The sequence below is a fragment of the Zea mays genome, chromosome 5 (genome assembly GCF_902167145.1).
Source record: "Zea mays cultivar B73 chromosome 5, Zm-B73-REFERENCE-NAM-5.0, whole genome shotgun sequence".
Lineage (NCBI taxonomy): Eukaryota > Viridiplantae > Streptophyta > Magnoliopsida > Poales > Poaceae > Zea > Zea mays.
In genome coordinates, this window is record NC_050100.1 from 2860051 (window position 1) to 3003067 (window position 143017).

The 143017-nt window shown below is 46.9% G+C and overlaps 5 protein-coding genes and 3 pseudogenes across 10 annotated transcripts in view; 3 read left to right on the top strand and 5 right to left on the bottom strand.

The window, feature by feature from the left end:
• LOC100285640 (glycine-rich protein A3) overlaps positions 1-380 on the bottom strand; it is a 1060-nt gene extending 680 nt beyond the window's left edge. Inside the window, exon 1 of the mRNA NM_001158531.2 lies at positions 1-380. This exon is cut by the window's left edge and continues 32 nt beyond it. Coding sequence (NP_001152003.2) covers positions 1-293 — 293 coding nt within the window. The 5' untranslated portion in view covers positions 294-380.
• Positions 381-31553: 31173 nt separating this feature from the next.
• LOC103627950 (uncharacterized) lies at positions 31554-36169 on the bottom strand (annotated as a pseudogene).
• A 359-nt stretch (positions 36170-36528) lies between these two features.
• LOC103625771 (40S ribosomal protein S23-like) lies at positions 36529-39524 on the top strand. The gene is made up of 4 exons (NM_001324161.1): positions 36529-36644; positions 37747-37902; positions 37992-38118; positions 39156-39524. The coding sequence occupies exons 1-4, from the start codon at positions 36640-36642 to the stop codon at positions 39294-39296; spliced, it is 429 nt and encodes a 142-aa protein (NP_001311090.1). The 5' UTR covers positions 36529-36639; the 3' UTR covers positions 39297-39524.
• A 1236-nt stretch (positions 39525-40760) lies between these two features.
• Positions 40761-43597, top strand: LOC100283422 (uncharacterized). Its single transcript, NM_001156323.2, has 5 exons — positions 40761-41020; positions 41108-41140; positions 41254-41476; positions 42889-43009; positions 43120-43597. The coding sequence occupies exons 1-5, from the start codon at positions 40915-40917 to the stop codon at positions 43390-43392; spliced, it is 756 nt and encodes a 251-aa protein (NP_001149795.2). The 5' UTR covers positions 40761-40914; the 3' UTR covers positions 43393-43597.
• A 429-nt stretch (positions 43598-44026) lies between these two features.
• On the top strand, positions 44027-51710 carry LOC100192040 (pentatricopeptide repeat-containing protein pseudogene; annotated as a pseudogene). The gene is made up of 9 exons (NR_159695.1): positions 44027-45574; positions 46414-46460; positions 46614-46905; positions 46994-47087; positions 48634-48670; positions 48772-49891; positions 50243-50317; positions 50447-50597; positions 51351-51710. The product of NR_159695.1 is annotated as a pentatricopeptide repeat-containing protein pseudogene (transcript).
• A 1798-nt stretch (positions 51711-53508) lies between these two features.
• LOC111589298 (uncharacterized) lies at positions 53509-54185 on the bottom strand. The gene has a single exon (XM_023300099.2). The coding sequence runs from the start codon at positions 54104-54106 to the stop codon at positions 53825-53827; it is 282 nt and encodes a 93-aa protein (XP_023155867.1). The 5' UTR covers positions 54107-54185; the 3' UTR covers positions 53509-53824.
• Positions 54186-54685: 500 nt separating this feature from the next.
• Positions 54686-65480, bottom strand: LOC100191263 (uncharacterized). Of its 4 annotated transcripts, XM_020552993.1 has the most exons (7): positions 65419-65480; positions 65101-65238; positions 63839-64096; positions 63370-63737; positions 61678-61840; positions 55106-55292; positions 54707-55006 (listed from the first exon to the last, which is right to left on the bottom strand). In XM_020552993.1, the coding sequence occupies exons 3-7, from the start codon at positions 63963-63965 to the stop codon at positions 54856-54858; spliced, it is 996 nt and encodes a 331-aa protein (XP_020408582.1). In that variant the 5' UTR covers positions 63966-64096; positions 65101-65238; positions 65419-65480; the 3' UTR covers positions 54707-54855. The 4 variants fall into 4 exon arrangements, with proteins under 4 accessions (NP_001130169.1, XP_020408582.1, XP_008680951.1 ...); NM_001136697.1 differs by lacking the exons at positions 65101-65238; positions 65419-65480 and having other exon boundaries at positions 54686-55006; positions 63839-64052; XM_008682729.4 differs by lacking the exons at positions 65101-65238; positions 65419-65480 and having other exon boundaries at positions 54707-55021; positions 63839-64426.
• LOC103625772 (cinnamoyl-CoA reductase 1-like) lies at positions 64883-66685 on the bottom strand (annotated as a pseudogene). Its single transcript, XR_002748297.2, has 6 exons — positions 66492-66685; positions 66234-66403; positions 66010-66109; positions 65687-65849; positions 65419-65605; positions 64883-65238 (listed from the first exon to the last, which is right to left on the bottom strand). The product of XR_002748297.2 is annotated as a cinnamoyl-CoA reductase 1-like (transcript).
• Between the last annotated feature and the right edge of the window lie 76332 nt (positions 66686-143017).

Here is a 143017-nt window from a genome sequence, read left to right on the forward strand (position 1 = left end):
ACCGGTTGATGGGGGTACCCGCTGGGAGGATACGCGCCTGCACCCGGCGCCGGGTACGCCCCGTGCGACGGCGGGTATCCGCCAGGCTGAGGGTAGCCACCCGGAGGCGGGTACCCACCAGGTGGTACCGGGTACCCAGGCCCGGGAGGGTACGCACCGCCGCCCGGTGGAGCAGGGTAGCCGCCGCCGGGGTACTGGCCGCCGTAGTATCCACCGGCGGCCGGGTACCCTCCTCCGTGGAATCCCTTGTCCGCCTTGGAGGGATCGTGGCCGTCGTCCTTCCCGCCACCCATGTCGCCTGCCTCCCAAGTCTCAACGGCTACAACTGAACTACGAGAGAATTACCTGACCAGGAAGAGATTCCTTGGACGGAATTAATTAGCTAGCTCCAGGCCTCTGCGCAAGGCAAAACTTTGCTATTTTTTTTTTTACAGATTTCATGGTGCGGTTGCGCGTGAAGTTAGGAATGCGTGTCTTTCTCTGTGGCCAAAGCTAGCTAGCAGATGCATGTCATGTCGTCGCCCAGACGACGAGTCCGCAGACCGCACATCACGCAAGTCAGAGCCTGAGCCTGCGGGTGACAACGTTTCGACGAACAGACACTTCCAAACTCTCTCTGCTGGTGCACTGTCATTAGCCAATGCAAGATCAATAGACATGACACCGGCTGCATGCAATGCAATTCAATGGCGACGAGTGAGCAGCAGTGGCCAGGCCACGGAGAAGAACAGATGCCCACATGAACTGCCATCCATAGACATGACAACGGCTACATGCATCACTCTCTTCCAGTCCCACCTACTACAACAATGGATCATGTACTGCCAGTTTGTACAAAGCCGGTCAAGATCCGGAAGATGACTCTCAGATTTGATCGAGCAGTCATTCCACACACGCCACGCCGTCTAAGTCGGGAAGAAGAACGGGTCTGTAGTCGGGAACGGCGCCGGCGGTAGAGAATCCTGATGATGCTGCAGAGTGGCGCGACGGCACGTGCGGGGAGCCCTGCGCGTCTGCCATGCCCATGTGGGGAACGGCTGGGCGCCCAGCTCGGGCCTCCCCTCCGTTGGTCTTTCCTGCACCTACACCTATAGATGGCCATTTAGCACTAACACGATGGGCCAGGCCAGGTACGGCACGAAAAAACACGGTCCAGGCACGACCCGGTCCGGTTAGTATAGTGCCGTGCCTGGGCCACTATCTCGACCCGTAGTGCTGGCACGGGCACGACACGATTACATTTTTTATTTTAAAAATAATAGTTTACATATATTAAGTATAAGAATTCAATATATAACAAAAAAAACTACAGCTACACTTGTTAGATGGATGCGTTTAAGCCTCTTATGTACTAGGTTGTGAGTTCAAACCCCCATAACTACATATTTTTTGCTAAATTATATCATATACTCAGATAGGCCATAGTGCCACTGGACCGGCCTGACACGACTAGCATGCTGACGGGCCATGCCTGGCCGCGGCAGCGGCACGCCGGCCCATCTGGCACGGCACGTTTCGCTAGCCGGGCCTGGCGGGCCGTGCCGACCACGGGCCGTACCGGGCGGTTTGGCCATCTATACCTGCACCATGTGGGGAACGGCTGGTTGTAATACCCTCAGTTTCGGTGTCAGGCAGGTTACTATCTCCTGCATTGTAGTTGTAGGAGCTATAGGCTCAAAGTTAGTTACAGCTTCCCTCCCTGTCATAAGCCCTACCAAATTGCAACGAGCATTTAGAAGTCAGCAAAGCTGATGAAACCACCATGTGTTTAGAAAATGAGCTACTCCAGTGGTACCTTGTCGCTTCAACTTCGGTGTCAAAGAGACCAAGATAGATGTACCTGTGCCTACAGCTGACAGCTGAGTTCGGAACAGCTGTGGCAGCTATCCTATCAGCGCGTGCACAAGATCTCAGCTCGCGCCGCGTTTCCTGAAATTTTTGCAAGTCTCCAACTCCGACATGGTTGCCGCTATCTAAATTCTAATCTTTTAAAATTCTATCTAACCTCCACGTCACCCCGGGATTTATAAAACATGGTTGGGGACGCCCTTGCATTCTTTTCTCTTGTAATCCTAGTTCCTAGAGCCTACAACAAGGAGTGGTTCAGTAAAATGATACTTCTTATTCTTATATACTAGAAAAATTAGCTAGCTAACTGTTAACTAATTTACTAAAACAGCTAATAGCTAAACTATTAGCAAGGGTGTTTGTATGTATCTAGCTAATTTTAACCGCTAACTATTAAATCTAATGCATGCAAATGCTGTTCATTTTAAGTATTTTCCCTTTATTTTCTTAAAAAAAAACGGAAAAGCCAGCCGAGCTGGGCCGCTCCAGGCCCACGGCCGAGCCGCCCAGCAAGGCCAGCCAGCCGAGCGCAGGCCGAGCGGAACGCGCGTGGGCGAGCGCGCCCACGATCGAGCGGCTGGGGGCTTGCGCGTTTGGATCGGCCGGACGCGTACGAGATGGAGTAGAGGGGCTAGCGGACGGTTCCAGCGGATTCGGAGAAGGCCAAGTGTCTGGGTGGCGGCGGCGTTCAACGGATGACGATCCGCGCGGCTCGCTCGTCCGGAATCTCGGTGAAATCCGTTTGCCTTCTCCCATCTCAGCTCCTTAAAATGGAACTCGATCCCCTGGTTCTAGTGCTTCATCCCTCAGAGACGCAAGACTCTTTCTCCTCTCTCTGTTCGCTACTGTGGTTCGGCTCGGTTCACTGGTTTGGTTCCCAGCCATCCGGTGGTGTTCCTAGCTGATAGAAATTGAAGGAGGAAGGAGGTGGTGCTGTGCTCGTGACTTCTTGTGCTCTGTTGCTATTCCAGTGCGCCTGTTTGGGTGCTCTGTCTGCTCTGATTATTGTCCACCGTGGCCTGGTGCTTGGGCTCCCTGCTGCGCGGTGTTCATCTTCTCGGGCTGGTGCCGTGGACGTCTCCCCCGGCTCCGGCAGCGGCTCTAGTATCTCCGTCAACCTCCCGCCGTGTAGGCCCGGACGTGGGCGGCGGAATTGGTTTTCTGGGACAGAACTTCGTGTTCGCTGAGCTGGTCTTCCCACGTAGACAATCTACGTGCTGTGAGTTACCCGTTGCCTCGCTTTATTTATTGAGTAATTTTGTGCAATCTGCTAGTATTATTTACTTGGGTGTGATTGCACAATTTGTGGGCGGATTTGATCGCTCGATGATGATAGCGGTGTAGTGAGGCAACGTGACAGTCTGGGTTTTAGTGTATTATCATTTTCAGCATTGATATTATTTGTGCCTAATTAAATCTCTTTGTTGAGGCTGTTTACCTGTGTTAAATTCTGTTAATTTATTTAGTACACAGCTCCTTTCTATCAGTATTTATATTTGATTATTAGGCTTATTACATCTGATCTAAAACCCTTATTTGGTAAGATAAGACTGTCACGTTAGTCGAGGATCTCTGATCACCTATTAGCGTTGGAGGGCTGTTTATTACAGCAACCCGCTATTTTGAGAGCAATACTTTAAGATAAACAATCATGTTTATTTGTTTAATCTGCCTTCTTCATCTGCAAGCCATGTTTAATTATAAAATGGACCTGAGATGCTATTTTACATGTTTACATATTCTAAAATTGCTACTGTTCATTGCTGCAATAATTATATATGACATTTATCTGAGTTATATGCTTGTTTTATTCGAAATTAGAATATTTAATCTATTTAAATATGTAGAAAGCATGTCACTTATTTCTCTAAATTTACAACAATCCAGAAAACCAATCCGTATAATGGCCTCCAGTTCTGATGTCATTAAGCCTGAAGCGTTCGACGGCGCAAGCTTTAAGCGCTGGCAGATTAAGACTCGCATGTGGCTCACTGACCTAAAATTATTTTGGGTAGTGACGTCGGCTGTTCCCCAGGCTGCATCAGATGATTCTGATGATGCAGCGAAGGCCGCCGCACTAGCGGAGAAGGCCAAGTGGGACGAAGCCAATGAGGCATGCTTGTCTCGTCTGCTGAACGTCTTGTCGAACCGCTTATTTGACGTGTACTCTGGTTTTACCTCCGCCAAGGGTCTATGGACTGAACTTGAGAACGAGTTCTCTGAAGTTGACAATGGCAATGAGTCATTCACAACGGAAAACTACCTCAACTATAAAATGGTTGAGGGAAGGTCTGTTATGGAGCAGCTACAGGAGATTCAACTCCTTGTTAGGGACTTGGTCCAATATGGCTGCGTCCTACCAGACAGTTTTCAGGTGAATGCAATACTGGCAAAGCTCCCGCCTTCTTGGCGAGACTTTGTGACTTCACGCCGCCACATGAAGAAGCAAATGACTCTCACTGAGTTGTCAGCTGCGATTAATGTGGAAGAGCGTGCAAGGTCCAGTAACAAGCCATCCCAGCAACTCTGGGCTCACGTTGTTGAGAAGGGTGGAGATAAAAAATTCCAGAAGAAGAAGAACTCTCCACAGAAGAATATGAACCAACCTAAGTCCAAAAAGATGAAGAAGAAAAATGAGGACTTTATCTGCTACGTTTGTGGTGTCTCCGGGCATACAGCTCGGAGATGCAAACTTAGGAAGGGAAAAGGTCCTCCACCTCAGCGCAAAGAAGGGAACGTGGTGGTTAACTCCACCCCAGGGTATGCACTTCAGGCCTTTATGGCAAGTCCATCAGATGACTGGTGGATGGATTCCGGTGCTACTGTTCATATTTGTGCTGATCGATCCATGTTCTCTTCATTCCAGGGATACAACAGCGCACCAGTCTTGATGGGAAATGGTGTTCCGGCAGCAGTTCGAGGTACTGGACAGGTCTACCTGAAGTTAACTTCAGGAAAGACGCTCGTTCTGAAGGACGTACTCTATGTGCCATCGATGAGCCGGAACCTCATATCAGTGTCGCTGCTATGTCGACAGGGTCTCAAATTAGTGTTTGAGTCTAATAAAGTGGTCCTGTCTAAGTTTGGTACTTTTGTTGGAAAGTCATATGAGTCAGGCGGTTTGTTCCGTCTTTCTGTTTTGAACAATCATTCTTCTTACCATGTTAATGTGGTCTGTAATAACGATTCCATTAATAATATATGGCATTCCCGTTTGTGTCATGTGAATTTTGAGGCCATTAAGAGATTAAGTGACATGTCTTTAATTCCTGAATATAAACATGTTAAAGGTGTAAAATGTGGTATTTGTGTGCAAGCTAAGCAGCCTAGAAAACCGTTTCATACGGTTGAAGGCAGAAGTACCACTCCTTTAGAACTAATTCACTCAGATATCTGTGAGATGAATGGTATAATCACAAAAGGCGGTAAAAGATACTTTCTTACCTTGATAGATGATGCTACTAGGTTCTGTTATATTTACTTACTCAGAACTAAAGATGAGTGATAGTCGCCTAGAGGGGGGGTGAATAGGGCGAAACTGAAATTTACAAATACAAACACAACTACAAGCCGGGTTAGCGTTAGAAATATAAACGAGTCCGAGAGAGAGGGCGCAAAACAAATCCCAAGCGAATAAGCAAGTGAGACACGGAGATTTGTTTTACCGAGGTTCGGTTCTTGCAAACCTACTCCCCGTTGAGGAGGCCACAAAGGCCGGGTCTCTTTCAACCCTTCCCTCTCTCAAACGGTCCCTCGGACCGAGTGAGCTTCTCTTCTCTAATCAAAGCCGGGAACAAAACTTCCCCGCAAGGGCCACCACACAATTGGTGCCTCTTGCCTTGATTACAATGGAGTTGTGATCTCAAGAACAAGTGAGAAAGAAAAGAAGCAATCCAAGCGCAAGAGCTTAAATGAACACGGCAAATCACTCTCACTAGTCACTAGGGCTTTGTGTGGAATTGGAGAGGATTTGATCTCTTTAGTGTGTCTAGAATTGAATGCTAGAGCTCTTGTAGTAGTTGAGAAGTGGAAAACTTGGATGCAATGAATGGTGGGGTGGTTGGGGTATTTATAGCCCCAACCACCAAACTTGACCGTTGGCTGGAGGCGTCTGCTCGATGGCGCACCGGACAGTCCGGTGCACACCGGACAGTCCGGTGCCCCTGCCACGTCATCACTGCCGTTGGATTCTGACCGTTGGAGCTTCTGACTTGTGGGCCCGCCTGGGTGTCCGGTGCACACCGGACATGTACTGTTTGATGTCCGGTGCACCGGTATGGGCATGTCTGACGTCTGCGCGCGCTGTGCGCGCATTAAATGCACCGCAGGGAGCCGTTGGCGCCGAAAAGAGCCGTTGCTCCGCTGGTACACCGGACAGTCCGGTGCACACCGGACAGTCCGGTGCACACCGGACAGTCCGGTGAATTTTAGCGGAGCGGCTGCCACGCGAACCCGAGGCTGGCGAGTTCTGGAGACCGCGCTTCCTTGGAGCACCGGACATGTCCGGTGCACACCGGACAGTCCGGTGAATTATAGCGCGCCGGCTTCCGAGAATTCCCGAGGGCGAAGAGTTTGAGTCTGAGTCCCCTGGTGCACCGGACAGGTACTGTTCACTGTCCGGTGGCACACCGGACAGTCCGGTGCGCCAGACCAGGGGTGCCTTCGGTTGCCCCCTTTGCTCCTTTATTGAATCCAAAACTTGGTCTTTTTATTGGCTGAGGGTGAACCTTTTACACCTGTATAATCTATACACTTGGGCAAACTAGTTAGTCCAAGGATTTGTGTTGGGCAATTCAATCACCAAAATTATTTAGGACTTAGGTGTAAGCCTAATTCCCTTTCAATCTCCCCCTTTTTGGTGATTGATGCCAACACAAACCAAAGCAAATATAGAAGTGCATAATTGAACTAGTTTGCATAATGTAAGTGTAAAGGTTGCTTGGAATTTAGCCAATATAACTACTTACAAGATATGCAAGGAATGTTTCTTTCTTTATTTAGCATTTTGGACCACGTTTGCACCACGAGTTTTGTTTTTGCAAATTCTTTTGTAAATCCTATTCAAAGTTCTTTTGCAAATAGTCAAAGGTAAATGAATAAGAGTTTGTAAAGCATTTTCAAGATTTGAAATTTTCTCCCCCTGTTTCAAATGCTTTCCTTTAACTAAACAAAACTCCCCCTAAAAGAGATCCACCTCTTAGTGTTCAAGAGGGTTTTGATATACCATTTTGAAATACTACTTTCTCCCCCTTTTGAACACAATAGGATACCAAAAGATAAATACTTTTGGAAAGCACTAAGTTTTTGAATTTGGTGGTGGTGGTGCGGTCCTTTTGCTTTGGGCTCATTTCTCCCCCTTTTTGGCATGAATCGCCAAAAACGGAATCATTAGAGCCCTCTAAGTGCTTTTCTTCCCCTTTGGTCATAAATAAATGAGTTAAGATTATACCAAAGACGAAATCCGGTCCTTTTGCTTTGGGCTTTTACTTTCTCCCCCAAAGACAAGGTCCTTTACGTGGAGTGATGGCGAAGGATGAGTTACGGAGTGGAAGCCTTTGTCTTCGCCGAAGACTCCAATTCCCTTTCAAGATGCCTGTGACTTGGTTTGAAATAGACTTGAAAACACATTAGTCATAGCATGTAGAAGAGATATGATCAAAGGTATTCAAATGAGCTATGTGTGCAAGCTAGCAAAAGAAATTTCTAGAAACAAGAATATTGAGCTCATGCCTAAGTCTGGTAAAAGATTGTTCATCAAGTGGCTTGGTAAAGATATCGGCTAATTGATCTTTAGTGTTAATGTAAGAAATCTCGATATCTCCCTTTTGTTGGTGATCCCTAAGAAAATGATACCGAATGGCTATGTGCTTAGTGCGGCTATGCTCGACGGGATTGTCGGCCATTTTGATTGCACTCTCATTATCACATAGCAAAGGGACTTTGGTTAATTTGTAACCATAGTCCCGCAGGGTTTGCCTCATCCAAAGCAATTGCGCGCAACAATGTCCTGCGGCAATGTACTCGGCTTCGGCGGTGGAAAGAGCGACCGAATTTTGCTTCTTTGAAGCCCAAGACACCAAGGATCTTCCCAAGAACTGGCAAGTCCCCGATGTGCTCTTCCTATTAATTTTGCACCCCGCCCAATCGGCATCCGAATAACCAATCAAATCAAATGTGGATCCCCGAGGGTACCAAAGCCCAAACTTAGGTGTGTAAGCCAAATATCTCAAGATTCGTTTTACGGCCGTAAGGTGGGATTCCTTAGGGTCGGATTGGAATCTTGCACACATGCAAACGGAAAGCATAATGTCCGGTCGAGATGCACATAAATAAAGCAATGAACCAATCATTGACCGGTATACCTTTTGATCCACGGACTTACCTCCCGTGTCGAGGTCGAGATGCCCATTGGTTCCCATGGGAGTCTTGATGGGCTTGGCATCCTTCATTCCAAACTTGGTTAGAATGTCTTGAGTGTACTTCGTTTGGCAAATGAAGGTGCCCTCTTGGAGTTGCTTGACTTGGAATCCTAGAAAATACTTCAACTCCCCCATCATCGACATCTCGAATTTCTGTGTCATGATCCTACTAAACTCTTCACATGTAGACTCGTTAGTAGACCCAAATATAATATCATCAACATAAATTTGGCATACAAACAAGTCATTTTCAAGAGTTTTAGTAAAGAGTGTAGGATCGGCCTTGCCGACTTTGAAGCCATTAGAAATAAGGAAATCTCTTAGGCATTCATACCATGCTCTTGGGGCTTGCTTGAGCCCATAAAGCGCCTTAGAGAGCCTATAGACATGGTTAGGGTACTCACTGTCTTCAAAGCCGGGAGGTTGCTCAACATAGACCTCTTCCTTGATTGGTCCGTTGAGGAAGGCACTTTTTACGTCCATTTGATAGAGCTTAAAGCCATGGTAAGTAGCATAGGCCAATAGTATGCGAATTGACTCAAGCCTAGCTACGGGTGCATAGGTTTCACCGAAATCCAAACCTTCGACTTGTGAATACCCTTTGGCCACGAGTCGAGCTTTGTTCCTTGTCACCACACCATGCTCATCTTGCTTGTTGCGGAAGACCCATTTGGTTCCTACAACATTTTGGTTAGGACGTGGAACTAAATGCCATACCTCGTTTCTTGTGAAATTGTTGAGCTCCTCTTGCATTGCCACCACCCAATCCGAATCTTGAAGTGCTTCCTCTATCCTGTGTGGCTCAATAGAGGAAACAAAAGAGTAATGTTCACAAAAGTGTGCAACACGAGATCGAGTGGTTACCCCCTTATGAATGTCGCCGAGGATGGTGTCGACGGGGTGATCTCGTTGGATTGCTTGGTGGACTCTTGGGTGTGGCGGCCTTGGTTCTTCCTCATCCTCCTTTTCTTGATCAATTGCATCTCCCCCTGGATCATTGTCATCATCTTGAGGTGGCTCATCTTCTTGATTTTGCCCTTCATCAACTTGAGCTTCATCCTCATTTTGAGTTGGTGGAGATGCTTGCATGGAGGAGGACGGTTGATCTTGTGCATTTGGAGGCTCTTCGGATTCCCTAGGACACACATCCCCAATGGACATGTTCCTTAGCGCTATGCATGGAGCCTGTTCTTCACCTATCTCATCAAGATCAACTTGCTCTACTTGAGAGCCGTTAGTTTCATCAAACACAACGTCACATGAGACTTCAACTAGTCCAGTGGACTTGTTAAAGACCCTATATGCCCTTGTGTTTGAGTCATAACCAAGTAAAAAGCCTTCTACAGTTTTAGGAGCAAATTTAGATTTTCTACCTCTTTTAACAAGAATAAAGCATTTGCTACCAAAAACTCCAAAGTATGAAATGTTGGGCTTTTTACCGGTTAGGAGTTCATATGATGTCTTCTTGAGGATTCGGTGAAGATATAACCGGTTGATGGCGTAGCAGGCGGTGTTGACCGCTTCGGCCCAAAACCGGTCCGGTGTCTTGTACTCATTAAGCATGGTTCTTGCCATGTCCAATAGAGTTCGATTCTTCCTCTCCACTACACCATTTTGTTGTGGCGTGTAGGGAGAGGAGAACTCATGCTTGATGCCCTCCTCCTCAAGGAAGCCTTCAATTTGAGAGTTCTTGAACTCCGTCCCGTTGTCGCTTCTTATTTTCTTGATCCTTAAGGCGAACTCATTTTGAGCCCGTCTCAAGAATCCCTTTAAGGTCTCTTGGGTTTGAGATTTTTCCTGTAAAAAGAATACCCAAGTGAAGCGAGAATAATCATCCACTATTACAAGACAATACTTACTCCCGCCGATGCTTATGTAAGCAATCGGGCCGAATAGATCCATGTGGAGTAGCTCAAGCGGCCTGTCGGTCGTCATGATGTTCTTGTGTGGATGATGGACTCCAACTTGCTTCCCCGCCTGGCATGCGCTACAAATCCTGTCTTTCTCAAAATGAACATTTGTTAATCCTAAAATGTGCTCTCCCTTTAGAAGCTTGTGAAGATTCTTCATCCCAACATGGGCTAGTCGGCGGTGCCAGAGCCAACCCATGTTAGTCTTAGCAATTAAGCAAGTGTCGAGTTCAGCTCTATCAAAATCTACCAAGTATAGCTGACCCTCTAACACTCCCTTAAAAGCTATTGAATCATCACTTCTTCTAAAGACAGTGACACCTATATCAGTAAAAAGACAGTTGTAGCCCATTTGACATAATTGGGAAACAGAAAGCAAGTTGTAATCTAAAGAATCAACGAGAAAAACATTGGAAATAGAATGGTCAGGAGATATAGCAATTTTACCAAGTCCTTTGACCAAACCTTGATTTCCATCCCCGAATGTGATAGCTCGTTGGGGATCTTGGTTTTTCTCATATGAGGAGAACATCCTTTTCTCCCCTGTCATGTGGTTTGTGCACCCGCTGTCGAGTATCCAACTTGAGCCCCCGGATGCATAAACCTACAAAACAATTTTAGTTCTTGACTTTAGGTACCCAAATGGTTTTGGGTCCTTTGGCATTAGACACAAGAACTTTGGGTACCCAAACACAAGTCCTTGACCCCTTGTGCTTGCCCCCAACATATTTGGCAACTACTTTGCCGGATTTGTTAGTCAACACATAAGAAGCATCAAAAGTTTTAAATGAAATAGCATGATCATTTGATGCATTAGGAGTTTTCTTTCTAGGCAACTTGGCACGGGTTGGTTGCCTAGAGCTAGATGTCTCACCCCTATACATAAAAGCATGGTTAGGTCCAGAGTGAGACTTCCTAGAGTGAATTCTCCTAATTTTGCTCTCAGGATAGCCGGCAGGGTACAAAATGTAGCCTTCGTTATCCTGAGGCATGGGAGCCTTGCCCTTAACAAAGTTAGACAAGTTCTTAGGAGGGGCATTAATTTTGACATTGTCTCCCCTTTGGAAGCCAATGCCATCCTTAATGCCAGGGCGTCTCCCATTATAAAGCATGCTACGAGCAAATTTAAATTTCTCATTTTCTAAGTTGTGCTCGGCAATTTTAGCATCTAGTTTTGCTATATGATCATTTTGTTGTTTAATTAAAGCCATGTGATCAAGAATAGCATTAACATCAATATCTCTACATCTATCACAAATAGACACATGCTCAATAGTAGATGTAGACGGTTTGCAGGAATTAAGTTCAACAATCTTAGCATGAAGAATATCATTTTTATCTCTAAGATCGGCAATTGTAACTTTGCAAACATCAAAATCTTTAGCCTTAGCAATTAACTTTTCATTCTCTAATCTAAGGCTAGCAAGAGATACATTCAATTCATCAATCTTAGCAAGCAAGTCAATATTATCATCTCTAAGATTGGGATTTGAACCATTACAAACATGTGAGTCAACCTTAGCATTTAAAATAGCATTTTCATTCCTAAGGTTGTCAATCATCTCACGGCAAGTGCTTAGCTCACTAGACAATTTTTCACATTTTTCTACTTCTAGAGCATAAGCCTTTTTAACCTTAACATGTTTTTTGTTTTCTTTAATTAAACAATCCTCTTGGGAATCCAAAAGGTCATCCTTTTCATGAATAGCACTAACCAATTCATTTAATTTTTCCTTTTGAGCTATGTTAAGGTTGGCAAAAAGGGAACGCAAATTATCCTCCTCATCACTAGCATTATCATCACTAGAAGATTCATATTTAGTGGAGGAGTTAGATTTAACCTTTTTCCTTTTGCCATCCTTTGCCATGAGGCACTTGTGGCCGACGTTGGGGAAGAGGAGTCCCTTGGTGACGGCGATGTTGGCGGCGTCCTCGTCGTCGGAGGAGTCGCTTGAGCTCTCGTCAGAATCCCATTCCCGACAAACATGGGCATCGCCGCCCTTCTTCTTGTAGTATCTTTTCTTCTCCTTTCTTCTCCCCTTCTTGTCGTCGCCTCGGTCACTGTCACTAGATATAGGACATTTAGCAATAAAATGACCGGGCTTACCACATTTGTAGCAAACCTTCTTGGAGCGGGACTTGTAGTCTTTCCCCCTCCTTTGTTTGAGGATTTGGCGGAAGCTCTTGATGACGAGCGCCATCTCCTCATTGTCAAGCTTGGAGGCGTCGATTGGTTGTCGACTTGGTGTAGACTCCTCCTTCTTCTCCTCTGTTGCCTTGAATGCAACGGGTTGAGCTTCGGATGTGGTGGCATCATCAAGCTCGTTGATCTTCCTTGAGCCTTCGATCATGCACTCAAAACTAACAAAATTTCCGATAACTTCCTCGGGGGTCATTTTGGTATATCTAGGATTACCACGGATTAATTGAACTTGTGTAGGGTTAAGGAAAATAAGTGATCTTAGAATAACCTTAACCACCTCGTGGTCATCCCACTTTACGCTCCCGAGGTTGCGCGCTTGGTTCACCAAGGTCTTGAGCCGATTGTACATGTGTTGTGGCTCCTCCCCTTTGCGAAGCCGGAACCGACCGAGCTCCCCCTCAATCGTTCCCGCTTGGTGATCTTGGTGAGCTCATCACCTTCATGCGCAGTCTTGAGTAAATCCCAAATCTCCTTTGCGTTCTTCAACCCTTGAACTTTGTTATACTCCTCTCTACTTAAAGAGGCTAGTGAAAGGGAAATGTGCCTTTGGGCCATTTCTAAGTATTTTGGTGATTGAATGCAAACACAAGTGCTTAAATGTGAAAATATGCCCAAGGATGAACAAAGTGCAAATCACAAGTTAAGGTATGTTTCTAAGCCTTAGTACATTGGTTTGTGTACTAATATTCTTGTCTAAGTGTTAGAAACAGGAAGAAGAAGAGGAGTGGAGGGCTGCTTCGGGCTGGGGCACCGGACTGTCCGGTGTGCACCGGACAGTGTCCGGTGCGCCAGACCAGCGCGGAGCAAAACAGCCGCTCTCGGGTTTTTCTCCGGCGACTTCGGCTAAAATTCACCGGACTGTCCGGTGTGCACCGGACTGTCCGGTGAGCCAACGGTCGGCCGGGCCAACGGTCGGCCGCACGATCGCCGCACGACACGTGGCCGAGCCAACGGTCGGAAGAAAGCACCGGACTGTCCGGTGTGCACCGGACTGTCCGGTGCGCCAGATCTGCAGTGGTCGGCAACGGTCGGCTGCGCCTGTTAAGGAAAGAAATCGGGCACCGGACAGTGTCCGGTGTGCACCGGACTGTCCGGTGCGCCCGACGACAGAAGGCAAGGATGGCCTTCCAGAATTGTTCTCAACGGCTCCTAGCTGCCTTGGGGCTATAAAAGGGACCCCTAGGCGCATGGAGGATATATACCAAGCATTCCTTGAGCACTCTTGATCACTCACACATCAATCTCGCGCACTTGTTCGACATTCTAGTGATTTGAGCTCCGTTCTAGTGTGCTAGTCTTTTGAGCTCAAGTCTGGGTCTTGTGTGTGCGTATTCGCTGTGATCTTTGTGTCGTGTGTGAGTTGCTAATCCCTCCCTTGCTCTGTGATTCTCTGTGAACATCTTTTGTAAGGGCGAGAGGCTCCAAGTTGTGGAGATTCCTCGCAAACGGGATTGAGAAAAGAAAAGCAAGAACACCGTGGTATTCAAGTTGATCATTGGATCACTTGAGAGGAGTTGAGTGCAACTCTCGTCCGTTGGGACGCCACAACGTGGAGTAGGCAAGTTTTGTACTTGGCCGAACCACGGGATAACCACTGTGTCATCTCTGTGATTGGATTCTTGTGGTTATTGTGTTTTGACTCCTCTCTAGCCACTTGGCATAAACTGTGCTAACGCCTAATCAAGTTTTGTGGCTATAAGTTTAAGTTTTTACAGGATCACCTATTCACCCCCCCCCCCTCTAGGTGCTCTCAATTGGTATCAGAGGCGTTCTCTTCAAGAAAGGGACTAACCGCCCGAAGAGATGGATCCTAAGGGGAAGGGAATTGTGATCAACGACAAGGAGAAGGAGTCCTTCGTCAATGAGCCAAGGGATGACAAGTCCAATGACTCGGGCTCGGGCCACAAGCGAAAAGATGGGAAGAAGAAGAAGACAAGACGCATCAAGGAGATCGTCTACTACGACAGCGATGAGTCCTCTTCTTCCCAAAAGGACGACGACCACGACAAACAAAAGACGGTTAACTCAAACTTTTCTTTTGATTATTCGCGCATTCCATATAGCTCAAATGCTCATTTGCTCCCCATTCCACTTGGCAAGCCTCCTCACTTTGATGGAGAGGACTACGGATTTTGGAGTCACAAAATGCGTACTCACATATTTTCTCTCCATCCAAGCATTTGGGAGATTGTGGAAAGTGGAATGAAATTTGATAGCTCGGATAGCCCTTCATTCATTAATGAGCAAATCCATAAGAATGCACAAGCTACCACTGTTCTTCTAGCTTCATTGTGCAGGGATGAATATAACAAAGTGAGCGGCTTGGATAACGCCAAGCAGATCTGGGACACCCTCAAGATCTCTCATGAAGGGAATGACGTTACCTTGCTCACCAAAACGGAGTTGGTGGAAGGCGAGCTTGGACGGTTCGCGATGATAAGGGGCGAGGAGCCAACTCAGACATACAACCGGCTCAAGACCCTTATCAACAAAATAAGGAGCTACGGAAGCACGCGATGGACGGACCACGACGTCGTCCGACTAATGCTCAGGTCCTTTACCGTTCTTGATCCTCATTTGGTGAATAATATTCGTGAGAATCCCAGGTACACCAAAATGTCGCCCGAAGAAGTCCTAGGAAAATTCGTCAGCGGGCGAATGATGATCAAGGAGGCAAGGTATGTGGACGACGCCTTGAATGGACCGATCAACGAGCCGCAACCTTTTGCTCTCAAAGCCACAAGGAACAAGAAGGCGCTACCCAGCAAGGTGGCGCAAATTGAGGCGGCCGGTCTTAATGATGAAGAAATGGCCCTCATTATCAAGAGATTCAAGACGGTGCTAAAGGGTCGCAATGGACAGCCGAGCAAGACTAAGACCAAGGGGAAGCGATCATGCTTCAAATGCGGTAAGCTTGGTCATTTTATTGCTAACTGTCCTGATAATGAAAGTGACCAGGAAAAGGGGAACAAAAGGGAGAAGAAGAAGCACTACAAAAAGGCCAAGGGCGAGGCGCATATAGGCAAGGAGTGGGATTCGGATTGCTCCTCCTCCGACTCCGACAATGAGGGACTCGCCGCCACCGCCTTCAACAAATCGGCCCTCTTCCCCAACGAGCGTCACACGTGTCTCATGGCTAAGGAGAAGAAAGTAAGTACTCGAAACTCTACTTATGCTTCTTCTAGTGGTGATGATTCTAGTGACGATGATGAAATAGACTATTCTAGTTTATTTAAAGGTCTAGATAGAATTACGATTGGCAAAATTAATGAATTAATTGATGCATTGAATGAGAAGGATAAACTCTTAGAGAAACAAGAGGATTTATTGTATGAAGAGCATGATAAATTTTTAGAAGCTCAAAAATCTCATGCTCTAGAAGTTAAAAGAAATGAAATGCTTACTTGTGAATTATCTTCATGCCATGAGACAATCTCAAAATTAAAGAGCATTAACGATGAGTTGAATGCTAAGATAGAAATAGCTAGTAAATCAACAACTTGTGTAGAAAATGTTGTTATTTGCAATAGATGTAAAGACTTTGATATTGATGCTTGTAGTGAACACATAGCTTCTATTGCAAAGTTAAATAATGAAGTGGCTAGTCTTAATGCCCAATTTAAGACTAGCAAAAGTGAATTTGATAAGTTAAAATTTGCAAGGGATGCTTACACAATAGGAAGACATTCCTCAATTAAGGATGGGCTTGGCTTCAAGAGGGAAGCCAAGAACTTAACAACCCATAAGACTCCCATCTCCACCAAGGAGAAAGGGAAGGCTCCTATGGCTAATAGTGTTAAGAAGAATCATGCTTTCATGTACTATGATAGGAGATATTCTAGAAATGCTTTTAGAGGTCATGATGTTTTTGATTCACATGCTTATGACTCTTATGCTATGACTGCTTCTAGTTCTCATGTTATGCATGGTAGAAATGGGCTTAGAAGAAATGTTGTTCATCAAATGCCTAGGAGAAATGTTGTTAGGAAAGTAGTGAATGAACCTTCTACAATTTATTGTGCTTTAAATGCTTCCTTTGCTATTTGTAGAAAGGATAGGAAAATAGTTGCTAGGAAGTTAGGGGCAAAATGCAAGGGAGACAAAACTTGCATTTGGGTCCCTAAAGATATTTGTGCTAACCTTGTAGGACCCAACATGAGTTGGGTACCTAAAACCCAAGCCTAAATTTGCCTTGCAGGTTTATGCATCCGGGGGTTCAAGCTGGATTATCGACAGCGGATGCACAAACCATATGACGGGGGAGAAGAAGATGTTCACCTCCTACGTCAAAAATAAGGATTCCCAAGATTCAATTGTATTCGGTGATGGGAATCAAGGCAAGGTAAAAGGTTTAGGTAAAATTGCAATTTCTAATGAGCATTCTATCTCTAATGTATTTTTAGTAGAGAGTCTTGGATATAATTTGCTATCTGTTAGTCAATTATGTCATATGGGGTATAACTGTCTATTTACAAATGTAGATGTGTCTGTCTTTAGAAGAAGCGATGGTTCATTAGCTTTTAAGGGTGTATTAGACGACAAACTTTATTTGGTTGATTTTGCAAAAGAAGAGGCCGGTCTAGATGCATGCTTAATAGCTAAGACTAGCATGGGCTGGCTGTGGCATCGCCGCTTAGCACATGTGGGGATGAAGAACCTTCACAAGCTTCTGAAGGGAGAACACGTGATAGGTTTGACTAACGTGCATTTCGAAAAAGATAGACCTTGTGCAGCTTGTCAAGCAGGTAAACAAGTGGGAGGAGCGCATCACAGCAAGAATGTGATGACCACTTCAAGACCTCTGGAGCTACTGCATATGGACCTCTTCGGACCCGTCGCCTATCTAAGCATAGGAGGGAGTAAGTATGGTCTAGTTATTGTTGATGACTTTTCCCGCTTCACTTGGGTGTTCTTTTTGCAGGATAAGTCTGAAGCCCAAGGGACCCTCAAGCGCTTCCTCAGGAGAGCTCAAAATGAGTTTGAGCTCAAAGTGAAGAAGATAAGGAGCGACAACGGATCCGAGTTCAAGAACCTTCAAGTGGAGGAGTTCCTTGAAGAGGAAGGGATCAAGCACGAGTTCTCCGCTCCCTACACACCACAGCAAAATGGTGTGGTAGAGAGGAAGAACAGGACGCTCATCGATATGGCGAGGACGATGCTAGGAGAGTTCAAGACCCCCGAGCATTTTTGGTCGGAAGCCGTGAACACGGCTTGCCACGCCATCAACAGGGTCTACCTTCATCGCCTCCTCAAGAAGACGTCATATGAGCTACTAACCGGTAACAAACCCAATGTATCGTACTTTCGTGTATTTGGGAGTAAATGCTACATTCTAGTGAAGAAGGGTAGAAATTCTAAGTTTGCTCCCAAAGCTGTAGAAGGGTTTCTATTAGGTTATGACTCAAATACAAAGGCGTATAGAGTCTTCAACAAATCATCGGGTTTGGTTGAAGTCTCTAGCGACGTTGTATTTGATGAGACTAATGGCTCTCCAAGAGAGCAAGTTGTTGATTGTGATGATGTAGATGAAGAAGATGTTCCGACGGCCGCTATACGCACCATGGCGATTGGAGAAGTGCGGCCACAGGAACGAGATGAACGAGATCAACCTTCTTCCTCAACTATGGTGCAACTCCCAACCGAAGATGACGAACAGGTACCTCAAGTGGAGGCGCTTGATCAAGGGGGAGCACAAGGTGATCAAGTGATGGAGGAAGAAGCGCTACCGGCACCTCCAACCCAAGTTCGAGCGATGATTCAAAGGGATCATCCCGTCGATCAAATTCTGGGTGACATTAGCAAGGGAGTAACTACTCGATCTCGACTAGTTAATTTTTGTGAGCATTACTCCTTTGTCTCTTCTATTGAGCCTTTCAGGGTAGAGGAGGCCTTGCTAGATCCGGATTGGGTTTTGGCCATGCAAGAGGAGCTCAACAACTTCAAGCGCAATGAAGTTTGGACGCTGGTGCCTCGTCCGAAGCAAAATGTTGTGGGAACCAAGTGGGTGTTCCGCAACAAACAGGACGAGCACGGGGTGGTGACGAGAAACAAGGCTCGACTTGTGGCAAAAGGTTATGCCCAAGTCGCAGGTTTGGATTTCGAGGAGACTTTTGCTCCTGTGGCTAGGCTAGAATCAATTCGTATCTTGCTAGCATATGCCGCTCACCATTCTTTCAGGTTGTTTCAAATGGATGTGAAGAGCGCTTTCCTCAACGGGCCAATCAAGGAGGAGGTGTACGTGGAGCAACCTCCTGGCTTCGAGGATGAACGGTACCCCGACCACGTGTGTAAGCTCTCTAAGGCGCTCTATGGACTTAAGCAAGCCCCAAGAGCATGGTATGAATGCCTTAGAGATTTCTTAATTGCTAATGCTTTCAAGGTTGGGAAAGCCGATCCAACTCTTTTTACTAAGACTTGTAATGGTGATTTGTTTGTGTGCCAAATTTATGTCGATGACATAATATTTGGTTCTACTAACCAAAAGTCTTGTGAAGAGTTTAGCAGGGTGATGACGCAGAAATTCGAAATGTCGATGATGGGCGAGTTGAACTACTTCCTTGGGTTCCAAGTGAAGCAACTCAAGGACGGCACCTTCATCTCCCAAACGAAGTACACGCAAGATCTACTAAAGCGGTTTGGGATGAAGGACGCCAAGCCCGCAAAGACGCCAATGGGAACCGATGGACACACCGACCTCAACAAAGGAGGTAAGTCCGTTGATCAAAAAGCATACCGGTCAATGATAGGGTCTTTACTTTATTTATGTGCTAGTAGACCGGATATTATGCTTAGCGTATGCATGTGTGCTAGATTTCAATCCGATCCTAAGGAATGTCACTTAGTGGCGGTGAAGCGAATTCTTAGATATTTAGTTGCTACGCCTTGCTTCGGGCTCTGGTATCCAAAGGGGTCTACTTTTGACTTGGTTGGATACTCAGACTCCGACTATGCTGGATGTAAGGTCGATAGGAAGAGCACATCGGGGACGTGCCAATTCTTAGGAAGGTCCCTGGTGTCATGGAACTCTAAGAAACAAACCTCCGTTGCCCTATCCACCGCTGAGGCCGAGTATGTTGCCGCAGGACAGTGTTGCGCGCAACTACTTTGGATGAGGCAAACCCTCAGGGACTTTGGCTACAATCTGAGCAAAGTCCCACTCCTATGTGATAATGAGAGTGCTATCCGCATGGCGGAAAATCCTGTTGAACACAGCCGCACAAAGCACATAGACATCCGGCATCACTTTTTGAGAGACCACCAGCAAAAGGGAGATATCGAAGTGTTTCATGTTAGCACCGAGAACCAGCTAGCCGATATCTTTACCAAGCCTCTAGATGAGAAGACCTTTTGCAGGCTGCGTAGTGAGCTAAATGTCTTAGATTCGCGGAACTTGGATTGAATTGTAGCATACATGTGTTTATGCCCTTGATCATGTTCATTCTGCATTTTGTTGCTTATTATGGTGCTCAAGTTGTACAAACACTCCCTGGACCTCACAAGTCCGTTGCAAAGTAATGCACATGTTTAGGGGGAGATGTGTTACAACTTGACCCTTTGAGACTAACCATGTGCTTGAGTTTGGTAATTTAGTCTCGAAGGAGGATTGAAAGGGAAAAGGTGGACTTGGACCATGAAAGACTTCCACTGCACTCCGATGAGAGGGTAACTTATTCCAAGTTCATCTCATGACATCTTATTGCCATTTGCTTTTAATTGAAGACTTTGGTGAGGCAATGGGGTTAAAAGGCCAAGATTGATCCCGTTTTGGTGCTTGATGCCAAAGGGGGAGAAAATAAAGGCCAAAGTGATAAATGGATCAGCTACCACTTGAGAGATTTTGAAAATAGTAGAATAGAGTTTTTGTTGTGTCAAAAGCTTTTATTGTCTTTATTGTCAAAAGTTGGCTTCTTGTGGGGAGAAGTTTTTGACTATGGGAAATAGGGGGAGTTTTTGAAATCTTTGATCAATCTCTTTTGGAATGACTCTCTTTATGCTTCAACATGTGTGTTTGACTTAGAGATAGAGATTTGAGTTTGATTTGCAAAAACAAACCAAGTGGTGGCAAAGGATGATCCATATATGCCAAAATTGAATAAAACTCAAAGTTAGTTTTTATTTGAAGTAGTTTTGCACTTGTTCCACTTGCTTTATGTTGTGTTGGCATAAATCACCAAAAAGGGGGAGATTGAAAGGGAAATGTGCCTTTGGGCCATTTCTAAGTATTTTGGTGATTGAATGCAAACACAAGTGCTTAAATGTGAAAATATGCCCAAGGATGAACAAAGTGCAAATCACAAGTTAAGGTATGTTTCTAAGCCTTAGTACATTGGTTTGTGTACTAATATTCTTGTCTAAGTGTTAGAAACAGGAAGAAGAAGAGGAGTGGAGGGCTGCTTCGGGCTGGGGCACCGGACTGTCCGGTGTGCACCGGACTGTCCGGTGTGCACCGGACAGTGTCCGGTGCGCCAGACCAGCGCGGAGCAAAACAGCCGCTCTCGGGTTTTTCTCCGGCGACTTCGGCTAAAATTCACCGGACTGTCCGGTGTGCACCGGACTGTCCGGTGAGCCAACGGTCGGCCGGGCCAACGGTCGGCCGCACGATCGCCGCACGACACGTGGCCGAGCCAACGGTCGGAAGAAAGCACCGGACTGTCCGGTGTGCACCGGACTGTCCGGTGCGCCAGATCTGCAGTGGTCGGCAACGGTCGGCTGCGCCTGTTAAGGAAAGAAATCGGGCACCGGACAGTGTCCGGTGTGCACCGGACTGTCCGGTGCGCCCGACGACAGAAGGCAAGGATGGCCTTCCAGAATTGTTCTCAACGGCTCCTAGCTGCCTTGGGGCTATAAAAGGGACCCCTAGGCGCATGGAGGATATATACCAAGCATTCCTTGAGCACTCTTGATCACTCACACATCAATCTCGCGCACTTGTTCGACATTCTAGTGATTTGAGCTCCGTTCTAGTGTGCTAGTCTTTTGAGCTCAAGTCTGGGTCTTGTGTGTGCGTATTCGCTGTGATCTTTGTGTCGTGTGTGAGTTGCTAATCCCTCCCTTGCTCTGTGATTCTCTGTGAACATCTTTTGTAAGGGCGAGAGGCTCCAAGTTGTGGAGATTCCTCGCAAACGGGATTGAGAAAAGAAAAGCAAGAACACCGTGGTATTCAAGTTGATCATTGGATCACTTGAGAGGAGTTGAGTGCAACTCTCGTCCGTTGGGACGCCACAACGTGGAGTAGGCAAGTTTTGTACTTGGCCGAACCACGGGATAACCACTGTGTCATCTCTGTGATTGGATTCTTGTGGTTATTGTGTTTTGACTCCTCTCTAGCCACTTGGCATAAACTGTGCTAACGCCTAATCAAGTTTTGTGGCTATAAGTTTAAGTTTTTACAGGATCACCTATTCACCCCCCCCTCTAGGTGCTCTCAGCTAGGAGTATTGTTGTTGCTTGAGAGTTGAAGTGCTCGATTTGGGCCACCTCATCCTCATCATAGTTTTCATCCCCTACGGATGGTACCTGCGCACCAAACTCAACAACATCCCATATGCTTTTGTGGAGCGAGGTTAGATGAAATCGCATTAAATCGCTCCACCTAGCGTAATCTTCACCATCAAAAGTTGGTGGTTTGCCTAATGGGACGGAAAGTAAAGGTGTATGTTTGGAAATGCGAGGGTAGCGTAGGGGGATCTTACTATACTTCTTGCGCTCTTGGCGCTTAGAAGTGACGGAGGGCGCATCGGAATCGGAGGTCGATGTTGATGAAGTGTCGGTCTCGTAGTAGACCACCTTCCTCATCCTCTTGTGCTTGTCGCCTTTCCGATGCGGCTTGTGGGAAGAAGATTTTTCCTTCTTCTCTTTGTGGTGAGAAGAAGATTTCTTCTCCTTCCCTTTGTTGGAGGAGCTCTTTTTCTTCTCCCTCCTTTTGGTGCGGGACTCTTCCGATGAAGTGCTCCCGTGGCTTGTAGTGGGCTTTTCGCCGGTCTCCATCTCCTTCTTGGCGTGATCTCCCGACATCACTTCGAGCGGTTAGGCTCTAATGAAGCACCGGGCTCTGATACCAATTGATAGTCGCCTAGAGGGGGGGTGAATAGGGCGAAACTGAAATTTACAAATACAAACACAACTACAAGCCGGGTTAGCGTTAGAAATATAAACGAGTCCGAGAGAGAGGGCGCAAAACAAATCCCAAGCGAATAAGCAAGTGAGACACGGAGATTTGTTTTACCGAGGTTCGGTTCTTGCAAACCTACTCCCCGTTGAGGAGGCCACAAAGGCCGGGTCTCTTTCAACCCTTCCCTCTCTCAAACGGTCCCTCGGACCGAGTGAGCTTCTCTTCTCTAATCAAAGCCGGGAACAAAACTTCCCCGCAAGGGCCACCACACAATTGGTGCCTCTTGCCTTGATTACAATGGAGTTGTGATCTCAAGAACAAGTGAGAAAGAAAAGAAGCAATCCAAGCGCAAGAGCTCAAATGAACACGGCAAATCACTCTCACTAGTCACTAGGGCTTTGTGTGGAATTGGAGAGGATTTGATCTCTTTAGTGTGTCTAGAATTGAATGCTAGAGCTCTTGTAGTAGTTGAGAAGTGGAAAACTTGGATGCAATGAATGGTGGGGTGGTTGGGGTATTTATAGCCCCAACCACCAAACTTGACCGTTGGCTGGAGGCGTCTGCTCGATGGCGCACCGGACAGTGCGGTGCACACCGGACAGTCCGGTGCCCCTGCCACGTCATCACTGCCGTTGGATTCTGACCGTTGGAGCTTCTGACTTGTGGGCCCGCCTGGGTGTCCGGTGCACACCGGACATGTACTGTTTGATGTCCGGTGCACCGGTATGGGCATGTCTGACGTCTGCGCGCGCTGTGCGCGCATTAAATGCACCGCAGGGAGCCGTTGGCGCCGAAAAGAGCCGTTGCTCCGCTGGTACACCGGACAGTCCGGTGCACACCGGACAGTCCGGTGCACACCGGACAGTCCGGTGAATTTTAGCGGAGCGGCTGCCACGCGAACCCGAGGCTGGCGAGTTCTGGAGACCGCGCTTCCTTGGAGCACCGGACATGTCCGGTGCACACCGGACAGTCCGGTGAATTATAGCGCGCCGGCTTCCGAGAATTCCCGAGGGCGAAGAGTTTGAGTCTGAGTCCCCTGGTGCACCGGACAGGTACTGTTCACTGTCCGGTGGCACACCGGACAGTCCGGTGCGCCAGACCAGGGGTGCCTTCGGTTGCCCCCTTTGCTCCTTTATTGAATCCAAAACTTGGTCTTTTTATTGGCTGAGGGTGAACCTTTTACACCTATATAATCTATACACTTGGGCAAACTAGTTAGTCCAAGGATTTGTGTTGGGCAATTCAATCACCAAAATTATTTAGGACTTAGGTGTAAGCCTAATTCCCTTTCAATGAGGCACTAGAACACTTTAAGATCTATAAGACTGAAGTTGAAAACCAGTTAGACAAGAAAATTAAAAGGCTACGGTCTGATAGAGGAGGTGAATACCTTTCCAACCTTTTTGATGAGTACTGCAAAGAGTGTGGAATCATTCATGAAACCACCGCTCCATATTCACCTCAGTCAAATGGGGTAGCTGAAAGGAAGAACCGAACGGTGTGTGACTTAGCTAACGCTTTGTTGCAAAGTTCGGGGATGCCTGACATCTGGTGGGGCGAGGCAGTACTCACGGTGTGCTATGTCCTGAACAAGGTGCCGCCTCGCAACCGTGAGGCCACGCCCTATGAAGGATTTAAAGGAAGGAAGCCAGATCTTTCACATCTTCGGACTTGGGGCTGCCTTGCAAAGGTGAATGTCCCGTTGCCGAAGAAGAGAAAGTTAGGCCCTAAGACCGTAGACTGTGTCTTCCTGGGTTATGCACATAACAGTGCAGCTTATAGATTTCTAGTGGTCCATTCCGAGACAAGCGAAATCGATGTAAATGTAATAATGGAGTCTCGGGATGTGACATTCTTTGAGAGCATCTTCCCTATGCGGGATAAGGAAGTAGTAGCCCCAGATGGTCCATCTCGGACATATTCTCTACCCTCGAGTGTCCATGACCAGACTCCAGATTTGGAGTTAAGGAGGAGTAAGAGACAAAGGACTGAAAAGTCTCTGGGTGATGATTATATTATTTATCTAGTGGATGAAGAACCACGCTCCCTCACAGAGGCATATACATCTCCGGATGCAGAGTACTGGAGGGAGGCTGTCCGTAGCGAGATGGATTCAATCATCTCGAACGGAACTTGGGAGATAACTGATCTCCCAGCTGGTTGCAAGCCTGTGGGCTGCAAATGGATCTTTAGGAGGAAGAGGAGACCCGATGGTACTATTGAAAAGTACAAGGCCCGTCTTGTGGCTAAGGGTTTTACTCAAAAGAAAGAGGAGGATTATTTTGATACTTATTCTCCGGTGGCTCGATTGGCCACTATCCGTGTGCTTTTGGCGCTGGCGGCTGCTTATAAACTTCTTGTTCATCAAATGGACGTAAAGACAACATTCCTAGATGGAGAGCTGGAAGAGGAAATTTATATGCAGCAACCAGAAGGATTTGTGGTTAAAGGACAAGAGAGCAAAGTGTGTCGCTTGATTAAATCCTTATACGGTCTTAAACAAGCTCCCAGACAATGGCATGAGAAGTTTAATAATACTCTGACCACTGCCGGGTTTTGTGTAAACGAAGCCGACAAGTGTGTGTATTATCGCTTCTCTGGGGGCAAAGGTGTCATCATGTGTTTATACGTTGATGACATATTGATATTTGGGACCGATTTGGAAGCTATCATGGAGACAAAATTATTCCTCTCCAAGAACTTTGATATGAAGGACTTGGGTGAAGCTGATGTTATACTGAACATCAAGCTGATAAAGGGTGAGGATGGGATTACTTTGTCACAATCCCATTATGTGGAAAAGGTCCTGACTCGCTTTGGACATATGGACTGTAAACCAGTCACCACGCCCTATGATCCATCCTACACGCTCAGTAAATATGAAGGCGAGCCTGTGAACCAGCTACTATATTCGCAGATCATCGGATCTCTCATGTACCTGAGCAGTGCAACTAGACCAGATATCTCATATGCAGTATGCAGACTGGCTCGTTATTCGGCCAGTCCAGGAGATAGACACTGGGTAGCGTTGTACAGAGTGCTTCGGTATTTGAAGGGAGCGATGAATCTTGGTATTAAATATACCGGATTTCCGTCAGTACTTGAAGGATTCAGTGATGCAAACTGGATCTCTGACTCGGATCAAATGAAGTCTACAAGTGGCTATGTGTTCACTTTAGCTGGTGGGGCCGTGTCATGGAGATCGTCTAAACAATCAGTGTCGACACGTTCCACCAAGGAGGCTGAATTAGTTGCACTTGATTCAGCAGCATTGGAGGCTGAATGGTTGAGAGACCTGTTGTCAGACCTTCCAATGTTAGCAAAGCCGATACCGGCTGTCCTAGTATACTGTGACAACACTTCTGTGTTGCTGAAAGTGAACAGTAGAAAGGACAACCAAAAATCCTCGAGGCATATCAGAAGACGACTTGATTCATGTCGGCATGCTAGAGAGACGGGTGTAATAACCGTAGATTACATCAAGTCTAAAAGGAACCTTGCTGATCCTTTCACCAAAGGGCTGGCTCAAAAGCCAATCCAAGCAGCGTGCATGGGAATGGGACTCGTACCCTATTAGCGGTTTCAACTGCGGATAACTGTCCTGTGTGACCGGAGATCCCGAGATCCAGGCTCCAGGAAACGAAGCACTGTGAAACCAAGAGCACAAAAGATAAAGAGTCTCATGAGCTGCTGTGCTCTGACTGTATGGCAGGTTGAGCGATATGCTCTTAATGAAGTCAATGCTATAAGCAGGGAAATTGTCCTACATAATTTCCTTAACGATTTCACCTATATGAGCTGACTGTGGGGTCGCAGTCCAGGAGAGAATGGGGTTTTCTCTCTAGTGAGCTCATGAACAGATATTAAAGGGCATGACCGTAACGCCCTGCCCCGTAAAAGAAGCAGATAATCTGCCTAGTACTATGTGCCCTTTGTGCGAAGATTCTCACACTAGGGTTTGTGGATCAAGGCGTAGTCCTCCGCTTACTCGTGTTGGGTTGGAACACTCTGGGATAGGCTTTGGTTCAAACCTAACAAGTACCTCTGCCGAAAAGTAGTATATAAACAGTACGGGAGCTCAATGACATTGATCAGAAAATAAGAGTGAAAATGGTGGGGATTGCTGTTCATTTTAAGTATTTTCCCTTTATTTTCTTAAAAAAAAACGGAAAAGCCAGCCGAGCTGGGCCGCTCCAGGCCCACGGCCGAGCAGCCCAGCAAGGCCAGCCAGCCGAGCGCAGGCCGAGCGGAACGCGCGTGGGCGAGCGCGCCCACGATCGAGCGGCTGGGGGCTTGCGCGTTTGGATCGGACGGACGCGTACGAGATGGAGTAGAGGGGCTAGCGGACGGTTCCAGCGGATTCGGAGAAGGCCAAGCGTCTGGGTGGCGGCGGCGTTCAACGGATGACGATCCGCGCGGCTCGCTCGTCCGGAATCTCGGTGAAATCCGTTTGCCTTCTCCCATCTCAGCTCCTTAAGAGCTTGTTCGGTTATTCCCAATACACATGGATTGGATGGGATTGGAAAAAATTGTGAAGAAGTTTGACTCTGTTTGGGATTCAAACCCATCCAATCCCGCTCAATCCACATGGATTGAGAGCTAACCGAACAAGCCCTAAAATGGAACTCGATCCCCTGGTTCTAGTGCTTCATCCCTCAGAGACGCAAGACTCTTTCTCCTCTCTCTGTTCGCTACTGTGGTTCGGCTCGGTTCACTGGTTTGGTTCCCAGCCATCCGGTGGTGTTCCTAGCTGATAGAAATTGAAGGAGGAAGGAGGTGGTGCTGTGCTCGTGACTTCTTGTGCTCTGTTGCTATTCCAGTGCGCCTGTTTGGGTGCTCTGTCTGCTCTGATTATTGTCCACCGTGGCCTGGTGCTTGGGCTCCCTGCTGCGCGGTGTTCATCTTCTCGGGCTGGTGCCGTGGACGTCTCCCTCGGCTCCGGCAGCGGCTCTAGTATCTCCGTCAACCTCCCGCCGTGTAGGCCCGGACGTGGGCGGCGGAATTGGTTTTCTGGGACAGAACTTCGTGTTCGCTGAGCTGGTCTTCCCACGTAGACAATCTACGTGCTGTGAGTTACCCGTTGCCTCGCTTTATTTATTGAGTAATTTTGTGCAATCTGCTAGTATTATTTACTTGGGTGTGATTGCACAATTTGTGGGCAGATTTGATCGCTCGATGATGATAGCGGTGTAGTGAGGCAACGTGACAGTCTGGGTTTTAGTGTATTATCATTTTCAGCATTGATATTATTTGTGCCTAATTAAATCTCTTTGTTGAGGCTGTTTACCTGTGTTAAATTCTGTTAATTTATTTAGTACACAACTCCTTTCTATCAGTATTTATATTTGATTATTAGGCTTATTACATCTGATCTAAAACCCTTATTTGGTAAGATAAGACTGTCACGTTAGTCGAGGATCTCTGATCACCTATTAGCGTTGGAGGGCTGTTTATTACAGCAATCCGCTATTTTGAGAGCAATACTTTAAGATAAACAATCATGTTTATTTGTTTAATCTGCCTTCTTCATCTGCAAGCCATGTTTAATTATAAAATGGACCTGAGATGCTATTTTACATGTTTACATGTTCTAAAATTGCTACTGTTCATTGCTGCAATAATTATATATGACATTTATCTGAGTTATATGCTTGTTTTATTCGGAATTAGAATATTTAATCTATTTAAATATGTAGAAAGCATGTCACTTATTTCTCTAAATTTACAACAGCAAACGCCCCCTTAGAGCAACTCCAAAAGGATGTTAAAAATTTTACCCCAAAAATTAATTATTAAGAGCATGCTAAAAAATATTAAGAGTAAATTATGATGGGTACTCCAACAGTTTCTTTAAATGTGACATGTGGCGCAATCTGTACAGTCGTCGAGATGCTATGGATGATCCGATGCGTTGAGGAATGTATTGGGGAGGGATGGAACACACCAAAATATGAGGGAGAGGAGGCTATGGATGCGGGACGCTAATTTTTTGGGGGAAGAATGAGGGAGCTGTTGGAGTAAGAAAAACCACTATTCTTAACTAACTAGGTAGGTGCCCGTGCGATGCCACGGAACATAAATTGCGAACCTCCAATGGACTTCATTTGAGACAAGTGATGCCCAAGAAAATGGGGGTAAACTGACACAGCTATCACTTGCATTACTTGCCCTATGCGTGGAAGAATCTGACACAGCTATCACCCATGAAGATTTCCGGTTAACTTGTGGAACCGGACTTCATTTGAGACAAGACAACAATACCAGTGTTGAGCTTGCCACTCGGCCATGGCACACGCGAGAACACATGATTATCAAGTAAGAACTGAACATAATGCACTAATACAAAAGGCTGACTTGCGTTCGCTTCCTTGCTCCACAGGAAGCATAGCTGATATACAAATCGAGAACACTGGTATATGTAAAACTTCTCGATTTGCCACATAGTTTATCGTGGTTTTATACGTTTCCGTTGCTACGGAATCAATATAATACAATATATGGACATATAAAAACAATAATTACTATTCTATTTTTTTATTAGCATCCCTAAAAGTACATGTTTACATAGATTAGATAGATTGTATCCATTCTTTGTCATTGATAAAAAAATAAACAATGATAAATATGTAGAATATTAATCAGCATCTCAAAAAGACATGTTGACTACATAAAAGGATAGTATATTATATAAGATTTAACAAGAAAAGTTAATAACAAAAATTAAGGATGGTCTTTCACAGATCATCATAGTTTAGATATTTAGATAACATAAGCATAAGTTCATTCATGAGAGCAAAATGATCAGCATCAGTCAAATGTTTATGCCCTTCAAAAGTTCTTTCATTTGCCCCATTCTTCTTGTCATTCATGAGCCATCAAAATTGTCTACCCTTGGCAACGACACGGTTCAAAAAGACAAGATCATCAACAGACAACAACATGGGAATGCTAATTCCTTCCACTACATAGTAGGATTGATGAGCTTGCCTAAAGATTTTAAGAAATCAAGAAGCCCGATGAGGCAAGAGAACTGCTCGTCCATAAAAAAAACTTCAACCACATGTTATGCATATTAGGAGTTCTCCTCGTACATGAAGTATAAAAATTGATCTACAAAATATTCTCCATTAGTATTTCACCATTTTAATAGAATTACAAAAGCTCATCAGCAGACCAGAAATCTGACATACTCCAAGAAATTATCCATGACCCCGAGAACATCAGATCACGAAAACAGTGAGGCTTGGAAGCAACTACAACAGGATATTGTCCATACTTGCCTTTTCACTCGAATTCTTTCCAGCAGCAGTCATGATTTACAAATGCAAACTCAAAAAGTGCCTTAGCTCCCTTTCTATGTGTGGATTCCCCAGTAACAGCAAAGTGGCCAAGCCACTGCATTATCCTCTTTGAATTTCTTGCAGATAGTCATAGGGACATGTAAATTGTAAGCAATGAAAGCTGCCTCAAATAGTATCTCAACTAATCCTTATTACATGGCAACCGTTCAATAGGGAACATAAAATATCATACTTAATTACTTGACTGAGGGACTACTAAAGCAGTCAGGACAAAGGAGCAACAAAGCACCCTCAGGACAAAAGTGCCTTATTGATTTTGCTAGAGACTTAAGTAAGCAGACAAACATAGACATATGTAAATAATTGCAAGAAGTTTCAAGATAAACTCCAGCACTACATGCCTACACAACATTCAGAGATATAGGTCGTACCTAGATACAATTAAAAATAGGCTGATGTAGTTGTCACTGAAACACCATTTTTGTTTCCTTATTGTTCACAACAGTGTGTTACTAATTTCCATAATACAATGTTAGCAAATTTACATGATAGAGACACTAAAATAGGGTGAAAGGTATGTCATTGACAACATAATAGTCCTTACAGACAACACAAGTTCAAATTGAGAATGTGCAAATGTAGAAATGTATACTTGTGTAGCAATAAAAAAATGCTTGAGGCTGTCTGCAACTGACGTCTTAGTATTTCACTTTCTCAAATGAAAATCAACAAGTCATAATGAGAGTTTGTGTGCAAACAACACACAGAGTTGATGACATCAATTGATGGACCAGACAAATGTATTTCGTCTGGTAGAACCAAACATGCAAAATAATCCATGCGGTGCAAATAAATTACCAGCCAATTGTTAATCATGAAGTTCAGATAGTAAGTTAAAGACACATATGAAATATTAGCACATATTAACAACTCCAAATCTGCTAACAGGACTAATAGCACCCCTTCAACAAATAATTAGCAGGTTTGTTTAGACCCACTCGTACTAATTTTAGCTACTAAATTTTAGTGCTAATGGATCTAAACATGTCGTTATTGGTAAAGGAAATGAAGAAGCAACATGAATTGAAAAGGAACACCTGTTTCAGGGGAAATTAAACATGATACGACCAAAGGGAACTGCAATTGGTTTAGGGCCTATGGATAACAATATCCAGTGCAAACAATAATGCAGACACAACATACTGAGTGGAAAGAAATGTAGCAATTACTGGCTGAATCAATGGTGACCTGACCTAGCAGCCTAGCAGGTGGGATGGGATATAGGGAGGCTCACCCAGAAGTTATTGTTCTTGATCCACCTAGTACAATAACAAACTTGATCTAACTTCACCTGGTACAATAACAAACTTGCTAGATCGCTAGTCTATGCTTCAAGAATTATCTAAATTGAACATCACCTATTGTCATGGTAATTTCTTTGAAAAATGTGTTCTCATGTTTGTTGGAACAAACCAGTCAGTTTCATCATGTTATACAACATTTCCTTTATTCTTTTTGTTTGAGGAAAAATATTGGCCCTTCAATGATAACACAGAATGATAGAAACATGTTTGCTTTATCTGAAAGAAGGAATATATTTCCATTCAAAAACAGGTACAAGTGATCAAATAACCACCATGAGGTTGCCTTGGTGTGATTTTCGCTCTTAATTTTCAGTACCATTTAGTTTGTATCCCATAAATATTCGAACCAGAGTGTTTAGCTGAACTATGTTGGTTATATAATAGAAATTCTATCTTCTTTCAAGAATGTGCTTTTCCATGCATTGATATTGAGGGAAAAAGACAACAGCAAGACATTCTGCCTGCTCACCCAAGGTTAAGAGGCACAAAGTGTAGCAGGGGGCCAAATGGCTATTCAATCAGGAAAACAAAGGAAATTTAAGGTACTATTTAACAATGTGGTGTCTGGGAGCTTTGTGATACGATGAAGAGTTTTTTAAGAACATAGAAGCGTACTTGTCTTGGAGGGCGGTTGGGAGAGCGGAGGGCACTGGGGCGACCGCGCTGCCGCTGCCTACAGTTACTGGGGCTAGGTGCCGGGGCAGCCGAGCGGGGACTGCTGCTTGCTACAGTTGCTAGGGCCAGGCCGTGGCTGGCTGCCGCGGTCGCACGGGAGGAGGAGAGTCCACTACGGCTAGCACCGACGCTGAGGATGTCGAGCGTGGCGAGGGCGACCTTCTTGACCATGTCCTGCTCCTCGTGTAGTGCCTGGCCTTTCTTCGCCACAGCATCCCTCACGTGCTTTAGCTCCACGTCGATCTCACCATCACACCGGAAAAGGAAAAAACAAAGTATATTGGTGCAAAGAACATAATAAAGGTGCGCTAAGATACGCATAATCGCACAGTATGTTCTAGGATCAATGCACTTCAATAGTCATGTTAACGCATCAATGCACTTCAATAGTCATGTTAACGATGGGGGAAGTCATGGAATGAGAAACATACCTTTATCAACAGGTTCAATACAAGTGGACCAACAAATTGAGAAGCATCATTGCCAATCTACAATGTTGAGAGAGAGAGAAAGATGATGAGCTACTAAGAATATCACAAAGTGTTTATAATGGGGAAAATATTAAAACTGTAATTAAAAGGCACATCATCTAAATAGAATGTTCCATACTTCTTCTAGCACCTCGAGTAGGTAGTATATATAGGAGATGTGCATCAGTACAAATCATGGACCTTTCTTTCACTCATCCGTGAATTGCTTGCTACAGGGTAAGGTGTGCGTAAAGAAACAAAAAACTGGTTTTGACAGACAGACATATACATACAATTGAGGTGAATTTGAATAATAAAGAAGACAAGAAAAAAATGATGATGGACATCTTTTTTGTGCACAAAGCAACAAATAAGCATATATGCAGTAGCACTAAAACCAAAGATAAACTAATAAACGAGTGAGATTTCATTTGAACCGGGGTAGAGCTTGTCCAGTTAACCAGTTACCATATTACAAGACAACTATTAAAAACATAAGCAACTCCACTACTTAATGGTACCTAAAGAAGATATACCCCTAATTTAGAACCATTCTTATACTCAGACATTAGCATTTTATATAACTCGAGCAGTCATACAAGAAGATGATGAGCTATCTCAGCAATCCATTTTTAATACCCAAGCCCAAATTGCTAGCCTCTTATAACATAAAAATAAATAGAACAGTGTTGTATTTTTTAACATATTTACATGCAAAAAATATTTAATGCCTTAAATCATGGGCAAAATGTTCTCAATAAACAAAAAACAAACATGTGCCAAAGTATATGTAACACCAGAAATGCCAAAAAGCTCTGCTCTCTTTAAAGCATGTCTGCCAAATGATTTACAACAAGTAGGCTACTAATAAATTAAGTTACATAACATCGCGATATAGATACCTCTGAATAAATCCATTGCATATGCTCTGCATCATCACCATCAAAAGGTTTTCCAGGATGAACCTAAAAAAGTGAATATAACAGTTAGTAGTGTTGGGTCAATGTCTAGAGAGAAATAATGTGCAGAAAAAATAGTACCTCGTCCCATTTGATCAAGTGAGCATACTCAATGCAGAGAGCCGCAGTTCTTGGTGTCTTAGCGAGAGTACATAAGGGGAACTCAATTATTTAGAGACAGAATACCTAACAAAAAATGGTATGGAAAAAGCATACCTAAGAAATCACAAGCCGCATAATTTATATTCTCATACCAATTGAATCCAGACCAAGGACAATTATGTGGAACTGACTGTAAAACTCTATCTCTTTATCTCCGATCCTGCAAAAATGAGGAACAATGTTCACCCCATTAACCCACTCCATAACCCTCTTCGCTGCTACTTCAGCCTTGGACTTCCCAATATATTGAACTTTGTACAACAGACAGCCAGCTATATCGACTGTGTGGAAGGTTGAACGCAGGGCAATCACAAAGACAATCTCATTTTTCTTGGTGATATTTTCTCCGTTGACGATGTGATAGACTGTCAGTGTGTTCAAGACTTAACAAAATTGGTATCCTTCAAAACTGCAGCGAGGCAATATGGAAGCAACGGACCATCCGTTTGCAGAGATTGACTGAAAGCTAAAGACAGAAACATTCGTCGGACGCATCTCATCCAATCCCAAAAGGGTGAAGGCATCCGAATGAACCAATGGACTGATAAAACCAGTTATTAGGTGTTGACTGGATGGTGATGAGAAAAGAAATACAAGCCTGACCAGCAAGCAGCCGAAAACCCGATTGATAGAGAGTTTGAATCATGCATATGCCTGATCGATGCATGCATATATAGCATAGTTACATAGTTTCATACTCCTCGTGGAAGTACCTCGTGTGTGGATGGTTCGGGGTATCGTCTTCCTTGGGCCGGCACACGGTAATGCTTGCCTCGCTCGACGCCTTCTCCAATGCACCAGCTGCTGGAGGACAGGGGACTTATCCAGGAAGAAGCTGAGCAACCGCAGCTGCCTTCTCCCTCCCGCTTGTGATCAATATGGAGCTGCGGATGGAGTTCAGCTCCGGTAAGCAGCAGCAGCTGGAAAAACGAGTTTTACGAGCCCAAGAAATGAGAGAGCCTTACACGCACAAAGAGCCGTTGAAGGACTGGAAGTGGGATGAGCTTGAAGAAACCGGACACGGCCTCAAGGCAGTAACCTTCGTAGTCCATCAGCAGCTGCAACTCTTCTAGGTTCGGCATGTCTTCTGGAGTCGAGCCAGCTGAGTGAATCAACATGCTAATCCGATCCACAAGAGTAAATAGTCACCGATCGAATTAATTTGTGAGCATTGCGATTTTCGGTACGTACCAGCAAGACGACAGAGCAAATAGTCAGGATCCGGGCTAGCACGACGTCGAGGCACAAGGAAGGGTAGAGCATGTTATGCTCGGTGTCGAGGCGGGTGTCGCAGCCGATATGCGACAGATACGCGTCCCGGAGGGCCGGCGGGCCGAGTAAGTCGACTTCAACAGGAGTATCCTAATCCCATTCACAGGAAGCGTCGCGGTTGGTGACGAAGACGTTGCAGTGCAGGGTGAACGACTCTAGCGCGGGCGCGTCGACGCAGAGTTGTTTCAAGGCCTGGCAGCCCACGAGCACCAGCACCCGCAGCGTCTCGCTGGCCACACTCACCATGGCGAGGCGGGAGCAGCGCTTCAGGCTGAGGCGCTCGAGCGCCGGGCAGTTGGCGACAAGGCCCCGGAGCGCCTCGTCGGTGACGTCGACGTGGCTGAGGGAGAGCGAGCGGAGGCCGGCGAGACCCACCGTGGGGAGCGGAACGGCGCGGAGGCTGAACCGACTGAGCGCCAGTCGCTCCAGTGAGTTCCTGGCCTGGAACAGATCGGCGGGGAGCTCCAAGAGTGGCGCCTCGTGACCGGCGTGCGGGTCCTCCTCCCTCCTCCTCTCCCTCCTCCTCCTCGCCCTCCTCCTCCGGCAGCGGCAGCGCCAAATCCACTTCGACCGCCCTGGCGCCCCTCCGCAGGCCAGCCGCGATCCACCCGATGACGTCTTGCCCGTCCAGATCTGATGGGAAAACCAACGCCACGCATTGGGGAGGTGGAGTCCGCTGACCGGTTGGGTGAAGGCAGCCGATGGGGAGGAGTTGGAGGACGGCAGTGCGCTGGAGGCCACCATTGGGGAGGTGGAGTCCGACGGTGCGGTGGGGGAGGAGGTGGAATCCGATGATGGGGTGGATGAGAGGGAGGGGAGGCCGCCGGAGTTGAGCGCAGTGGAGGAAGCGCGCGAGCCCGTGGCTGGAGCCGCCGGCGGAGATTAGGTCGCGGCCGTGGCTGGAGATTAGGTCGCGCGGTAGGCTGCACGCTGGACAGTGGGCTGCACGATGGGATGGGCCTCAGATCCACACAAAAATCATTGGGCCGCACGAACCGCTGCCACATGCGCGTGCCATCTATTTTATTAGTGCCACATCGGCCATTGAGAGTGATGGAACATGGCTTATAAGGGCAGCTGTGGATTCTATGTTGCTCACTGAGAGAGATGGAACGGAACGTGGCGTATAAACCTGTGTATGTACTGTTTATTTTGTTGCGCGGGACTAACGGAGGCAGAACAGCCGTTGGCAGAACGCGTCAGAGACAGACTACTATTACTTACTTAATAAGTAGTAGAGATATCTGTTTTGGGGTTAGTTTACACGTTCTTTTGGAGTTGCTCTTAGTGGCAATAATTGGTAGCTACCAGTAAACGCCAGCGCGCCGTGCGCCACGACCCATCGTGTTTTCGTCTGACTTTAGATTACGGCTGTATACAGTTGTTGTATTATTAGTTACTCCACACGCTGTACGTAAACACAGGATTAGTACCGTGGCGTCGGTCTCTGCTTGTTTGGCATCGTCGCGTCTCATCCGGATCCCGACTGTACGGACCACACGGCTGAAGAAAAGCCTCAGGGCTTGTTCGTTTGTATCGGATTGGTGGGTCGGAATGATTCCTAACCGGATTGCTTCTCTAATTTATATAAACTTTGAGTAGCTGAAACGATTCCGGGTGCAATCCGACAGAAACGAACAAGCCCTCTTCTTCCGTTTCAGGCATCCGACTCCAGCTAGTATTTCGTGTAGGCCGTGAACTGAAAACAGCACAAAACCTGGCCCGACTCAGTTGACCCAAAAGGCCTTTAGCCCATTTACTCCAAACAAAAGCCCGCCCTAGGCCCTGTTCAGACATGAAGGGATATATAAACGCTTCCCCCTCACACCCGACTACAAAAACCTTCCGGCGCCGCCGCCTGATCGCTCCAGCGCCCTCGCCGTCGGCAGCTCGGCCGCCGTACTCCCGCTACCGAGCTAGGAGGCATCACCTTCGCCGGTCCAACATGGGGTAATTCACGATGCTGTGCTCTCGACCTCATTGCTTAGAAGTCGTACGCTACCCCGTGAAAAGTTTTGCTGTTTGTTCTCTCCCAGATCTATGGTGGCAATAACATCGTTTCAATATGTTATCTTGTGATGCGTCATATTATTATGTCTAGTTATTCGTCGGGCCTATAATTTTTTGTTTCTCTTCCTGCAACAAAATCAGATACGTGAAACCTGCGCAGCAGGTCGCCCAGCCACGTAGGCTGGCTAGTAAATTTCTGGTGGATTCATGTGCTACTGGCAGTGCGCATAGCTCATTGAGATTTGGTGGCATGTTGAATTGTTGACCCCCCCCCCCCCCCCCCCCCCCCCCTACGTTGTATCACATATTCACATCGACTAGCACTGGCAGTTATGAACTAGGACATCAACTATTTTTATTTTTCATACTAGCCTTCTTTGAAATGATCATGGGAATATTGATATTTTCACATTGTTTTGTTTTTGCGATTTTAGCCTTAATTTTCATATAACTAGCTCATATCGTCACTGAATAAAAGTCTTTAGGTTGTAATGCTTAGGCTGTCTCTAGCATCCTTCCTATCCCACACCTTATCTCATTCCCTATATCAAACTTCGCTGTACTCTACAATACAAAACATTGTTTTTACACGGTCATATGCATCCTCTGCTTAGCACGGCCTTAGAGCATCATGCTTTCCAAGTTAACAGTACTCTCATGGCTATATCTTAAATCCATACATGAAGCTAATTCCAATGTAGAGGTTAGCAATGAGTAGAGTTCAGTTACTTAAATCATACAGATTAGACGATTAGTAGTACTTTGCTTTGTAAACTTTGCTTCAAAGCCTGGTAATCCTTTGTGCATGGAGCTTATACGTCTGAGAAACTGAGCCTACAAAGACTTGACTTCATTTGGCATGTTATGCTTGTTGCCAGCTGAATGAATTAGAATCCATCCTTTTATGGTTTATTATGAGCAAGCGGTAGCTTAAAGCACATAGCTGTATATCTTCCTAATCTTTTAAACTGAAGATGTTTGATGTGCTACACTTGGTGTTGGCATATATATTCGGGTGCTAACATTTGTGATTCTGCTGCAGTAAGACACGTGGTATGGGAGCTGGGCGCAAGCTCAAGACCCACAGAAGGAACCAGAGGTGGGCTGACAAAGCCTACAAGAAGAGCCATCTCGGCAACGAGTGGAAGAAACCCTTTGCTGGGTCATCTCACGCAAAGGGAATCGTCCTTGAGAAGATGTGAGCTCACGGAACAGTAGATTCCGTTTCTTCTGAACAACAGGCGAGTTAACCAATACCTGACATGCACTACTTCGTTTCATTTGCAGCGGCATTGAGGCTAAGCAGCCTAACTCTGCTATCCGTAAGTGCGCTCGTGTCCAGCTGGTGAAGAACGGGAAGAAGATTGCTGCCTTTGTGCCAAACGATGGTTGCTTGAACTACATCGAGGAGAACGTAAGTTCCATTTCTCTAGCTCATAGGACTCTTCACCATGGGTCAATGTTTACAAGTCGGGCGACCAGCTGGTCGAGTGAGAGGGGCGACCAGGCGACTAATCGCGATTAGGGCGACGATTAGTCGACCTAATCGGTCCTGGTCGACCTTTGGTCGTCCGTTAGTCGTCCTATGGATTTAAGGACATATGTATATGTATATAACTATATATTAACTATATAAACACTGCATTTCTGCAATAATATAGGCATAATTAGTAGCAGACTAGCAGTAATTCAGTAAAAGTGTAAAACTGAATCCATCCAAAGTCTAAACTGAAAGTAATATTACCTGCTGGCTGCTACCTAGAGCAGATCAGGTAACAGAGGGAAAGGGAAGGTTGGGAAATAATCAGAGAAGGGAAAGGGAAGGCTGGGAAATAATCAGAGAAGGGAGAGCAAGTGCTACCTTCAGATGACGAGCTCATCTTCAATTCTTGACTAGCTGAGTAGCTGGCAGACGCCGGACGGCTGGAGCACTTGGAGGCCTGACCGCTGGAGCAGAGACGCCGGCAAGGACAGAGGAGAGGAGAGAGATGTCGGCAAGGACAGAGGAGAGGAGAGGATTAGGGTTTTCTGGCGGCTAGGAAATGTTCTGGCGGCTGGAAGGCCTTGGCGGCTGGGAGCCTGGGGGGTTTCTGAAGGGGCGCTACTGTAGATGGGCCAAAAACCAGAGGGAAGCCCAGTACCAAAAGTCCAGAGCTGAAACGACCAAAAACGACTAGACTGCGCTCGACCAGACGACTAATCGCCCAGGTCGACGACTAGTCGGACGACTAGGACGACTAGAAACCCTAATCGCGTCGTCCTCCTAATCGCCCATCTCCAGGCGACTAGCCCGACTAATCGCGATTAATCGCGATTAGTCGGACGACTTGTAAACACTGCCATGGGTTAACTCTATTTATCCAGATCATATGACTTTTCACCTTGGGTAACTGATGGTTGTTTCTGCCTGCTGTTCGCTGCTAATTGCCGCCACACTCCGTCTCTCTGCAGGATGAGGTGCTGATTGCTGGATTCGGTCGTAAGGGCCATGCTGTGGGAGATATTCCCGGCGTCCGTTTCAAGGTCGTGAAGGTCTCTGGCGTTTCCCTCCTCGCCCTCTTCAAGGAGAAGAAAGAGAAGCCGAGATCTTAAAACGCTGCAAGGGTTTTGGAGATTTAGGCCTGGTGGCGCACCGCGCACCTGTAGCGCTCACACAAGCCATAGCAGACCTCATGTTGAGATGAACCAGCAGGTGTTTTTGCCATAGTTTTGTTGAGACATCTGAATTCGAGCTTTATATCTGAAATTGCTAGTCGGTGTGTGATTTGTGATGAACCAAGCAGCGCCGGTGCTACGACTGATGGGAACCTGCTTACCTGCCACTGTCGAACTTAACACCTGTTTTTTTGACTGTTCGTCCACCTGAAGATCTGAACCGCTGATGTGCGGATTGACGTCTGTGCGTTGCTGGTGCGATTATGCTCCCGGTCTCGGGTAGTATCCATGCGGGCCAGGGAAAACGGATGGGGATTCCCCCAACCAGTTTCAAATGCTATTTTAATCCAAAATTAAAAACGGCAACGGAATAAAAAAACCCAATAGTAACGGCATGAAGGTAAACGATATAATCGGTTGGGTAATTAAAATTAGGAATATCTTTGCATTTAACCACTCTAAATACATCATTACGACATTACCTACAAACTTAATATATTAATTATTATATATAAGTTTCAACATGCATGATAATTCATCATTTCAAGATGCCATGACCATACGACAACGGCTCAACAACAATAGCACAGTTTAACAAACAAGTTTATAAATTACAATCATAAATAAGTTCCTAACTATCAAGCCATAGCATGAGGAGATAGTAGTTCATAAATTTAAAAACAACATCAATAAATGTGTCTCGACTGCAGTAACAAACGCAAAAACAATAATCTATGGTTCGTGGGCTTGAATGCTTGGATACGTTTAATTTTCTATACAAATAACACGAGAAATACCAAGTCTAGATCATTTGTATGGGGTTTTGGATCGAGTGTGGTTGGTGGGCATGAACGGATGTGTTTAATTACTTATACAAATAAAACAGAAAATATCGACATGATTTTCGTGTATAGATACAGAATTCGTAAATACGGCCGGAAAACTGGCTCAACCGTCTTCTTTCTCGTTACTACCACTTTCTCTCGAGAATTTTCTCATTTATATTTTTTCGAATATAACATGTCGATTTTTACAGCGTACGACATTTTTCTATCCTGTTGCTAATCCGGGCGAACTAGCAAAGCAGTGCAAATCTGGAAACCGCGACCTGATCGCAGAACGCCAGAACAGGAGGCTCGGGCCCGTACCGTACCGCATCCCTATCATTGCCAGGTCAGCAGCCTATCCGGGTCCGTCTTCCCTAGGCCATACCTACCTGTCCCCTACTCGCACTCCACGAATCTCACCTCCACGTGGGCCACACCGAATCTCACGCTCTTGGCCCGCGGTGTCAGTGCCAGGGACCCACAAGGCGGCATCGCCTCGCGGGCCGCCAGGCCCAGGCGTGGCGTGACCGAAACTAAGGAACCCTTTTGTCTCGGCCGGGCGCCCCGGTGTGCAAAAAGATTGGCGACGAAGCAAGGAACGCACCCCGAATCCCAACTCCTGTGTCCGCCATCGCCTCGTGGCGGTCGCTCCTGCTCCTGCTGCTGCTGCTGCTCCCCCAGCCGCCCCCGCCCGGAGCACGCCGCCGGCGCCGACGTCGGCGCGTCGCATGGATATGGCCCCCGCGTCTGTCTACTTCAACCCGCGCTCGGTCGAGGAAATCTTCAAGGACTTCTCCGGCCGCCGCGCGGGGCTCGTCCGCGCCCTCACCTCCGGTAACGACCGCTCTCCCCTCGCCGCCGCGCTCTTGAGACCCGCGCAGATCTAACGAACGCTTGTCTCTCGCGTCGTTGCCGGTGCAGATGTGGACGATTTCTGCAGATTGTGCGACCCAGGTGAGTGAGATCGATCCGCGGCGAGCTCTTCGCTGCGGTGCGTGCGTGCGTGCGTAGAGTGGTGGATCCGGGCGGGGAATGAGCGGATCGCCGTTTCCTTTTCCTGCGTGCAGATAAGGAGAATTTGTGTCTCTACGGCCTTCCCAACGGGAGCTGGGAGGTGTCGCCGCCGGCGGAGGAGGTTCCTCCGGAGTTGCCCGAGCCGGCGCTCGGCATCAACTTTGCGCGCGACGGCATGCAGCGCCGCGACTGGCTCACACTCGTCGCCGTCCACTCTGACTCGTGGCTCATCTCCGTCGCATTCTTCTACGGTGCCCGCCTCAACGGCAACGACCGGTACCAATTCTGTTCTGCGACACACGCTGGGTTCGATTCGACTTTTCAGTCAGTTGTCTGGTGTTGGCTGAGGTCGTGGAATGCTTGTTCTCAGATTCACTCCTCGAACGTGTGGTTTCGTTAACTTCATTGTTTGCCCCCCTTTTTTTTCTCTGGGTGAATTAGCTGTTTGATTGTTAGGTGACTGGGACACTTTGGGGATGCTCGTGTTTATGATCTATATTTATTTTGTTTCACTTGGTGCATGTGTTTGCATGTGAACATGTTTATTGTGCTCCTCTTTTTGGTTCGCTTGAGTGAATTGAGGGTCATGCTTTAGGGATGAGTTCGCTTTATCTGTACTTTTGCGGGCTGTTCTCTTTTCTTTTTGTTTCTGTTTATGCTGCTTGAGTGCATGACTGCATGGTGCAATCAGAATCGTCAGCCTCTATATTTCATAATTACGCATTTCATAGAGCTCCGTTCTCTTAGTAGTACTGCGGAGATCATGGGTCCGTTTGTTTGTTAAGGGGTTTCCAGACTATTGGACCCTTTTCCACTTTATTATTACAGAAAATCATGTGCCAGTGGTTGGGATCTTGTGCCTCTTTTTTTCTCAAATTTATATTTTTTCCTGCTAGTCGTGTTTAAATTCCTTTGCTTTTCTTGAGTACTACCTCCTCCGTTTTAGAATATTTGTTGTCCACTAGTTTATTTTTAAACTAAAACACGATAAATAAAAAAGAATGGAAGCTATATTTAATAATTTTTAGTCTTTTAGCAAAATGTTTGTTTTTTCTCTCACATTAATATCCTAAGAATTTACTTCTAAGTGCCTACTTTGTGGAGGTTGAGGTTTATGTATTTCAACATCCTTCTATGTTTGATTGGATTGCGGATTTGCGCTTGTTCTTCTTTCTAGCACAGTTTTCCTTTATGAGAACTACAGCGAGAATACTATGAATCATTAGTCCTTTGCATTCCTTTTCTATATGGTGCTCTATGCAATTGATCCCAGACAATTCAGTTTCTGGGGGGTTTTCCAAAACTTTCAATTTGCCTTCTGTTCTTGGGACCTTACTTGTTCATCTGTCCACCTGAAAACAAAATGAAATTCCCTTAACTTACACTTTCGGAAGGCTTAGATCATACGTAGTTGATAAGTCATCATTTGTTCCACCGTAGGTGTAGAAAAGCTAATTAGACATTTGGACTCTTTTGTCTCTGTAGTCTGTACATACCCACCCCTGCTTATTCACGTGCATTTGAACTGGCAATTCTTCTGTTTGCATTGAAGCCATGTTTGTAGTAGTAAGATACTATTAAAGATCACGGCTGGAATACTGGTTGCGAGAGAAGGAAATGTTTTTGTTTTCACTGAATTGATGCAGCCTCTGATTCGATTATTTGTTCTTTTTTTTGTTATCTCTCAGGAAGCGCTTGTTCAGCATGATGAGTGATCTTCCTTCCGTCTTAGAAGCATTCGCGGACAGGAAACACGGCAGAGATAGGTCTGGGGTTGATAGCAGCGGCAAGTCCAGACACTCATCAAAGGTGCCCACATGAATCTTTCTTTCGCTCCAGTCTGTGTTTGGTTCTGCCTCCAGTTCGTGTAGAAAACCTTACTCAGAACGAGTTGCGTCTTTCTTTCTATTCTCGCTCAGAGAGGAAAAGATGGCCATGCCAAGAGTTTCAGGGCAGCAGCTCCTGCCGCCAAGGAGTATGACGAAGACGATGACGAGGAAGACGAGGAGGAGCACACGGAGACCTTTTGCGGAAGCTGCGGCGGCCTTTACAACGCGAGCGAGTTCTGGATCGGCTGCGACATCTGCGAGCGGTGGTTCCACGGCAAGTGCGTGCGGATCACCCCTGCGAAAGCGGATCACATAAAGCACTACAAGTGCCCGGACTGCAGCTCGAAGAAGATGAGGCAGTAGGTGTAGGTCCCCGCGTGATCTGACTGACCCGTGTGATCTGATCCAAACCATAACTCCCTCCGTTTGTTTGTCTCAAGGTCGCAGCTAGCAGATGTGAATTCCTTCATTTGTGGGGCTTGTTTATGTGGTGGTAGGAAGAGGCAAAGGACTGATAGATAGAGATACATGACCGTTTTCTTTTATATATATTCGTTGTTCACCGTTTTGCCTGCTTCGTCGCAGTCCTATCGCTGTGTGAAGGCATGAACTGATGAGTGGGTTGTTCACTCAATAGTTGATAAAGAATTTCATCGGTTTCATGTCATCAAAAAAGCATGTACGACAACTTATAAAATACAAACGAAACTATAATGAATCTCTCACAAAGACTGGCCACATGAGCACATTTGGTGTGAGACTAACATTGCATTGTGTATGATCTTATTAAGCATATCATATATATATCTCTACTACTTATTAAGTTAGCAATAGTAGCCTGCCTTTTTGTGTTCTGCCTTCCGACGATCTCAACCGTCTGTTCTCTCTCGCCTCCATTTTGATCGTCCGTCGGATGCTGCCCACGCGCGCGTGCGTCTCCCACTCTCCCTGCTCGTCACCCACCACTCTCCAGTCCACACGAGCAACCCCTTCCACCCGCCTCCCCCCACACCCAATCCCTAACCTCCCTCCGCCTCCCCCGACCTCGCTCCCGAATAGGATCTATGATGCCGTGATTAAGACGGGGACGGAATCCAACGCGGGCAAGGCCGCGCTCGACGCGTTGGGCGCTGAGCTGACTACCCCTCTCGTCGCCGACGTGCTGCACCGCCTCCGCTACGAGGAGAAGCTGGCGTTTCGGTTCTTCGCCTGGGCGTCCCAACAGGACGGCTACAACCACGAACCGACGACTTACAACGACATCATCGACATTCTCTCCGGCACGCGATACAAGAGCCGCCAGTTCGGTGTCCTCTGCAACGTGCTCGATCACATGAAGCGCCATGGCTCGAGGTCGGTGCCGGTTGAGGACCTTCTGGAGATCCTGCGCGCCTACACGGAGAAGCATCTCACGCACATGAGAAAGCTGGCCAAGAAGCGGCGGGTTCGGATGCGTACGCCGCCAGAGACTGATGCGCTCAACGTTCTGCTGGACGCGTTCTGCAAGTGTGGGATGGTCAAGGAAGCAGAGGCAGTGTTTGGTCGCGTGAAGAGGAAGTTGCTGGGTAATGCAGAGACATACAGTACCCTGTTCTTCGGGTGGTGCCGGGCGAGGGACCCCAAGAAGGCCATGAAGGTGCTCGAGGAAATGATTCAGATGAAGCACACGCCAGAGAGTTTCACCTACGTTGCAGCCATTATATCATTTTGCAGCGCTGGATTGGTGTCAGAGGCAAGGGAACTGTTTGAGTTCATGAGGACTGAGGGGTTGACGATATCATCGCCCACAGCCAAAACATATTCGATTATGATTGTTGCATTAGCAAAGGCTGACCGGATGGAGGAGTGTTTTGAACTGCTTTCAGACATGAGAAGTTGTGGCTGTATGCCTGACGTGACGACTTATAAAGATTTGATTGAAGGGATGTGCTTGGTGGGTAAACTGGATGCTGCTTATCGTGTGTTGGACGAGATGGGGAGGGCTGGATTTCCTCCTGACATTGTCACGTATAATTGCTTTCTTAATGTGTTTTGTAGTCATCGAAAGGCTGATGATGCACTTGAACTCTGTGAGAGGATGATAGAGGCACACTGTGAGCCCAGTGTTCATACCTATAATATGATGATGATGATGTTCTTCGAGATGGGAGAGGCACATAGAGCATTAGATATATGTCTTGAGATGGACAAAAGAAGATGTCAACGTGCTATCGATACCTACGAGATAATGATCTATGGTCTCTTTGATTGTGGAGAAACAGAATATGCAACTGCTCTTCTAGATGAGGTTATAAACCGTGACATGAAACTTTCATACAAGAAGTTTGATGCTATAATGCTGAGGTTATCAGATGTAGGCAACCTTGGCGCGATACATCGGTTGTCAGAGCATATGAGGAAATTTTACAATGTTGCGATGGCGAGACGATTTGCAATCACTCAGAAGAAAAAGAGCATAGGCCTGAGAAGGAAATGAGTGTCGTGGCTATTGCTGCTGCTGTTTCTTGTTAGTTGTTACTGTGGATAATCAGGAGCTTATTCAAAGGTAATTAATGTTGTGTTTTCTTTAATTTTACTGGCAGCTATTCGTGGTAAATATATTAAAAAATGTGCTCTGAATTGTGGTCTAGACATGGTATTTAATTTGCTCATGCAATCAGCAGTACATCTAAAGTGACAAAACGAATAGCATATTTCAATGAAGTTCTTTTCTTATGGTATATCTTTTCCTAAACTTGCTTCCTTTTTGGTAAACTTGTTTGTTACCTTGTCCTCTTCTCATTCCCAAAATTAGTGCAATGCCTTCAAAGAATGCAGTGAAATCTATGTGTGCACAGAAATACCAATATGAAGTAGGAGAGCTTTTCTTTTACTATGCCGGACACTAATCTGGGTATACCATTATTTATATCCTTAATCAGTAGTCCAATATGTGTTTTACTTACCCTCTCTGATTGAAAATTTTAAACACTTTAGGACATTGAAACAATTTACAAGGTGAAACTTAGGCAATCGTTTTCCTAAAAGATATTTTATTTTGAAAAGAAAAATATATGTATTTTGAAATTATTTATCATGAGGTCTCTAGCTGCAACTGTTTTTTAGCTATTTATGTTCAAACCTTAAAATGTCTGACATTGGACAAACCTAAAACTACTTATTTTTATGACGGCAAGAGTATTGAATAGGAAAACTTTTAAGTGTGTTATAAGAATAATTTAGAATTGATTTTACTGGACTGAGTTGAATTGGCTTAGTAGTTGGTTTCTTCAGGGCACAGTGTCTTACAGGCGTGTCTGTTTGAATAATTGCTGGTAGCTAGGATGCATGATTGTCAAATTCTCATTTAACATGTTTAACCTGAAATCTTTTCTCTCTTTATAGGATCAGAAGGCTGATGAAGCTATTTTGGAAGTGTTAGACCTTCGATGGTATGCCATTGGACCAAAGTATTAATTATATATGCAACGCTTGTATCATCTGTTCCACTAATACCAGCAGTGTGCTATTGCTGTTTGTTCTAGCCTGCTACCTGCAATTGTTAGCCGATTACCATAAGAATTTAACAACTTTTTAAACCTAAGGTGTCTATGTTGGTGATCCTTCTAAGCTCAGTATGAAGGCTGCATTTGGAAAGGTTTGGTGGTTGAAAGAAGCTGATGGTAGTATTATTGGTGGAACCATCAAGACAAATTCAGGAAATGAGCAAGAATCCAAAACCACCCAGGGATGCGTAAGAGATTGATGCATTTTCTTTTTGTTCCACTAATTGGCTGTTCCCGGATATATATGCAACGCTCGTGTCATCTGTTCCAATACTTGAAGAAGCAGCACGCTACGAGTTGAGATATGGGCACAGAAATAGAGCTACAAGAGGTCTATTTTCTTCTTCTTATCCTTTTGATCAATCACGTGTTTATATGATTCAATCATGGAAACAACTGTCAGTTTTGATAGTGTGCAGGAGGTGGATATTTTGGCATATTACACGTTGAGTGGTGAACTCAAGTATCAGTTTGGGTCTGGAAGGTGAAGCTGATCAGTTGCTGCTGGATGAGGTTTGTAAATATTACATTGTCACAAATACGCCCTTTTCATGCTCTGTCCAGTTCAAGTTCGTCTGTTTGTATGGGTACTTCTATGTAGAGCACCAAAGTTGTTGTTTACTTAATAGTTTCTGCCATCATTTTTTAGAAACAAATCAGACATCTATACTTCTTATTAAGGCTGTAAGGGTAGCCTGCCTTCCATGGTTCTGCCTCCAGTGAATCTGATCCGTCCATTTCCGTGTTCTGCCTCCTGTGAATCTGAACCGTCCCTGACTCCCTGACTCCACTGCCCACGCCCGCGTGTGTTTCCTACTCGCCCCCTCATCCACTCCGTACAAGCAACCCTACCTCTCGCTCCTCCCTCCGAAACCGCCGCTGCCCCGCCTCCCCACCCACCGCTCCTCCGTCCATAGCGCGCGGGCCACAACTGGCCCCTCGATAAGGATGGATTAGTAGCCCTCCGAGGCCGGAGACGCTGGCCGACGGGTCTGTGAGGCTGCACGTCGAAGTCGAAGGTGGTGGGAGCGGAGCGACCTAACGCCATGCTAGGCTGCTAGCCAACCAGCACCTTCGTCCACCTGCCTCCACTCGGGTCTCCACGGCGCCGTCTTCAGACGATATCAGCGCCTCCGTCCCCCTCCCTCCCTTCACCCTCTGTCCACGGCCGCAGAGAGAGAGAGGCGACACGGGAGTTACCAGCGATGTGGAGCCCAGTCGCATCCCATGGAGGACCAGCTGGCTTGAAGGTGTCATTAGCTCTCGAGGATCCAAAATGTGAGGCACCAAATCGACGGAGAGGTCAGTGGCACCGAATCTGGCTGTTTGCAGTCCGCTCTCGCGCCAGATCCAAGGCTCTTCTCCCTCCCATCTCTCCCCCGAGCTGCCTTTAGGGTGCAAGATTCTTCCATGATCTAGAATCTCCACAATTTTTGCGCCTCTGATCTTAGATTCATCTCGGAGCGACTGGCCCGAGCTTCTCTTACCCCATGGGCGATGGCGGATTCCGGGGCAACTGTAGGGTTGGGGGCTGTGCTGCTTTTCTACACCTGTCTCACAGTTGCAGCTCTCAGCCGCCTACTGCATCCGATGCCTGATGGCTGTGTCATGACCTACATGTACTCGACCTACATTCCCATCTCCGCCATGCCAGGGAACATATGTTGTTTTGTATTGATTTACTGAATCGACATATTTATACATAGAATTCAAGGAAAGGTAGAATATATGGCCTACAAAAAAATGGAATACAAAAAATTCTTGAGGATGTTCGGTGCCACCAAAAGAGTAAGCCGGATAAAGGATAAATATGTTTATTCACCTTCCTGAATGTTTGTTGTGTGTCTTACAAAAACTGGTTGCGTACTTGTAGCAGCTTGATCTTTTTAGATCATAGTATTGAGTGAGATTAATCAATTTTTCTTACTACCTCAGTTTACATGTGAATGGATTACAACACTGCTTACATGTGAATGGATTACATATACATGTATGATTTATTTGTAAAAAGAAAATAAATGCAAAGATCTGTAAGTTACAGTGGTTTATTCGCTGACAGGCTTCTCAACGACGGCTTCTCGACAAACATCATTATGGTGTGTAGTAGTGTAACATCTTTGGAACTGTTTCGTTGGTGTGATCTGAATCATGTGTTTGAACTGCTTTTCTTTCTTTGTCTGTCGATGCTTCGCCACAGCCCGAGTGCCAGGTGGCAGAGCCTGCACTTAATCAGAAGGAGGAAGTTATGATAGAATATCGACCACCAGCACCTGCAGTTCATTCTAGGCCTGCACCCCAATGGATATGCCCAGTGTCTTTTATAGAGCTCAGTAAAACTACCTTCCCTTCCCCTCTCGTCTATGCATGTATTCAAAACCTTTCTTCTCTTCGGTGAAGTGGAGGTAGGCTTAGCTGCAAAATCCTGTTTCTTGTCATTGATTCGAGGATTGCTGCTCTTTTATTTTAATGTAATCCAGAATGGTTCATAATATTGACAGTTTTGGTTTTACACATATTTGTGGTATTTGTTGCTGTTTTATTGTATTTGTTTGATAAAAACAACGTATGCTACAGGTTGTGGAGGTTTCTACCTACAAGACTGGTAAGCATGGCCGCACCAAATGCCACATTATTGTCATATTATAGTAGTTATTTAGAGTTATAGTAGTAACTCTATACAAAGTTAGGGTATTATTTAGAGTTTTTGATGTATGTCAGTGTTTGGCCTAAACTGATACTTTTTTGGTTTATTTGTTTGTACGACGTGTTGAATGCATATTGTGGAGCTGGACAGTTTGGCCTGCAAAATGTTTCTCTGCAGTTTTACAATATGTTTAGCTTACATGAACTGTATATGGCTCTGTGATCATCTACAATATGTACATCAAGGCACTCTGGTTGCCTCCCTGATGCCATCATCTACAATATGTACATCGAGGGGTTGTATAAACTACCAACTATTATGCATATTGTCGCATTCGTAGAATGATCAGTCAAAGCCTTGATCACATACATATGTTCAACATAACTTATGCTTCAGGTCTTTAGCATGGTATGGCAGCATGTTTGTGTATCCACTCTGTAGAAAATATCTTATGCTTCATGTCTTTAGCATGGTATGGCAACATGTTTGTGCATCCACTCTGTAGAAAAAAGATGTCATATGTACTGTATCGACACTAGAATTTTGTGTTGTTTTTTCATCTGAAAATGTAGGTGGAGAACAATGAACTTTAATTGAGTATGTTATTTCTCCAATTATACTGGATGTTTGGGCACACCCGTTCATCAGCATTGATGTTGTCGAAGTGTTAGAGGTATGCTTTTTGTCAGAATTGGAAGGCTCAAGTACTTTACTCATTTTTTAATAACCACTATGTACAAAATTCTTTTTGATTGCATTTGGGAGCTGACCAGACAAATAATTATTAGATGAGTTAACATTGACGTATATGTGGTAGTGATATACTTTTTATCTAAGCACTTATTGCCAAAGCAAATCCTTTACCTTTTGATGGTTATGTACTTATGTAGTCTGTTTTTCTATGCAGTATTTTGTGTCATTCTATAAAATTTCCCTGTGCACATGTTATCATTTGTTAGCAAAAGTTTTCTTTTGGCTTTTGAGACCCTTAAAGTTACATTTAACACAATTCATTAGTTTTTAGGCTATCAAGGCTCTTGGATGCTTACAGGCACTTGTGTCTCAAATCCTTTCAACAATTGGATCCATTTTAGTGAAAGTAAGATGTCAATGCCAGTTTACACATCACTGCCATTGTTCTTTCTTTTTGCATCTGCCAACATTATGCATCAAGTTTCTGCTGATTTATTTCATTGTTAGAATTTATGATGTCACTGCCATGGTGAAGGTGACCAACCACGTAGGCGCCCACACCCCACGTGTGTGTACCTATTTGCGGCGTACCCGGCGTTGAGCTTGTTGTTACAGCCAACCATGCGGAGGCCAGGGTCCACGATCAGGTGGTCCAATAGTGTCAGGTTGAAGTCCCCCAAGCTGATGTAAGCAACTTATAGCCTTAATAATTCCTGCTTTGAGCTGCTTCGTGCAAGATATTGCTCGCATCTGTAGGCTTAGTGGTATTTAGTTTATGGAATGAAATTGTCCATTATCATCTCACTCTTTATTTTTGTTTGGTTTATGGAATGAAATGAGTTGATCAAGCTGGCTTCGACAAGTGGCAACCTCGTGCTATACAAGTAATCATGTTTTTTGTCAGTGAGTTCGTTTCTTTTGTCACCTACGGTGCATCTGGCTATAAGAAGATAAGATTTGGTAAAGACGTTTGTTCTGAGTTATCCAACCTAGAGACCGAGCATAACGACCTTACATATAGGGATTGTATAAAGTCAAGCTATCAAGGCTAGCTACCATGCTGCATCCAGTGGAGAACTAGAGATTAACACGTATTTTATGGATGCATGTTTACATCCTTAAAACATTAATATATAGGATTAGAATAAAACTGCAGAGTTGTTTGAGGGATATGGCCATATCATACATGAACTGATTGTCAATCGTGCGATCCGTACAGAGGAAAATGTAACCTATTTTAGCCTTTTTGATTTGAGATGGAGTTTTTGTTGTTCATATATGAGCAATTAATATTTGTGATTTTGAATTGTTTGATGAGTCATACTGTACCTTCCTATAAAATGGGATATTTAAAGTTCATGTGAAAGTTCAATCTTGTTTTCTCTAATCGTGTGACTTGGACTGTTGGAGAAATGTTGGCTAATTTCACTTGTTTTCAGGAAATAGGTGGATTGCTCTGGTTGTTGAGAAGTTTGTTGAACCCGATGTTTCCTTGGTTCCAACACTGTCATGCTCCATCGATTATTTTGGAGAGTTGATCAGTGGGCAGAAACCGTGGAAGAAAAGCTGACATTTGCACTCACCCGAGCCCTATCAGCAGCGCCGGCCCTGGCAGGGGTCGAGCAGTGCCCTCAACCAGGCCCCCAGATTAATGGAGCCTCCCTTTAGGTACTAAATAACATTACGTATATACATGCATATATCATATATTGTATATGTATGTCTGCTGGCTCTACAGAACTTTGAAAGACGTAATTATAAGCAAGGAGAATTAGGCGTAGCCCGTCAATCTTGATTTCTATATTGCAGTAGTAGTACTTCGTAGTCTCAGGCCCATCTGTCTAGGCTCTCGGTCGCAGACAGACAAGCGGTCGTGTCCTCTCCTCTCGGTAGCCAACACACGACATTGGGTACGACGGCGTTTTTGTCTTGCCCTACACGACGAAAAAGAAACTAACATGATCTGATCGATTGATCTGACAACACATTACATCCATTTAATCATTGTTCAAGGTGACCTTTTGAGTCATCTGGATATATATATGCAGCATTTTTCTACGAGATGTTACACTATATTTTAGTTACTTTGTATTTAATATAAACAACGTTTTCAAATATACATAAATATTTATTAACAATATATATATATATATATGCACACTATAATTATGCGTAATAATTATTATTATAAAGGGCCTCTATTATAAGTCTTGTCCCGAGCCTCTAAAATGTCAGGACCGGCACTGCCTATAAACAACAATGCTAAAAATCCATAAGAGTATTTATTGCATGTATACATCATGTTAAGGATTAACTACTAGAGTGACTGATACGCCCGGACAACGTGATGATGGACAGCTTCAGGATCCTCAAAGAGGAAGACGTCGGCGCGCGCGCCTGCCTGAAGCTGAGGCCGGTGAGCGTGCTGATGCAGCTCATCACCTGTGGCTCGCTCTCGGTGAAGGATCACGGGAACGCTGGGGTCGTTCAGATGTGCAAGCCGAGGTTCCCGAACCTTAGGTTGCTCCCCTCGCCGCTGATCTCGCGCACCATGATGATGGGCGAGCTCGACTGTCTCTCAGAAAACCCCAAGTTGATGGGGATAAAGCTGTAGGAGCAGGAGTACTTCAGCGGGAGCCTTGTTGAGACCAAGAAGACGCAAAGAGATGGTCCGGCTAAGAGGTATCCGGCGCTTAAACGTTCTTCTTCCTACAATGTAGAAAGGTAAGCTTGATGAGTGCTTTGCTATGTTCTTGATATCCTGCTTAATCAAATTGATATCTGGGCACACATAAATATGTCTAGGCTAACTGTTGAAACCCTACATGATTCTTTGATGTTACTTACTGGTTGTCAATTTTAAAGAAAAAATGTTGCAACCCAACTGTCGAGACCTTCTAATTCATGACTCCGTACCATTTTGCGTTGTAGAGTTTGCTTACCAATTTGATTTATGTTAGTTATGTTTCCTTTTCGAAAACTATGTCTCATTAAGAGTAGAACCGATGACATGTGGGCATTGGATCCAAAATTTTGCACGAACTGTTGATAGGGACGCAAACCGTTATTGTTGGGTTTAGGCTTGGGATCAAAGAGTTAAGAATTGGAGAAGAGCCATGTACTGAAGAATATTTATGAACGCTAGCACCGTTGCTTTTGTCGTTGCCTAAAACACTAACAGGTTGATACCAGAAACATTGTATGGTTGTCATATAGCGCCAGCATGCAGCTGGCATGTATCTATCAAACAAAAATACCAAAGTACGGGAATCTACCTGCCGGGAGAGAATTTGAGGCCTGTAGGATCCCAAATCGGTAATGAGAGATTTGTAAATGAGGCGTGCTCGCACCCTGACTGTTCATCTACTCCACCGTCACCTCGCGTCCGCCCTCGTCACATTGGTTTTCGTCGAGGTGAGTTCTCCCTCCGTCCTTTTTCCTCTGCCCCACCGGCGTTCTCTGAGAATCAGCCGGTTCTCCGTCCTCCGATACGAAGGGACAATGTGCTCCACGGAGAGCTAGAACAAATTGGAACGATGAACATGGTTATGCAGTAATTTGGTTCTACCTCATGTCCAAGGTTGCCAATATATACAATAGTACAATCAGGATTGTTCTCTGGGTTCTCTTTAAATTATCATGATATTATATGTTTCCGTTGCAACGCACGGGCACTAACCTAGTTATTACCTTAGTTTAGTAGTCGATTGAGTGTTGCAGCTCAGAAACCACAAGTACAGCAAGCCATGACTCTTGGTCCACACGCGCGTCATACATTATTTACCATCTCGACTAAAAACCCCATCATACTTTTTGCTCGGACAGAATTTATCGGAGAAATTAAACTTGGCCCTATCTTTAGTTATAGCAAAAGATAGTAGCCGGGCCCTCAGTTTTGGCCACCTTCCTCGCTTCAACTGGTCGTCGGCCCCGGCGCCGGTGCCGGAGCCGGCGCAGATCCCGTCTCATCAGCCAGCTTCATGTCGGAATAGACGACGCGGCCTTCCGACTCGGAGTCGGTGCTGTTGTCCCCGGCCGAGGCGTCGGAGCTGTTGTTGTCCCCGGCCGAGTCGTCGACGCTGTCGAGGATGCGGATTCTGTTCTTGCCGGCGGAGGCGGTGGTGGCGAGGTGGCAGATGAGCAGCCCCACCAGCGCCAAGCTCAGCAAGGCCACGCGGATCCTGGTGGGCGCCATCGCGCGTGGAATCTAGCTAGTCGTAGCAGGTACCTCCCCTTCTCTGCTCGGATCGTCCGGCTGTGATTGCTTTCCTTTGTTCCTGGCTCATCTCGAATGCTGACGGTGAGGTTTTTATAGTGCCGGGATCCATGGCCGTTTGCGGTGTTCGCGTTGAAAGTGGCCGGGGTGACCTAATTTTGGGGTTTGTGAATTGCAGCCCTCCGTTGCCGCGGCTTTGAATAGCTCTTGTGCTCTGCTGCCTGCCACGCATAATGGCTTCTCTTCTACGTCCGTCCGTGTTTATACAAGTCTCGCAACACCGATTTACCTTTATTTAGCATTCGAAATCGCAGCGTCGATTGCGGACACATTCCACCTTGATTTTTTTTTTGGTGTGTGTTCATTATAAACTTAGCCTGTCGACCATTTTAGATCCTGTTTTAATTTGGATCAACCAATTTGCACTATAGCAATATAATAAAACAATCCCTAGGTGGTGAAAAAGCAGGGTATTCTAACAGGTAATAACTATATATATACTGTCTAAAGAAAAAAAAGGTGCTCAGGCCCGACCGACCAGGACAGATAGGAAATCTTACCACCACGGATGCTTTGAAGGGCCAAATGCAACAGAAAATCTGCTTTATTTTATCACAACGTTCTTTATTTATTGTTCATATTGGCGAACTCGTTTTGCAGAATTTGCCACTTGGGAATCGAAATTCGACAGGCATACTACTCCACTATAGCTGCCGTCGGTCGGCTAGCTACGAAATGTAGCCTCTGCTCTTGAGGGCCTCCACAGCGTCCCTGATGATCTTCTCCAGAGGGCTGAAGTGCAGCCCCAACGCGACGAGCTTCTTGGACCCCTCCTCGGCTCCCTGTCGCACCAGCCCAGGCTGGGTATCCTTGGGGAACCTGCAACGTACGCAACTTAATTTAAGCTAAGCAATGCTCTATCTATATCCAGGTTTTCATTTTCACAGTCACAGGACATGGTCTGGTCGGGTCGCTTACTTGGGCACCTTGTACTCAGGGTACAGCTCGGCGACCTTGGCCGCGAAGTCGCTCCAGTGGGAGATGGACTGGGCGCAGATGTGCCTCCCGGACGCTGCCGGGCTCTCGAACACCAGGATATGCGCCATGGCGGCGTCGTGCACATGCACCGCCCCCATCCAGATGTCCCTGTACTCCTCCGTGCAACCTGCGACGACGAACAGGCCGGCATCCATCCTTTATTTTCTTCTTCATTATTGAATAATTAGACAAATTTTAGATTAAATTCTGAATATAAATCATGACAAAATCAGAAGCACTGAAGTAAAAAGTCAAATCAGATGATGCGAACTGATTAGACATACTAATAGATGGCGCGCGCCGGAATAAGCATGATCGACGACGTCGAAGTAGCGAAATCAGCAGGGTCCACGAGGTCAGAAGATCACGAGCAGTCGCGTGAAGACGCTTCCCAAAAACCTTATTCGCCCTCTCCTGGTACATGATCTAGAAGGCGAAGGTTTCCGGAGACCTGCTCTCCTGATCGCAGATGCACCTCTGCGGTCGGAATGAAGAGAACTGGAAGGCGGCTCAGCTGTGAAGAGAGGCGAAAGCGAACTGGGATGATTTGGAGGCTGGCTGCCGAGCTCCTTTTATAGGGCCGAGTCCGCGACCTTCGATCTTATCCGCCCACAAAATCTCGCAATCAGTTGAGATTTTATAGCGATCGGTTAGGATAAACGTAACAGCCACCAAAAAATCAAACGGCAAAAGTTAGCCGCGCCCCCGCAAGGCGAGGGGCCGGATTTCGGCGGACCATTCACGCGCATGTCGTGCGCCCGCGCCCTTCGCCCCGCCCCGCCCCGGCCAGGCCAGGCGAGGCGAGCGAGCGCGCGCGTGTGGCTCTCCACACTCTCTCCTCCCATCCATGACTTGGTGAGTGAGTGTGGCTTCCATATTTAAGCTAGCTCTACTTCACTAAAACTAGCAATATGGTGCTATTGGTTCCACCTATTCCCTAGTCATCCACTTGTATGGGCTTTTGAGATTTTCCTGAGATTTATTTGAATTTCTTAACTGGACCAAGCCCATAAATCCTAACAATCCCCACCAGATCTCAAATGCCCATCTGCATTTTTCCGCCACTGTTCACTACTGTTTAATATACTAGTTTTTCAGCAGAGACTGTTAAGTTGAACTTCCGCCTAAAACTCCAAGCTACACCAACTCACAACTTGGACAATGGACTATGCCTTGAATTGCAAGTTTTGCGTGAATGGGTTTCACATGAAGTCATGACCAGTACTTGGCTACCAGTAGTCCCCTTCTCGGGTGGAGCATATACGTCGTACTCCAAGGTCTCTTCATGAGTTTACTAGAGATCACCCAGATCTCATAAACTGTGACGTTAGACAGTCTAACTCATATAGGTGTGTTCTTTCAAGAATGTTCTGCAGGACACATCTTTGCTAATACAAGCCAACAGAACACATTAAGGCACAAAGCCAACCTGTCTTACAGTATTTGAGAGTATTGCATCTTTGCTTAGAGAGGGTCAAAGGTTACTCTCCTCAGTTCACCAATGGCTTGTTCTTCCCAGGACCTAATTCACGGGATCTCCGATCACATAGACTGGGTTTCCACCATGGCAACTTTATTCAGGTCTCATACCCATCTCTCTCGATGCGATTTCTATCACATTACGTGATAGTCCCTTGGTAAAAGGATCTGCCAGATTTTTATCTGTTGAAATATAAGTCACACTTATAACTCCGGAGTTTCTCAACTTTCTGACAGACTTCAATCGTCTTTTGACATGTCTTGATGACTTTCCATTATCCTTAGAACTCGTCACTTTAGCAATCACTGTCTGATTGTCACAGTTCATAAGGATAGCTGGTATTGGTTTCTCAACCACCGGCAAGTCCATCAAGAGTTCACGCAACCATTCTGCCTCAACGGTTGTTGTGTCAAGTGCAGCTAGCTCGGCTTTCATGGTTGACCTCGTCAAAATGGTCTGCTTGCATGACCTCCATGATATCGCACCTCCACCAATAGTAAAGACATAACCACTAGTGGCATAAAGCTCGTCTGCATCAGATATCCAGTTCGAATCACTATATCCTTCAAGTACTGCATGCTGACCAGAATAGTGAATTCCATAACTCATTGTACCTTGCAGGTAGCGCATAACCCGCTCAAGTGCATGCCAATGATCAGTCCCGGGGTTTGACATGAACCTACTCAATTTGCTCACAGCAAACGAGATATCGGGCCTTGTTGCACCAGCAAGATACATGAGTGAACCGACAATCTGAGAGTATCTCAATTGATCTAAACCAATTCTCTTGTTCTTTCGCAGTGTCACACTGGGATCATAAGGTGTTGGAGAAGGTTTGCACTCAGAGAAGCCAAATCGCTTCAAAACCTTTTCAAAATAGTGAGATTGCGAGAGAGTAATCCCACCATCTGCCTTAATCAGCTTGATGTTTAGAATCACATCAGCTTCTCCCAGATCTTTCATATCAAAACTCTTTGATAGAAAAGACTTGACTTCATTGATCACATCATTATGTGTGCCAAATATCAATATATCATCAACATATAAGCACAATATAACTCCTTCGCCCCCACCACAGCGATAATATACACACCTGTCTGCCTCATTAATGGCAAAGCCTGCAGACGTTAGAGTCGTGTCAAACTTCTCATGCCACTGCTTTGGTGCTTGCTTCAGACCATACAAAGATTTCAATAACTTGCACACCTTGCTTTCTTGACCCTTTACTACAAATCCATCAGGTTGTTCCATATAGATTTCCTCGTCCAGCTCTCCATTAAGAAAAGCTGTCTTTACATCCATCTAATGAACAAGGAGACCATACGAGGCAGCCAAAGAAAGTAGTACTCGAATAGTGGTCATTCTAGTAACAGGTGAGTAAGTATCAAAGAAGTCTTCTCCTTCTTTCTGAGTATAGCCTTTAGCCACAAGCCTAGCCTTATACTTTTCAATTGTACCATCAGGCTTGAGCTTCTTTTTAAACACCCACTTACAACCCACATGTTTGCATCCATAGGGTCAATCAGTGACTTCCCACGTACCATTTGAAAGAATGGAGTCCATCTCATTATGAACTGCTTCTTTCCAATCATCTGCATCTGGAGATGCAAATGCTTCTGCAATGGTAGTAGGAGTATCGTCCACAAGGTACACAATGAAATCATCACCAAAGGATTTTTCAACCCTTTGTCTCTTGCTCCTTTTAGGAGCATCATTGTCATCCTCCTCTAGGACAATTTCATGTTGCTGTTCAAAACTCTCAATAGGTGTACTATGTTCAGGAGTTATCTCGAAAGAGTATCTATAATTGCTATGAATGTCTTTCATTGGAAATATATGTTCAAAGAAAGTAGCATCACGTGATTCCATAATAGTATCAACATACACATCAGGAACTTTAGATTTAACTACTAAAAATCTATATGCTATGCTACACGAAGCATATCCAAGAAAGACACAATCCACTGTCCTTGGACCAAGCTTGCGCTTTTTATTAATTGGTACATTGACTTTCGCCATGCACCCCCAAGTGCGCAAGTATGAAAGTGATGGTTTTCTCCCAACCCACTTCTCATAAGGGGTTTTCTATTCTTTGCCCATAGGAATTCTATTCAGAACATGACATGAAGTCAGGACTGCCTCCCCCCACCATGCCTTAGATAAACCACAAGTGTCTAACATGGCATTCACCAGGTCAGTCAACGTACGGTTTTTCCTTTCAGCAATCCCGTTTGACTCGAGTGAATAGGGAGGAGTCCTCTCATGAATAATGCCATGTTCTGCACAGAAATCATCAAAGACTTTGGGAAAGAACTCGCCACCACGATCTGATCTAAGACGTTTGATCTTTCTCTCTAGTTGGTTTTCAACTTCAGCCTTATAGATTTTAAAGTAGTCTAAAGCCTCATCTTTAGTTTTTAGCAAGTATACATAGCAAAATCTAGACGCATCATCAATCAATGTCATGAAGTATCTCTTACCACCCTTTGTCAACACACCATTCATCTCACAAAGATTAGAATGTATGAGTTCTAGAGGTGCCAGGTGTCTCTCCTCAGCAGCCTTGTGAGGCTTTCGAGGTTGCTTCGACTGCACACAACTATGGCACTTAGAACTTTTGACTATGGTGATATTCGGAATTAAACTCATGGTTGCAAACCGAGACATAGAGCCAAAATTAATATGACACAAACGAGAATGCCAAATACTCGCAAGATCATCAACATTAGCGCAAATATGGTTCACAGACTTATTATTAAAATCTAACAGAGAAAAGCGGAACAAGCCTCCGCAATCATAGCCTTTACCAATAAATTGTCCAGACTTAGACACAACTAATTTATTGGACTCCAAAACTACCTTGAACCCATGTCTACACAGAAGGGTTCCGCTAACGAGATTCTTGTGTATAGAAGGGACATGATGCACGTTCTTCAGCTACACGATCTTTCCCGAAGTAAACTTCAGATCCACCGTGCCAATGCCATGAACAGAAGCATGTGACCCATTCCCCATTAGGACGGAAGAATCCCGGACAGCCTGATAAGAAGAGAACAAGTTAATGTCAGAACACATGAACATTAGCACCAGTATCAAGCCACCAACTAGGTGATTGAAATACTGAGAAGATGAAAGGTAAATTATCATACCCTTTGTCTTCCTCATTGCTAGCGATCACTGTGTTGACATTGCCCTTTTTGCCACGGCGATCCGCTCGATCAGGACAATCCTTAGCAAAATGACCCGTCTCGCCACATGTGAAACATGTCAGTTCAGCCTTGTTCTTCTTCTTCTTGAAGTTGGTAGTTTTGTTGGGCTTGTTAGATTTTGGCTTTCCTTTGCCCTTGTTGTGGTTCTTCTGAACCATGTTGGCGCTGGAGTGGCCCTCGCCTCCTTTAGATCTCGTGTCCTTAGCCCGAGCTTTCTCCTCAACATCCAGAGACGCTATCAGATTTTCAACTGATATCTCCTGTCTCTTATGTTTCAGAGATGTGGCGAAGTTCCTCCATGTAGAAGGCAACTTTGCAATAATGCACCCAGCCACAAATCGGTCAGGAAGGACTATCTTAAGGTGGTCGAGCTCCTTGGCTATACACTGTATTTCATGAGCTTGCTCTACAATAGAGCGATTATCAACCATCTTATAATCATGAAAGCTCTCCATGATATACATGTCACTGCCAGCATCCGATGCACCATACTTGGTAGTAAGTGCATCCCATAACTCTTTCCCGTCTGTGTGTTGAATATTCGCATCAACCAGACGGTCAACAAGGGCGCTAAGAACGACGTAAAGATATTATTGGCATGGTCGTACTTTCTCCTGTTCAGGAGTCAGTGGACCCTCAGGTCTGCCTTTACTAACATGAAAGACATTCATAGCAGTAAGCCAGAGCGTGGCCTTGACTTGTCTTCTCTTAAATTGCATACCATTGAACTTTTTTGACTTCAGCGCGTCGGCAAAAGCAGCCATAGAAAAAATAGGAAATTGTCTACAATAAGGTTTTTGGATTGTTAAATAATTAGACAAATTCCAGATCAAATTCCGAATATAAATCATGACAAAATCAGAAGCAGGGTCGACGAGGTCAGAAGATCACGAGCAAGGCGAGAGGCCGGATTTCGGCGGACCATTCACGCGCATGTCGTGCGCCCGCGCCCTTCGCCCCATCCCGCCCCCGCTTCGGCCCGGCCCGGCCAAGTAGGGCTGGGCATTCGGTTTTTTTGAAACTTCGGTTCGGTTTTTCGGTTTTAAAAAACTTCGGTTTTCTAGACATTAGAAACCGATCGGTTTTCTTGAAAATGAAAAACCGAGAAGTTCGGTTTCGGTTTTTTACTTCGGTTTGTTGGTAAAAACCGAATACCAAACTTACACTCACGACAACACATACAAAAAGTTTATTTGATAGATTACGCATAATTTTAAAAAGTAAAAATTATATAGGTACAAATATTTAGAGATTCATCATACATCACATATAAATAAGTGAATAACAATTTAATTGTTTCACACATTTAGTTCACATAATCGAATAGCCAAATTTTAGAATTGATAAAGTTAGGTAATTCGGTTTTTTGGTATTTCGGTTTGGTATACGGTGAAAACCGATTACGATACCGAAAACCGAACTTTTGAGATACAAAAACCGAAACCAAACCGAACTACCGAAAAAACCGAAATTTCGGTTCGGTTCGGTACGGTTCGGTTCGGTTTTCGGTTTATGGTAAAAAAAGTGCCCACCCCTACGGCCAAGCGAGCAAGCGCACGCGCGCGTGTGGCTCTCCACACTCTCTCCTCTCATCCATGACTTGGTGAGTGAGTGTGGCTTCCATATTTAAGCTAGCTCTACTCTACTAGAACTAGCAATATGGTGCTATTGGTTCCACCTATTCTTTAGCCATCCACTTGTATGGGCTTTTGAGATTTTCCTATGATTTAAGCCCATAAATCCTAACATTCATCCCATTCCCATAGCAACGAACGGCATATCGAGCGAGCAGCCAGCAGGAAAGCAACGACTACTCCACGCACCTTGTAGCAGGCGTAGGAGCACGATCATGCTGCAGTTGATGGTGGGCGGAATCATTGGGCCCATGGCAGTCACCGGGTTGACGACAACCACGTCTACCCCGTTCTCCTCCGCAAACCTCCACGCCGCCTTCTCTGCCAGCGTCTTGGAAACAGGGTACCAGACCTGTATTTGTTCTTATCATTAGAGCAACTCCAACAAAATATGTAAACAAACTCCAAAACAGATATTAGGGAAAAAGTGATTTTCTTTGCTCCAACAACTTACTCATTCTTTTACTAAAAATTACACGTCCCTCATCCGCTTGCTCTCATTCCTCATATTTTCACGTGATTTATACCTCCCCAATTTGTGTACATACTGGCTCGCATATTTTTTTATTCTACCGCATGCATCAATGCAGAGGTAGATAGAGGATTTTAAAATTTTTTAAGTTTTTTAGACTTTATTTAAGGAAACTGTTGGAATACACACTATAATTCGCTCCTAAGATTTTTAGAGTATCCTTAATAATCATTTTAAGGAAATATTTTTAGCCTTCTTTTGGAGTTGCTCTTACTGTTACTATTATTAGTACTAGGGCCGGAAACGAGTCGAGTTTAGCTCGGCTCGGTGGAATAGCGAGCCGAGCTAGGCTTGGCTCGGTCAATTGGCGAGCTCGGTAATGAGGCTTGGCTCGTGAGTCTGTACACTCAAGTACTCAACAACAGTAATTACAGTCATTAGCTCAAATTTGAAGCACAATATGTTCCATATAATAAAAATTATGTCCCTGTACTTTAGTTCCTTGTTAGTTGTGACCAAAAAGCATATTGGTCACTGAATCTAGATGACTGGACACTAGTAAACAAACCGACAAAGTGACAACTGATAGCTGCACATAAAAAAAGTTACAAGTAATAACTTCACTTCAGCATAACAAAATGATAAGAGGGAACAAAATAATAAGCATAACAAAATGTATGTATACATGGAGCCACCAGCCCACCAGCCAATGTAAATGTGTGATTGTCTACATTCAAAAGAGTAAAACACCACACGTCCACACCACAGAGAACAGCAGTGCCATACTGCCATTGAGTCACGGACGGCTCCCTCCTGGTCCCAGAGTCTCTCAGATACGGTATTTCCTAGGGTTTGCTTCTAGGCTCTTCTCGGGCCTCTAGTAAGTAGTAGTTTGGGCTGACTCGGCTCGGCTCGTTTGTGTAGCGAGCCACGAAATTAGGTTTGACTCAGCTCGGATTCGTTTAGGCTCACGAACCTCACCAAACCTGATCGAGACTGAACCGACTTGCGAGCCACGAGTTTTTTTTTAAAATTATTAACAATCCATCACCTGAGTAAGGGGGTGTTTGGTTTCTAGAGACTAATTTTTAGTCCCTACATTTTATTCCATTTTAGTTCCAAAATTGTTAAATATGGAAAATAAAACTCTATTTTAGTTTTTATATTTGGCAATTTATAGACTAAAATAAAATAAAATGAAGGGACTAAATATTAGTCCCTAGAAACCAAGCACCCCTAAGCCTAGTCGCCATCCATGTCGACGTCGGTCGGTATGTCCATGCAATTATTATGCAAAGGAAAAGATAACAGCTAGCGTGGTGTGGCCCCCAGGGCCGCCCAGGCATCGAAAATGTGCAGAAAAAAGATGCCGGCGCCGGCGGCCGGCCGGAAAACCGACGACGGCTCACCTCGTTCTTCTTGCAGTAGTCGACGTCGGCCCAGCACCGCTCGTCGCGGGGCTCGCCGGCGGGCCACGCGGGGCTGGGTATGATGGCGGAGCTGGACGAGGTGACCACCACCCGCCGCACGGTGCGGGCCTCCTTGGCGGCGCGCAGGACGTTGAGCGTGCCCTCCACCGCCGGCACCACCATCTGCCCCTGCGGGTCGCTCACGGGGTAGACGGTGCAGGGGGTGGCGAGGTGGAACACGCCCGAGCAGCCCCGCGCGGCGGCCATGAGCGCGGCGCCGTCGAGGAGGTCGCCCGGGAAGACTCGCAGCCGGCCCTCGCCGGCGCCGGCGCCCAGGGCGACCAGGTGCTCCGTCTCCGCCTTGTCATCTGCGCCGCGCACACAAACCGTACAGTAGCCGGCCAGTAGTAGGTCGGGCCGGTGCAGTGTAGAGTCTAGTGCTAGTCTGCTTATTGATTATGTTACTGACCGGGGTTGAGGACGCTGGCGTGGACGTTGTAGCCGCGGTCGAGGAGGAGGCCGACGAGGGTCGATCCGATGAAGCCGCTGGCGCCGGTGACCAGCACCGTCTCCCTCTTGCCCTCCACGCTCGCCATCGCCCGGCCGCAGTGTCCTTCCTCTCTGAGAGCTGAGGTGAGGAGAGTGAGATCTCGAGCTCTTAAGTGTGTCACTGTCTGTGTGTGTGGCTATCTTGAGCTGCAGCAGCATCTGCCCTCTAAGGATAAAACTGGGAAAAAAAGATAAGAACTAGTTTAGAAACTCCATTTTCTCAAGGAAAAATGAACTAATTTAACTTTAGAAAATGTAAATCATTTGAGAAAATGAAGTTCTTAAACTAGGCCTAAAACTATATGTGACGGTGGCAAAACATGGGCGCTGACGCTGGTGGTTGGTGGTCCCCGAATCAATCACAGCCACAACTTATCTGATATCTGTGTTTAAAGTAGTGTCTCGTGTCTTTAGTGTAAATAAAGGATTTGGGGATATTATGTACAACCCTATATATTTAATTCGGACCATTTGAGGATTCTCTACAGATTAATTGGAAAAAAACAAAAAAAATTATGGTTTTTATAAAGAGTCTGTCTCTTTGTACATATTACATCTTAATTGTATTTATGATCCAAACTTCTAAAGACCTAAAGTTATATCATGAAGTCTTTTAGTTGTCTCTTATACTTCAAAATCTAATAGATTATATATGCCCCAAATGATATAATATAAACTGTTATTTTTTATTGGTATGTGTTTATAGAAATATATACACGATGGAGGATAGTGTTGCATATGATCAAAAGGCTTCCAAATGGGTGTCTCTTCGCATAATGTGATTCATAAGGCAATCTCATCCTCATCTCCTATTTCAAAATTCAAGGTGAAGGGGTGGAAGATTGTCTCTTCGCAGTTAGAACCACATAGTACACAGTGTAACTTACTAGCAGCATTCAGAAAGCCTTTCCTCTTAAGCAAATTCTTCGATGACGATTGACGAGGCGACCGCTATCCAGTTGCGAAATTTGAACCTTTTCGAATCATCAAGGTATTCAGGTTCCATAGTTGCAACTCCTTATAGGAGATATCTAAGTTTCGACCTCACTTTCCAGAATTACAAATTGTCAATTATTAAGGTTCATGAAAGACATCTTTGTTACTAGTTACAACTACAAATCATATAATCAAAAGGTTCATGAAAGGCATTATAGCACCCTCACGGCTAGCTACGAAATGTACCCTTTGGTCTTGAGGCTCTCCACGGCATCCCTGATGATCTTCTCCAGAGGGCTGAACTGCAGCCCTAGCTCGACGAGCTTCTTCGACGCCACTCCCGCCTCCGCTCTTACCAGCCCAGGCTGGGTGTCCTTGGGGAACCTGCCACGGAGCAACACCACAAGCCTCAGGCATGCACACCGTACCCGGAGATCATTGCAAAACCAACAGAGAGGAGGCAAGCATTCCCAGAGATTGCTGTCTAGTTCACTGTACACCAAATTTCATACAGTTTTCATTGAGGGGAGAAGCTAGAAAGGTTTTGGATGGTGGTTTTCTCACTTGGGCACTTTGTTGTTGGGGTAGAGCTCGGCGAGTTTGGCCGCGAAGTCACTCAGGTGACTGATGGACTCGGCGCAGATGTGCCTCCCGGAAGCTGATGGGTTCTCGAACACCAGGAGATGGGCCAAGGCGACGTCTTCCACGTGGACTACCCCCATCCAGATATCCTTGTACTCCTCTGTGCAGCCTGCATGTGGTGGATGGCCAAAATTACAGCATGTCAAATTTCATATTTGGATGTACTTTCGGTGTTCTAGAAAGCTTTTACCTTGAAGGAGGCGTAGAAGGACGGACATGCTAGAATTGATGGTCGGTGGGATTATCTGGCCCAGGACAGACATTGGATTAACCACAACCACGTCCAGCCCGTTCTCCTCTGCAAACCTCCACGCTGCCTTCTCTGCCAGCGTCTTGGAAACAGGGTACCAAACCTATGCACAAGACAAGCAAAGAGAATCTGAGATTGCAGTGAATTACTGATGAAAATCGAAGCTTTAGGCTTCACAGAGGTTTCCAAAGCTAAGCTGATCATGCCATCATGCACGTATAGTAAGTAGGCTAGTAGCTGCTAGGCTGAGGCCTGATGCTCACCCCGTTCTTCTTGCAGTAGTCGATGTCAGTCCAGCAGCGCTCGTCGCGGAGATCGCCGGCGGGTCACCCGTTCTTCCACTGCCGGCACTATCAGTTGCTTCTGCAACCAACCATGCATAAACGGAACAGCTAGCGCAGGTCAGTCAGGCTGGGGGTAGCTAGAGCGAGCAGAAGACAGCGACGTGGCGATGTCGGGCAGGGCCACGGCGCACGACTCGCGGCACCTGGGGGTCGCTGACGGGGTCGACGGTGCAGGGCGACGCGAGGTGGAAGACGCCCGAGCAGCCCCGCGCGGCGTCGTCAAGGAGGTCGCCACGGAAGATGCGGAGGCGGCCCTCGCCAGCGCCAGCGCCAGCGGCCATGGCGAGCAGGTGCTCCGTCTCCGCCCCGTCATCTGCGGTGCGCCGCTCAAACAGTAACGATGAGGAACATCGGCGTCTTTTGTATGGAATATGGATCGCCTGATAGCTACCGCTACTGACCGGGGTTGAGGACGCCGGCGTGGACGTTGTAGCCGCGGCCGAGGAGGAGGCGGACGAGGGTCGAGCCGATGAAGCCGCTGGCGCCGGTGACCAGCACCGTCTCCCCCGCCATGCTGACTAGCTGAGCCGGCCGGGTGCGGGTCTCCAGAGTCACTCCAAGTGTGCTGCGACTGTGAGTGGCTTCCTGACAGTGGGATTTTGTGTGTGTGTGGTGGGCGGGGGGGGGGGGGGGGGGGGGGGGGGGGGGGGGGGGATTGCGTCTTAGAACTTAGAAAACGGCAGCCTCTTTCGGATTATCCACAATAGTCACAGTGATTGCGTACCGTTCCACACCTCGTGCAACTGCAGACGACAACACTGAGCTTTCTTTCTTTTATTTGATATGAAAGATTTTTATTGCATTTAAAGTTTAACACAGAATATTTTCTGGCCTCTGCAGAACATGATGCACGCAGCCTTAAAAAAAGAAAGAATGAAGAAAAAGAAACATGACAGTATGACACGCTTATTCGTAATAGCATTTAATCTTTTAACTAGATCCCCATCCATGTGTTTAGAATAAGAACCCCATTACTACCTACTCCAAACGTTGTGAACCATCATCGTAGAATATTGCCTGAGATTCTCTAGCACAACACAAGACCGTAACTAGTGGGTAGTAGTGAAAATAGCCTGCGAAAGAGACATATTAAATTTCTATTGAAAAAATAGATCGTTCCAACTAAGTTAGAGGCCAACACATAGTTGCTACTTCTACTAGGGCTAAATATTTTATTTTTTGTCAAAGTGTGGAAGTCAATTTCCGAACATATTTGAAATGGATGTTGGTTTTTGGGATTTCCAACACATAGGACAATGTTCCAAACCAGACTATCAAAATAAGTGCTGCTGTGCTGCATTGTATCGTAGTCTTGACAGAAATTGCATGCTTTACTGATCTTCCAATTTCGTTTAGCCAGGTTATCTTTGGTGAGGATGACTCCTTTACGAAGATACCATAGAAAATATTGATTTTCACGGGTGCTTTTAGATTCCATAACCTCTTGTGTAGGTTTGGCACATCCTCTTTGATTATGGCCGAATAGAGAGATTTCATCGAGAACAGTCCATTTGGATGCATGTTTCAGTAAAAATGTCCATAACTTGTGTTGAAGTTATGTTAACAAGCTTTTGGCATAATTAATTCCAAGCAAGCTTAGTACCACTTAGAGATTGCCTCCAAGATAGATTTATATTATCTGATTTTAACATTGTTTCAATTGTCTCGAGTTTTCTTATAACAATATTGTATGAAGAGGGGTAATGGTTTTTTAAGACTATACCGCTGCCTAAGCCTAACCACCGATCTTCCCGGAACCTCACTTGTGATCTATTCCTAATTTTGAAGGTTGCAAAACGAAGGAAGTCTTGCTTCACCTTCATCGATCCTCGTAAAAAATGTGAGTCCCATGGTTTTCATTCAACGTAGAATAGTGGTTTGGATCTTTGATATTTGTTTCTAAGTGAAAGCATATAGGCCCCTAGTTGGTTTTAGTGATTAATGACAACATAAGATTATTGTGACCAACGTGTGTTTTGTAGAGTAAATGGTAAGTTAGATCACAATGCGGGGAATTGAGATCTAACAGGTGAAAACAACCCCACCGGTGAAACTTGAAACGACGGTTGTAAAAGGCGAACCAAACGGTGAAGGACTATGTATTCTAAGTGTCAAAGGAGTTGTCGGACACTTAGTATAGAGTTAGGGCCTTTTATTTTGTTTTTAACCGTACTATAAAGAGGGATTGTGGATGGGTAACTTGACCAAGGCATGTATAGCGTAGTGTTGGTGCATATACTCACATAAAACCAGTGCTAGGTGTCACTGAGAGCACCTAGAGGGGGGGTGAATAGGTGATCCTGTAACACTTAAAACTTAGGCCACAAAAACTTGGTTAAGTGTTAGCACAATAACCGCCAAGTGGCTAGAGAGAAATCTTCAACAAAACACAATAACCAACAAGATCAATCACAGAGATGGCACGGTGGTTATCCCGTGGTTCGGCCAAGACCAACGCTTGCCTACTCCACGTTGTGGCGTCCCAACGGACGAGGGTTGCAATCAACCCCTCTCAAGCGGTCCAAAGACCCACTTGAATACCACGGTGTTTTGCTTGCTTTTTCTCAATCCCGTTTGCGAGGAATCTCCACAACTTGGAGCCTCTCGCCCTTACACTTGAAATTCACAAAGAACACGGAGCAAGAGAGGGATTAGCAACGCACTCAAGACAAGAAATCACAGCAACACCACGCACACAAGTCGCAACGAGAGCTCACAACACAACTCAATGAGTTCACCACTCAACTAGAGCTCTAATTGCTATCGCAAAGAATCAAAGGCGCGGAATCAATGTCTTGGTGCTTAGGAATGTTTAGGAGATGCTTGGTGTCCTTCTCCATGCGCCTAGGGGTCCCTTTTATAGCCCCAAGGCAGCTAGGAGCCGTTGAGAGCAATCTAGGAAGGCTGATCTTGCCTTCTGTCGACTGGCGCACCGGACACTGTCCGGTGCCCGATTTCCTTCCATAAATGGCACAGTCGACCGTTGGCAGCCTGAGAGCCGTTGGCGCACCGGACATGTCCGGTGCACACCGGACAGACCGGTGCCCCCTTCTAGCCGTTGGCTCGGCCACGTGTCCCGCGCAGATCGCGTGGCCGACCGTTGGCCCTGCCGACCGTTGGCTCACCGGACAGTCCGGTGCACACCGGACAGTCCGGTGAATTATAGCCGTACGTCGACGATGAATTCCCGAGAGCGACGAGTTCGCCTGTGAACAGCCCACCGGACAGTCCGGTGCACCACCGGACAGTCCGGTGAATTATAGTCGTACACCGCCGTCGAACTCCCGAGAGCAGCCTTTTCCCTCGAGCCAGCCTGGCGCACCGGACACTGTCCGGTGCACCCAGACTGAGCAGACTTTTGCTGCTCGAGCCATCTCTTCTCCAACTCGATTTTTTCTGTTTCCAGCACTTAGACACAATACATTAGTCCATAAAACAGTGTACTAAGTCTGAGAAACATACCTTTATCCTTGATTTGTACTTTGTCCACCTTTTTACAATTAGGCACTTGTGTTGGACACTAAATCACCAAAATACTTAGAAATGGCCCAAGGGCACATTTCCCTTTCAATCTCCCTCTTTTTGGTGATTTATGCCAACACAACATAAAGCAAGTAGAACAAGTACAAAATCAATTCAAATAAGAACTCAAATTGTTTTGATTCAATTTTGACATATATGGATCACTCTTTGCCACCACTTGGTTTGTTTTTGCAAATCACTCAAATTTCTATCTCTAAGTCAAACACACATGTTAAGACATAAAGAGAGTCATTCCAAGAGAAATTGATTCAAGATTTCAAAAACTCCCCTTTTTCCCATAATCAATACTTCTCCCCACAAGAAGCCAACTTTTGACAAGAGATACAATAAAAGAGTTTTGACAAACCAAAAGCTCTATTCTACTATTTTCAAAATCTCTCAAGTGGTAGCTGATCCATTTATCGCTTTGGCCTTTATTTTCTCCCCCTTTGGCATCAAGCACCAAAACGGGATCAATCTTGGCCCTTTAACCCCATTGCCTCACCAAAATCTTCAAATAAGAGTACAAAGGCAATAAGAGTATAAAGATGAACTCGGAAAAGGTACTCTTTTCATCGGAGTGCAGTGGAAGTCTTGCATGGTCCAAGTCTACCTTTCCCTTTCAATCCTCCTTTGAGACTAAAACAAGCAAACTCAAGCATATGGTTAGTCTCAAAGGGTCAAGTTGTAGCACAGCTCCCCCTAAATATGTGCATCACTTGCAGAAAGGACTTGTGAGGTCCAGGGAGTGTTTGTACAACTTGAGCACCACAATAAGCAACAAAATGCAGAATGAACATGATCAAAGGCATAAACACATGTATGCTACAATTCAATCCAAGTTCCGCGAATCTAAGATATTGAGCTCACTACGCAGCCTGCAAAAGGTCTTCTCATCTAGAGGCTTGGTAAAGATATCGGCTAGCTGGTTCTCGGTGCTAACATGAAACACTTCGATATCTCCCTTTTGCTGGTGGTATCTCAAAAAGTGATGCCGGATGTCAATGTGCTTTGTGCGGCTGTGCTCAACAGGATTTTCCGCTATTCAGATAGCACTCTCATTATCACATAGGAGTGGGACTTTGCTCAGATTGTAGCCAAAGTCCCGGAGGGTTTGCCTCATCCAAAGTAGTTGCGCGCAACACTGTCCTGCGGCAACGTACTCGGCCTCAGCGGTGGATAGGGCAGCAGAGGTTTGTTTCTTAGAATTCCATGACACCATGGACCTTCCTAAGAATTGGCACGTCCCCGATGTACTCTTCCTATCGACCTTACATCCAGCATAGTCGGAATCTGAGTACCCAATCAAGTCAAAGTTAGACCCCTTTGGATACCAGATCCCGAAGCAAGGCGTAGCGACTAAATATCGAAGAATTCACTTCACGGCCACTAAGTGACACTCCTTAGGATTGGATTGAAATCTAGCACACATGCATACGCTAAGCATAATATCTGGTCTACTAGCACATAAATAAAGCAAAGAACCTATCATGGACCGGTATGCTTTTTGATCAACGGACTTACCACCTTTGTTGAGGTCGGTGTGTCCGTCGGTTCCCATCGGCGTCTTGGCGGGCTTGGCGTCCTTCATCCCAAACCGCTTTAGCAAATCTTGCGTGTACTTCGTTTGGGAGATGAAGGTGCCGTCCTTGAGTTGCTTCACTTGGAACCCAAGGAAGTAGTTCAACTCGCCCATCATCGACATCTCGAATTTCTGCGTCATAACCCTGCTAAACTCTTCACAAGACTTTTGATTAGTAGAACCAAATATTATGTCATCGACATAAATTTGGCACACAAAAAGATCACCATCGCAAGTCTTAGTAAAAAGAGTTGGATCGGCTTTCCCGACCTTGAAAGCATTAGCAATTAAAAAGTCTCTAAGGCATTCATACCATGCTCTTGGGGCTTGCTTAATTCCATAGAGCGCCTTAGAGAGCTTACACACGTGGTCGGGGTACCGTTCATCCTCAAAGCCAGGGGGTTGTTCCACGTACACCTCCTCCTTGATCGGCCCGTTGAGGAAAGCGCTCTTCACATCCATTTGGTACAACCTGAAAGAATGGTGAGCGGCATATGCTAGCAAGATACGAATTGATTCTAGCCTAGCCACAGGAGCAAAAGTCTCCTCAAAGTCCAAACCTGCGACTTGGGCATAACCTTTTGCCACAAGTCGAGCCTTGTTCCTCGTCACCACTCCGTGTTCGTCCTGTTTGTTGCGGAACTGAAAGGGAATTAGGCTTACACCTAGTCCCTAATTAATTTTGGTGGTTGAATTGTTCAACACAAATATTTGGACTAACTAGTTTGTTCTAGTGTATAAGTTATACAGGTGCAAAAGGTTCACACTTAGCCAATAAAAAGACAAAGTTTTGGGTTCAACCAAAGGAGCAAGGGACAACCGAAGGCACCTCTGGTCTGGCGCACCGGACTGTCCGGTGTGCCACCGGACATGTCCGGTGCACCAGAGGACTCAGACTTCAAACTCGTCACCTTCGGGAAATTCCAGAGGCGACTCCGCTATAATTCACCGGACTGTCCAGTGTACACCGGACATGTCTGGTGCTCCAAAGAAGAGCGGCCTCAGGAACTCGCCAGCCTCGGGAATTCACTTCTGCTGCTCCGCTATAATTCACCGGACTGTCCGGTGTACACCGGACTGTCCGGTGTAACGGCGGGGCAACAGCTATTTCGACGCCAACGGCTACCTGCGACGCATTTAATGCGCGCCAGAAGCGCGCAGTCGTCAGGCACGCGGGAGCAGGCGCACCGGACAATCTACAGTTCATGTCCGGTGCGCCACCGGACATCAAGGCGGGCCTAGAGACAGAGCTCCAACGGTCGAATTCCAACGGCTTTGGTGACGTGGCTGTCGCACCGGACATGTCCGGTGTGCACCGGACTGTCCGGTGCGCCATCGAACAGACAGCCTCACCAAACGGCTAGTTTGGTGGTTGGGGCTATAAATACCCCCAACCACCCACCATTCATGGCATCCAAGTTTTCCACTTCCCAACTACTTACAAGAGCTCTAGCATTCAATTCTAGACACACCAAAGAGATCAAATCCTCTCCAAATTCCACACAACGCCCTAGTGATTAGGGAGAGTGATTTGCTTGTGTTCTTTCGAGCTCTTGCGCTTGGATTGCTTTCTTCTTTCTTGATTCTTTCTTGTGATCAAACACTCACTTGTAATTGAGGCAAGAGACACCAATCGTGTGGTGGTCCTTACGGGAACTTTGTGTTCCAAGTGATTGAGAAGAGAAAGCTCACTCGGTCCGAGGGACCGTTTGAGAGAGGGTAAGGGTTGAAAGAGACCCGGCCTTTGTGGCCTCCTCAACGGGGAGTAGGTTTGAGAGAACCGAACCTCGGTAAAACAAATCCGCGTGTCTCACTTTATTATTCGCTTGCGATTTGTTTTGCGCCCTCTCTCGCGGACTCTATTATATTTCTAACGCTAACCCGGCTTGTAGTTGTGATTATTTTTGAGGATTTCAGTTTCGCCCTATTCACCCCCCTCTAGGCGACTTTCAATTGGTATCAAAGCCCGGTGCTTCATTAGAGCCTAATCGCTCGAAGTGATGTCGGGAGATCACACCAAGAGGGAGATGGAGACCGGCGACAAGCCCACTACGAGCCAAGGGAGCACTTCATCGGAAGAGTCCCGCACCAAGAGGAAGGAGAAGAAGAAGGACTCCTCCAAACGGAAGGAGAAAAGATCTTTTTCCTCACACCACAAGGAGAAGAAGGAAAAATCTTCTTCCCACAAGTCGCATCGGAAAGGCGACAAGCACAAGAGGATGAGGAAGGTGGTCTACTACGAGACCGACACTTCATCAACATCTACCTCCGACTCCGATGCACCGTCCGTAACTTCTAAGCGCCAAGAGCGCAAGAAGTTTAGTAAGATCCCCTTACACTATCCCCGTACATCTAGACATACTCCATTACTTTCTGTTCCATTAGGCAAACCACCAACCTTTGATGGCGAGGATTATGCTAGGTGGAGTGATTTAATGAAATTTCATCTAACCTCACTCCACAAAAGTATATGGAATGTTGTTGAGTTTGGAGCACAGGTACCATCCATAGGGGATGAGGATTATGATATGGACGAAGTGGCCCAAATCGAGCACTTCAACTCCCAAGCTACAACCATACTCCTCGCCTCTCTAAGCAAGGAGGAATACAACAAGGTGCAAGGGTTGAAGAATGCAAAGGAGATTTGGGACCTACTCAAGACCGCGCACGAGGGTGATGAACTCACCAAGATCACCAAGCGGGAAACGATCGAGGGGGAGCTTGGTCGCTTCCGTCTTCGCCAAGGGGAGGAGCCACAAGATATGTACAACCGACTCAAAACCTTGGTGAACCAAGTACGCAACCTCGGGAGCAAAAAGTGGGACGACCACGAGGTGGTTAAGGTTATTCTAAGATCTCTCATTTTCCTTAACCCCACTCAAGTTAAATTAATTCGTGGTAATCCTAGATACCCACTAATGACCCCCGAGGAAGTGATCAGGAATTTTGTGAGCTTTGAATGCATGATTAAAGGATCAAAGAAAATCAACGAGCTTGATGAACCCTCCACGTCCGAAGCACAACCGGTGGCTTTTAAGCAACGGAGGAGAAGAAGGAGGAGTCTACACCAAGTAGACAACCAATTGACGCCTCCAAGCTCGACAATGAGGAGATGGCTTTAATCATTAAAAGCTTTCGCCAAATCCTCAAGCAACAGAGGGGGAAGGACTACAAACCCCGCTCTAAGAAAGTGTGCTACAAATGTGGTAAGCCCGGTCATTTCATTGCAAAATGTCCTATATCTAGTGACAGTGACAGGGGCGACGACAAGAAGGGAAAGAGGAGAGAAAAGAAGAAGTACTACAAGAAGAAGGGCGGCGATGCCCATGTTTGCCGGGAGTGGGACTCCGACGAGAGCTCCACCGAGTCCTCCTCCGACGAGGACGCCGCCAACATCGCCGTCACCAAGGGACTCCTCTTCCCCAACGTCGGCCACAAGTGCCTCATGGCAAAGGACGGCAAAAGGAAGAAGGTTAAATCTAAATCCTCCACTAAACATGAATCCTCTAGTGATGATAATGCTAGTGATGAGGAGAATAATTTGCGTACCCTTTTTGCCGATCTTAACATGCAACAAAAGCAAAAATTAAATGAATTGATTAGTGCTATTCATGAGAAGGATGATCTCTTGGACTCTCAAGAGGACTTCCTTATTAAGAAAAACAAAAAGCATGTTAAGGTTAAAAATGCTTATGCTCTAGAGGTAGAAAAATGTAACAAATTATCTAGTGAGCTAAGCACATGCCATGACACTATTGACAACCTTAGAAATGAAAATGCTAGATTAATTGCTAAGGTTGATTCTCATGTTTGTGATGCTTCAATTCCCAATCTTAGAAATGATAATGATGATTTGCTTGCTAAGATTAAGGAATTGAATGATTCTCTTGCTAGTCTTAGAATAGAAAATGAAAATTTGATTGCTAAGGCTAAGGATTTTGATGTTTGCAATACTACTATTTCCGACCTTAGAACTAAGAATGATGTTGGGGTCGTGCTTCGGTGCGCCGAAGGTCTCACACGAAGAAGCAGCTTCGGCTGAAGTCGTCTCCAAGAGATGGCCGAAGGTCCCTTTTCATGGAGCTTCGGCGTTTTAAACCGACATAGAGATAGAATGACCTTTTTATACATATAGGTCTGAGTCAATGCTATAAACTTTCGCAAGGGGCATAATTGTAATTTGTCACAGGCTGCGACCCGTGCCTATAAATAGATGAACAGTACCTCTGTACTATTCACGAGAACCTGTCATTTGCTTTCGCATCACGCTTGTACTTTTGCCTTCCGCAGGACCGAAGGTACATTTGTAATTCAAAGTCATTTACATTCATTAATACAAGTATAGATAATTCTATGACAATATTTAAATGTTTATTTCATATTCTATGATTTATGTGAATGCATCATTCTTCGTTGTTATGCTTACGAAGGTATGTCCTTCGTAACCTTCGTCCGAGATGCTTTATATCCCGAAGGGATATATCGTTATGGAGGACGAAGGATCTTAACACTTAACATTTTTTGTGTTGCCTTGTTCTTAATTCTTAGCATTTGAGAACAAGTCCTCAACATTGGCGCCCACCTCCGGTCAACTCACTTCCACCTTTCTGAGCTGATGGCTTCGTTCAACACTCAAGCTGGAGCTGCTTCGGCTTCGAAGCTGGTGCTCCCGATAACAGGCGGTTCTTGCTCAGAGCCAGCTAACAAAAAGCAGAAGAAGGAGGCTCAGAGAAGGGTGCAGCATGTTGGAGTGCAGGGACCCTTCATTAAGTCAAAATGGTCTCACATTCCAATTACTTTCTCTCAGGAAGATCTTCAGCTCAAGGACTATCCTCACAATGATGCTATGGTCATTTCTTGTGTGATCAAAGGGTTTCTGGTTCACAATGTCCTAGTTGACACAGGCAGTGCAGCTGACATTATATTTGCCAAAGCCTTCAGACAGATGCAAGAGCCTGAAGACAAGATTCATGATGCTACGCACCCTCTTTGTGGCTTCGGAGGGCGGCAGATTGTGGCACTCGGGAAGATTACCATGCCGGTAACCTTCGGATTTGTTAATAACACAAGGACTGAGCAAATTGTGTTTGATATTGTTGACATGGAATACCCCTACAACGCCATCATTGGTCGTGGTACCCTAAATGCTTTTGAAGCAATTCTTCACCCAGCTTATCTCTGCATGAAGATACCTTCGGACCAAGGGCCTATTGCTATTCATGGGAGTCAGGAAGCTGCCAGAAGGGCCGAAGGAAGCTGGACTGATTCCAAGGCAATCCATAATATAGATGGAGTTGAAACTGGTGAACAGTACAAGTTCAGGAGGGAAAAAGCAGCTTCGGCTGATCAGCCGAAGCCCATGCTGCTGTGTGAGGATATAGCAGAGCAGAAGGTGCTATTGGGCTCGCAATTATCTGAAGATCAAGAGAAAACCTTGATAAGGTTTTTATTCAACAATAAAGATGTTTTTGCATGGTCAGCCAATGATCTTTGTGGAGTGAATCGGGATGTTATTGAACATTCGCTCAATGTTGACCCATCCTTCAGACCCCGCAAGCAGAGGCTTCGGAAAATGTCTGATGACAAGGCCGAAGGGGCTCGCAACGAAGTAAAAAGACTCCTAAGTGCAGGAGTTATCAGAGAAGTGAAGTATCCAGAATGGCTAGCTAACACTGTTATGGTGAAGAAGGCCAATGGAAAGTGGAGAATGTGTATTGATTTCACAGATCTCAACAAGGCTTGTCCGAAGGATGAGTTCCCGCTGCCACGGATAGACTCTTTAGTTGATGCAGCAGCTTCTTCGGAACTCATGAGTCTCCTGGATTGTTACTCAGGCTATCATCAAATCTGGATGAAAAAGGAGGATGAGCCGAAGACTAGTTTCATAACCCCAAGTGGTACATATTGCTATCTTCGGATGCCTGAGGGGCTTAAGAATGCAGGAGGGAGTTTCAGCAGGATGACTGCGAAGGTTCTCCAATCTCAGATAGGCAGAAATGTGTTGACCTATGTTGATGACATTATTGTAAAAAGCACGAAGCAAGAAGACCATATTGCTGATCTGCAGGAGACCTTCGCCAGCTTCAGACAAGCTGGTCTGAAGCTGAATCCAGAAAAATGTGTCTTCGGAGTAAAGAAGGGTAAGTTCCTTGGATGCTTGGTTTCAACAAAGGGAATTGAAGCTAATCCAAACAAAATCGAAGCTATACTTCGAATGGAGCCACCAACCACAAGAAAGGGGGCCCAAAGATTGACAGGAAGACTGGCATCTCTTAACAGATTTATATCCAGATCAGCGGAAAGAAATCTACCCTTCTTCGAGGTGCTAAAATCAGCTGAAGTCTTTCAATGGGGCCCAGCTCAACAAAAAGCTTTCGAAGAACTCAAGCAATACCTGATAGATCTAACAACATTAACTCCACCAATGCCAGGGGCTCCTCTGTTGTTGTATGTGGCAGCTTCGCACTCAGCAGTAAGTGCGGCACTTGTGCAGGAGAAGTTTGATGGACAAATCAAGAAGCAGGTCCCAGTATATTTTGTATCTGAAGTCCTTAGTGTCTCAAAGAAAAATTATACAGAACTGGAGAAGGTGTTGTATGCCGTTCTAATGGCATCCAGGAAGCTTCGGCATTATTTTCAGGCATATAATATTATTGTTCCTTCTTCGCAGCCGTTGAAAGATATCATGAGAAATAAAGAAGCTACTGGCCGAATTGGAAAATGGGCTGCGGAGCTTAATGAATTTTACATTGATTATGTGCACAGATCCTCGATCCAATCTCAAGCATTGGCAGATTTTATTGCCGACTGGACGCCAGGGGCTCGGGGCGAAGAAGCGAATAAAGATGCCGAAGCATGGACAGTGTTTTGTGATGGCTCCTGGGGAACCTTCGGAGCAGGAGCAGCTGCTGTTTTGGTTTCACCGTCCAAGGTTAAAACTTGCTACGCAGCAAGACTGGATTTCAGCTGCACAAATAATATTGCTGAGTACGAAGCCTTGCTCCTGGGTCTTCGGAAACTAAAGGCGATGGGGATCAGGAGGGCGATCCTTAAAACTGATTCTCAGATTGTTTCGGGTCATATTGACAAAAGTTGCAAGGCTAAAGACCCGAAGCTTGAAAAATACCTAGACACAGTCCGAAGGATCGAAGCTTCCTTCGAAGGATTCTCTGTTAAGAATATCCCTCGAGGGCAAAATGAACATGCTGATTTGTTAGCCAGGTCTGCAGCACAGGGGCTGCCGCTACCTTCGGATGTATTCTTCGAAACAATAAAGGCACCTTCAGTGGAGTTACTTGAAAGAGCAGTTCTTACTATTTCTCCTGTGTACAGTGAAGATTGGAGAACTGAAATAATTTCTTACCTTCAGGGCAAATTCCTATCAGATGACGAAGCTTACAATAAAAGAATAGAGGCAAGAGCCCGTCCGTATATCATTATAGAAGGGGAGTTATACAAGCATGGAGTTTGTGCCCCGCTGCTCAAGTGCTTGTCTAGAGCCGAAGGTATAGAGTTGATGAAGGAGATACATGCAGGCCTTTGTGGATCCCACATCGGATCCAGGCCGTTACTTGGAAAAGTGTTCCGTCAAGGATTTTATTGGCCGAAGGCAGCTTCGGATGCAGCTGAGTTAGTTCAAAAGTGCGAAGGTTGTCAGAAATGTGCAAGAGATCAAAAACAACCTTCGTCTTTGACACAGCTAATACAACCCATCTGGCCATTGCAAAGGTGGGGCCTCGATTTGCTGGGCCCATTACCACCGGCTCAAGGCAATCTGAAATATGTTGTAGTTGCTGTGGAATATTTTTCCAAGTGGATTGAGGCGAAGCCATTAGCTACAATAACTTCGGCCACTGTCCAAAAATTTTTCTGGCAGAATATTGTCTGTCGCTTCGGAGTGCCGAAGGCTATAACTGTAGATAATGGAACACAATTTGACTCCGAAGAATTCAGAAATTTTTGTGATCAAATTGGCACGAAGATCCACTTTGCGTCAGTCAGGCACCCGGAGTCGAATGGGCTTGTTGAAAGGGCCAACGGCATCATAATGACAGGAATAATGAAGCTAATCTTCAATCAACCAAGGGGAAAGTGGCCAGATCAGCTTACCAAAGTGGTATGGAGCCATAACACAACAACATCAAGATCTACAGGCTTTACCCCATTTAAGTTGTTATTTGGTGACGAAGCAATAACCCCGGAAGAAGCCAAAGCTGGATCAATAAGAGTGGTAGCTTCGGCAGAATCAGGTCCCGAAGATACTTGTCTCGTGGAAAAAGATGCCTTAGAAGGGATCAGGCTCCAGGCCGTGGAGAATATCAATAAGTACCAGGCTGAAACAGTTAAATGGCGAGATAGAAAGGTCCGGCTAAAAAATATTGAGCCAGGACACTTGGTGCTTCGGAGAGTGGCCAATCCGGATACAGTGGGCAAATTGCAACTGAAATGGGAAGGGCCTTTCTTAGTAGCATCTTTGTCAAGGCCTGGTTCGTACAGACTGAAGGACATGGATGGCAATGAAATTCCAAGATCTTGGAATGCGGATGAGCTTCGGCGGTTTTATGTATAACTCGATGTAATTTTGACTTTTTTTTTCTTTTTCATGGCACCCTTTTCCTTTCTAAAGGGGGAGAAAGGTTTTTAATGGGGCCATCACATGTAATTTTTCTTTTTAGTTTTATAAGAGCAAAATCCCCCAAAGATGTACATGTAAAAGCTGAGAGCGCACCATCGAGTGCCGAAACTAAAAAAGAGAAAAAGCTCCGAAGACGTCCCTAAGGGGATGCAGAGCTTACAGCGAAAAGTCAACGCTGATTCCGCCGAAAGTAAAAGGCGAAGAAGCTCCAAAGACGTTCCCAAGGGAATGCAGAGCTTATACCGTCTAAGTAAAAGACGAAGAAGCTCCAAAGACGTCCCTAAGGGGATGCAGAGCTTACAGCGAAAAGTCAACGCTGATATTGCCTAAGTAAGAGGCGAAGAAGCTCCAAAGTCGTTCCTAAGGGAATGCAGAGCTAATGTGTGGTTGTTTCCAAGTAATGGCTGACAATATGGCTTCGGACATATGCTTCGGACATTCATTCGTGCATTACATTACATCATAACATTCGCATGCATAAGCATTCATTCATAGCATTTGTGTTCCCAAGTGGCTGCTTCGGCAAAAAAGCTTCGGAGAAGTGCCTTTTTATGACTTGTTACGCTATGTTGTGTGCAAAAGTGAAAAGTTCCGTTGCTTTGGCACAAAGAAAAGTTTCAGTATAAGGGAGAACTGGATTTTTATGAATCGTTGTGTAAAAGAGTAGTAGTCTTTTATGTTTTGTCATGTAAAGGAAAGCTTTGGCAGAAAAGAGAAGTAGTTTTTTATGTTTTGTAAAGAAAAGCTTCGGCAGAAAGGAGAAGTAGTCTTTTATGTTTTGTCATGTACAAAAAAGCAAAGCTTCGGCAAAAAGAGGAAGCGACCTTTTAGGCTTCGTTGTGTACGAAAAGAAGGGAAGGTGTTTTTTTCGCCTTCGGCTCAAAATACTGATTTCGTCCACATCAAAGCGCCTCAAGCAGAGGGTAAGAATATATTACAAGGTATGTACAAAGTTCCTTGAAGATAGTCTAGTTGTATTTACAAGGATTGTTACAAAAATATCCTGAGTTTTTCTACAGTACACTTCTACTGATCTTCATTAAGTTTCAGCTTCGACGACATAATTTAGGCATCATCTTCACCTTCGTCATCCTACATAAATTAAGAGATTATGAGTAAAAATCAAGACCAAAGGAAAAGGTAACTCCGAAGTATCATTTCTTACTGGTTCAAGATGACTTCGTGCTTCGTCTCCAGCTTTCTCCCGCCCGCCTTTTGTCCATATCATTTTTATAAATCTATTGGAGATGCTTCGGGCGAGGTCAGGCATATCATCCAGGATTGATGGAGATAAGGTGAAGTTGGGCCTGTTGACAATTTTTCCGTGTTCGCAGCCGGCCTTCAGAAATGCAGCAGCGGTCCCTCGAGAAGCCACCCAGGCACAGAAGTCACCATGCCCAGCTATGACTTCGTCGAGCTCGTCAATCTCCCCCTCAATGTGTTCAAAGGTTTTTGGTAGATCTTCAGCTGAGGGGGTAAATTTTTCGCTGCTAGCTCCAACCGAGTAAAAAATCTTTCTTAATCGTTGAATGCACTTGTTGCTAAATTCCAGGCATTTTTCTTGAAGATTTGTCAGTAGTTTTCTCAAATCTGAATTCTGCTGAGCTTCGGCTTCAAGTTTTTCATTGAGATCTTGTTTTTCTCGTTCGAACTGCTCGGACTGGCGGAGAAGCTTCGAGTTTAGTTCTGATATTTTTGCTTCAGCTTCCGCCAGTAAGCCTTCGGCTGCCTGGAGCTCAAAGTTCTTTTTCTCAAAAGCATCTGATTGCTCCTTTATTTTGTTCTCTAAATTTTCAATTATAGCTTCGTGCTTCTTATCTTCTAGATCTTGCTGCATCCTCAAAGCTTTGCTTAGAAGCATGCTCTACAAATAAACAACCTTCGTTAAAGAATATTGCCATTATTAAAAAACAATAGAAGTTAGGGAGAAGGATGTTTACCTTGAAATTTGAATAAAATAAGCTGCCGACGATATGTTGTCGTCGGTAGCGGCTGATGTCTGTCTCTAGCTTCGGAAAACCGATACTCTTTGATAGAGTACCGATGACCTTAGCTCCAGCTGAGTCCCGGATGCAGCCCAGTTGTTCGTCATCAATGCCCCCAAATAGGAGGGCACCTGACTTGTAGCCGCAAGACTTGGCGTAGTCTTTAAGTTCTTCTATTTCGTCCTTCGTCAGTTTTTGCCCAACTAAGTTCTGGAAAGAGTAGGCTTCGTCGTCCGAAGGGACTTCGGCTATTTCTTTTCCTTTCTCAGGCACTGTGGCCATGGTTTTTTCAGTAGTCGCACCAGCTTCTTCCGCAGCCATGTCTTCCAAAATCTTGTTGATATTCTCAGTCGTGGATTTTAAGTTTGTATCTTCGGCTGTAGCGGCTTCGGTAGCCGCGACCCCCGAAGCTACGCCCTCGACGATTGCTGTACCTTCGGCAGCTGCCGATTTTTGGATTGACGCCCTTGGCGGCGTCTTATCGATAACTTCAGTTACCGCAATGATTCTTTGCCGCTTGGGTTTGCTTGTCTTCGTCTGATCCGGCTCGTCCACCTTTCGAAAAAGCTTCGTCAGTTGGAGCCCTAGTGGACTTAGCTTCGTGGGCATGGGTTTAGTCATTACCTTTAAAATTTCATCCACGTCGCTGGTAGAAGGCGGTGTGGGGGACCCCTCTTCCTCGGGAGATTGGCGCTTCGGAGTGCATATTGTTCTTTTCTTGATAATTTTCTTTTTCTTTGCTGGTCCTTCTTCACCTCTGATCAGAGTTTCGGTTTCAGCCACTCTTTTTCTTTTGTGGCCTTCGGCACCCTTATTCAACTGCTCATAGTCTGGATACTCGAGGCCCAGGGCATCGAATACTCGGTTCAGCCTTCGCTTCGGTCGGGTGCCGAAGGCTGCTGTCATTAATTGATCCTCCTTTTTGGAGTAATTCCCCAAGATTTCATTGCACATTGTCTCAACTGTGTCTAACCACTCTTTGCAGGGTTTCTTAAAGTACTTCTTGAATTTAAAGTGATAAGGCAGACGAACTAGCTCCCCCTCCTTCTTCTCTCCCTCCAGCTTCGGCATTTCCCACTCTTTTAGAGTAGGGAAAACCCTGAATGCCAAGAATTCCTGAACTAGATCCCTGGTGCCAATATTTTTTGAGATAATTTCAAATTCACCCAGAGCAGCCCAGGTGGGACCCTTTAAATCGCCGATGCGGCAGCGTGGCCTCGTCTCTCCGAAGATTAATTCCAGAGGGCTTTGTACCAATTTTTCTCTGTCTTCGTCAACTTTTACGTAGAACCACTCAGACTTCCAGCCTGCTGGCCATTTGCTTCGGTAGCTGATGACAGGACACTTTGTTGTCTTCCGGTAGGCAAAATTGTAACAGCCGAAATTATCGTGTAGTCCGTCTGTTCTGGCCTTTGTTTGGTAATGTAATTCGTGGGCTCGGCAGAAGCTGTCGGCAAACGGTTCCACAGCTTGGCTTCGGAGGGCCCAGATATAAACATTGAGTCTAACGATGGCGTTAGGAGTCAATTGGTGAAAATAAATGCCAAATTTTTGCAACACATCTCCAATAATTCCATGGAGAGGAAATCTCAGCCCAGCTTTTAAAAAGCTTTTGAAAATTACAATCTCATCCTTCTCTGGCTTCGGGGTAGACTCCTCTCCCCCGAAGCGAAGTAGCTTCTTCTGATCTTCATTGAAAAAACCTGCTTTTACCATCTTCGCAAGGTCAGCTTTTGAAACAGTTGATTTTCCAAAATCCAGGTGACTGGGCTTGCTGGGTGTAGCAATGTCGTAGTCATCTTCGGAGTCAGTCCCATCAATGTTTTCTTCTTCGGCTGTTGTCGGGTTTGCTTCGGCACCAGGCCCCTCTTCCGCAGTCACTAGACCGGAGCGCTGCATCGCTTCGGAGATGGGCACAGTGCCTGAACTTTCGGCTTCGTCTCCCTCACGAACAACTTTGGCGGTAGATCGCACTCTCGCCATTTGATTCTGAGTTTGGGGAAGTCAGAAACCTTTTTCTTTTTTCTTTTTTCCCGAAGCTCTTCTTTCTGACGAAGCAAGCGTCGAGACGGACCTTCGTTCGATTTTGGGATTTAAGCTTCGGCTATGATGGAAAATTTCGGCAGCAAAACAGTGCAAATAGCAATGAATGCTGTGGTAACTTCACACCTACCTGCTTGTTTATATAGTACTGCAGGTAAGAAGGCGAAGCGGCGGAATTGTTACACCAGGCGCGCCGTAACTTGTACTCGCTGCGCAGTGGACCGCAAGGATCAAACAGTAACTCTGCAAGGTGGGACCGACACGCGCTCGGAAGTCGGATCGTTTCTCCGCAACGAGCTCAGGGAAGGTGTTTTTTGGACCTTCGGCTTCCCGAAGCTGAAGAGGCTTTTTTCACGGGTCAAGCTCGTCACGAAGAACGATCTAGCACCGCGAAAGGGGCTACTGTTGGGGTCGTGCTTCGGTGCGCCGAAGGTCTCACACGAAGAAGCAGCTTCGGCTGAAGTCGTCTCCAAGAGATGGCCGAAGGTCCCTTTTCATGGAGCTTCGGCGTTTTAAACCGACATAGAGATAGAATGACCTTTTTATACATATAGGTCTGAGTCAATGCTATAAACTTTCGCAAGGGGCATAATTGTAATTTGTCACAGGCTGCGACCCGTGCCTATAAATAGATGAACAGTACCTCTGTACTATTCACGAGAACCTGTCATTTGCTTTCGCATCACGCTTGTACTTTTGCCTTCCGCAGGACCGAAGGTACATTTGTAATTCAAAGTCATTTACATTCATTAATACAAGTATAGATAATTCTATGACAATATTTAAATGTTTATTTCATATTCTATGATTTATGTGAATGCATCATTCTTCGTTGTTATGCTTACGAAGGTATGTCCTTCGTAACCTTCGTCCGAGATGCTTTATATCCCGAAGGGATATATCGTTATGGAGGACGAAGGATCTTAACACTTAACATTTTTTGTGTTGCCTTGTTCTTAATTCTTAGCATTTGAGAACAAGTCCTCAACAAATGATATGTTGCATGCTAAGGTTGTAGAATTAAAATCTTGCAAACCCTCTACATCTAATGTTGAGCATGTTTCTATTTGTACTAGATGTAGAGATGTTGATATCAATGCTATTCATGATCACATGGTATTAATTAAACAACAAAATGATCATATAGCAAAATTAGATGCTAAAATTGCCGAGCATAACTTAGAAAATGAAAAGTTTAAATTTGCTAGAAGTATGCTCTATAATGGGAGACGCCCTGGCATCAAGGATGGCATTGGCTTCCAAAGGGGAGACAATGTCAAACTTAATGCTCCTCCTAAGAACTTGTCTAACTTTGTTAAGGGCAAGGTTCCCATGCCTCAGGATAACGAGGGTTACATTTTGTACCCTGCCGGCTATCCTGAGAGCAAAATTAGGAGAACTCATTCTAGGAAGTCTCACTCTAGCCCTAATTATGCTTTTATGTATAAGGGTGAGACATCTAGCTCTAGGCAACCAACCCGTGCCAAGCTGCCTAGAAAGAAAACTCCTATTGCATCAAATGGTCATAGCATTTCATTTAAGACTTTTGATGCATCTTATGTTTTGACTAACAAATCCGGCAAGGTAGTTGCCAAGTTTGTTGGGGGCAAACACAAGGGCTCCAAGACTTGTGTTTGGGTACCCAAAGTTCTTGTTTCTAATGCCAAAGGACCCAAAACCGTTTGGGTACCTAAAGTCAAGAACTAAAATTGTTTTGTTGGTTTATGCATCCGGGGGCTCAAGTTGGATACTCGACAGCGGGTGCACAAACCATATGACAGGGGAGAAAAAGATGTTCTCCTCATATGAGAAAAATCAAGATCCCCAACGAGCTATCACATTCGGGGATGGAAATCAAGGTTTGGTCAAAGGATTGGGTAAAATTGCTATATCACCTGACCATACTATTTCCAATGTTTTTCTTGTAGATTCTTTAGATTACAATTTGCTTTCCGTATCCCAATTATGTCAAATGGGCTACAACTGTCTATTTACTGATGTAGGTGTCACTGTCTTTAGAAGGAGTGATGATTCAATATCATTTAAGGGAGTGTTAGAGGGTCAGCTATACTTAGTAGATTTTGATAGAGCTGAACTCGACACTTGCTTGGTTGCTAAGACTAACTTGGGTTGGCTCTGGCACCGCCGACTAGCCCATGTTGGAATGAAGAATCTTCATAAGCTTCTAAAGGGAGAGCACATTTTAGGACTAACAAATGTTCATTTTGAGAAAGACAGGATTTGTAGCGCATGCCATGCCGGGAAGCAAGTTGGCACTCATCATCCACACAAGAACATCATGACGAGTGACAGGTCACTGGAGCTCCTACACATGGATTTATTCGGCCCGATTGCTTACATAAGCATCGGCGGGAGTAAGTACTGTCTAGTTATTGTGGATGATTATTCTCGCTTCACTTGGGTGTTCTTTTTGCAGGAAAAATCTCATACCCAAGAGACCTTAAAGGGATTCTTGAGACGGGCTCAAAATGAGTTCGGCTTAAGGATCAAGAAAATTAGAAGCGACAACGGGACGGAGTTCAAGAACTCACAAATAGAAGGCTTCCTTGAGGAGGAGGGCATCAAGCATGAGTTCTCTTCTCCCTACACTCCACAACAAAATGGTGTAGTGGAGAGGAAGAATCGAACTCTATTGGACATGGCAAGAACCATGCTTGATGAGTACAAGACACCGGATCGGTTTTGGGCCGAGGCGGTCAACACCGCTTGCTACGCCATCAACCGTTTATATCTACACCGAATCCTCAAGAAGACATCCTATGAACTCCTAACCGGTAAAAAGCCAAATATTTCATATTTTAGAGTTTTTGGTAGCAAATGCTTCATTCTTGTTAAGAGAGGTAGAAAATCTAAATTTGCTCCTAAAACTGTAGAAGGCTTTTTACTAGGATATGACTCAAACACAAGGGCATATAGAGTCTTTAACAAGTCCTCAGGACTAGTTGAAGTTTCTTGTGACGTTGTGTTTAATGAGACTAACGGTTCTCAAGTAGAGCAAGTTGATCTTGATGAGATAGGTGAAGAATAGGCTCCATGCATAGTGCTAAGGAACATGTCCATTGGGGATGTGTGTCCTAAGGAATCCGAAGAGCCTCCACATGCACAAGATCAACCATCCTCCTCCACGCAAGCATCTCCACCAACTCAAAATAAGGACGAAGCTCAAGTTGATGAAAGACAAGATCAAAGAGATGAGCCACCTCAAGATGACGGCAACGATCAAGGGGGAGATGCAAATGATCAAGACAAGGAGGATGAAGAACCAAGTCTGCCACACCCAAGAGTCCACCAAGCAATCCAACGAGATCACCCCGTCGACACCATCCTCGGCGACATTCATAAGGGGGTAACCACTCGATCTCGTATTGCACATTTTTGTGAGCATTACTCTTTTGTTTCCTCTATTGAGCCACACAGGGTAGAGGAAGCACTCCAAGATTCGGATTGGGTGATGGCGATGCAAGAGGAGCTCAACAACTTCACGAGGAACGAGGTATGGCATTTAGTTCCACGTCCTAATCAAAATGTTGTAGGAACCAAGTGGGTCTTCCGCAACAAGCAAGACGAGCATGGTGTGGTGACAAGGAACAAAGCTCGACTCGTGGCCAAGGGGTATTCACAAGTCGAAGGTTTGGATTTTGGTGAAACCTATGCACCCGTATCTAGGCTTGAGTCAATTCGTATATTATTGGCCTATGCTATTTACCATGGCTTCAAGCTCTACCAAATGGACATGAAGAGTGCTTTCCTCAACGGACCGATCAAGGAGGAGGTCTATGTTGAGCAACCTCCTGGCTTTGAAGATAGTGAGTACCCTAACCATGTCTATAGGCTCTCTAAGGCGCTTTATGGGCTCAAGCAAGCCCCAATAGCATGGTATGAATGCCTTAGAGATTTCCTTATTGCAAATGGCTTCAAAGTCGGCAAGGCCGATCCTACTTTGTTCACTAAAACTCTTGACAATGATTTGTTTGTATGCCAAATTTATGTTGATGATATCATATTTGGGTCTACTAACGAATCTACTTGTGAAGAATTTTGTAGGATCATGACACAAAAATTCGAGATGTCTATGATGGGGGAGTTGAAATATTTTCTAGGATTCCAAGTCAAGCAACTCCAAGAGGGCACTTTCATTAGCCAAACCAAGTATACTCAAGACATTCTAAGCAAGTTTGGAATGAAGGATGCCAAGCCCATCAAGACACCCATGGGAACCAATGGGCATCTCGACCTCGACACGGGAGGTAAATCCGTCGATCAAAAGGTATACCGGTCGATGATTGGTTCATTACTCTACCTATGTGCATCTCGACCGGACATTATGCTTTCCGTTTGCATGTGTGCAAGATTCCAATCCGACCCTAAGGAATCCCACCTTACGGCCGTAAAACGAATCTTGAGATATTTGGCTTATACTCCTAAGTTTGGGCTTTGGTACCCTAGGGGATCCACATTTGATTTGATTGGATATTCGGATGCCGATTGGGCAGGGTGTAAGATTAATAGGAAGAGCACATCGGGGACTTGCCAGTTTTTGGGAAGATCTGTGGTGTCTTGGGCTTCAAAGAAGCAAAATTCGGTTGCTCTCTCTACCGCCGAAGCCGAGTATATTGCCGCAGGCCATTGTTGCGCGCAATTGCTTTGGATGAGGCAAACCCTGCGGGACTACGGTTACAAACTAACCAAAGTTCCTCTTCTATGTGATAATGAGAGTGCAATCCGCATGGCGGATAATCCCGTTGAGCATAGCCGCACTAAACACATAGCCATTCGGTATCATTTTCTTCGGGATCACCAACAAAAGGGGGATATCGAGATTTCATACATTAACACTAAAGATCAATTAGCCGATATCTTTACCAAGCCACTTGATGAACAATCCTTTACCAAACTTAGGCATGAACTCAATATTCTTGATTCTAGGAATTTCTTTTGCTAAACTTGCACACATAACTCATAAGTATACCTTTGATCATGTCTCTTTGATATATGCTATGACTAATGTGTTTTTAAGTGTATTTCAAACCAAGTCATAGGTATATTGAAAGGGAATTGGAGTCTTCGGCGAAGACAAAGGCTTCCACTCCACTCTACTACTCATCCTTCGCCGTCTCTCCGTATCACTCTCCATCTTTGGTATAATCTTTACTCATATGTTTTATTTATGACCAAAGGGGGAAAACGTACTTCTAAGGGCTCTAATGATTTCGTTTTTGGCGATTCATGCCAAAGGGGGAGAAAGTATGAGCCCAAAGCAAAAGGACCGCACCACCGCCCTAATTTTAAAATTTAGTGTTTTTCAATTGGAAAATTTCAAATTAGTATCTCTTTGTGTTCTAAAGGGGGAGCAAGTAGTATTTTCAAAACTTGATATCTTAAAACCCTCTTGAACACTAAGAGGAGAATTTATTTGAGGGGGAGTTTTGTTTAGTCAAAGAAAAAGCATTCGGAACAAGGGGAGAAAATTTCAAATCTTGAAAATGCTTTGCAAAAATCTTATTCATTTACCTTTGACTATCTTGCAAAAGGATTTTAAAAAGAATTTACAAAAAGATTTGCAAAAACAAAACATGTGGTGCAAATGTGGTCCAATATGTTAAAAACAAAGAAACAATCCATGCACATCATGTAAGTATTTATATTGGCTCAATTCCAAGCAACCTTTGCACTTACATTATGCAAACTAGTTCATTTATGCACTTTTATATTTGCTTTGGTTCGTGTTGGCATCAATCACCAAAAAGGGGGAGATTGAAAGGGAATTAGGCTTACACCTAGTCCCTAATTAATTTTGGTGGTTGAATTGTTCAACACAAATATTTGGACTAACTAGTTTGTTCTAGTGTATAAGTTATACAGGTGCAAAAGGTTCACACTTAGCCAATAAAAAGACAAAGTTTTGGGTTCAACCAAAGGAGCAAGGGACAACCAAAGGCACCTCTGGTCTGGCGCACCGGACTGTCCGGTGTGCCACCGGACATGTCCGGTGCACCAGAGGACTCAGACTTCAAACTCGTCACCTTCGGGAAATTCCAGAGGCGACTCCGCTATAATTCACCGGACTGTCCGGTGTACACCGGACATGTCCGGTGCTCCAAAGAAGAGCGGCCTCAGGAACTCGCCAGCCTCGGGAATTCACTTCTGCTGCTCCGCTATAATTCACCGGACTGTCCGGTGTACACCGGACTGTCCGGTGTAACGGCGGGGCAACGACTATTTCGGCGCCAACGGCTACCTGCGACGCATTTAATGCGCGCCAGAAGCGCGCAGTCGTCAGGCACGCGGGAGCAGGCGCACCGGACAATCTACAGTTCATGTCCGGTGCGCCACCGGACATCAAGGCGGGCCCAGAGACAGAGCTCTAACGGTCGAATCCCAACGGCTTTGGTGACGCGGTTGTCGCACCGGACATGCCCGGTGTGCACCGGACTGTCTGGTGCGCCATCGAACAGACAGCCTCACCAAACGGCTAGTTTGGTGGTTGGGGCTATAAATACCCCCAACCACCCACCATTCATGGCATCCAAGTTTTCCACTTCCCAACTACTTACAAGAGCTCTAGCATTCAATTCTAGACACACCAAAGAGATCAAATCCTCTCCAAATTCCACACAACGCCCTAGTGATTAGAGAGAGTGATTTGCTTGTGTTCTTTCGAGCTCTTGCGCTTGGATTGCTTTCTTCTTTCTTGATTCTTTCTTGTGATCAAACACTCACTTGTAATTGAGGCAAGAGACACCAATCGTGTGGTGGTCCTTGCGGGAACTTTGTGTTCCAAGTGATTGAGAAGAGAAAGCTCACTCGGTCCGAGGGACCGTTTGAGAGAGGGTAAGGGTTGAAAGAGACCCGGCCTTTGTGGCCTCCTCAACGGGGAGTAGGTTTGAGAGAACCGAACCTCGGTAAAACAAATCCGCGTGTCTCACTTCATTATTCGCTTGCGATTTGTTTTGCGCCCTCTCTCGCGGACTCTATTATATTTCTAACGCTAACCCGGCTTGTAGTTGTGATTATTTTTGAGAATTTCAGTTTCGCCCTATTCACCCCCCCCCCTCTAGGAGACTTTCAAGAACACCCACATGGTTCCCACAACATTTTGCTTGGGACGAGGCACCAGTGTCCAAACTTCATTGCGCTTGAAATTGTTGAGTTCCTCCTGCATGGCCAACACCCAGTCCGGATCTAGCAAGACCTCTTCTACCCTGAAAGGCTCAATAGAAGAGACAAAGGAGTAATGCTCACAGAAATTAACTAATCTTGAACGAGTAGTTACTCCCTTGCTAATATCACCCAATATTTGGTCGATGGGATGATCCCTTTGGATCGTCGCTCGAACTTGGGTTGGAGGTGCATGAGGTGCTTCTTCCTCTTCAACTTGAACATCCTGTGCTCCCCCTTGATCATGCGCCTCCACTTGAGGTACATGTTCGTCATCTTGGGTTGGGGGATGCACCATAGTTGAGGAAGACGGTTGATCTTGCTCCAATTGTTCCTGAGGCCGTACATCTCCAATCGTCATGGTGCGTATCGCGGCCGTTGGAACGTCTTCTTCATCTACATCATCAAGATCAACAACTTGCTCTCTTGGAGAGCCATTAGTCTCATCAAATACAACGTCGCTAGAGACTTCAACCAAACCCAATGATTTGTTGAAGACCCTATACGCCTTTGTATTTGAATCATAACCTAATAAAAACCCTTCTACAGGTTTGGGAGCAAATTTAGAAGTTCTACCTCTCTTCACAAGAATATAACACTTGCTCCCAAATACACAAAAATAAGATACATTGGGTTTGTTACCAGTCAGCAGCTCATATGAAGTGTTCTTGAGGAGGCGGTGAAGGTAGACCCTGTTGATGGCGTGGCAAGCCGTGTTCACGGCTTCCGACCAAAAGCGCTCGGGGGTCTTGAACTCTCCAAGCATAGTCCTCGCCATATCAATGAGCGTCCTGTTCTTCCTCTCTACCACACCATTTTGCTGAGGTGTGTAGGGAGCGGAGAACTCGTGCTTGATCCCCTCCTCCTCAAGGAACTCCTCCACTTGAAGATTCTTGAATTCGGACCCGTTGTCGCTCCTTATCTTCTTCACCTTGAGCTCAAACTCATTTTGAGCTCTCCTTAGGAAGCGCTTGAGGGTCCCTTGGGTTTTAGACTTATCCTGTAAAAAGAACACCCAAGTGAAGCGAGAAAAGTCATCAACAATAACTAGACCATACTTACTTCCTCCTATGCTCAGATAGGCGACGGGTCCGAAGAGGTCCATATGCAGTAGCTCCAGTGGTCTTGAAGTGGTCATCACATTCTTGCTGCGGTGTGCTCCTCCCACTTGTTTACCTGCTTGACAAGCTGCACAAGGTCTATCTTTTTCGAAATGTACATTGGTTAGACCTATCACGTGTTCTCCCTTTAGAAGCTTGTGTAGGTTCTTCATCCCCACATGTGCTAAGCGGCGATGCCACAACCAGCCCATGCAAGTCTTAGCCATTAAGCATGCATCTAGACCGGCCTCTTCTTTTGCAAAATCAACTAAATAAAGTTTGACGTCTAGTACACCCTTAAAAGCTAGTGAACCATCACATCTTCTAAAGACAGACACATCTACATTTGTAAATAGACAATTATATCCCATATTACATAATTGACTGACAGATAGTAAATTGTATCCAAGAGACTCAACTAAAAACACATTAGAGATAGAGTGCTCATTAGATATTGCAATCTTGCCTAAACCTTTCACCTTGCCTTGGTTCCCATCACCGAATATGATTGAATCTTGGGAATCCTTATTCTTGAAGTAGGAGGTGAACATCTTCTTCTCCCCCGTCATATGGTTTGTGCATCCGCTGTCGATAATCCAGCTTGAACCCCCGGATGCATAAACCTGCAAGGCAAATTTAGGCTTGGGTCTTAGGTACCCAACTCTTGTTGGGTCCTACAAGGTTAGTCACAATTGTCTTAGGGACCCAAATGCAAGTTTTATCACCCTTGCATTTTGCCCCTAATTTTCTAGCAACTATCTTCCTATCCTTTCTACAAATAGCAAAGGAAGCATTTAAAGCATGATAAATTGTAGAGGGTCCATTCATAACTTTTCTAGGAACATGAACAATATTCTTCCTAGGCACATGATGAATATTTTTCCTAGGCATATCTCTACCATGCATATAGGAAGAACTGGGAGCAAACATAGCATAAGAATCATAGGCATGTGAATCAAAAACATTAAAACTCCTATGAGACTGTCTTCTATCATTGTACATAAAAGCATGGTTCTTTTTAGTACTACTTGCCATAGGGGCCTTCCCTTTCTCCTTGGCGGAGATGGGAGCCTTATGGCTTGTTAAGTTCTTGGCTTCCCTCTTGAAGCCAAGCCTATCCTTAATTGAGGGGTGTCTACCAATCGTGTAGGCATCCCTAGCAAATTTTAGTTTATCAAAATCACTTTTGCTAGCCTTAAGTTGGGCATTAAGACTAGCCATTTCATCATTTAACTTAGCAATAGAAGCTATGTGTTCACTACAAGCATCAATATCAAAATCTTTACATCTATTGCAAATAACAACATTTTCTACACAAGTTGTTGATTTACCAGCTATTTCTAACTTAGCATTCAAATCATCATTAATGCTCCTTAAGCTAGAAATCGTCTCATAGCAAGAAGATAATTCACAAGAAAGCATTTCATTTCTTTTAACTTCTAAGGCATGAGATTTTTGTGCTTCTACAAATTTGTCATGTTCTTCATACAACAAATCCTCTTGTTTTTCTAAAAGCCTATTCTTATCATTCAAGGCATCAATCAATTCATTAATTTTATCTACCTTGGTTCTATCTAGACCCTTAAATAAACATGAATAATCTATTTCATCCTCATCACTAGATTCGTCCTCACTTGAAGAAGCATAAGTAGAGTCTCGAGTACATACCTTCTTCTCCCTTGCCATAAGGCATGTGTGACGCTCGTTGGGGAAGAGGGATGACTTGTTGAAGGCGGTGGCGGCAAGTCCTTCATTGTCGGAGTCGGAGGAGGAGCAATCCGAATCCCACTCCTTTCCTAGATGTGCCTCGCCCTTTGCCTTCTTATAGTTCTTCTTCTTCTCCCTCTTGTTCCCTTGGTCCTGATCACTATCATTGTCGGGACAGTTAGCAATAAAATGACCAAGCTTACCACATTTGAAGCATGAGCGCTTCCCCTTTGTCTTGGTCTTGCTTGGCTGCCCCTTGTGACCCTTTAGCGCCGTCTTGAATCTCTTGATGATGAGGGCCATCTCTTCATCATTAAGTCCGGCCGTCTCAATTTGTGCCACCTTGCTAGGTAGCGCCTCCTTGCTTCTTGTTGCCTTGAGAGCAAGGGGTTGCGGCTCGTTGATCGGACCATTCAAAGCGTCGTCCACGTACCTCGCTTCCTTGATCATCATTCGCCCGCTCACGAATTTTCCAAGGACTTCTTCGGGCGACATTTTGGTGTACCTGGGATTCTCACGAATATTATTCACCAAATGAGGATCAAGAACGGTAAAGGACCTTAGCATCAGTCGGACGACGTCGTGGTCCGTCCATCGCGTGCTTCCGTAGCTCCTTATTTTGTTGATAAGGGTCTTGAGCCGGTTGTATGTTTGAGTTGGCTCCTCGCCCCTTATCATCGCGAACCGTCCAAGCTCGCCCTCCACCAACTTCATTTTGGTGAGCAAGGTGACGTCGTTCCCCTCATGAGAAATCTTGAGGGTGTCCCAGATCTGCTTGGCGTTGTCCAAGCCGCTCACTTTGTGATATTCATCCCTGCACAATGAAGCTAGAAGAATAGTAGTAGCTTGTGCATTCTTATGAATTTGCTCATTAATGAACATGGGACTATCCGAACTATCAAAGTGCATTCCACTCTCTACAATCTCCCATATACTAGGATGGAGAGAGAATAGGTGACTACGCATTTTGTGGCTCCAAAATCCGTAGTCCTCCCCATCAAAGTGTGGAGGCTTGTCGAGTGGAATGGAGAGCAAATGTGAATTTGAACTTTGCGGAATACAAGAGTAGTCAAAAGAAAAGTTCGAATTAACCGGTTTCCTTCTCTCGTAGTCGTTGTGGTCGTCGTCCTTTTGGGAAGAAGTAGACTCATCGCTGTCGTCGTAGTAGACGATCTCCTTGATGCGCCTCGTCTTCTTCTTCTTCCCATCTTTCCGTCTATGGCTCGAGCCCGAGTCGGTAGGCTTGTCATCCTTCGGCTCGTTGACGAAGGATTCCTTCTCTTTATCGTTAATCACAATACCCTTCCCCTTAGGATCCATCTCTTCGGGCGGTTAGTCCCTTTGTGAAGAGAACGGCTCCGATACCAATTGAGAGCACCTAGAGGGGGGGGTGAATAGGTGATCCTGTAACACTTAAAACTTAGGCCACAAAAACTTGGTTAAGTGTTAGCACAATAACCGCCAAGTGGCTAGAGAGGAATCTTCAACAAAACACAATAACCAACAAGATCAATCACAGAGATGGCACGGTGGTTATCCCGTGGTTCAGCCAAGACCAACGCTTGCCTACTCCACGTTGTGGCGTCCCAATGGACGAGGGTTGCAATCAACCCCTCTCAAGCGGTCCAAAGACCCACTTGAATACGATGGTGTTTTGCTTGCTTTTTCTCAATCCCGTTTGCGAGGAATCTCCACAACTTGGAGCCTCTCACCCTTACACTTGAAATTCACAAAGAACACGGAGCAAGGGAGGGATTAGCAACACACTCAAGACAAGAAATCACAGCAACACCACGCACACAAGTCGCAACGAGAGCTCACAACACAACTCAATGAGTTCACCACTCAACTAGAGCTCTAATTGCTATCGCAAAGAATCAAAGGCGCGGAATCGATGTCTTGGTACTTAGGAATGTTTAGGAGATGCTTGGTGTCATCCTCCATGCGCCTAGGGGTCCCTTTTATAGCCCCAAGGCAGCCAGGAGCCGTTGAGAGCAATCTAGGAAGGCTGATCTTGCCTTCTGTCGACTGGCGCACTGGACAGTCCGGTGCACACCGGACACTGTCTGGTGCCCGATTTCCTTCCATAAATGGCACAGTCGACCGTTGGCAGCCTGAGAGCTGTTGGCGCACCGGACATGTCCGGTGCACACCGGACAGACCGGTGCCCCCTTCTAGCCGTTGGCTCGGCCACGTGTCCCGCGCAGATCGCGCGGCCGACCGTTGGCCCTGCCGACCGTTGGCTCACCGGACAGTCCGGTGAATTATAGTCGTACGTCGACGATAAATTCCCGAGAGCGACGAGTTCGCCTGTGAACGGCCCACCGGACAGTCCGGTGCATCACCGGACAGTCCGGTGAATTATAGCCGTACACCGCCGTCGAACTCCCGAGAGCAGCCTTTTCCCTCGAGCCAGCCTGGCGCACCGGACACTGTCCGGTGCACCACCGGACAGTCCGGTGCACCCAGACTGAGCAGACTTTGGCTGCTCGAGCCATCTCTTCTCCAACTCGATTTTTTCTGTTTCCAGCACTTAGACACAATACATTAGTCCATAAAACAGTGTACTAAGTCTGAGAAACATACCTTTATCCTTGATTTGTACTTTGTCCACCTTTTTACAATTAGGCACTTGTGTTGGACACTAAATCACCAAAATACTTAGAAATGGCCCAAGGGCACATTTCCATTTCAGTCACTCAATAGCCCAGAAGTTTGGAGTGAAAAACATTTCGAAAAACCTAAGTTAGAGAAACTCGAGTGCCTCTAGGTGCACCGAACCACGCACCCAGAAAGCATGTTCTTGTGCCTCGTCTGAAATGTGGCACTAGACCAGTCCGGTGTGCACGGACCGTCAACCCAAAGAGCATGTAATTCGACCCAGCTTGCCCTAGTGCACTGTACCCTCTACACAGCAACGGCTAGTTGTCAGAACTAGTCGTTGGCTGACGTCATGAGCGGTCTGGTGCGCCCGCGAACACTGCAGTACAGTAACAGCTAGTTTTAGTGGTTGGGCTATTTATACCCTTACACCAACCATATTGAATGTCTTTGTCGGCGTTTCGAGACCGGGGGGTCCCTCGGGCCGACAAGTGAGTGTCGCCGCGTGCCCCAGCCCAGATGGGTCGAGCGCGTGGGTGAGCGCGAAGGGGGGAAAGGAGCGAGGCGGCCGGAGACCGGCGTGAAAGAGGTGGGAATCCCGCGGCCTTCGTGTTCGTCCCGCGCCCAGGTCGGGTGCGCTTGCAGTAGGGGGTTACAAGCGTCCACGCGGGAGAGGGAAGCGAGCGGCCCTGTGACGGAACCTCCCAAGTAATTAGGCCCACCTACAGTCGTCCTTGTCCAACGGACTTCAGACAACCCTGCAGGTGCCCCTGAACTACTTGACAAGTTCGGTATCTTTCCTTACCTTACCAGGAACGTCTCACCCGTCTTGCAGACATTACAGTACATCGGAGATAAAGAAAATGCGGAAGCAAATTACATAAACTTACATTTATTTCAAAAGCAAGCTTGAGTTAGTTTATTACAGACCAGACTAAAAGTGAGTGCAGAGTAGTAATATTATACAAACCAAGGGAGGCACAAACTCCTCCCGATAAGCTATAAGTAAAAGATCCTATGTGGAGGACCAAGTCCTCCCGCACTTTAGTCTTGTTTTTCTTCTTTTGGGACCACCTTGGCACAGAAGCAGCAAAAGTCTGCTACTTCCTCACCTAAAAACAACGAAGGGATAAACCCTGAGTATGGAATTACTCAGCAAGACTTACCCGACTAAAGAAAAGACTCTCAAGGGGATGCTGGTTATAAGGGAGTCAAGGTAAGGCTTTTTCAATAATCAAAGACTCTGTTTTGCAGAAATGCTTACTAAAGTGGATCCTTAAAAATCCAATTTTATTTGTCAAATTAGGTTCAATTACCTGTAACTAGAGTTCTTTCTATCCTAGTTCAATCACTGGGCCTGCACTAGCCAGTTTCTTAAAAACCCATCATCTTTAGTGGAATGCTACGTGTAGGGCAGTGACCAAGTCTTCATAACCGCGAAGGTACGGCGATCCGAATCGATTATACTCAGCTGAGGATCTCCAATCACACGACATATGTAGCACTTAACCCTTGCATATGTCAACCCGCCACCGGGGTTCTTAAGACCGGATCAGGTTCACGCAAACCGAGAGCACAGATACACCACCGTTCAGCCTCTTGCCACGGAGGGTACACGCTACTCTCGCCACCGCTCCACGCCCATTTCGTGTTATCTTATTCCGGCCTTAGTCTGCCCGAGGCAAGGCTTACCCATGACGAGGCATGTGACCAGTTAAAGGGTCCTCGATCATCAAGCCTACATCGACAAGGTCCTTAATCGACTCAGACGGAGACACTACACCGAGACTCTCTTCTCGTGCAAGTCACCTGCCCGGTCTCAGCTTAATCATTTAATCCCAAAGGTTGGTACCTGGCAGAGGTACATCTTTTCCGATGTTGAATCCATCACGGCCGTGATGGATTCACCATCAAGTTTTATTCTTTGAAAACAACCCACCCACCTTTGCCACACCATAATTTGTAAAAACAAAACATTTTGTTTTTCTAAAGCAAGACTAAGCATTAAAATCTTTTTGTAAAATGGGTGATCAAGGAAGGTAATCAAATTCAAGGAAGGTAATGCAGGAATTGTTTTATCAATCAACCCCTATCACCTAATGCATCAAGCAAGTGAGAAAGATTTTAAAAACAACAAGGAGGGTGGCAAATGCACCGGGGCTTGCCTTTGTTATCAGGTGAGTTCTCCTCGGATCCACAAATATCGAAATAAAAGCAATTGCCTGTTTGAGGATCTGAGGATGGTGGTATCCCTTCTTCAAAGACTTCTTCTTCTTCTTCGTGCTCTAACATAACCATATACATGCATAAGAATGGATGTCATGGAATGCTCATGAGGATGCAAAGATAATATAAACTTATTATCTAAGTCTTGAGTACAACTTTCCTTCACGGTACTCCGAGAACCTAGGGTTTCCGGAGTCAGTAAAGGAGTTCATGGAGCAGGGGGGGTGGTTTTGGGTTTAGTGATCAAACAAGGTCCAAATCAATTCAAACTCTACCCAAGGCTTCTAAATATTATATAACACTCATATAAAAATTTTGGGAATTTTAGGACTTATCAATTATTTTCTAAAAATCTATAACCAAGACTTTTAACTACTTTAAATACCCTAAAATTTCTTACTTCCACTAAAAATCACAAAATTATTTTTATTAAATACTATGGAAAATAACAAACCTAGGAAAATTAGTTTCACAATTTTAGCATTTTTCTACATTTTTCTACACATTTCTAAAGTTTTCCTGAAAAAGAAAAAGGAAAAGAATTAAATAGAACTGGGCCGGATTCAGCCCAGGCGGCCCAGATCCGCGCGAAATCGCGCGCGCCCGCGCCCGCGAGGCGAGCTTGCGCAGAGGCCCTCGGCGTTTTGGCTAACTGGAGATAGGTTCGGTTACTGTTTTTCTAAGTCACTGACACTTCACAAAAAGACCCTCTGGTTTCTATCTATTATGTGTTTCAAGTCCCCGACGGCGCTCGCGCACCGCCATGCTCCGGTGAGCTAGCAGACCGGCCAATTGGGGCAGTGACCGGCGCTCCCGAGCGACATACACAGGATTAAACCCCTAAGGAGTATTTCCCCTAACCTAATTGCACGAACGACCGACTACAGAGCTCTGGCCACGGTGACCGAGAACATTGCGGACGGATGAGCGTGTTCCCGATGATTGGAGGTATCTACATTCAAATTGATGGCTTGGCGAGCATCACTGAACTATGAAAAGACTTAAACAAGGTTTGAATCGGACAAAGCGTTACCAGAATCGGCTGGCCACGGTGGACTTGGTTTCACGGTGGCGGGGATCGGATTTGGGGGAAATTCCAAATTCAAACTCTCTGGTGGGAGGTTTGGGATGCAAGCGGGTGCGATAGCTAGTAGAGTACATGGCGGAGCCGAGAGGGGGCTCAATTTATAGACTCCGAGAGCGGTGGCTCTCAATTTGTCCGCGACGAGCTGGCGGCCGGAGGCAAGGAAGAAGCTTGGTGCGCGGAGTACGTGTCCTATGGCGTGGCAAGGCCTTAAGTAAAAGAAGGACGGCATATAGTAATCGACTGCGATGTGGTAAGATGGCCGACGGCGTGGCATAACAGCAAAGAACGGCGGCACGCCGGTGATGGCTGTGCGGCCACGTCGCCGGTAATGGGAGAAGTGACCGAGTGGCCACAGTGCTCCAAGTTTATCCACGGTGAGATCTTTTCAAGGTGAGCAACATCCACACGGCCGCGGCACCAATCCCGGCAAAGCGGTCGCCGGCGGTGAGATTTTTCCATGGCGGTCGATCTGATCCGGTTAGAGCACTGTACCATGGGATATGTTCATCAGTGCACCTGACAGTCACAGTTTAGGACCAAATCTCTCTAAAGTTTCTCTAGTAACTCACTCCACTCTCTGTAGCAAAGTTTTAAAGCTACAAACCAGCTACAATTCGACTATAGGGATTGAACTCATTTGAGCACTGGATCCAAATCAAAATCGAGCTCAAAGTTCACCCCATAGCACTGTAACTCTGAAATTCAACTTCAAGCAGTCTGACAGCCCATCTTTGATTGGGGTTTTTCTCCAAATTTCACATAAGACCATGGCTTGAATCCTTGAACAAAGTTGTTCCCCTATGATTGGTCTTCAAACTTGTTGTGGTCACTTTGGGCAAATTCCCTATATTTTAAAAGATACAGGGCTCCAAAGTTGAACCAACCCAACTGAATTTCAGACTTAGGCTCTATAGTGCTTAAAAGGTGATTTTTGCAAATAAGCCCAAAGCTTAGTGTTTAACTTGCAAATTCACATATTTGTGAACCAAATGACTTTATATGTTTAAACATAGTAGTTTTTACACTTTAGTCCAAAGGTTCACCACTTTTGCACATAAGCCCCTAGGGTTTAGTTTTAGGGTTTCCAGGATTCCAATTAGGGTTTCTGGTATTCCAGGGGTATAAATGTGATTCAACTTTATCCTTGGGGTCATTTTATGACTTTTACCCTAAAGCTTTTAGGTTTTCTCAACTTAAGTGAAGTTTTACCCCTTTAACCCCTATTTAGGGTTAAGTTCCTAAACCAGGGTGCTATTTGCAAAAACACTTGAAACAATACAACTTGTTTGAAATTTTTACCTAGTGAATGCACTCTAGGTGTGTCAAACATATGCAATGTCAATGCTTATGATGCCATGCTTAAGTTTTGGTTGTAGTAACACCAGGGGTGTTACATCCTTCCCCCCATAAAAGAATCTCGTCCCGAGATTTAAAGTCCTAGGGTGAGTAATGGAAAAGGAAATGTGTCACATTTTTATTTCTTTATTTCTGGTACAAGGCAGGGGTGATGCGGGGGTTCATTCCTTTATTACACAGCTATACAGACTTTACAATATACATGAGGCTAGAAAGCCTGGGAAGTTCTTGTCTAAAAAGTCTTGGGTTTCCCATGTAGCCTCATCCTCAGAATGCTGGTTCCACTGTATCTTGTAGAACTTGAGAGTCTTTCTTCGGGTAATCCTGTCCTTTTGATCCAGAACTCGAATAGGATGTTCCGAGTATGTTAAATCTGGTTCTAAGACAACATCAGTCACTTCAATGGTTCGCTCAGGAACCCGAAGACACTTCTTCAATTGTGACACGTGGAACACATTATGCACAGCAGACAATGTTTCGGGTAGTTGAAGTCGGTATGCCACTGGTCCACATTGCTCAAGCACCAAGAATGGACCAATGTACCTGGGTGCAAGTTTCCCTTTAACCCCGAAACGTGATACACCTTTCATTGGTGAGACCTTCAAATAGACATAGTCTCCTTTCAGGAAATATAGGGGCATTCGCCGTGTGTCTGCATAACTCTTCTGACGAGCTTGTGCTTTCTTCAGATTATAAATAATTTTCTGAACTTTATCCTCGGCTTCTTTCACCAGATCAGGTCTAAAGAAGCACCTCTCACCAGGTTCAGACCAATTTAGCGGAGTCCGACACCGTCGTCCATATAAAGCTTCAAAGGGTGCCATCTTGATACTTTCTTGGTAGCTATTATTATACGAAAACTCCGCTAAAGGTAAACATTCATCCCATTTTAGTGAGAAATCCAGGACACATGCCCGTAGCATATCTTCAAGTATTTGGTTCACTCTCTCAGTTTGTCCACTGGTTTGAGGATGATAGGCCGAACTGTGGATCAGTTTAGTACCCAGGAATTTATGAAGTTCTTCCCAAAACTTGGATACGAACTGAGGTCCACGATCCGACACTATGGTCTTTGGAACACCATGCAAACTGAGAATACGGGCAATGTATAACTCCGCATAGGTAATGACGGGATATTTTACTTTGACAGGGAGAAAGTGGGCGATCTTTGTGAATCGATCAATGATAACCCAAATAGAGTCATACCCTTTCGCGGTCCTGGGCAATCCCACAATGAAGTCCATGCTTATGTCTTCCCATTTCCATGTTGGTATTGGTAATGACTGCAATGGACCGGCAGTTTTCATGTGTATGGCCTTGACACGTCTGCAAGTGTCACACTTCGCCACATAGCGTGCAATTTCAATCTTCATTTTTGTCCACCAGTAATGTTGCTTTAAATCTTGGTACATCTTAGTGCTTCCGGGATGAATAGAATAACGACTAAGATGTGCTTCATCTAGAATTTGCTGGCGGAGCTCTTCGTTCTTTGGCACAACTATGCGGTTTTTAAACCATATCACACCTTGATCGTCTTCCTTGAAACACTTGGCTGTTCCAGCCCTTATTTTCTCTTGAATGTGCTTCATACCCAGATTATCCTTTTGAGCATCAATTATTCTTTGCAAAATGATTGACTCAAGCCTTAACTGATTTAGAGTCCCTTGTTGGATGATCCCCAGGTTTAGCTTCTCCATTTCTTGGCATAAAGTGTTCTCGGAGGTCTTCGCCATAAGACAGTGGCAGGAGGTCTTACGACTCAATGCATCTGCCACCACATTGGCTTTGCCTGGGTGATAATGGATCTCCAGTTCATAGTCTTTAATGAGCTCAAGCCATCGTCTTTGCCTCATATTTAACTGACTGGGTGAAGATGTACTTCAAACTCTTATGATCTGTATATATATGACAGATATTTCCCAGCAGATAGTGACGCCATATTTTCAGGGCATGAACCACAGCAGCTAGCTCCAGATCATGAGTGGGATAATGCTCCTCATGTCGGCGCAACTGCCTTGAAGCATACGCAATTACTCGGTCTTCTTGCATCAGTACACAGCCGAGCCCACTGCCAGATGCATCACAATATACATCAAATGGCTTAGTGATGTCCGGTTGAGCCAATACCGGAGCAGTGGTCAATAGTGTCTTCAGTTGCTCAAAGGCTTCATTACACTTAGAAGACCAGTTGAACTTAATGTCATTTTTCAATAAACTTGTGATTGGCTTCACAAGCTTAGAAAAATCTGGTATGAATCTGCGATAATACCTTGCTAGTCCAAGAAAACTCCGGACTTGGTGAACAGTTGTTGGGGGTTTCCACTCCAGAATATCTTTGACCTTGCTAGGATCTACCGCAATTCCTTTAGCCGATAACACGTGCCCCAAAAATTGAATTTCTTCCAGCCAGAACACGCACTTGCTGAACTTGGCATATAGCTGATGTTCCCTGAGGCGCGTCAATACAATCCGTAGATGCTGAGCATGGTCCTCTTCATTCTTAGAATATATCAAGATATCGTCGATGAAGACTACCATGAATTTGTCCAACTTGGGCATGAACACCGAGTTCATCAAATAGGTGAAATGGGCAGGAGCATTAGTGAGCCCGAAAGACATAACCAGGTATTCAAATAATCCATACCGCGTAGTAAACGCGGTCTTCGGTATATCTTCGGGCCGAATACGGATTTGATGATAGCCCGACCTGAGATCAATTTTGGAAAATACCCTCGCCCCAGTCAATTGATCAAATAAGATGTCGATCCTTGGAAGAGGGTACTTATTCTTGATGGTGACCTCATTCAGGGGTCGATAATCCACGCACATCCGCAAGGTTTGGTCCTTCTTTTTAACAAAAATGGCGGGACAACCCCATGGGGACGAGCTTGGCCGGATGAATCCCTTATTCAGTAGATCTTGTAATTGAATCTTCAATTCTGCCAACTCATTAGGGGGCATACGGTACGATCTTCGGGAGATGGGAGCCGTACCGGGCTTTAACTCAATTACGAATTCTACATCTCTTTCAGGGGGCAGTCCAAGCAAATCTTCCGGGAATACATCTGGAAACTCACATACTACCGAAATGTTCTTGATCTCCGGTACAATGGCTTCGTATGCTCTACCAGAAGCTTTGGCTGGATTGGTCACGGGGAGAGATAAAAGAATTTCTTCTTGATTATAGCTCAACCTGACGGTTCTGAATTCAGTGTTGAGAATTGCCTTGTGTTGAGTTAACCAATTCATACCCAAAATTACATCTATATCCTGGCCTTTCAGAACAATCATGTTAGCAGGAAAGTTCCTTCCGGCCATTATTACTGGCACTTCATAGGCCACTTCTCGAGTAAAAATGTGTCCCCCAGGTGAATGAATTTTAAATCCCTCTTTTGATTCATGACATGCAATGCGATGTTGCTCCACAAACTTCTTGCTAATGAATGTATTTGAAGCACCAGAATCAAAAAGAATAATTGCTGGGTGACTGGCCACGGGAAACGTACCCATCATCACCGGCTCTCCTTCCGGTGTAGTAGCCACTTGAGTGTAATATACACGCCCTGTCTTCTTGGTATTCCTCCCCACAGCATTTCCCTTAGGCTGAATAGACTTCCCAATTCCTTGCTGAGCATTGGATTGATTTTGCTTGGGGTACGGGCAGTCTTTGATAAAATGTCCTGACTTGCCGCAATTAAAGCACCCAGTTGAAGAACTAGGCAAGGCAGGGAATCGAGTGCCTGGGGCACCCGGCTGATTTGGGGGAGTGGAGGTATTGTTGGGGCGGATAATAATGGGCTGTTTGAAAGGGAATGCTGGTGGACGGGAAAAAGTACGGTTTTGGCTAGAAGGCCGGATAACGAACCGTTGCCTCTTCGCCTGGCCCTGAGTAGGCCTCTCACCACTGAATCCCTTATTCTTCCCAGAACTTGCGTATTTTGCTTCCACAGATAAGGCTGTGCTGACAGCCTTTGCATAGGTGAGGTCAATACATGTGGCCATCTTCCTTTGTAGCCGATCATTCAGTCCCCGCATAAAACAGTTCTTCTTCTTTAAATCAGTATTCACCTGGTCGATGGCATACTGCGACAGGTGATTAAATTTGTTGAGATACTGATTAATGGTGTCTCCTCCTTGTTTTAACTTCATAAATTCCTCTTGTTTCATATGCAGCACTCCTTCAGGGATGTAGTGCTCACGGAAGGCTGCTTTAAACTCATCCCAGATGACTTGATGGTTGACAGGTTGAATAGCCACAAAATTTCCCCACCAGGTACTGGCAGGGCCTCGGAGTTGTTGTGCGGCGAACAACGGCTTCTGTGTTTCAGAACAACGAAGAAGACCAAACTTTTGTTCAATAACCCGAACCCACTCATCAGCTTCTAGGGGATCTTCAGCTTTGATGAATAGGGGTGGACGGGTTTCCGAGAAATCCAAATAAGTAGTTTCGCGGGGTCCTTGCTGAAAACCCCTTCCTGCCTGCTGCTGGAACTGCTGTTGACCCGCCATTTCCCTAAGGAAGCGGGTATTGTCGGCGGTGGCGTTTACCAAGGCGGCAATTGCCTCGGCCAGCGTGGGTGGAACCGGAGGTGGATTTGGGGTGACATCCCGACCCCCAGAAGTTCCGGCTGCGTCCTGTCCGCGAGTCCTGGTCGGCATCTGAGGCAAAACATTTGAAATAAACATAATATGCCAAAGAGACCTTCCATTTTGCATTACTATAAAAGTAATGATACAGACTCGATATTACATAACAGGATACATTACCCACTATACAAAAGTTCAACCTATTATACAACAATACACCCTACAATACACGACTTTACTCTATTACACCATTATTCCTGCTTTCCATTACTTTTGGCAGCCTCATCGTTAGGTGTGGGAGTCCAGACATCAACCAACCTCAAAGAAGGAGGAGGCTCAAAAAGGTCTAACTCCCCACCCAGTGCGCGTCCCGCAACGTGAGAGGGCCCGGCTTCCGTCTCAGCAGAGTGTGCAGGCACACTAGGGTGTAATTGTGAGTATAGTATATGGACTTCCTCATGCAACGTATTGCAGTAGACCTGCAGGTTGTCAACAGCTGAGCTAAGTTCTTTAATTCGGGCCTGAGCCCTTGCTTCCTTAGCACATGCCAGCATATGAGACTGTACTGCCCAGTCAAGTGCTAAGTCCCGATCAGCCAGCTGATCCTGCAGGTGACGGATGTCCCTTCTTAGTTCATTAATTCTATCCCCGTCTGCGATCCAAACATTGGTTCTGTGTTGCAGCGTTGCTTGAAGTCGACTCACTTGGGCTTCAAGGTCTCCTATGGGGTCATTACTTCCACTGCTGCTACTTTCGTGCCGAGGGGCTAGTTGATGCCGTGGCACCCCAATTGGTCCCGTAGACTTGCGTGCCGTTAGCCTTGTGCGGGGCGGCATCTTTTCTAAGGGGGAAATGTTATTAGTATAATTCTTAGCATGATGCATGAATAAGTACAGAATCAACCTTAGTCGATTCAACCTTCTATACATTGCACTCATCCTATCTGGTCTTTAAGATAGACTCTTCAGAATACTTAGGTAAGAAGAGAAAAGAATTTTTAGATAAGACTTTCGAAAATCCTTTTGAAGGTGCCTCATAATATCTGCAAAGAAGGGCTACGCTCCGATACCAGCTGTGACGGAACCTCCCAAGTAATTAGGCCCACCTACAGTCGTCCTTGTCCAACGGACTTCAGACAACCCTGCAGGTGCCCCTGAACTACTTGACAAGTTCGGTATCTTTCCTTACCTTACCAGGAACGTCTCACCCGTCTTGCAGACATTACAGTACATCGGAGATAAAGAAAATGCGGAAGCAAATTACATAAACTTACATTTATTTCAAAAGCAAGCTTGAGTTAGTTTATTACAGACCAGACTAAAAGTGAGTGCAGAGTAGTAATATTATACAAACCAAGGGAGGCACAAACTCCTCCCGATAAGCTATAAGTAAAAGATCCTATGTGGAGGACCAAGTCCTCCCGCACTTCAGTCTTGTTTTTCTTCTTTTGGGACCACCTTGGCACAGAAGCAGCAAAAGTCTGCTACTTCCTCACCTAAAAACAACGAAGGGATAAACCCTGAGTATGGAATTACTCAGCAAGACTTACCCGACTAAAGAAAAGACTCTCAAGGGGATGCTGGTTATAAGGGAGTCAAGGTAAGGCTTTTTCAATAATCAAAGACTCTGTTTTGCAGAAATGCTTACTAAAGTGGATCCTTAAAAATCCAATTTTATTTGTCAAATTAGGTTCAATTACCTGTAACTAGAGTTCTTTCTATCCTAGTTCAATCACTGGGCCTGCACTAGCCAGTTTCTTAAAAACCCATCATCTTTAGTGGAATGCTACGTGTAGGGCAGTGACCAAGTCTTCATAACCGCGAAGGTACGGCGATCCGAATCGATTATACTCAGCTGAGGATCTCCAATCACACGACATATGTAGCACTTAACCCTTGCATATGTCAACCCGCCACCGGGGTTCTTAAGACCGGATCAGGTTCACGCAAACCGAGAGCACAGATACACCACCGTCCAGCCTCTTGCCACGGAGGGTACACGCTACTCTCGCCACCGCTCCACGCCCATTTCGTGTTATCTTATTCCGGCCTTAGTCTGCCCGAGGCAAGGCTTACCCATGACGAGGCATGTGACCAGTTAAAGGGTCCTCGATCATCAAGCCTACATCGACAAGGTCCTTAATCGACTCAGACGGAGACACTACACCGAGACTCTCTTCTCGTGCAAGTCACCCGCCCGGTCTCAGCTTAATCATTTAATCCCAAAGGTTGGTACCTGGCAGAGGTACATCTTTTCCGATGTTGAATCCATCACGGCCGTGATGGATTCACCATCAAGTTTTATTCTTTGAAAACAACCCACCCACCTTTGCCACATCATAATTTGTAAAAACAAAACATTTTGTTTTTCTAAAGCAAGACTAAGCATTAAAATCTTTTTGTAAAATGGGTGATCAAGGAAGGTAATCAAATTCAAGGAAGGTAATGCAGGAATTGTTTTATCAATCAACCCCTATCACCTAATGCATCAAGCAAGTGAGAAAGATTTTAAAAACAACAAGAAGGGTGGCAAATGCACCGGGGCTTGCCTTTGTTATCAGGTGAGTTCTCCTCGGATCCACAAATATCGAAATAAAAGCACTTGCCTGTTTGAGGATCTGAGGATGGTGGTATCCCTTCTTCAAAGACTTCTTCTTCTTCTTCGTGCTCTAACATAACCATATACATGCATAAGAATGGATGTCATGGAATGCTCATGAGGATGCAAAGATAATATAAACTTATTATCTAAGTCTTGAGTACAACTTTCCTTCACGGTACTCCGAGAACCTAGGGTTTCCGGAGTCAGTAAAGGAGTTCATGGATCAGAGGGGTGGTTTTGGGTTTAGTGATCAAACAAGGTCCAAATCAATTGAAACTCTACCCAAGGCTTCTAAATATTATATAACACTCATATAAAAATTTTGGGCATTTTAGGACTTATCAATTATTTTCTAAAAATCTATAACCAAGACTTTTAACTACTTTAAATACCCTAAAATTTCTTACTTCCACTAAAAATCACAAACTTATTTTTATTAAATACTATGGAAAATAACAAACCTAGGAAAATTAGTTTCACAATTTTAGCATTTTTCTACATTTTTCTACACATTTCTAAAGTTTTCTTGAAAAAGAAAAAGGAAAAGAATTAAATAGAACTGGGCCGGATTCAGCCCAGGCGGCCCAGATCCGCGCGAAATCGCGCGCGCGCCCGCGCCCGCGAGGCGAGCTTGCGCAGAGGCCCTCGGCGTTTTGGCTAACTGGAGATAGGTTCGGTTACTGTTTTTCTAAGTCACTGACACTTCACAAAAAGACCCTCTGGTTTTTATCTATTCTGTGTTTCAAGTCCCCGACGGCGCTCGCGCACCGCCGCGCTCCGGTGAGCTAGCAGACCGGCCAATTGGGGCAGTGACCAGCGCTCCCGAGCGACATACACAGGATTAAACCCCTAAGGAGTATTTCCCCTAACCTAATTGCACGAACGACCGACTACAGAGCTCTGGCCACGGTGACCGAGAACATTGCGGACGGATGAGCGTGTTCCCGATGATTGGAGGTATCTACATTCAAATTGATGGCTTGGCGAGCATCACTGAACTATGAAAAGACTTAAACAAGGTTTGAATCGGACAAAGCGTTACCAGAATCGGCTGGCCACGGTGGACTTGGTTTCACGGTGGCGGGGATCGGATTTGGGGGAAATTCCAAATTCAAACTCTCTGGTGGGAGGTTTGGGATGCAAGCGGGTGCGATAGCTAGTAGAGTACATGGCGGAGCCGAGAGGGGGCTCAATTTATAGACTCCGAGAGCGGTGGCTCTCAATTTGTCCGCGACGAGCTGGCGGCCGGAGGCAGGGAAGAAGCTTGGTGCGCGGAGTACGTGTCCTATGGCGTGGCAAGGCCTTAAGTAAAAGAAGGACGACGTATAGTAATCGACTGCGATGTGGTAAGATGGCCGACGGCGTGGCATAACAGCAAAGAACGGTGGCACGCCGGTGATGGCTGTGCGGCCACGTCGCCGGTAATGGGAGAAGTGACCGAGTGGCCACAGTGCTCCAAGTTTATCCACGGTGAGATCTTTTCAAGGTGAGCAACATCCACACGGCCGCGGCACCAATCCCGGCAAAGCGGTCGCCGGCGGTGAGATTTTTCCACGGCGGTCGATCTGATCCGGTTAGAGCACTGTACCATGGGATATGTTCATCAGTGCACCTGACAGTCACAGTTTAGGACCAAATCTCTCTAAAGTTTCTCTAGTAACTCACTCCACTCTCTGTAGCAAAGTTTTAAAGCTACAAACCAGCTACAATTCGACTATAGGGATTGAACTCATTTGAGCACTGGATCCAAATCAAAATCGAGCTCAAAGTTCACCCCATAGCACTGTAACTCTGAAATTCAACTTCAAGCAGTCTGACAGCCCATCTTTGATTGGGGTTTTTCTCCAAATTTCACATAAGACCATGGCTTGAATCCTTGAACAAAGTTGTTCCCCTATGATTGGTCTTCAAACTTGTTGTGGTCACTTTGGGCAAATTCCCTATATTTTAAAAGATACAGGGCTCCAAAGTTGAACCAACCCAACTGAATTTCAGACTTAGGCTCTATAGTGCTTAAAAGGTGATTTTTGCAAATAAGCCCAAAGCTTAGTGTTTAACTTGCAAATTCACATATTTGTGAACCAAATGACTTTATATGTTTAAACATAGTAGTTTTTACACTTTAGTCCAAAGGTTCACCACTTTTGCACATAAGCCCCTAGGGTTTAGTTTTAGGGTTTCCAGGATTCCAATTAGGGTTTCTGGTATTCCAGGGGTATAAATGTGATTCAACTTTATCCTTGGGGTCATTTTATGACTTTTACCCTAAAGCTTTTAGGTTTTCTCAACTTAAGTGAAGTTTTACCCCTTTAACCCCTATTTAGGGTTAAGTTCCTAAACCAGGGTGCTATTTGCAAAAACACTTGAAACAATACAACTTGTTGAAATTTTTACCTAGTGAATGCACTCTAGGTGTGTCAAACATATGCAATGTCAATGCTTATGATGCCATGCTTAAGTTTTGGTTATAGTAACACCAGGGGTGTTACAGGCCCTAAGAGAGCGCCTGTCCCGTCCTCGTCCCCGCGTGGCCAACCCTCTCTAAGAGGGCCCTGGTCTTCCTTTTATAGGCATAAGGAGAGGATCCAGGTGTACAATGGGGGTGTAGCAGAGTGCTACGTGTCTAGCGGGGGAGAGCTAGCGCCCTAAGTACATGCCGATGTGGCAGCCGGAGAGATTTTGGCACCCAGCTGGTGTGAAGTCGTGGCCGTCGGAGGAGCGACGGAGCCTGGCGGAGGGACAGCTGTCGGAGCGGTTGAGTCCTTGCTGACGTCCTCCTACTTCCGTAAGAGAGCTGAGAGCCGCCGTCGTCACAGAGCATGCGGGGCGCCATCATTGCCTATCTGGCGGAGCTAGCCAGATGGGACACCGGTCTTGTTCTCTGCGGCCCGAGTCAGCTCGGGGTAGGGTGATGATGGCGCTTCCTGTTGACGTGGCTGGCCTGCGCCCTAGGTTGGGCGACGTGGAGGCTCCTCCGAAGCCGAGGTCGAGTCTGTCTTCCATGGCCGAGGCCGAGTCCGAGCCCCTAGGTCGGGCGAGGCGGAGGTCGTTCGGCAGAGGCCAGGGCGGAGTCCGAGCCCTGGGGTCGGGCGAAGCGGAGTTTGTCGTCTTCCGGGACTTAGCCCGAGTCCGAGCCCTGGGTCGGGCGGAGCGGAGTTCGCCGTCTTCCGGGACTTAGCCCGAGTCCGAGCCCTGGGTCGGGCGGAGCGGAGTTCACCATCTTCCGGGACTTAGCCCGAGTCCGAGCCCTGGGTCGGGCGAAGCGGAGTTCGCCGTCTTCCGGGACTTAGCCCGAGTCCGAGCCCTGGGTCAGGCGGAGCGGAGTTCGCCGTCTTCCGGGACTTAGCCCGAGTCTGAGCCCTGGGTTGGGCGGAGCGGAGTTCGCCGTCTTCCGGGACTTAGCCCAAGTCCGAGCCCTGGGTCGGGCGGAGCTTCCTATGGTGCCTTTGGCAGGGCCTGACTGCCTGTCAGTCTCATTCTGTCAAGTGGCACTGCAGTCGGAGTGGCGCAGGCGGCGCTGTCCTTCTGTCAGGCCGATCAGTGGAGCGGTGAAGTGACGGCGGTCACTTCGGCTCTGCCGGGGGGCACGCGTCGGGATAAAGGTGTCAGGTCACCTTTGCGTTAAATGCTCCTGCGACTTGGTCAGTCGGTGCGGCGATTTGGTCAGGGTTGCTTCTTAGCGAAGGCAGGGCCTCGGGCGAGCCGGAGATGTGTCCGCCGTTGGAGGGGGGGCCTCGGGCGAGACGGAAATCCTCCGGGGTCGGCTGCCCTTGTCCGAGGCTAGGCTCGGGCGAGGCACGATCGAGTCGCTTGAATGGACTGATCCCTGACTTAATCGCACCCATCAGGCCTTTGCAGCTTTATGCTGATGGGGGTTACCAGCTGAGAATTAGGAGTCTTGAGGGTACCTCTAATTATGGTCCCCGACAGTAGCCCCCGAGCCTCGAAGGGAGTGTTAGCACTCGCTTGGAGGCTTTAGTCGCACTTTTTTGCAAGGGGACCAGCCTTTCTCGGTTGCATTTTGTTCTGGTGGGTGCGCGCGAGCGCACCCGCCGGGTGTAGCCCCCGAGGCCTCGGAGGAGTGGTTTCACTCCTTCGAGGTCTTAATGCCTTGTGTAATGCTTCGGCTGGTCTGGTTGTTCCCTCATGCGAACTGGTCGTAGCCCGGGTGTACGGTCGGGGCCCAAGTTCTCGGGCTGGTATGTTGACGCTGTCAACGGTTCGGCCGGAGCCGGGTTTGCGAGAGCAGCCCCCGAGCCTCCGCACAGGGTGAGAGGGCGATCAGGGACAGACTCGGCTTTTTTACATACGCCCCTGCGTCGCCTTTCCGCAAGGAGGAGGGGGAAAGCGCCATGTTACCCTTGATGGGCGCCGAACAAGGTGTCTCCGGTGAGCTGCAAGCGGGTAATCCGAGTGGACGTCCGTGCCCCGTTCGTTAGGGTCGGCTAGGGGCCCAGAGGCACGCCCAAAAGTACCTGCGGGTGATCTGCCGGACCCGATCCCCTGGCGACGGGGTCCGAGGGCTCGATGCCTCCCTCTGATGGGATTTCGTTACAAGATCGCTCCCGCTGGTCTCGGAAATGTCCTAGGGTACCTCGGGAGCGCAGCCCGAGCCTTGGTTATGTATCGAACGTACCCCTGGTCATCCCTCGCTCGGCGTCTGAGGCGACTGTGAACCCTTCGGGGGCCAGCCTTCGAACCCCTGATCAGTAATGGGCGCGGAGCCCGAGTAGCCTGAGGCGGCCGTGGAACCCTTCGGGGGGCCGACCTTCGAACCTCTGACCAGTAGTGGGTGTAGGGCCCACGCGATCTGAGGCGGCTGTCGAACCCATCGGGGGGCCAGCCTTCGAACCTCTGATCAGTAGGGAGGCTCGGAGCCTGGTTCCTTCACGGGGAAGGATCCTTTTCGGGGTATCCCCCTTTCCCGGTCCCTGCTGCAAGAGATAGAGAAAGAGGAAAAAAGGAAAAGGATACGAAATCGAACGACGCGGCGTACCTTTTTTGTCGCAGTTATTATGGCGAAGGCGAAGCGTCGCCCACTGCTCCCGCCAGAAGCGCCGCCTGTCCTGCCGCGGAGTTAATGCGACGGGGCGAGCGGTTGGCGGGGCGGCCGTTGCGCGTGCGCGAGCCGTTCGAGGAACGGATCACGGGCGCGCTGTCTTCACGCCGTGAGAGGGGGTTCTCTTGCTGCCCCCGGATGGGACGTGAGCTTGGCTGACGACGTGACCGCTGCTCCCGCCCGCCTGCCACCATCATTACTGTCGGCCCACTTTTGGCCGCATTGACCGCCGCGTCAGGCTGGCGATGCTGGGTCGTGCGCTGGTGTTGGGGACTTGTTCTCAAATGCTATGAGTTAAGAACAAGGCAACACAGAAAATGTTAAACATTAAGATCCTTCGTCCTTTGAAGCATTATTTCCCTTAGGATATAACGATCTCCGGACGAAGGTCATGAAGGATTAACCTTCATCACTACAATATACATTAGTAAAAGACGAAGCATATGAAACATAAAAGATAGCGTGAATAATCATATAACATTATTCATTTAACTTTATTAACTCATCATAAAGAAATAGAAACAATATTGAATTATGAATGTACCTTCGGCTTGGAAGGAGATGAAAATACAAGTGTGACGCAAAAGCAAATGCCAAGTCAGCGTGAACAGTACGGGAGTACTGTTCATCTATTTATAGACGCGGGACGCAGCCCACGTAAAATTACATCCATGTCCATTACATTTGTTAACGGCTTATGGAAATCTGTCGAGGCCCCCGAAGTCTTTTCATCTTTAAGTCGGTTCCCCCTTCTGCCATCGCGCCGAAGCTTCCCTGCGCACAGCTTCGGCTTCACTCGACCTTCATCTGGTTCAGGCTTCGTCCTGGCCGTGCTCCATATTCATAATTCTGGATCCGAAAATACCTGTTCACATAATCCACTCGGAAAACATTGTCAAATCATGTTTTTGAGGACCTTCGGAGGACGAAGGCCCCCAACAGTAGCCCCTCGCAATATTAATTTGTAAATAATAAATTCAGATTGCGATATGGACGAAGGCCTTGAGCCGAAGGTCCGAAAAAACACCTTCCCTTTGCTAGAATAGCAACATTCAATGACAAGTGGGGTCTTTCAACTTTCAACGTATCAAGCGTATAAATACGGCCATGCCGCAAACTTATTTCGCACGCTTTCTGGCCAACCACTCCTGCTCATTCATTTTTTAGCTCTTGTGCACTGTGATCTGCTAAGTTTTTAGCTTTGAAGCTTCGGCTTTTAAAAACAGTTTTTTAGCGCTTCCGAAGATGTCTGAAGCTGCTAAGAAGGCTGCTGCTGAGATGAAGCTGAGTCTTGATGAAGAGAAGAACCTAGGGTTTCTTATAGCGATGTCGAAGTCCAACACAGAAAAGATTACCAAGGAAATTCTGGAGGGGCTGTCTGAAGATACTGGTGACAGTGAAAGTTATGATATGGACAGCGGTGGCGAAGACTCCGAAGATCGCCCCTGGCGACCAAGCCATTCAGTTTATGGTAAATCAACTATCAAAGAGAATCATCTTGTTAATATGAGAGGAAGGTATTTCCGGGATCTGTCCATTGTGAGGGCGGACGAAGGGGAAAAAACTTGTCCACACCCTGAAGAAAATGAAGTTGTGGTGTACCGAAGCTTTTTGAAAGCTGGATTGCGATTCCCCTTGAGCAGCTTCGTCGTAGAGGTGTTGAAAATCTTCGAAGTCTATCTTCATCAACTTACTCCCGAGGCAATTATAAGGCTAAATATCTTCGTGTGGGCCGCGAGGAGCCAAGGTCTGAAGCCTGACGCAAGAAGCTTCTGTAATGTTCATGAATTATTATATGAAACAAAGCCTTGGGGCAAAGAACAGTACCATAACAACTTTGGCTGCTACAACTTCGTTTCTCGGTCCGGGGCAAGCTGTCCCGTACCAACCTTTCGGAAGAGATGGCCCGGGGATTGGATGACAGAATGGTTTTATGTGAAGAATGACTTATCAGCACGAGAAGACATCAAAGGTATAATTATGCGTCCTATTTGGCAAAGCTTCGGCCTTCGGAGGCCGAAGGTTGAAATGAACGAAGCCGCCGAAGAGTGCCAAAGAGCCTTCGGCGTTGTCTGCTCCTTTATAGGAACAAGGGACTTAGTACAAGAACATATCGCCTTCAGGGTGTGGCCGCTTGCTGAGAAATGGGAAATGCCACAAGAAACCATGAAAGAGGCCGACGAAGGTGAGCTTGTGAGACTGAAGTACACCTTCAAATTTGGAGATAAATTTATTGAGCCAGATGATGAGTGGTTGAAAAGCATTGACAATTTAAGTGATGAGCTACTCGGGACCTACTCGAAGGCTGAAGATAATGCAATGTCAGCAGCCTTCGGAGGCCGAAAAAAGAAGAGACTGAATCGGGTATTCGATGCCATTGGGTTTGTCTACCCTGACTATCGTTATCCCACTCGAGGGCAGAAAAGAAAGAACACAACCTCTGCAGAAGAGGAAGCTGCAACTGCTCCTAGCGAGCCAGAATCAAAGAGAAAGAGGATAAAAGTCCTCACACACCGGCCACGCTATATTGAACCAGCTTCGGTGCCTGAGTTCACCGGAGAAGCTTCTTCGGCCACCGAAGCTGAACAGCCAACCTTGCTGCCAGAAACTGCAGAGATGGCCGAAGCACCATCCACAGAAAAAATGGAAGAAGCGAAAAAGCCGACTAAGGAAAAAACATTAGAAGTTTTGAGTCCTACAGTAAATATTGAAACAGCAAAAAACCAAAAGGGGCCATCAGTGACCCCAAAAAGGAAAAGAATGGTAAATGTACTAGACGTCTTGGAGACAATTAAGTCTTCAAGCACAATTCCAAAAAAGAGTGTTGAAGTTGCTGAAGCTTCTACTGAAGCTTCGGCTCAACAAGCTGAAGCTGAAGCTGGGCCTTCAGAGCCCTACAAGGAGCAACCTTTTGAAGCCGAAGCAATAAAAATTCCAGAACCAGTATTAGTTGAAGAAACTGACACCGCCATCCCCGAAGCACCTGCCAGCATGCATGATTACATGATACGACATGCTTCGGGGAAGAAGCTATCTGAAGAAGAAACTCATGAAGCCATCCATTATGCAAAGGAACTAAAATATCCGAAGGGGGCAGTAATATTCAATGGAACGAATGAAGATGACTTCTTATACTGCCTGCCTGACAACAAAGAGCTATCTGTCTGCCGAGAAATGGCCAGAAGTATTGGTTTCCCGAAGCTTGAATCTGGATTAAGCGCCATGACGAAAGAAGATCTCGCAGACAGTCTTGCGTACAACAGCCTGAAGGTATAGGAATTAAACACTTGAAAAACCCCCTTATTTTTACGCAACTCATTCCTTTTTTCTTATATGAATTCTTTTTCGTATAGGGCCTGATCCTAAGCAACGCACTAAGAGCCCAAAAGAGCGCCGAAGATGAAAGCTATGAAATTGCGTTTAATAATTTACGCTCCGAAGTTATCAGACTGAGAAACGAAGCTTTGGAAAAAGATAAAATTCTGCTTACACTGGTAGATAAAGTGAAAAAAGACGAAGCTGCTTCAAAGGCCCAGGCCGAAGCTCAAAAACGTGAGATTAAAGATCTTCAGAAACAGCTGGCTAGAGCTAAAGAGGAGCGCGCGCTTGAGGAAACGAAACGAGAACTTAGTGATTTTATGGTCAGCAAATTGGAATCAAGAGTTAAGGAGCTTCGCACATCTCAGGGGAAATGCTATGTCAAATCTGTAGAATGTGTGAATAAAATTAAATCCAGCTTCGCCAGCGTAGGCGCCTTTTCCAGCGAAGAGAATTTCTCTCGAGGCAATCCCGAAGGTCCGCTGGAATGGATTAGCCACGAAGCAGAGGCCTTCGAAGAGATTCTGAACAGTCGTGGCGACATATGCGCTTTTTCGGGCGCCAGAGGAATTGCTTCTGTCTTAGAGAAGAAAGGTTGCGGGCATGTAAAATTTTTAGCTCAATCTGAAGCTACCTTATCTTCCGAAGACGTCAAGGACCCCTCGGCCGAAGCAAGCGTGGTTGGTGGCAAATTTTTTACTGATATCTGGAACGACGGCGGCCGAGGAATGGCGCAAGAGATCATCCAAAGGAGCGAAAAAGGCATTCATGACGCCAGAAAAGTGGTAGAAGCTGCCGAAAGGAGTACAGAGCCCGAAAGGCAATTAGGTACCAATTAGTCGCTCTTATTGTGTTGTAATTTTTATTCCAAACTTTGCTCAAGGTTTGTAAAAGTAATGAAGAAATGTTCTCTTCCCTCAGAAACTGCTGGATCAAATGTCGACGAAGAAATTAAACAAATGGCCGAAACTATCCTGGACAAGGTTGTTGACCAACTTCTGAATGAAGCCGCCGAAGCAGTATTGAGGGAAGATTAGATGCTATTTGGAAAAAACGTTTAAAGTGTAATCTATGCAACACTTTGTACATTTGAATGTAATATACAAGTCTCTTTTCATTATTGAATTCTTTACGATGCATGAAACTTTAAATACATACCACTTTTGAGCCTTCGGCGAAAAAACACCTTCCCTTCTTTTCATGCGTCGTGAAGAAGACAGCCTTCGTTAAAATTATTCTGATGAATGACATCGATGCCTCGTGAAAACATTTTCCGAAGCTATTTTCCGAAGCTATGCAACTTTGATATTGATCTGATAAGGTTCGCCCATGTTTCGTGAAAATATTCCCCGAAACTGTATTCCGAAGCTATACAATTTCAATGTCACTTTTTCAAAGCATCCCTTCGAAGGTTGAGAGTATCCTCTTCTCTTGACAAATGCAATATGATGTATGATGCTTATGCCATGCAAAATGATGTGATGATGTTATGTTATGCATGTGACATTTGTTCCGAAGATACACACAAAATACATTCGTGAGCTCTGCATTCCCTTAGGAACGTCTTTGGAGCTTCTTCGTCTTTTACTTAGACGGTATCAGCGTTGACTTTTCGCTGTAAGCCTCCCTTAGGAGCTTCTTCGTCTTTTACTTAGACGGTATCAGCGTTGACTTTTCGCTGTAAGCCTCCCTTAGGAGCTTCTTCGTCTTTTACTTAGACGGTATCAGCGTTGACTTTTCGCTGTAAGCTCTGCATTCCTTTAGGAACGACTTCTGAGCAGAAAACTTACTCTGCGCTCCCTTTGGAACGGCTTTTTGTGACTTTATAAACTTACTCTGCGTTCCTTAGAACGACTTTCTGTTATTCCGAAGGATTTTTAATCCGAAGGTCCTCCTTGGTAACGAAAAAAGTTTTGGGCTTCAGTAACTTAAGCCTGTGAAGCAAATAAACTTTCCTCGTAGGAAACAACGAAATTATTACATGAAAACTATCAATGTTTCTTGCTTCAAAAAATAAAACTGAATAGAAAAACTGCTATCAAAGGTAGGATATGTCAATAAATGTGCTTCGACTCTGGCACAGTGCTGTTGACTGTGCGAGCTTCGGACTGTTCTCTGAAGTCCCTCTGATGTGGAGCGTATTGACTCCCTTCTGGCTGTTGACCTTGCTGCAATGGAGGTGGAGGCGGAAGCTGCTGCCAGGAAGCTTGAGGTTGACTTGCCGAAGCTACAGAAGCTGCAGGGTGGTTGTCTATGTATTGTGGGATATAAGGCGGATGATACGAAGCAGTATGCATGACCTGCTTCGGCTGAGCTTGTTGAGATGCAGCTTCGGCTATTTCCTTTTGCTTCTGGATTGTAACATGGCACGTCCTAGTGGTATGGCCCTTGCCTTCTCCACAGAACAAGCAAAACAGTCTCCTTGGCTGATCTCCGAATCTTCCGCCGAAGCCCCTGGCGCCTCTGCCTCTTGGAGCTGGTGGCCGGAAGGAAGTTTGTTGTTGCCCCGAAGCCTGTGAGGAGCACTGCGGTCTGTTCTGCTGACTCCCCTTATCATCATTCTGAGTGTTGTGGATGGAACGGACATGCCTCGGGTAGTATCTTCCTCCGAAGCCCCTGGTCATTTCAGAAAATCTGAAGGCCTCCTCCCTTCTTTGGCGAAAGTCATTGTCAGCACGAATGTACTCATCCATCTTTTGGAGCAATTTCTCCAAGGTCTGAGGAGGCTTCCGAGCAAAGTATTGAGCTGCAGGTCCAGGGCGAAGCCCCTTGATCATGGCTTCGATAACGATTTCATTGGGCACCGTTGGTGCCTGCGCCCTCAATCGTAAGAACCTTCGGACATACGCCTGAAGGTATTCTTCGTGATCTTGAATACACTGGAAGAGGGCTTGAGCTGTAACCGGCTTCGTTTGAAATCCTTGAAAGCTGGTCAGTAACATATCCTTCAGCTTCTGCCATGAAGTGATTGTTCCTGGCCGAAGGGAGGAATACCAGGTCTGAGCAACATTCCTGACGGCCATAACGAAAGACTTCGCCATGACTGCAGCGTTGCCCCCGTACGAAGACACTGTTGCTTCGTAGCTCATCAAGAATTGCTTCGGGTCGGAGTGGCCGTCAAACATGGGAAGCTGGGGTGGCTTATAGGATGGAGGCCAAGGTGTAGCCTGCAGCTCAGCAGACAGAGGAGAAGCATCATCGAAAACAAAATTTCCCTGATGGAAATTATCATACCAGTCATCTTCGTTGACGAAGCCCTCCTGATGAAGGTCTTTCTGATGAGGCCTTCTGTTCTGCTCATCGTGAGTGAGGTGGCGAACCTCCTCAGAGGCTTCGTCTATTTGCCTTTGCAACTCAGCTAGGCGGGCCATCTTCTCCTTCTTCTTCTGCACTTGTTGATGTAGCATCTCCATCTCTCTGATTTCTTGGTCTAGCTCTTCTTCCTCAAGCGTCGGGCTGACGGCTTTTCTCTTCTGGCTTCTGGCCTCCCGAAGAGAGACGGTCTCCTGGTTGTGGTCCAGCGGTTGTAGTGCTGCAGCCCCAGCCGCTGAAGCTTTCTTCGGCGCCATAGCGAAGGTCTATAGCTTCCGAAGGTGTTCACGAAGACTCGAAGTGGAAGTGAGTTCACCGGAGGTGGGCGCCAATGTTGGGGACTTGTTCTCAAATGCTATGAGTTAAGAACAAGGCAACACAGAAAATGTTAAACATTAAGATCCTTCGTCCTTTGAAGCATTATTTCCCTTAGGATATAACGATCTCCGGACGAAGGTCATGAAGGATTAACCTTCATCACTACAATATACATTAGTAAAAGACGAAGCATATGAAACATAAAAGATAGCGTGAATAATCATATAACATTATTCATTTAACTTTATTAACTCATCATAAAGAAATAGAAACAATATTGAATTATGAATGTACCTTCGGCTTGGAAGGAGATGAAAATACAAGTGTGACGCAAAAGCAAATGCCAAGTCAGCGTGAACAGTACGGGAGTACTGTTCATCTATTTATAGACGCGGGACGCAGCCCACGTAAAATTACATCCATGTCCATTACATTTGTTAACGGCTTATGGAAATCTGTCGAGGCCCCCGAAGTCTTTTCATCTTTAAGTCGGTTCCCCCTTCTGCCATTGCGCCGAAGCTTCCCTGCGCACAGCTTCGGCTTCACTCGACCTTCGTCTGGTTCAGGCTTCGTCCTGGCCGTGCTCCATATTCATAATTCTAGATCCGAAAATACCTGTTCACATAATCCACTCGGAAAACATTGTCAAATCATGTTTTTGAGGACCTTCGGAGGACGAAGGCCCCCAACAGCTGGGTCGCCTCGAGTCGCGGTATTGGTTCCGCAATCAAGGAGGCACGGTGGTGGCGCAAGCGGCGGTGCAGTTGCTTGCATGCAGCATTCGGCGCGCCGGTTGCGTGACGCGTGGGCCTGGGCCTCCATGCTGGCGTGTCGGGAGTCGGAGAAGCGCGTCCACTTGGCGCGGTTGCATGCCGCCTGCATGGCTGCCCGCCTCTTTCGCCCGTTGGTCTGGGCAAAAGTGGAGGGTCACTTGTAACCGCTGGGCGGTCGTGTGCACCACGCGCGGCGGTTTGGCTTCTTCTGCTCTGAGTCGATTTGCATGACATGCGGGACCCAGCCCCCGCGCCGCAGGGGAGGGCCTTGGAGCGTGTTGGAGAAGACTCAGCCCGTGACGGTTGGGGGCGCAAGTAGGGAGAGTTGCCTTTAAAAGGAGGGCGACCCCTTTCGGAAGGCGACCATGTCTTCTCGCTCCCTTATGCATCGCGTCTTTCCATCTTCCAAGCCGTCGGATGGGGGATACCCGCCGTCTTTTCACCTCATCGCTGGAGGAACGCGACTCCGTGGGAGTTGGTACCTTTCAGCCATCGTTCGGCTTCAAGGATTTTCATCATGCAGCCCGGCTGCACCCCTCCACCGGCGGTCACCCAAGATGGTGACCTCCAGCTTGATGGTGGGGGAAAGCGAGCCGGGCCGCGGCCTCTGCCCCTCCCTCAGCCTCAAGGATTTTCATCTCCAGGGCTGGGGAGGGGGTGTGCCGAGTTGGGGGTCGGCCCCTGTGTGGGCGGCGGCCCTCTCCTTCACTCAGTGACCGGAGGGAAGGGCGGTCGTCGTCCGTGGTGCCGGCAGCTGCACCGTGCCTGGCTCTCGGACGCGAGTGGCTTCGGAGTCGCTCGCGGCGTCGGCGTCTGCCACGGCAGCTGGAAGAGGTTCTCCCGCCGGCGAGATAGCCAAGGCCGGCCACGGACCGACCTCCAACTCTACGGCCTTCTGCCTGTCCTTGCCTCACGAGTTTGGGCATGGGCGGGGGCCTCCTGGCAGCAGCATCCGCCCTGAGGTCAGTGCTGCCGCTGTTCGGCCCCCTGGAGCAGAAGTCGTCATCGTCGCCGCTGCTGGAGCGGGTGACGGCGCGCCGTTCGTCGGTCTTCTGTTGCTCCGCAGGCCCACCCCTATCGAGTGGGGTTGTTCGTACCTGCGGAGGGGGAACCGGAGTTCCGTTTGTAATGGCACTTCGAATGCCAGGGTTTTTTTTTCATCGCGGCTGTCGAGGCCTGAACATGTATGTAATTTTGGCACAGAGCCATGTTTTTTCCTCATTTTCGAGCACTAAGACTCGCCTGTTGGTTGTCTGAACCGCTTCACCAAGCATGAGTCGCCCCGTGTCAAGGTGACGAGTGAGGTATCTGTATCCCGGAGGCGTAGGAGTCCCTCGGCTCGGTCGGCCTTGTTGTCTGAGGCTCCTCTAGCTTAGTTAAAGGGACCCCTTGGCCGCTCTTTGACGAGCCGAGGCCAGGGGTAGCGATATCAGCATGAACAAAGGCGGAGTTAGCTCGAAAATGTAACCTGGTTGGCCGTAGCCTAGCCGGGTTGTCCATTAGCGAGACCGACGCCGGAGTCGATCAGCCGAGGCCTCGGGTCGGGCTGGCGCCCTTGGAAGATGGTTGGCCGAGGCCCCAGGGGTAACCGGCCGAGCCGCCTGCTCGGGCCGGATTCCCGGAGAAGTCCCTGGCAGCGATTGTCCGGGCGTGACGATGACGTCGTCCTCCAGAGTGGGGATCCTTGGACCGCGTCGCCGTCCGAGGCTAGGTCGGACCTTGCTGAAGGTGTCATCGATGCCGAGGGTGTTACTGCCCCCTTCCAGCGTCAAGACCCGAGCCTGCAGGATCAGAGTGTCTTGTAGCGTGTGCCTTCTGCGGCCGCCGAGGCCAGAATACACACCCTCGCTGTGTTGTAAAGCTGCGTCTCCTTTCCTCTTGTTTCGAGTATCTGGGCTTTTTTGTCGGTAGCAGGGATGTTTGTGCGAGCGAGAGTTGCTTCTCGCGGAAGGTGACGAGTGAGGTATCCGTATCCCGGAGGCGTGGGAGTCCCTCGGCTCGGTCGGCCTTGCCGCTTACGCGCACTTTCACCCGTCCATGAGGCCCTGTCACCGACTCAGTCGAGAAGGCTCGAAGGATCGCTTCGGCAGAAGAGCTTCCGAACGTGAAGACTTGTTCGGTCCGCGGAATCACTTTATCCGAACGCGAGTTACTTATCACAGAAGGTGATGAGTGAGGTATCCGTATCCCGGAGGCGTAGGAGTCCCTCGGCTCGGTCAGCCTTGGCTGCTTACGTGTACTCCGTCGTTTTTAGGATCCACTTTTCGAAGTAGTCAGAAAGCACGAAAGATATTCTGGCAGAAGAGATCTTTTTTCGAGGAAAATTTCAACGCAGAGGGGGTTCCCCCCCTTTTAGCCCCCGAGGGAGGGTCGGGCTTTGCCGAGGCAAGGCCGACCCTTCCTTGATGACTAAACTTTGCGCGGGTGCGAGGTATATGAACAACTTGAAAACATCTTAAGGGTAGAAGCGACGTAGCTGTTGGATGTTCCAAGCGTTGCCGTAGACCTCGCCTTGACTGTTGGCCAGCTTGTACGTTCCGGGCTTCAGAACTTTGGCGATGACGAATGGCCCTCCCAGGGGGGCGTGAGCTTGTGCCTCCCTCGGGCATCTTGCCGCAGCCGAAGCACCAGGTCGCCCACCTGGAGGTCTCGAGGCCGGACCCCTCGGGCGTGGTAGCGTCGCAGGGACTGCTGGTACCGCGCCGAGTGTAGCAAGGCCTTGTCCCGAGCCTCTTCCAGCTGGTCCAGCGAGTCTTCTCGACTAGCTTGGTTGCTTTGATCGCTGTAGGCCCTCGTCCTTGTGACACCCCAGTGTCACCTAGGGTTTCTCTTAAAAAGCCAAACCAAGAACCATTATTTTATGTGAACCAAAGTAAGCATGAGCATCAAGATAACTTAAGTAAGAAAGAATTCACCAAGTATATGCTTAAAAGTGTCATGATCAAGACAATTGAATCTCTTAAAGGATAAGAATGTGCAACCCTAATTAAGAACCCTAAGTGAACCCCATGAACAAAATTCAAGAAAATAAGCAAAAGGAAATGAAAAGTTTAAAATTTTGAGTTGAGCCAATTATATAAGTTAAAGTATATTTGATAAGCAACAAGATAGATTGAGAAAGCTTAGCCAAAATAATTCAAGAAAACCCCCAAATCAAGCTTCTTTTGTTGGGACTCATTGGGAATTCTGAATTTCAGAATTCTGAAATTCAGACCTTGAGCCAAAGATCAGGGATGTTCACCTTGATCCCTAACTCGAATCCTAATGGCCCCATTGACAAAATTGTGTCTAACTAACCCCTCTGTCGTGTGCCAGAAGATGGCATTGGGACGCGAGCCCTAGACACGACAAAACTTGGGATTTGCCTCGGGTTTGGGCAGGGAGACAGACCAGATTTCCTGGCTCCATATCTCTGCAACCAGTAGGCAAAATCCTATGACCTCCACACAAGAATGGTAGCTTGTAGGGAGGAGAAGAGGTTTTGTGCACTGACCAAGGCGAGAGCAGGCTCGGATGAGCGACCACACGCGCCAGAGCTTGGGCAGAACGCACGGGCACACGTGTTCGACCCTGGTCGGCACGCCAGAGCTCGCCCAACCCGCGCGCACGCTCGCCCCGGCGTCCGGTCAAGTCCGCCGCGCGCCCACGCCCTCGGCCGTGCCCGCCCGCGCCTATAAAGCCTCCCCAGGCGCGCCCCACTTCGCCCCGCACTCACCCTCACCGGCCAGCCACCGTTCCTTAGCTCCGGCGAGCTCATTTCCGCCCGCCATTGCCGCCAGAACTACGGCCGCCGTGGCCAGCTCACTCCAGCCACCCTCCAGCCCAACCAGTGCTTCGGCTAGCTCCGCCAGTAGCCCGTGAAGCTCGCCAAGCCCTCAGACCCGTCCGGACTTCACCGGAGGCCCGAGATCAACCTCACCGGACTTCGGTCTTCCGCCGCTGCGCGTGGACCGAGCTATCCAGTGAGTCTCCGCCCGATTCCTTTCGCTCATGTCTTCTCTGGCATCCCGTGGACCTCCCTGACCTATTTGATTGAACTATCTCGCCGCGACCAGGCCGGTCTCCTCGCCGCCGACGAGCATCCCCGCCTGCGCGCGTGGACCGACCGACTCCGGCCATCTCCGACGGTGTTCCGCACACCGTTGTGATCCCCGCGACCTCCCCTTCACCCTCGGCCACTTCACCGGAACAGTCTCGCCGCCGGTAAGCCCCTCCGCCCTTTTCTTCGCCGCGGCTACTGTTTAAGGTAGAAGAAGGACCTCGGGTTAGGTTCTGTAGAACCCGAGGGGTTTTTCGTAATGTCAGCGACTCATGTGAATAGTAACCTAAGGACTGAATTGCGAGGAAAACTTAGAAAAACCGCCAGGGACCCCAGTGCAAAGTGGTTTTCCTTTTAATCAATTCTGTTATTCTTTTAAATAACCAGAGAACTTAGAAAATTCATAACTTGATGAAATCTTAATGAAAAGCTGTCAAACCAATTTTGCTAGCTCTGGAATTTTATGATCTATCATTTAAAAATAGTAAACCCCATGCTTTCTGTTCTAAATTTTAGAGTTTAAAATTAAAAACAGAAACCCCCTAAACCTTGTTTAATTAAGGAAAATTAGTTTTTCTTTTGTGCTGAGCTTAAGAAAATTTGTAGATGCTTATACCTTAATTAGACACTGTTTAAAAATAATAGGAGCCCCAGCATTAGAGATTATGATGTAGTTATTCATTTAAAGCCATTTTGTCCACAACTTAGAGAAAATCAGAAAAGCATTAGAAAATGTTGAACAGTGATTAGTAATATTTTTCCTAGTTTACTTATGCAACCAAGAACCTAGGAAAAATGCAGAGACCATTAATTAGGACCAGTTTCTAATTAAGATGCTTTAATTAGCCTTATGAAGACTGGAAATCAATTATTAAAATTGCAAAACCATAACCAAAGTGGTTAACAAAAATCCAGTGAACTTATAACCACCAGAGCCCCACTACAAAAATACAGAACACCCCAGCCTAACTTTTTAAGTAGGGAAAATAAATACAGAATGATAATAAGGCATTTTTCCAATAAATCATAAGCAACCCCTCTTAATGTGATAATGGGCAACCAAAAATTAGCTAAGTCCATGATGAGATAAACCACCAGAGAAAAATGCAAACCCATGAAAAAGAAGTGAACCCATGCCTTTTGCTAGTAATTTGTGAGAAAGGCCATTTAGCTCAAATAATGCATACCACCCCTTCCATTAAGCAAAAAGAAGCCAAACTCCAGAATGATTGCTCTTGCACAAAATACTAGCTAAGAAAAATAAGAACTCTGTTGTTTGATGTTTTTCAAGTATAGTGGTAGTAGAAAGCACCCCTTTGGCTAGAAACCTTAAGAAAACCATAGAAAAAGAATTAAAAGGTATTAATGACTAGAAATTTGTATCAAGTCATGTTATGACACCTAAAAGCCAGCAAAAATAAGTTTTAAAGAATTACCCACTGTTAAATAATAGTTGTAGTTCAAAGTACCCCTTCTGCCCTAAAATTTGGTAATTTTGTCCAGAGAAAACCATTCACTTTCTGATCCCCAAATTTTGAGACAGAGCAAAACACACCAGTAGCAAGCCACTGTAATTTTTGCAGAATTTTTGGAATTTTATAAAAGCAACTTGTAGTTCAAACCTACTCCAAAACATTAAAAAGAATAAAAGAAAAGAGAAGAAGGAATAAACCTCATCCCATTAAAACTAACCCAACTTACCAAGTATACCACTAAAAGGTTTTACATAAGTAAGGTTAACTTGTTTAAATTCAAAAGACCATACATCTTTAAGTTGTAAATTCTAAAGCACATATTGTATCATGCATATATCTTACGCATTGCATTCATTAGATTGTAATCTTGCCGACGGAGAGTACGTGCTCATCCCCGAGCAAGGACCTGTCCAAGAGGAGGACCAGGAGCAGGCTTCAGAGGCTGCTATTGAGGATCTCCCCGCAGCCCCAGCAATTGAAGGCAAGCCCCGGTTTTATGCATAACCATGTTATTATATGCTACTTTACAACACTTAATGCTTGTAGGATTGCAATGTGCACTTAAGTGTAGGAGTTGCTTGACACCTCTAGTTGCATGAACATAGGATTCCTTTGAGATGAATACTAGTATGCTAGGTCGAGTAGCTGCTTGCTAATCAGGATCTCGGTAGAAGTCGAGTGATTTTTCTAGCACTCGCGCGAGGTCAAGAATTGATTGCATTCATCTTGATAACGGGATCTATGTTGGTCTATGGATTTGGATCCAGGGAGGATGCCTTGTCCATGAGACGGGAAAAATGAATTAAGGATTAATGTGTGGATACCTGAGTCAAGCTTTTGAACGTACTAAGCACATGCCGGGAAAAATGGTAACCGGTAAACCTAGTACCTGAGTGAAGCCGGGCGCGGACTTTATCCCTCATGCGACCTAAGACAGGGTCTCCCATGCTAGCTATGGTGGGTACAAGTGTGGTCACTGCACGACGGCAGCCGGGGTCAGTGGAGCATTGTATGCCAAGGCGGTGAGGCCTGGACGCGAACGGGGAATCGATGGGGACGGTTGTCATGTGTGGGGTCGGAGTACCCTGACATGCCGTGTGTTTAGGTTTACCTTGCAAGGTTTAAAAACTCGATTCGAATCGTCTGCTTCTCGCAGCTAATGAGACTGCTTGATTCCTTGTACTGCATCGAGTAAGAAGCGAAATGTGGATTACATGAGATAACTTGTTGATTGAACTAATTGCTTGTTACCATGTATGCTTAGAAGGAGCAAATCTAGCTAAGTTAATGATGGTAGAATATGAAAAGCTAAAATTTGATTTTAGAAACAGCTAGTGCTTTTGGCAAACCAAACCCCCCTCAGCCAAACAGCTGCATAGTCTAGAGGTAGAGGAGTAGACTCCTCACACCGGTTAAGTCTAGCTGAGTATTAGTATACTCAGCCTTGCTTGTGGCACCATTTTTGCAGGTACCATGCAGGATGTAGTTGATGGTGTGACTTGGCCTACCACCCTGCCACCGGGTTGGACGGTCGAGTGGGATGTTGCTCCGGCAGGAGAGGAGCATGAGGAGTAGTGGGCTAGGCCTTGCCCGTTTCCTCGTTACCGACGACATCGATTATCCGCTGCACTTTAATTTGTGAACTTTATTTGCTACTCCAAAAACTCCAATTTATGTAATAACTCAGTACTTAATTTGAGATTTCCTGTTTTATTGTATTTCTTCTGTGACTCACCTTCGAGTGAGATTGTGGAATTTGATCCTGGTTAAGTGGCTCTATCAGACTAGATCTGAGGGACTGACGGGTTATTCCGATTTAAGTGTGTTACGGCCCCTGAGGCGTGACTTAGGCACTTAAGCTGGAATAATTCGGGTGGTTCTGCCACAGTCCTCGGGGAGCCGTATTCCAGGTCAGTGGGCAAGACGGCCTCGGCCCCGTAGACCAGGAAGAACGGCGTGAAACCCGTGGCCCGGCTCGGCGTTGTCCTCAGGCTCCAGACCACCGAGGGGAGTTCCTTCATCCATCGCTTGCCGAACTTGTTGAGGTCGTTGTAAATCCGAGGCTTGAGCCCTTGTAGAATCATGCCGTTGGCACGCTCTACTTGCCCATTCGACATGGGATGAGCTACGGCGGCCCAGTCCACCCGGATGTGGTGATCCTCGCAGAAGTCCAAGAATTTTCTGCCGGTGAACTGGGTACCATTGTCGGTGATGATGGAGTTCGGGACCCCGAAGCGATGGATGATGTTGGTGAAGAACGTCACCGCCTGCTCAGACCTGATGCAGTTCAGAGGTCGGACCTCGACCCACTTGGAGAATTTGTCAATGGCGACCAGCAGGTGCGTGTAGCCCCCGGGCGCCTTCTACAAGGGGCCGACGAGGTCTAGCCCCCACACAGCAAAGAGCCAGGTGATGTGTATCGTCTGCAGAGCCTGAGCGGGCAGGTGGGTTTGCTTCGCATAGAATTGACACCCTTCGCAGGTGCGGACAATTCTGGTGGCGTCAGCCACCGTCGTTGGCCAGTAGAAGCCTTGCCGGAAAGCATTCCCGACAAGGGCTCGAGGCGCTGCGTGATGGCTGCAAGCCCCCGAGTGTATCTCTTGCAGGAGTTCCTGACCTTCAGCGACGGAGATGCATCGCTGGAGGATGCCCGAGGGGCTGCGGTGGTAGAGCTCCTTCTCATCGCCCAGCAAGACGAACGACTTGGCGCGTCGCGCTACCCGCCGGGCCTCGGCTCGGTCGAGGGGTAGCTCTCCTTGGCGGAGATATTGCAGGTACGGGGTCTGCCAATCTCGATCAGGCGTGGCCCCGCTCCGCTCCTCCTCGATGCGTAGTGCCTCACCCTCGGAGGCCGAGGGTACCTCGGGTTGAACCGAGGCCGCCTCGGGCCGAGCTGAGGGTGCCTCGGGCTGCACCGAGGGCACCTCGGGCTGGATCGAGGGCGCCTCAGGCTCTGGCGAGTCGTCGATCTTGACGGAGGGTTGATGCAGATCCCAAGAGAAGACGTCCGGGGGAACCGTTGTTCGCCCCGAGGCTATTTTTGCCAGCTCGTCCGTAGTCTCGTTGTAGCGCCGAGCGATGTGGTTAAGCTCGAGCCCGTAGAACTTGTCTTCCAGGCGCCGAACCTCATCGCAGTAGGCCTCCATCTTCGGGTCGCGGCAGTGGGAGTTCTTCATGACTTGGTCGATGACGAGCTGCGAGTCACCGCGAGCGTCGAGGCGCCTGACCCCTAGCTCGATGGCGATCCGCAACCCGTTGACCAGAGCCTCGTACTCAGCCACATTGTTGGACGCCGGGAAGTGGAGGCGTAGCACATAGCGTAGGTGTTTCCCGAGGGGCGAGATGAAGAGTAGGCCCACGCCGGCTCCCGTCTTCATCAGCGACCCATCGAAAAACATGGTCCAGAGCTTCGGTTGGATCGGAGCCGTCGGTAGCTGGGTGTCGACCCATTCGGCTACGAAGTCCGCCAAGACCTGGGACTTGATGGCCTTCCGAGGGGCGAACGAGATTGTCTCGCTCATGATCTCCACCGCCCACTTTGCAATCCTGCCCGAGGCCTCTCGGCACTGGATGATCTCCCCCAGGGGGAAGGATGACACCACAGTTACCGGATGAGACTCAAAGTAGTGTCGCAACTTCCGCCGCGTCAGGATCACTGCATACAGCAGCTTCTGAACTTGTGGGTAGCGGATCTTGGTTTCAGACAGTACCTTGCTGACAAAGTAAACTGGCCTCTGAACGGGCAATGCATGCCCCTCTTCTTGCCTCTCGACCACAATCGTGGCGCTAACCACCTGAGTGGTCGCGGCGACGTAGACCAAGAGGGGTTCTCCGTCAGCTGGAGGCACCAAGATAGGCGCCTTTGTGAGGAGCGCCTTCAGGTTCCCGAGAGCTTCCTCGGCCTCAGGGGTCCAAGTGAAGCGCTCGGCCTTCCTTAAGAGGCGGTACAGAGGCAGGCCTCTTTCACCGAGGCGTGAGATGAAGCGGCTCAGAGCCGCGAGACATCCCATGACCCTCTGTACGCCCTTTAAGTCCTTGATGGGACCCATGCTGGTGATGGCTGCGATCTTCTCCGGGTTGGCTTCGATGCCCCGCTCGGAGACGATGAACCCCAAGAGCATGCCCCGGGGCACCCCAAAGACACACTTCTCGGGATTGAGCTTGACGCCTTTCGCCTTGAGACATCGGAATGTCACTTCAAGGTCGGAGAGGAGGTCAGAAGCTTTCCTCGTCTTGACTACGATGTCATCGACGTAGGCCTCAATCGTGCGACCGATGTGTTCGTCGAACACATGGTTCATGCACCGCTGGTACGTCGCGCCCGCATTCCTCAAACCGAACGGCATGGTGACATAGCAGTACATGCCGAAGGGCGTGATGAAAGAAGTCGCGAGCTGGTCGGACTCTTTCATCCTGATTTGGTGGTACCCCGAGTAGGCGTCGAGGAAAGACAGGGTTTCGCACCCAGCAGTGGAATCCACGATTTGATCGATGCGAGGCAGAGGGTAGGGAACCTTCGGACATGCTTTGTTGAGACCAGTGTAGTCTACACACATCCGCCATTTCCCCCTTTCTTTCTCACAAGCACAGGGTTGGCAAGCCATTCGGGATGGAATACCTCTTTGATGAACCTGGCTGCCATTAGCTTGTGGATCTCCTCGCCTATCGCTCTGCGTTTCTCCTCGTCGAATCGGTGCAGAGGCTGCTTGACGGGTCGGGCTCTGGCCCGAATATCCAGCGAGTGCTCGGCGACATCCCTCGGTATGCCGGGCATGTTCGAGGGACTCCACGCGAAGACATCGGCGTTCGCGCGGAGAAAGTCGACGAGCACTGTTTCCTATTTGGGGTCGAGCCCGGAACCGATCCGGATCTGCTTGGAGGCGTCGCCACTGGGGTCGAGGGGGACGGCCTTAACCGTCTCCACTGGCTCGAAGTTGCCGGCATGACGCTTCACGTCTGGCACCTCTTTGGAGAGGCTTTCCAGGTCGGCAATGAGGGCCTCGGCGTACTCCACGCACTCCACATCGCATTCGAACACGTGTTTGTACGTGGGGCCGACGGTGATGACCCCGTTGGGGCCCGACATCTTGAGCTTCAGGTAGGTGTAGTTGGGGACGGCCATGAACTTCGCATAGCATGGCCTCCCCAGTACCGCGTGGTAGGTTCCTCGGAACCCGACCACCTCGAACGTCAGAGTCTCCCTTCGGAAGTTGTAGGGTGTTCCAAAGCAGACGGGAAGGTCGAGTCGTCCGAGGGGCTGGACGCGCTTCCCGGGAATGATCCCATGGAAGGGCGCAGCGCCTGCTCGGACGGAGGACAGATCGACGCGCAGGAGCCTGAGGGTCTCGGCGTAGATGATGTTGAGGCTGCTGCTCCCGTCCATAAGGACCTTGGTGAGCCTGACGTCGCCGATGACGGGGTCGACGACGAGCGGGTATTTCCCCGGGCTCGACACGTGGTCGGGGTGGTCGTCTTGGTCGAAGGTGATGGGCTTGTCGGACCAGTCCAGATAGACCGGCGCCGCCACCTTGACCGAGCAGACCTCCCGGTGCTCTTGCTTGCAGTGCCGTGCCGAGGCATTCGCCGCATGCCCACCGTAGATCATGAAGCAGTCGCGGACCTCGGGGAACTCTCCTGCTTGGTGATCTTCCTTCTTATCGTCGTCACGGGCCCTGCCACCCTCCGCGGGTGGCCCGGCCCTGTGGAAGTGGCGCCGAAGCATGACGCACTCCTCAAGGGTGTGCTTGACGGGCCCCTGATGATAGGGGCACGGCTCCTTGAGCATCTTGTCGAAGAGGTTGGCACCTCCGGGGGGCTTCCGAGGGTTCTTGTACTCGGCGGCGGCGACAAGGTCCGCGTCGGCGGCGTCGCGTTTCGCTTGCGACTTCTTCTTGCCTTTCTTCTTGGCGCCGCACGGAGTAGACGCCTCGGGAGCATCTTCCGATGGGCGGCCCTGGGGCTGCTTGTCCTTTCAGAAGATAGCCTCGACCGCCTCCTGGCCAGAGGCGAACTTGGTGGCGATGTCCATCAGCTCGCTCGCCCTGGTGGGGGTCTTGCGACCCAACTTGCTCACTAGGTCGCGGCAGGTGGTGCCGGCAAGGAACGCGCCGATGACATCCGAGTCGGTGATGTTGGGCAGCTCGGTGCGCTGCTTCGAGAATCGTCGGATGTAGTCCCGGAGAGACTCTCCCGGCTGCTGCCGACAGCTTCGGAGGTCCCAGGAATTTCCGGGGCGCACATACGTGCCCTGGAAATTGCCGGCGAAGGCTTGGACCAGGTCATCCCAGTTGGAGATCTGCCCCAGAGGCAGGTGCTCCAACCAGGCGCGAGCGGTGTCGGAGAGGAACAGGGGGAGGTTGCGGATGATGAGGTTGTCGTCGTCCGTTCCACCCAGCTGGCAGGCCAGGCGGTAGTCCGCGAGCCACAGTTCCGGTCTCGTTTCCCCCGAGTACTTTGTGATAGTAGTCGGGGGTCAGAACCGGGTCGGGAACGGTGCCCGCCGGATGGCCCGGCTGAAGGCCTGCGGACCGGGTGGTTCGGGCGAGGGACTCCGATCCTCCCCGCTGTCATAGCGTCCCCCACGACTGGGGTGATACCCTCGGCGCACCCTCTCGTCGAGGTGGGCCCGACGGTCGCGACGATGGTGCTCGTTGCCGAGGTGGCCCGGGGCCGCAGGCGTGGTGTTGCGCGTGCGGCCGGTGTAGACCGAGGCTTCCCGCATGAATCGGGAAGTCGCGGCATGAGGTTCCGAGGGGTATCCCTGCCTTCGGGAGGCAGAGCTCTCGGCCCGTCGGACCGCAGCGCCTTCCAGGAGATTCTTGAGCTCTCCCTGGATTCGCCGACCCTCGGTGGTTGATGGCTCCGGCATCGCGCGGAGAAGCATCGCTGCTGCAGCCAGGTTCTGACCGACCCCACTGGATGCGGGTGGCGGCCTGACCCTGACGTCGTTGGCGACGCGGAGCTGGAGACCCTGGGGCAGGTGACGTATTTCTCCGGCCGGGGGTTGGCCCGCCCATGCCTGTCCGACGTCCCGGCGGATCGGCTCAAGCGCTCCTGCTCCCTCGTCGAGCCTGGCCTGCGCCCCGCGGACTTGCTCGAGCCGTGGGTCGTGACCCCCCGCCGGAACGGGGACCACAGCTAGCTCCCGCGGGATGTCAGCGCGAGGCACCGGCCTAGGGAGATCACCGTCCTCCGGCATGCCGAGATGATTGCCTTCGGAGGGACCCCCTAGATCGACGTGGAAACATTCGCGGCTTGGGCCGCAGTCCTCGTCGTCGAGGCTGCGGCTACCGTCGGAACAGTCGGAGAGGCAGTAGTCACATGCGGTCATGAAGTCCCGCATGGCACTAGGGTTGCCAAGTCCAGAGAAATCCCAACAGATGCTGGGGTCGTCGTCTTCCTCGGACCCGGAGGGCCCATAGGTCGAGACGTCCGTCAGCCGGTCCTAAGGCGACCGCATGCGAAACCCCGGAGGGTTTGAACTCGCCTCTACGAGAGTGCCCGCCAAAGCAAGGTCGCTAGGCGGGTTGAGGCTGAATCCAAATGACGTAGGATGGGAATCGGTCGGTACCTTTTGGTCGACGAACAGCGATGAAGTCACGTCGGGGACTGACTGCACCGTCATCTCAGGTACGAGGGTGACGCCCAGCAAGCCTTCCGCGAGCGTGTTGGCGTCGTCCGCTTGCTCGGGATTGGCGTGTCGCGGGGAGACGGCGCTCGCCTTCGTCTCAAACGCGAGGTCGACGCCCGACGCGCCCCCCGTTGGGGCGCTAGGGACGTCGACTCGCTCGACAGCCGACGAGGCGCGGCCTCCTACTTAGCCTTGGTTGCCCCGCCTCCTCCTCCGTTGGCGGGGGAGAGGACGGGGCGAGCTCGAATGTTGTTCTTCCACCACGCGGGGAAGACGTCGTCGATTCCGCCGCCGGCGGGTGGGCTGTCGGCCGCCATTGTCGTTGTCGCGCGGCGGTGGAAGGAGTATCATGTCGTAGCTGCCGTCGAAGGACATGAACCCAAGACTCCCGAAACGGAGCACCGTCCCGGGTCGGAGAGGTTGCTGGAGACTGCCCATCTGGAGCTTGACGGGAAGCTGTTCGTCAACACGCAGCAGGCCCCTACCTGGCGCGCCAACTGTCGGCGTTTCGAGACCGGGGGGGTCCCTGAAAGGGAAATGTGCCCTTGGGCCATTTCTAAGTATTTTGGTGATTGAGTGTCAACACAAGTGCTTAAATATGAATCAATGCCCATGGATGAACAAAGTGCAAATCTAGAGCAAAGGTATGTTTCTAAGTCTTAGTACATTGGTTTTGTGTACTAATAAACTTGTCTAAGTATTAGAAACAGGAAGAAGAAGAGAAGAAGAAAGTTGGCTGTGTACATCCAAGAGGTTGTTTCGGTCTGGGGCACCGGACTGTCTGGTGGTGCACCGGACAGTGTCCGGTGCGCCAGGCTGCCTCGGCTGAAGAGGCCGCCCTCGGGAATTTGCTGACGGCGTACGGCTAAAATTCACCGGACTGTCCGGTGTGCACCGGACTGTCCGGTGAGCCAACGGTCGGCCGCGCGATCTGCGCGGGACACGTGGCCAAGCCAACGGTCGGAAGGGGGCACCGGACTGTCCGGTGTGCACCGGACATGTCCGGTGCGCCAACGGCTCCCAGATTTGCAACGGTCGGCTTCGCCAATTAAGGAAAGGAATCGGGCACCGGACAGTGTCCGGTGTGCACCAGACTGTCCGGTGCGCCCGACGACAGAAGGCAAAGATGGCCTTCCAGATTTATTCTCAACGGCTCCTAGCTGCCTTGGGGCTATAAAAGGGACCCCTAGGCGCATGGAGGAGTACACCAAGCAACCTTTGAGCATTCTTGATCATCCACACTCAGTCTTTGCGCATCCGTTTGTTATTCTAAGTGATTCGAGCTCCGTTCTTGTGAGAACTGTGAGATAGTCTTTGAGCTCGATTCTTGGCTGTGTGTGTGCGCATTTCGCTGTGGATTTGTGTGTGTTGCTTCCCTTCCTTACTCCGTGCTTCTTTGTGAATCTTAAGTGTAAGGGCGAGAGACTCCAATTTGTGGAGATTCCTCGCAAGTGGGATAAAGATAAGCAAGGCAAAACACTGTGGTATTCAAGTGGGTCTTTGGACCGCTTGAGAGGGGTTGATTGCAACCCTCGTCCGTTGGGACGCCACAACGTGGAGTAGGCAAGTTTTGTACTTGGCCGAACCACGGGATAAATCACCGTGTCTTCTCTGTGTTGAATTCTCTGTGATTGTCGTATTGTGCAAGATCTCCTCTTTAGCCACTTGGCAATTATTGTGCTAACCCTTAACAAGTTTTGTGGCTATAAGTTTAAGTTTTACAGGATCACCTATTCACCCCCCCCCCTCTAGGTGCCCTCAATTGGTATCAGAGCCGTTCTCTTCAAGAAAGGGACTAACCGCCCGAAGAGATGGATCCTAAGGGGAAGGGAATCGTGATCAACGACAAGGAAAAAGAGTTCTTCGTCAACGAGCCAAAAGATGACAAATCCAACGACTCTGGCTCGGGCCACAAACGTAAAGATGGGAAGAAGAAAAAGACAAGACGTATCAAGGAGATCGTCTACTACGACAGCGACGAGTCTACTTCTTCCCACAAGGACGACGACTACGACAAACAAAAGACGGTTAACTCAAACTTCTCTTTTGATTATTCGCGCATTCCGCACAGCTCAAATACTCATTTGCTCCCCATTCCACTTGGCAAGCCTCCTCACTTTGATGGAGAGGACTATGGATTTTGGAGTCACAAAATGCGTACACACCTATTTTCTCTCCATCCAAGCATTTGGGAGATTGTGGAAAGTGGAATGAAATTTGATAGCTTGGATAGTCCTTCATTTATTAATGAACAGATCCATAAAAATGCACAAGCTACTACTGTGTTGCTAGCCTCTTTGTGCAGGGACAAGTATCACAAGGTGAGCGGCTTGGACAATGCCAAGCAGATTTGGGACACCCTCAAGATCTCTCATGAGGGGAATGATGTCACCTTACTCACCAAGATGGAGTTGGTGGAGGGCGAGCTCGGACGATTCGCGATGATAAGGGGAGAGGAGCCGACGCAAACATACAACCGGCTCAAGATCCTTATCAACAAAATAAGGAGCTACGGAAGCACGCGATGGACGGATCACGACGTCGTCCGCCTAATGCTAAGGTCATTTACCGTTCTTGATCCTCATCTCGTGAACAATATTCGTGAGAATCCCAGGTACACGAAGATGACGCCCGAGGAGGTACTCGGAAAATTCGTAAGCGGGCGGATGATGATCAAGGAGGCAAGATACGTCGACGACGCCTTGAATGGTCCGATCAACGAGCCTCAACCCATTGCTCTCAAGGCAACAAGGAGCAAGGAGGCGCTACCCAGCAAGGTGGCACAAATTGAGGCTGCCGGTCTTAATGATGAAGAGATGGCCCTCATCATTAAAAGATTCAAGACGGCGCTAAAAGGTCGAAAGGGACAGCCAAGCAAGGCTAAGACCAAGGGAAAGCGATCATGCTTCAAATGCGGTAAGCTTGGTCATTTTATTGCTAACTGTCCCGACAATGATAGTGATCAGGATCAAGGGAACAAGAGGGAAAAGAAGAAGAACTATAAGAAGGCAAAGGGCGAGGCGCATCTAGGCAAGGAGTGGGATTCGGACTGCTCCTCTTCCGACTCCGACAATGAAGGACTCGCCGCCACCGCCTTCAACAAGTCATCCCTCTTCCCCAACGAGCGTCACACTTGCCTCATGGCAAGAGAGAAGAAGGTAATCACTCGTAATGATGTCACTTATGATTCTTCTAGTGACGATGAGTCTAGTGATGATGAAATAGATTATTCTAGTTTGTTCAAGGGATTGGATAGAAATAAAACTAATAAAATCAATGAATTGATTGATGCCTTGAATGAAAAGGATAGGCTTTTAGAAAAGCAAGAGGATTTGTTGTATGATGAGCATGATAAGTTTGTAGAGGCACAAAAATCCTATGCTTTAGAAGTTAAAAGAAATGAAGTACTTTCTAGTGAATTATCTTCTTGTCATGAAAACATTGCTACTTTAAAGAGTGTTAATGATGATTTAAATGCTAAGCTAGAAAAATCTAGTAAATCAGCATCTTGTGTAGAACATGTTGTGATTTGCACTAGGTGTAAAGATTTTGACATTGATGCGTGTAGTGAACATCTAGCTTCAATTTCTAAACTGAATGATGAAGTGTCTAGTCTTAATGCCCAACTTAAGACTAGCAAAAGCGAATTTGATAAATTGAAATTTGCAAGGGATGCCTATACGATTGGTAGACATCCCTCAATTAAGGATGGACTTGGCTACAAAAGGGAAGCCAAGAACTTAACAAGCCATAAGGCTCCCATTCCCGCTAAGGAGAAAGGGAAGGCCCCTATGGCTACTAGTGCTAAAAAGAACCATGCCTTTTTGTATCATGATAAGAAAAATTCTAGAAATGCTTTTAGAAGTTATGATGCCTTTGATTCACATGCTTATGATTCTTATGCTATGACTGCTTCTAGTTCTCATGTTGTGCATGATAGAAAGGTTGGTAGAAGAAATGTTATTCACAATATGCCTACGAGAAATGTTGTTAATGCTCATAGGAAAGTTCATGAACCTTCTACAATTTATCATGCCCTAAATGCTTCCTTTACTATTTGTAGAAAGGATAGGAAAATAGTTGCTAGGAAGTTAGGGGCAAAATGCAAGGGAGACAAAACTTGCATTTGGGTCCCTAAGGAAATTTGCACTAACCTTGTAGGACCCAACAAGAGTTGGGTACCTAAGTCCCAAGCCTAAATTTGCCTTGCAGGTTTATGCATCCGGGGGATCAAGCTGGATTATTGACAGCGGATGCACAAACCATATGACGGGGGAGAAGAAGATGTTCACTTCCTACGTCAAGAATAAGGATTCCCAAGATTCAATTATATTCGGTGATGGGAATCAAGGCAAGGTAAAAGGGTTAGGTAAAATTGCAATTTCTAATGAGCATTCTATCTCTAATGTTTTTTTAGTAGAGAGTCTTGGATATAATTTGCTATCTGTTAGTCAATTATGTCATATGGGATATAACTGTCTATTTACAAATGTAGATGTGTCTGTCTTTAGAAGGAGCGATGGTTCATTAGCTTTTAAGGGTGTATTAGACGGCAAACTTTATTTAGTTGATTTTGCAAAAGAAGAGGCCGGTCTAGATGCATGCTTAATAGCTAAGACTAGCATGGGCTGGCTGTGGCATCGCCGCTTAGCACATGTGGGGATGAAGAACCTTCACAAGCTTCTAAAGGGAGAACACGTGATAGGTTTGACTAACGTGCATTTCGAAAAAGATAGACCTTGTGCAGCTTGTCAAGCAGGTAAACAAGTGGGAGGAGCGCATCACGGCAAGAATGTGATGACCACTTCAAGACCCCTGGAGCTGCTGCATATGGACCTCTTCGGACCTGTCGCCTATCTGAGCATAGGAGGGAGTAAGTATGGTTTAGTTATTGTTGATGACTTTTCCCGCTTCACTTGGGTGTTCTTTTTGCAGGATAAGTCTGAAACCCAAGGGACCCTCAAGCGCTTCCTCAGGAGAGCTCAAAATGAGTTTGAGCTCAAGGTGAAGAAGATAAGGAGCGACAACGGGTCCGAATTCAAGAACCTTCAAGTGGAGGAATTCCTTGAGGAGGAAGGGATCAAGCATGAGTTCTCCGCTCCCTACACACCACAGCAAAATGGTGTGGTAGAGAGGAAGAACAGGACGCTAATCGATATGGCGAGGACAATGCTTGGAGAATTCAAGACCCCCGAGTGTTTTTGGTCGGAAGCCGTGAACACGGCTTGCCACGCCATCAACAGGGTCTACCTTCATCGCCTCCTCAAGAAGACTTCGTATGAGCTACTAACCGGTAACAAACCCAATGTATCCTACTTTCGTGTTTTTGGGAGCAAGTGCTACATTCTAGTGAAGAAGGGTAGAAATTCTAAGTTTGCTCCCAAAGCTGTAGAAGGGTTTTTGTTAGGTTATGACTCAAATACAAAGGCGTATAGAGTCTTCAACAAATCATCGGGTTTGGTTGAAGTCTCTAGCGACGTTGTATTTGATGAGACTAATGGCTCTCCAAGAGAGCAAGTTGTTGATTGTGATGATGTAGATGAAGAAGATGTTCCGACGGCCGCTATACGAACCATGGCGATTGGAGAAGTGCGGCCACAGGAACAAGATGAACGAGATCAACCTTCTTCCTCAACTATGGTGCATCCCCCAACCGAAGATGACGAACAGGTACCTCAAGTGGAGGCGCTTGATCAAGGGGGAGCACAAGATGATCAAGTGATGGAGGAAGAAGCGCAACCGGCACCTCCAACCCAAGTTCGAGCGATGATTCAAAGGGATCATCCCGTCGACCAAATTCTGGGTGACATTAGCAAGGGAGTAACTACTCGATCTCGATTAGTTAATTTTTGTGAGCATTACTCTTTTGTCTCTTCTATTGAGCCTTTCAGGGTAGAGGAGGCCTTGCTAGATCCGGACTGGGTGTTGGCCATGCAGGAGGAGCTCAACAACTTCAAGCGCAATGAAGTTTGGACACTGGTGCCTCGTCCGAAGCAAAATGTTGTGGGAACCAAGTGGGTGTTCCGCAACAAACAGGACGAGCACGGGGTGGTGACGAGGAACAAGGCTCGACTTGTGGCAAAAGGTTATGCCCAAGTCGCAGGTTTGGACTTTGAGGAGACGTTTGCTCCTGTGGCTAGGCTAGAATCAATTCGTATCTTGCTAGCATATGCCGCTCACCATTCTTTCAGGTTGTTCCAAATGGATGTGAAGAGCGCTTTCCTCAATGGGCCGATCAAGGAGGAGGTGTACGTGGAGCAACCCCCTGGCTTCGAGGATGAACGGTACCCCGACCACGTGTGTAAGCTCTCTAAGGCGCTCTATGGACTTAAGCAAGCCCCAAGAGCATGGTATGAATGCCTTAGAGACTTTTTACTTGCTAATGCTTTCAAGGTTGGGAAAGCCGATCCAACTCTGTTCACTAAGACATGTGATGGTGATTTGTTTGTGTGCCAAATTTATGTCGATGACATAATATTTGGTTCTACTAACCAAAAGTCTTGTGAAGAGTTTAGCAGGGTGATGACGCAGAAATTCGAGATGTCGATGATGGGCGAGTTGAACTACTTCCTTGGGTTCCAAGTGAAGCAACTCAAGGACGGCACCTTCATCTCACAAACAAAGTACACGCAAGATCTGCTAAAGCGGTTTGGGATGAAGGACGCCAAGCCCGCAAAGACTCCGATGGGGACCGACGGACACACCGACCTCAACAAAGGAGGTAAGTCCGTCGATCAAAAAGCATACCGGTCAATGATAGGTTCTTTGCTTTACTTATGTGCTAGTAGACCGGATATTATGCTTAGCGTATGCATGTGTGCTAGATTTCAATCCGATCCTAAGGAGTGTCACTTAGTGGCGGTGAAGCGAATTCTTAGATATTTGGTTGCTACGCCTTGCTTCGGGCTCTGGTATCCAAAGGGGTCTACCTTTGACTTAGTTGGATACTCAGACTCCGACTATGCTGGATGTAAGGTCGATAGGAAGAGTACATCAGGGACGTGCCAATTCTTAGGAAGGTCCCTGGTGTCATGGAACTCTAAGAAACAAACCTCCGTTGCCCTATCCACCGCTGAGGCCGAGTACGTTGCCGCAGGTCAGTGTTGCGCGCAACTGCTTTGGATGAGGCAAACCCTCCGGGACTTTGGCTACAATCTGAGCAAAGTCCCACTCCTATGTGACAATGAGAGTGCTATCCGCATGGCGGAAAATCCTGTTGAGCACAGCCGCACAAAGCACATAGACATCCGGCATCACTTTTTGAGAGACCACCAGCAAAAGGGAGATATCGAAGTGTTTCATGTTAGCACCGAGAACCAGCTAGCTGATATCTTCACTAAGCCTCTAGATGAGAAGACCTTTTGCAGGTTGCGTAGTGAGCTAAATGTCTTAGATTCGCGGAACCTGGATTGAATTGTAGCATACATGTACTTATGCCTTTGATCATGTTCCTTTTTGCATTTTGTTGCTTATTATGGTGCTCAAGTTGTAAAAACACTCCCTGGACCTCACAAGTCCGTTGCAAAGTGATGCACATGTTTAGGGGGAGATGTGTTACAACTTGACCCTTTGAGACTAACCATGTGCTTGAGTTTGATGATTTAGTCTCGAAGGAGGATTGAAAGGAAAAAGGTGGACTTGGACCATGAAAGACTTCCACTGCACTCCGATGAGAGGGTAACTTATTCCAAGTTCATCTCATGAAATCTTATTGCCATTTGCTCTTAATTGAAGACTTTGGTGAGGCAATGGGGTTAAAAGGCCAAGATTGATCCTGTTTTGGTGCTTGATGCCAAAGGGGGAGAAAATAAAGGCCAAAGCGATAAATGGATCAGCTACCACTTGAGAGATTTTGAAAATAGTAGAATAGAGTTTTTGTTTTGTCAAACGCTTTTATTGTCTATTATTGTCTCTCTTGTCAAAAGTTGGCTTCTTGTGGGGAGAAGTGTTGACTATGGGAAATAAGGGGAGTTTTTGAAATCTTTGATCACTCTCTTTTGGAATGACTCTCTTTATGCTTTAACATGTGTGTTTGACATAGAGATAGAGATTTGAGTTTGATTTGCAAAAACAAACCAAGTGGTGGCAAAGGTTGATCCATATATGCCAAAATTGAATCAAAATCAATTTGAGTTTTATTTGAAGTGATTTTGCACTTGTTCTAGTTGCTTTATGTTGTGTTGGCATAAATCACCAAAAAGGGGGAGATTGAAAGGGAAATGTGCCCTTGGGCCATTTCTAAGTATTTTGGTGATTGAGTGTCAACACAAGTGCTTAAATATGAATCAATGCCCATGGATGAACAAAGTGAAAATCTAGAGCAAAGGTATGTTTCTAAGTCTTAGTACATTGGTTTTGTGTACTAATATACTTGTCTAAGTATTAGAAACAGGAAGAAGAAGAGAAGAAGAAAGTTGGCTGTGTACAGCCAAGAGGCTGTTTCGGTCTGGGGCACCGGACTGTCCGGTGGTGCACCGGACAGTGTCCGGTGCGCCAGGCTGCCTCGGCTGAAGAGGCCGCTCTCGGGAATTTGCTGACGGCGTACGGCTAAAATTCACCGGACTGTCCGGTGTGCACCGGACTGTCCGGTGAGCCAACGGTCGGCCGGGCCAACGGTCGGCCGCGCGATCTGCGCGGGACACGTGGCCAAGCCAACGGTCGGAAGGGGGCACCGGACTGTCCGGTGCGCCAACGGCTCCCAGATCTGCAACGGTCGGCTTCGCCAATTAAGGAAAGGAATCGGGCACCGGACAGTGTCCGGTGTGCACCGGACTGTCCGGTGCGCCCGACGA

Coding starts and splice junctions, on each gene's coding strand:
- LOC103625771 (NM_001324161.1), top strand. Junction 37,903..37,991: donor GGAATCGTCCTTGAGAAGAT/GTGAGCTCACGG, acceptor TTTCATTTGCAG/CGGCATTGAGGCTAAGCAGC. Junction 38,119..39,155: donor TGAACTACATCGAGGAGAAC/GTAAGTTCCATT, acceptor GTCTCTCTGCAG/GATGAGGTGCTGATTGCTGG.
- LOC111589298 (XM_023300099.2), bottom strand. CDS start 54,106: ATGGCGCCCACCAGGATCCGCGTGGCCTTGCTGAGCTTGGCGCTGGTG.
- LOC100191263 (XM_008682729.4), bottom strand. CDS start 63,965: ATGGCGAGCGTGGAGGGCAAGAGGGAGACGGTGCTGGTCACCGGCGCC. Junction 61,841..63,369: donor ACTACTGCAAGAAGAACGAG/GTGAGCCGTCGT, acceptor GAACAAATACAG/GTCTGGTACCCTGTTTCCAA. Junction 55,293..61,677: donor GCTCCTACGCCTGCTACAAG/GTGCGTGGAGTA, acceptor TCGTCGTCGCAG/GTTGCACGGAGGAGTACAGG.
- LOC100283422 (NM_001156323.2), top strand. CDS start 40,915: ATGGATATGGCCCCCGCGTCTGTCTACTTCAACCCGCGCTCGGTCGAG. Junction 41,021..41,107: donor CGTCCGCGCCCTCACCTCCG/GTAACGACCGCT, acceptor TTGCCGGTGCAG/ATGTGGACGATTTCTGCAGA. Junction 41,477..42,888: donor CGCCTCAACGGCAACGACCG/GTACCAATTCTG, acceptor GTTATCTCTCAG/GAAGCGCTTGTTCAGCATGA.